The sequence below is a fragment of the Daucus carota genome, chromosome 3, assembly GCF_001625215.2.
Source record: "Daucus carota subsp. sativus chromosome 3, DH1 v3.0, whole genome shotgun sequence".
Classification (NCBI taxonomy): domain Eukaryota; kingdom Viridiplantae; phylum Streptophyta; class Magnoliopsida; order Apiales; family Apiaceae; genus Daucus; species Daucus carota.
In genome coordinates, this window is record NC_030383.2 from 9,965,737 (window position 1) to 10,109,915 (window position 144,179).

At 35.0% G+C, this 144,179-nt stretch overlaps 11 protein-coding genes and 3 long non-coding RNA genes across 18 annotated transcripts; 9 read left to right on the plus strand and 5 right to left on the minus strand.

The window, feature by feature from the left end:
• Positions 1–4,612: 4,612 nt before the first annotated feature.
• LOC108213594 (scarecrow-like protein 32) lies at positions 4,613–6,465 on the plus strand. The gene has a single exon (XM_017385403.2). It carries the CDS (start codon positions 4,778–4,780, stop codon positions 6,098–6,100), a length of 1,323 nt encoding a protein of 440 aa, XP_017240892.1. The 5' UTR covers positions 4,613–4,777; the 3' UTR covers positions 6,101–6,465.
• A 7,777-nt stretch (positions 6,466–14,242) lies between these two features.
• Positions 14,243–17,924, plus strand: LOC108192650 (BTB/POZ domain-containing protein At3g22104). Of its 2 annotated transcripts, none has more exons than XM_017373192.2 (3): positions 14,243–14,330; positions 15,842–16,948; positions 17,135–17,924. In XM_017373192.2, exons 1-3 carry the CDS (start codon positions 14,268–14,270, stop codon positions 17,588–17,590), a joined length of 1,626 nt encoding a protein of 541 aa, XP_017228681.2. In that variant the 5' UTR covers positions 14,243–14,267; the 3' UTR covers positions 17,591–17,924. The 2 variants fall into 2 exon arrangements, with proteins under 2 accessions (XP_017228681.2, XP_063947016.1); XM_064090946.1 differs by having other exon boundaries at positions 15,864–16,948.
• Positions 17,925–18,736: 812 nt separating this feature from the next.
• LOC108192517 (probable terpene synthase 12) lies at positions 18,737–22,189 on the minus strand. Its single transcript, XM_017373191.2, has 7 exons — positions 21,720–22,189; positions 20,726–20,993; positions 20,248–20,623; positions 19,948–20,169; positions 19,681–19,819; positions 19,343–19,591; positions 18,737–19,274 (listed from the first exon to the last, which is right to left on the minus strand). Exons 1-7 carry the CDS (start codon positions 22,056–22,058, stop codon positions 18,969–18,971), a joined length of 1,899 nt encoding a protein of 632 aa, XP_017228680.1. The 5' UTR covers positions 22,059–22,189; the 3' UTR covers positions 18,737–18,968.
• Positions 22,190–28,447: 6,258 nt separating this feature from the next.
• Positions 28,448–32,412, plus strand: LOC135151282 (uncharacterized). The gene has a single exon (XM_064089157.1). The coding sequence runs from the start codon at positions 28,601–28,603 to the stop codon at positions 31,691–31,693; it is 3,093 nt and encodes a 1,030-aa protein (XP_063945227.1). The 5' UTR covers positions 28,448–28,600; the 3' UTR covers positions 31,694–32,412.
• Positions 32,413–44,921: 12,509 nt separating this feature from the next.
• LOC108215374 (xyloglucan endotransglucosylase protein 6) lies at positions 44,922–46,471 on the plus strand. The gene is made up of 4 exons (XM_017387865.2): positions 44,922–45,213; positions 45,299–45,399; positions 45,533–45,726; positions 45,893–46,471. The coding sequence occupies exons 1-4, from the start codon at positions 45,030–45,032 to the stop codon at positions 46,314–46,316; spliced, it is 903 nt and encodes a 300-aa protein (XP_017243354.1). The 5' UTR covers positions 44,922–45,029; the 3' UTR covers positions 46,317–46,471.
• A 5,288-nt stretch (positions 46,472–51,759) lies between these two features.
• Positions 51,760–54,436, plus strand: LOC108211016 (DAG protein, chloroplastic). The gene is made up of 5 exons (XM_017382494.2): positions 51,760–52,245; positions 53,468–53,565; positions 53,662–53,727; positions 53,808–53,984; positions 54,137–54,436. Exons 1-4 carry the CDS (start codon positions 51,890–51,892, stop codon positions 53,972–53,974), a joined length of 687 nt encoding a protein of 228 aa, XP_017237983.1. The 5' UTR covers positions 51,760–51,889; the 3' UTR covers positions 53,975–53,984; positions 54,137–54,436.
• Positions 54,437–58,773: 4,337 nt separating this feature from the next.
• Positions 58,774–64,558, plus strand: LOC108211244 (uncharacterized). Its single transcript, XR_010290604.1, has 2 exons — positions 58,774–59,607; positions 64,182–64,558. It is a non-coding gene; the product is annotated as an uncharacterized LOC108211244 (long non-coding RNA).
• A 1,334-nt stretch (positions 64,559–65,892) lies between these two features.
• Positions 65,893–66,664, minus strand: LOC108213257 (calcium-binding protein PBP1). Its single transcript, XM_017385032.2, has one exon. The coding sequence runs from the start codon at positions 66,403–66,405 to the stop codon at positions 66,031–66,033; it is 375 nt and encodes a 124-aa protein (XP_017240521.1). The 5' UTR covers positions 66,406–66,664; the 3' UTR covers positions 65,893–66,030.
• A 3,841-nt stretch (positions 66,665–70,505) lies between these two features.
• Positions 70,506–72,030, plus strand: LOC108211874 (zinc finger protein CONSTANS-LIKE 12). The gene is made up of 2 exons (XM_017383582.2): positions 70,506–71,079; positions 71,572–72,030. The coding sequence occupies exons 1-2, from the start codon at positions 70,582–70,584 to the stop codon at positions 71,821–71,823; spliced, it is 750 nt and encodes a 249-aa protein (XP_017239071.1). The 5' UTR covers positions 70,506–70,581; the 3' UTR covers positions 71,824–72,030.
• Positions 72,031–88,895: 16,865 nt separating this feature from the next.
• LOC108211521 (frataxin, mitochondrial) lies at positions 88,896–94,963 on the minus strand. The gene is made up of 5 exons (XM_017383147.2): positions 94,639–94,963; positions 94,488–94,560; positions 91,381–91,428; positions 91,202–91,296; positions 88,896–89,568 (listed from the first exon to the last, which is right to left on the minus strand). Exons 1-5 carry the CDS (start codon positions 94,872–94,874, stop codon positions 89,439–89,441), a joined length of 582 nt encoding a protein of 193 aa, XP_017238636.1. The 5' UTR covers positions 94,875–94,963; the 3' UTR covers positions 88,896–89,438.
• Positions 94,964–107,023: 12,060 nt separating this feature from the next.
• LOC135151645 (uncharacterized) lies at positions 107,024–116,281 on the minus strand. Of its 3 annotated transcripts, none has more exons than XR_010290449.1 (5): positions 115,389–116,281; positions 113,603–113,772; positions 109,904–112,827; positions 108,118–108,292; positions 107,024–107,342 (listed from the first exon to the last, which is right to left on the minus strand). It is a non-coding gene; the product is annotated as an uncharacterized LOC135151645 (long non-coding RNA). The 3 variants fall into 3 exon arrangements; XR_010290448.1 differs by having other exon boundaries at positions 108,118–108,287; positions 113,603–113,777; XR_010290447.1 differs by having other exon boundaries at positions 113,603–113,777.
• A 2,973-nt stretch (positions 116,282–119,254) lies between these two features.
• On the plus strand, positions 119,255–123,263 carry LOC108211786 (G-type lectin S-receptor-like serine/threonine-protein kinase At2g19130). 2 transcript variants are annotated; one of them, XM_064088579.1, is made up of 2 exons: positions 119,255–119,394; positions 119,511–123,263. In XM_064088579.1, exon 2 carries the CDS (start codon positions 119,534–119,536, stop codon positions 121,916–121,918), a length of 2,385 nt encoding a protein of 794 aa, XP_063944649.1. In that variant the 5' UTR covers positions 119,255–119,394; positions 119,511–119,533; the 3' UTR covers positions 121,919–123,263. The 2 variants fall into 2 exon arrangements, with proteins under 2 accessions (XP_063944649.1, XP_017238960.1); XM_017383471.2 differs by having other exon boundaries at positions 119,287–123,263.
• On the minus strand, positions 123,090–124,502 carry LOC108212200 (uncharacterized). The gene is made up of 2 exons (XR_010289532.1): positions 124,030–124,502; positions 123,090–123,749 (listed from the first exon to the last, which is right to left on the minus strand). It is a non-coding gene; the product is annotated as an uncharacterized LOC108212200 (long non-coding RNA).
• A 16,124-nt stretch (positions 124,503–140,626) lies between these two features.
• Positions 140,627–142,129, plus strand: LOC108213218 (transcription factor MYB4). The gene is made up of 3 exons (XM_017384989.2): positions 140,627–140,899; positions 141,033–141,162; positions 141,267–142,129. Exons 1-3 carry the CDS (start codon positions 140,767–140,769, stop codon positions 141,901–141,903), a joined length of 900 nt encoding a protein of 299 aa, XP_017240478.1. The 5' UTR covers positions 140,627–140,766; the 3' UTR covers positions 141,904–142,129.
• Positions 142,130–144,179: the final 2,050 nt, after the last annotated feature.

Genomic DNA, 144,179 nt, shown 5'->3' on the forward strand with positions numbered 1-144,179 from the left:
GAAGATTTTGAAATTATTGAGGTTAATAGTTAGGTTTTCGCATTTACTAATCTCCACCTGTTTGAGATAGACGAGAAACACATTCAGAGTTTGCTTTCAAAAGAATAAATGAAAAATATACGAGTGCTGGAGACGAATGCCATACAGTAGAGGGAAATGCCGATCTACATGCACCACAATATGTATTAAATACAAGATCAGGAGCACCTGCACAAACAGGTACCACATCTGCCGATTTGTGAGAAAAATAAAATATCTATGTTTCGTCAATTTTTTAGACTCGGACGCAGAGGCAAGAAACGATGGCGATTCTCCTAGTTTGTTGTCAAAGTATAATACTCCAAGTCTCCAACACTCCAAGGTTTGAAGGGTTTTCTCGTAATAATACCTTAATTAGTTTCGTGCTTAATTTTTGTCAGGGTTTCGTACTTAGATTTGATAACCGAATAGACTGCACTATTGCAGTGCCCCATTTCACACGGAGCTAGAGACTTATCCAATTTAAATATGCCCATGGCCTCACTTGTATACACCCCTGCTAAAACACGTCAAAACCATGAATATATAATTTGTGATAAGAAATAAAAAATATATACTACTTCTCTACTAAGAAAACTTAGCAAATCGATACACAGTTCTCAAGAATATTTTTATAAACAATAATTAAGTTTATAATAAAAAACTAACATAAGAATATAAAATATCAGTTTATATATATCGATAATATTAATAACATTAAGCGGTCAAAGAAATAAATAAAAATTAAAAATTTTAACCAACAAATAAAAAATGATTACATATGCGTGTATATATTATGAGCTTGAAAATCATAAAAATTTATACATGCTATTCACCAGGCCTGTTAAACATCGGGCTAAGTCCGGAGCAAACACACGCAGGGGTATCTGCTCTAAGAGTAAGTGCAGGCTAAAGAGATGCTTTTGGGTATGGCTGCACATGGGCTGAGTTGGCCCGGTTTCGGCCATTCAAGCGACCCAATCTATTTAGTATCGGTTACAAAAATTTAACCCATTAACCATAAAAAAAATTAGAAACCCAACTCTACTTAATTGTATGATGGGTTGAGTTGGTTAGGGTAGGGTTGATCGGGTTGAAAAATTTGCAAGATAAGCATAATCCAACATATGTTTTGCACTAATACAAAATATCATGTGCTTTTAGAGTGCAGATATTCTCTCCATACTAAGGTGAAAAAATGAATCTCAATACAGTAATAACTATTAAAAATAATGTTTCCGTCATGATAGATAATCATAACAACTAGCAATGTGAGTCGTTTGATTTGAACTACAAGCTTTATTTCTAATTGTTTCTGCACATTGCACTACACTCACTGCACATTCTATCATCAAATAAGTAAATATAGTTCCTTGAGCAACCAAAAATATTCTATCATAGTGTTAAAGATGTGTTTTGACCAGGTTAGGTTGGTTTAAGGTTTTTAAAAATTATATTTCAACACAACTCATTATAAAAGGCTCAACTATAAATCAACCCAATCAATCCACAGTTTGAAATGGGTCGGGTTAGTCGGCCTAGTTCAAAGTTGGGTTGGGTTGATTTTAACGCGTTGGACAACCCATAAGCAGCCCTACCTTTGGATTGTATTGAATAAATCGAGTATTCTGTCTAAATGAGTAATAGTAAACCCTTTTATATTCACTTTTTCAGAGGCCGTCCAGTTTGGTATTCGCCATAATAGTCCGAAACTAGCCTTGAACTACTTGAACTTTGGGCGGCCCCGGAATATGGACTATATATGTTGATAGCCCGTTTTCGTGGCTCCGGAGTTGGGACTTCCGTGGTTAGATATCATTGCAAAAGCAAGTCTTACATTTTTAGGATTTTTGGTGAATCACATCTTATCATCTCTATCCTATCACGATCACGATCGGTTAAAATAATTTAAGATAACAATGCAATAATGTTTGATTAGTTTTATGATGTGTTTTGACCAGGTTAGCTGGACCTCTATAAACTCGCTTCTTTTCAACTGTTGAAAGTTCGTAAAAGATAAAACAGATCGGCTTAATTATCTTTTAACCCACAATGTTTGGGGGTATATACTGATGCAGATGTTTTAACCCGGGTGATTCAACTCTCCAAGTTTCACAAATATTCCTTTTAGCCCTTATACCGGTATGTATGAAGTCAAGCTCATAATACTTCGGAGGGTTTAGGTGGTTTCGGATTTATTTACGCGTTTTTCGCTGTGTTCTATTGTTCGAAACCCCTCATAAAGTACATGAATAAAAAGTGACTCTAATGAACAAGGGAAGTTACTAAGTTAGTTACTTTGCATGTGTGTGTGAGAGAGTTTTGATTAATATTAAAGCAAGAGATTGACCAACTCAACCAGCTGAGCAGTATCTTACTATACCTGCAGCTTGCAGTCTGGAATCCGTGAAACATTTTTGATAAGACAAGTTTAGGTCATAATATAAGATTAGTAGTTGATAGAAGTGTAAATAATGCAAAGTTGGAAATACCAGGTCTTTTGGATACTTTTAATACGGATGGAAGTAGGAATCTTTCATGTTACTTTTGCCCTAAGCTCACGGAGGTAGTGATAATAATGATGTGAAAGGTGCAATATACATGTGTTTTCTACTAAAACTTTACTTCACACGAGCTAAACAAAAGGTGCTTAAGATCAATTGAGATCTAATTTTAAACAAAAGAAAAGAATTGCAACATTTTTTTAATATTCAAGGGAAACAGGGAATAAGAATATGACTGAGGATCCTAATGAGGATGTGAGTCTGGCTAGAGTCGCTAGACTATCTCTGCATTCTGAAATTAACTTAACTCCCGCGGAGCATGATTGGATAACACAAGTGGTGGGTTTACACCGGGTTCGACTACAGCGAGAAGTATTAGAACAAATGTCGTTCTATATGTCATCTCTCTCCGGGTTGGTATATTAACCGGAAGCAAACGGCAATTAGCTAGGTAAGTTTATTAATAAATTAGAAGTTGATGGTCAGTTTAGTTCAGTAGAAATACATACCACTGAGTTCAGTGCTTCCACAGTCCCAGGGAGTTCTTGTCTTAGTTTTATGTATCACTTCACAATTCACAAAGTAGATTCGATAGCATGAGTAGACTCTTCTGAATATATATCAATGTTTTGCTTAAACTAAGAAAATGGTTGAAAAGACTAAACAATGAGACGACTCACAGCAAAGAAGCTCCTTTTACTGTCGAGAGCGTATGATCAAGTTCACATACAGGACTTTGTGGGATTTTAGGTTGTAAAAGTAACAATATTGGCAACCAGTGGACGGAACTATAATTTCCTCTTTTTTGCACTTCTTGTATATGTATCGGCTGGCTGGCATGATCAGAACTTAAATCGAGATTTGATATCATGTTATATAATCAGTTTATCCAAAACTCTAAAGTATCGGAAAAAGACCCTAATTAGCGTGATTTTATGCTATAAAAAACATTATTCAACATCTTTTATCACATAATTCCCACATACGTATCCTCAGCAATGTACGTTGTCTGTCATGTAAAAATTATCCGATAAACCTTTGCCAATAATAGAAACAAAATAACAAGGTTGGTGCAAATATTGTAGAGCAATTTATTAGCAGCACGCATATGGTGAAATAGAGTCACGAAGATAACTCAGTTTGTCCTTTAGATTAATGCTCACAGATGGCCCCATTTGTCTTTTGCTTTGGCCTTACATGCCACAACCCACCAAATATTTATTCTTTTTATACTAACATGTTTGTAGGATTGACATTCTCAAAAAAAAAAAAAAAAAAAAATGTTTGTAGGATTGACGGAAATGAAAGGCGTACATCAATCAGTAACGCATGTAAGAAAAAGTTAAATTATTTGTTAAATTCATTTTCTACATTTTATTTGTCTTGAGTGTCATTCTTTTTTCTCCAGTCGACAAAACCCTGGCCGGCTAAGACAGCTTCTTAACTCATTCTTTAATCTTACTTTCTCAACCTAATTAAGAACTCATCCTAAAGATATGCTGCCAAATTCATTTGGAAAAGCTCTTTTTGTTGTTATGTAATTAGTGAGGTTGTTAATTTGACTAATCTCCACCATTCATAATAAAGGTGATAACTAATTTATTCATGTCGACCTAGTGGTTTATTAACTATCGTTTTGCCGATTTAATAAAAGGTAGATCCCACACTAAAAAAAAGATTTGAATAAATATTTAAGTTGTATTTGTACGTGGGGGTGTTTATATATACCGAGCCTCACCAGAATCATTCTCTGTGGTCCAATCAGATATCTTGGAGTATAAAAAAGAAGAATTATTATTGGATGCAATGGAATAATTTGATGAAAAACAAAGAGAAAAAAACAAGAACGCTGAAATAAATTACGAAATCACAACAAAATGCGAAAAAGTAACACGGACAAATCATTCTGTAGGCATGCACGTCCCAAGTAGCTAGCTAGTCTTGTCACTGTAAGGCTTATATTTCATGGTTCGTTTTAATTAATTTGCTCATATATAATTAATTAATGTGAATTTGTAGATTTATTTATTTTGTGTTTTTAATTATTAAGAGAACATGCACTCATATTGTATATAAATATATGGTCCCAGCAGGTATAAACTGACCCTCACAGTCCATCTTCTCCGCCCTTTCTTTCAGCAACAGCTACTGTAATTTTGTATGTGTTGACTAGTTATATTTATGCTCTTGACGTTTCATGCAAGTTGTAAAAGCCTCTGAACCCTAATTTTCTACGACGAAACTCCGCGGCGGCGATGAAAGCTGAGATCAGAGGAAGCACATCCTCGCTTCCATTGCAGAGCTCAAGTCATTTCAATTCCTCCTCACAAAATTCTCTAGCAGGTGCTCTGCACGGATGTCTCGGAAACCTGGATGGAGCATGCATAGAGAAGTTGCTTCTTCATTGTGCAAGTGCCCTAGAGCAGAACGACGTCACTTTGGCCCAACAAGTCATGTGGGTTCTCAACAACGTCGCTTCGGCTTCAGGTGATCCGAATCAGAGGCTGACGTCATGGTTTTTAAGGGCGCTAGTCTCGAGAGCCTCTAGGGTTTGTCCTACGACGATGGATTTTAACGGCAGCAGCACGATCAAGCGTCGTTTGATGACGGTGACGGAGCTAGCTGGGTATGTGGATCTTATCCCTTGGCATAGGTTTGGATTTTGTGCGACGAATAGTGCCATTTTTAAGGCAATCCAAGGGTGCCCTAAAGTTCATATTATAGATTTTAGTATCACTCATTGTATGCAATGGCCTACGCTGATAGATGCGCTGGCTAAGAGGCCCGAAGGGCCTCCTAGCCTCCGGATCTCAGTGGTGGCCTCGTGGAGGCCACCCGTTCCCCCTTTCTTAAATGTCTCGAGTGAAGAAGTCGGGCAGCGTCTCGCGAATTTTGCTAAATTCGGAGACGTTCCTTTTGAGTTTAATGTGATAGAAGACTTAAGTAACTTCTCTAATGACAATACTTCTTCTAACTTCCACTATGATATGCTACTAAGCATGTTAAACCCCTCAGCTTTAGGCCTTAGGGATGACGAGACATTAGTGATTAATTGTCAGAACTGGCTCCGTTACTTGCCAGACGACCAAAAAGGAAATGCCTCCCGTGATGTTTTCCTTTGTATGATCAAGCGTCTTAATCCCCGGATTGTAACCGTCGTCGACGAGGACTCCGACTTGGGAGCCTTAAGTCTGACGTCTAGGATCACCACTTGTTTCAATTTCCTCTGGATACCTTTCGATGCTTTGGAAACCTTCTTGTCCAAAGACAGTACTCAAAGGGCGGAATTTGAAGCTGACATAGGCCACAAAATTGAAAACATAATCGGATTCGAAGGGGGTCAGCGAATAGAGAGACTAGAGTCCGGGATCCAGTTGTCACAACGGATGAGTAATTCGGGCTATCTCAGTATTCCATTCAGTGAAGAAACCGTTAAGGAAGTTAAAGAAGTGTTGGATGAACATGCAAGTGGTTGGGGCATGAAGAATGAAGAAGACATGTTGGTGCTAACATGGAAGGGTCACAATTCAGTTTACGCCACGGCTTGGGTCCCTTCCTGTGGATTCGACGAAGAATAATTGAATCAACCAACGACGTTAGCTAGCTCACTAATTAATATGTTGTGGTAGCTAACTAGATGAAGAAGAATTAATTAGAGCTGGTCTTTTTATTTGTAATTTCATTATCATCTGTGATCAGAAGGCTGCTGTTTTTAGACAGAGAGTAGAACTGTAGGAGTTGAAGATTATTAAAAGTAGCCATGATCACTTGAAAGGAATAGCTAGATCAGTGTGCTAGAGATACAAATGTGCACGGACTCTTTGTATGAAGACAAAGATGATCACTTAGTTTCCTAACCCTTTGCAGCGCCTTTGCTTTACAGATGTAATTCTGAATTAAGTATGTTGCTAATGCAGTTACTTCTTTTCCTCTTTTGGTTTTATTTATAGCCGGTGATCACCCTGAAATTAAATTTTGACATTTCGATTCGTTTCTTCCTTCTAAATTTTGACGTGATGTTGGACAAATAGCAAAACAATGAATGTACAATAAATTACCAATTTATCAAATTAATACTAATTCTCTTCGATCCGGGAGAATGGGCAAAATGAAAATTCTTTTTAAATGCCAGTATCTTAGAACTATAATATAAATGAATACAGATATATAACTATAATAAAAATGAATTAATTTTAACTTCAATAAACTGAAAAAGTGCCGTATAAATGCCAGAAAAAAAAACCTCCACTTTTTATTATGCACATTTCTATGTAGTCAAAAACCCTAATCTCATGAGAGTTGTCCGTTCCATTTTCTTCTAACCCTAATCGCCTCCATATCTTCTATCATCTCTATCTCCACCTAGCTCCATCTCTATCACTTTTCTTCCTATCTCAATTCTCTCTCTCTTGCGATTCCTAGCCTCCGCTTCTCCATCCACAAAACATAGTTTTTCTTGTTTTTAATTTTTTATCAATAAACATCATCTTTTGGTATGTTTCTTCATCAATAAAATCGAGTTTTGCAAAAAACTTGAATTCCATTTACGTTTTTCATTTCCTTCTATTTGAGTTATTGTTTTTGTGTGTTTGAGTGTGTCGCTTTGTGCTATGTATTGCGGTTGTGTTGAAAATGATTTTTATGATGTACTGAGAGATCTAAAAATCTCACATTAACAACATTTTTGGCAGGTCTATAGCTGATGTCTGGCAGGTAGATAGCTGGGGTGCGTTTGGAACGATAATGAATATCACATGTACTCACATTTCACAAAAATATTCGTTCATGACATGAACTGTACTTAGATGTCAAGCGTATTATATATGTAAACTTGCTAATTGTGATCAAGAGAGTATATTAATAATAGTAATAATTTTGTCAAAAAAATTAGTATATTAATAATTAACCTAGAATCCCACTAAATTAACTTAATTAAGATTTTTTATTCATAATTTAATATTTATCATATGTTTTCAATCTTTTTCCATTTCTTGTTGTTGCTGGATATATCTTGGTACACCTAATTTCACTGAAAATAGATATCTTTTTCATCGGAAATATATTTGCTTACAAAGGTTTCTCGCTGTTTATATATGATAATCAAAATCATCGCTTTCTTTGGCCTAGAACGAACTACCATCTTGTAATCTGGAAACAGTGACAGTACAACTAGAAGAACGATTGATCAAGGACCACATATACATTGTATATATAATATATATAGATATAATTAAATGTGTAGTATATATGTAAATTACTTGTGATCTACGAGCAGTCCCATTCAGGCTCTGGGCGCACAACGTGATGAATGATCCCAAGATGATACTAGTATATTTTACTCCCTCCGTCCCATTTCATGTGACCTCATTTCCTTTTTGAGACATCCCAAAAAGAATGAACCTAGAATACTTACTATTTTTGAACACTACTTTTCACTATTACACCCACTAACTCTATATTTTATACTCTTTTATTATTAAATAAACACTATTACACCCACTACCTTCCTAACTATCTCAAATCTATTATTAAATATTGATAGGTCCCACCACTTTACCCACCTTTCAACTACATTTACTACCTTTTTCTTAATCTCCGTGAAAGTCAAACTAATTCACATAAAATGGGACGGAGGTAGTATTAAATTCTTCAACGAGTTTATAATTTGTGCATAATGTCAAATATTGATATGTTTTGGATTATTTTTTGTTAAAGAATTAAATTTTTTTGAAGAAGTAAAGATCATGAATAATTAATAGAAATGAAAATTTTATATTTATAAAAGAAAAATAGGATATTTTAAATATTTACATTATATTATATAAGTTACTTCAACGTCTAGAACTTAAAATATAGTCCTGCAAAATTTACCAGCAAAAATTGCCGCAAAATTGATATCAAAATAAAATGAAATAGGACGAACAGCCCAATTTCGAGTATCCGCATAACAAAGCGCTGGTCACGTTTATTTTAATTTTAACTAAGTTATGTTAATTATAATTATAAAATGAGAATTTATTTTAATTAAGAGGACGTTTGACTGATTTTATTTTTCAGAAAGAAAGACTTATTTCTAAAAATAAGTTTATGATTTTTCTCCTGAAATAAATTTTTATTTTTTGTCAAATAACGAATATAAAATATGTATTTAATATTTGTATCCAAAAAACAATATGAAAAATATACCTTTTGAGAAATGGAAGACTTATTTTGATTATGACTTATTTGCCGCATAGTTCTATGTTAAATTAGTGTAGAGTGTCTGAATGCTGATTGTATAGAAAATAGAATAGTGAAAATAATTATACCGTCTCCTGTAGTTGATTTTATATAATAAAATTTTATTATTAGAATTGTATAGAATTGAATGGTATAAGAAGGCCTATAGAAATAAATAATTTGATAAATATTGAAGGGTTCGCCTGTTATCTCATCCATGATTCTTTTTAAAAGTTTGTTTTTATATAATTTACATATTAATATCTGGCATCTTATATATTCGTAATAAAAATTTTAACAACTGCCAATCTCCTTAAAAAGAACAACAATTTCTCAAACACAAAAATAGAATTTAAAAACATAACAATACCATCTACCACATGTGCAACATTTATCATAACCATATTATAAAATTGATGAACTGAGACTAGGCTGGGGCGCTGGGCTGTTATGGTGGGGGTAACTACATAAGCTGGCTAGTTGCTGCAATAAATATTGAAACAAAACAGAGCAACATTAAAAAAACATGTCCAGCTAAAAAGCTTGTGTTCTAAGCTTAAGTTTTCTCCAGAAAAACAGTACATGTTGTGATACTCCAAGATGTTTAATCTGGAATGTCAGTTAGATTAGTGGTCACTCAACAACTCTGGTTTTTCTTGGTCTGTCTAAACTTGGATACTTGTGTATCTCACCTCTCACATTTTCTTTGTTTTTATACCTTATTATAACACACCATTTTCTTGCTTAACCCATACTCTAAATTTTCAGCAAAACCAAGGTCACTCTCTTTCTGTTTGTCTTCTTGCTCATGTAGAATATGTTCTGCTGCAGTAGTTCTATGTTCCCATTTAGCATCTTATCATCTCTCTGATTTTTAGGATATTAATCTGTGCATCTTTTGAGGGAAGATCCTGAGAAGGGCTCTTTAGTCTGTTGTAATTATGTAAATCAGAGTTTGTGTATATCAGAGTTTGTGTATATGTTTCAGTGTGTGAGGTGTGGAACAGAATAAGGAACAAGAGGTTTTTTTTTTAATTTCTGTTATCATTGTTCAATCTTTTGTCTCCTTTATATAATAGGAGAATACAAACCAAATACATGAATGATAAAAGATACATGATCAGATACATCTCCTTAATTCTATGAACCATACTTAATGCACTCCTCAACTTCCATAATATTAGTTTATCCAACATATTCCTCCCTTAAACTAATTCCTTGCGATCCTTCATTCCCATCATCCTTTTGTAAGCATCCAGCAAGGCTTTGGACATTGGTTTAGTGAGCACATCTGCAACCTGATCTCGACTAGCAACATGACGTAAATGCACATTCTTCTCCTTTACATGCTCCCGAATAAAATGGAATCGAACATCAATGTGTTTACTCCTTTCATGATGCACTGGATTCCTGGCAAGCTCAATTGCAGACTTGTTGTCGATGCAAACTTCAGTTGATCTCTGTTGTGGAATTCTCAAATTACTAAGTAACCTTCTTAACCAAATAGCATGACAAACACAGTGAGAGGCTGCTACATATTCTGCCTCACAGGTTGATAATGCCACTATCGGCTGCTTCTTAGAATACCATGTAAAGGCAGTGTTTCCCATAAAAAACAAGTAACCAGATGTGCTTTTTCTTTCATCCACATCTCCACACCAATCACTATCAGAATATCCCTGCAATTTGTAGTCCTCAGTTCTGGAATAAAACAATCCCAGAGTTTTTGTTCCTTGGATATAACGTAGAATTCTTTTAATTGCCTTCCAGTGTGACTGTTTCGGATCTTCCATAAATCTGCTCATAATTCCAACACTATATGCAATGTCGGGTCTTGTGCATGTAAGATATCTCAAGCTTCCAACCAAACTTTGATATAAATTTGCCTCCACTGAATTTCCTCCCTCAAATTTAGAAAGTTTTGTACCCAATTCCATGGGTGTTGCTGCTGGATTACAGTGCTCCATTCTGAACTTCTTCAATATAGCATTAGCATATGCTTCTTGAGATATAAAAATTCCTGATTTTTCTTGCTTTACTTCGATTCCAAGAAAAAATTTCATCAAACCCAAATCTGTCATCTCGAATTCTTGGGTCATCTCCTTCTTAAACTCCTTAATCATCTCTTCATTGTTGCCCATAAAAATAAGATCATCAACATAAAGTGCAACGAATAGTAAATTACCTCGTCTTTCTTTGACATAAAGAGCAGCTTCATATGGACATTGAACAAATCCATTTTTCTTAAAGTAGGCATCAATGCGAGTGTTCCAAGCTCGTGGCGCCTGTTTTAAACCATATAGTGCTTTAAACAATCTCAACACCATTCCTTCTTTACCTGGTTTTGCATATCCAGGTGGCTGGTTCACGTACACCTCCTCTTCTAGCTTGCCGTTTAAAAAGGCTGATTTTACGTCCATCTGGTAAATAGGCCATTTGTGTTGAGCAGCTTGAGATATCAGCAGCCTTATTGTCTCCATCCTTGCTACAGGTGCAAAAACTTCATCATAATCTATTCCAGCCTTCTGTCGATAGCCCTTTGCTACCAACCTCGCTTTATATCTTTCTACTTCTCCTTGTGCATTTAGTTTCTTCTTATAAACCCATTTAACATCGATAGGTTTACATCCTTCTGGAGGTTCCACCAGTTCCCAGGTTTTGTTCTTCTCAATAGCTTTAATTTCATCATCCATTGCTGCTTTCCACATCTTATCTTTTACTGCTTCTCCAAAATCTATGTTTTCTGCATCAGCCACCAAACATACTAAGTGCACCTCACCATGTTCATATATATCTTGTAAACTTCGAGTTCTAGGATTTCTCGGCTCATCCTCATCTGATTCTTCATTTTCAGCATCAAAACTTGTTGCTGAAATCGTAGAAATCTGAATATCATCTTCTGTTGTTTCCTTATCATGTGCTTTACTCCAACTCCATACATCATCTTCTTGTATCTTCACATCTCGACTCACAACAACCTTCATAGCAACTGGATCAAGTAGTCTGTAGGCTTTTGTTTTCTCATCATAGCCAATAAAAATATATTTCTTGCTTTTATCATCCAACTTTGTTCTCCTCTGATCAGGAACATGTGAATATGCCACACTCCCAAAAACTTTCAAGTGTGAGACAGTAGGCTTCCTGCCACTCCATAATTCTTGAGGTGTTTTATTCCCCAAGTTTGAATGTGGGCAGCGATTCTGAATGTAAACAGAACACTGCACTGCTTCTGCCCAGAGTTCTTTTGGCAGTTCCTTGCTCTTTAAAATTGATCGAACCATGTCTAGAATTGTTCGATTTTTCCGTTCAGCCACGCCATTCTGCTGTGGTGAATAAGGGGCTGTTAAGAACCTTCTAATGCCATGTTCTTCACAGTATTCTGTAAAAGCATTTGAAGTATATTCTCCTCCTCTATCAGAACGCAATCCCATGATTTGCATTCCTGTCTTCTTTTCAACCAACACTTTGAATTTCTTGAAAACTTTTAATGCCTCAGATTTTTCAATTAAGAAATAAACCCAAGTTCTTCGAGAATAATCATCAATAAAAGTGATGAAGTACCTCTTGGAGCCATATGATCCAGGTGTGATAGGACCACATATATCCGTATGCACCAACTCGAGAGGCTTTGAAGCACGATAAGTCGCCTTTTTCTGGAATGAACTCCTTGTTTGTTTTGCCAGCACACAATCTTCACAAAAACCGCCTGTATGATCCATGCTTGGTAGTCCATGAACCATTCCTTTGTTGGTCAACTCCTTCAAACCACCATAGTGTAAGTGGCCAAGTCTCTTGTGCCATAAAGTTGCTGTATCTTCTGATTTTGCTTGTAAACATTTCTCCTGTATGTTCTTCAGATTCAGCTTGAACATTCGATTTGGAGACATTTCAGTTTTAGCAACTGTCCTGCCATTTTTGTCCTTCAAGCACATGACTTTATCTCCCATAAAAATTGAGTATCCTTTTTCAATTAGCTGTCCAAGACTCAGAATATTATTCTTCATGTCAGGGACATAATACACATCTTCAATTTTTCCTCGTTGGCCATCCTTTCTAGTAAAACATACTTCACCCTTTCCTTTTACTTCTATCTTCGAAGAATCTCCAAATGACACAACTCCAGAATTTACTTCCTTCAGATTAGTAAAGAGATGTTTGAGGCCAGTCATATGATTGCTGGCCCCACTATCAAGATACCACATAATATCATCTTCAAGAATCATACCTTTGCAGGCCATTAGTAGAACACCTTTGTCTTGTTGCTCCTCCGTTTCGACTAGATTTGCATTTTCCTCAACCTTCTTGTTAAACCAGCAGTCTTTGGCATAATGTCCAAACTTTCCACAATTGTAACATTCTACAGATCTGCTTCCTCTTCCAGAATATGATCTTCCACCTCTGCCACGGTCACGTCCTTGACCACGCCAGTTTTGTTGATTTGTCTGCACTTTCTCTTCAAATCTGTTGTTTACAGGACCTCTTCCTCTGCCTCGAGTAAAAAACTGTTTTGCACGTCCACGTCCTCTTCCTCTACTGTATTGCGTATATAGGACTTTATCTTTGTCTTCAACTGAGACATCAGTTTTCAATACTTGAGATTCTGTCTCCTCCTTCTTTAGTAATCTGTCTGAATATGCTTGCAGAGATCCCATCAGTTGATCAACAGTCATGGTCTCTATATCATTTGACTCTTCAATAGAGATTCCAACAAGTTGCAATTTTGTATTCAAAGATCTTAATATTTTTTCATTCACACGTGCATCTTCAATCTTTTCTCCATAATTCTTCATTTGATTTACAACAGAGGAAACCCTCGTGAAGTAATCCAGGACTGATTCCGTATCTTTCATACATAAAGACTCAAATTCACCACGTAGAGTTTGTAATCGTACCTTCTTTACTTTGTCAACACCTTTAAAATTGTTCTGCAAAATCTCCCAGGCCTCCTTTGCTTTTGTTGCAGATGCAATCTTCTCAAACATGCCTTCATCCAGGCCCATATGTATAATAGACAGAGCTTGCTGATCTTGTTTTCGAGATTTTGCCAGATTGTTTTTCTGCGCTTGATTCAACGCTCCTTCATTCTCTGGTTCCTCGTATCCTTTGTCAACAATTTCCCATGCCTCCTGTGATCCAAGCAAAGCTTTCATCCGAATACACCAGTGGCTATAATTTTCTTTGGTAAGTTTTGGAACAGCAAAAGAGTTATTCATGTTTGTAGAGCTCTGATACCAAGCTGTTGTAATTATGTAAATCAGAGTTTGTGTATATCAGAGTTTGTGTATATGTTTCAGTGTGTGAGGTGTGGAACAGAATAAGGAACAAGAGGTTTTTTTTTTAATTTCTGTTATCATTGTTCAATCTTTTGTCTCCTTTATATAATAGGAGAATACAAACCAAATACATGAATGATAAAAGATACATGATCAGATACATCTCCTTAATTCTATGAACCATACTTAATGCACTCCTCAACTTCCATAATATTAGTTTATCCAACATAGTTGAGGTGTTCTTTATTTGGGTATGGATGTCTTTTGTGACCTTGAAGTTGATGTTAATGGAGAAGAAGTTTTCATGGTTGATAAGGTAATTTTTTTCTTGTTTTATCCTCTGTTTCATTTCTCAGCTAATTATGACACTTTACATTAGTATGCATAGAATAAATACTGAGTTTGATCACCTTTTTGTCTCCTGTCTTTTTGCCTTGTTACTTCGCCTAATAAAATCTGGGCTTTATGTTACTGCAAGAATGCTACAAACAAGAAGTGTTCTTCTGCATTTTAAGAGTTTTATTGCCACTATACTATGGAAATTATTCCTTACCACCGAGTATCAACTACTCGGTTTATCTGTTTCTGTGAAAAATCGTGATATTTTCTGCATTTGTGTTTGCTTTGTTGTCAGTTCTATATCTGTAACAGCTACATTTTGAGACTCAGAACAAAGTGCCCAACCATGGCAAAAACCTCAGTGTTCCACACTGTTCTTAAAAATTAGCGATAAGCGGAGTTTTCTGGCTTGGCCACAGGCATGTAGAAAATTTATGTTTGTTTAATAAATTAAGTATTCTTCAACCGGAGGAGTTTCTTTATTCTAATATTTGGCTTTTCCGAAAAATGGTTCTTCAAAACAATGACAAATATTTGTTTTTTTTCCTAAAAATCTATCACATTTTTAGTAATAGTATACATTTTCATATAAATACTAAGACTACATCTTACTTATATTTCCTGCTTTCTTCTTCTATTTATGCATCTTAAATTCATCTCATTTTTTATATTTAGGTTGGTCTACATATTTTATCTCAATCAAATAATGTGAAGAAAAATAAGTATGGTGTCCAATTGTACGATAATTTAATCTGAGCATTGCAGACTAGAATTGAAATGTCCGATTAACATAGATTATCCCTTCCCAAGTCTTAAGTCCTGCATTTTTGTCACATTCTTGCACCATGTATTTGCATTTATTTCGCGGTACTGCACTGTGGGGATTATTTTCTGGAACTTTTTATTCCTAGCATTAACACTTGTTTCTTTCAATCAATATCAATTCACCTATGGTCGGCTACTCATGTTAGCCCTGCTCATTTATTGAGTGTGTATGCAGTTTGAATGTGCATGCCTTATTTGCTCCTTCTAAGACTTCCTGAGAGTTCTATCTACTATCTAGTAGTGTGTACCACTGTTGTCTTCCCTTCTTTCCTGGGATCATAACAGACATCTCTACCCCATTCACCTTTCCAAATTACTGTGTATTTAAGACCCCCCAACCTTTTTCCATGAAAAATTGACATAAAGTTCCTCTTTTCATCCAATTTATCTTTACCACTTGCATTGTCTTCAATATTTTTTAATACATTGCATATTATTAAGATATTTAGTTTCTTAAGTGTCTCGGGAGAGCGAGGATTTGAACGCATGATCTTCATCCTGGAGGGAGGGCAAAGGAGGCTTATCACTATACTATCAATGAATCCTTACTGTCTTTAAGCTTCTGTTTACACTTGCTAGACTTATCTATTTAGTTTCCTGTCATACATATGCTTGTACTTTATTTTGCTTGTAGTTTAATTTATTTCGGACATATATTTTCAGAACATCATATCATGTTATTCAGGAAGAATCAAAAGGCTACTTGGTAAATCAAAAGGTGGGACAGGAAACCTGAAGGTGATATTCCATGATTTCCCAGGAGGAGGAGAGGGCTTTGAGCTTACAACAAGGTTCTGTTATAGTAAAGGAAAGATCGAAATAAATCCTTTGAATGTTTCTCTTTTACATTGTATTGCAATTTTCATGGAAATGAGTGAATCTTTTTCTGGAGTTCAAAATTTGTTTGAGCAAACCGATAAATCATTTGAAGATATCAAGTACTGGACATGGTCTGAACTTTTGGCAGCCTTAAAGCAATGTAAAGAACTGTTACCTGCTGTGACTTCTTCGGGACTTCTACATAGATGTGTTGACTCTCTAGTTGGAAGGCTTGCATTAGCCGGTGAAGCAAGCCCCTGTCCATCTACATCTTCCCCTGATAGTTCTGGACTGCGATTATCCACCGACACTAGAAGCACTGAAAGCTTAAGAAACAACTTTCGTGCAACATGGTGGTTCGAAGATCTTGTATCATTGAACCCACCCTTGGTTAAAATGTTAACCAAGTCAATGGTTTGGCGAAAATTTGATCATGGAGTCATTGTGAGGTTTCTCTTATATTATCAAAAATCTAGATTTGTTACTGCCGGTGTAGATGATAAGTGCAAAATCATAGAGACAGTTGTTGAGATGCTCTATTCTTTGGATCACAGTGCTGTTTCATGCAAGAGTTTATTTGGGATTCTTCGAGTTGCTCTTAATCTAAACATTAAGAAATGCTGCAGGACTATCCTGGAAAATATGATTGGTTTGCAATTGGATCAAGCAACACTAGACAATCTGCTTGTTCCATCTCCAGTAGCGATGGATCATATATATGATGTTAATCTTGTATTGAGGTTTACAAGATCATTTCTAGGGACGGGATTTTGTCGTGTCCCCCTGATTCGAGTGCAGAAAGTAGCTAATCTAATGGATTCATATATAGCTGAGGTATCACCTGATCCTTCTCTTAAACCATCGAAATTTTGCAGCCTCGTCAGAGCTATACCTGATTTAGCAAGGGAATCTTTTGATGGTATCTACCATGCCATGGACATGTATCTAGAGGTAATAGTCAAAACAGCACCTTTCATTCTTTAAGTATTTTGTAGTCATACCTGCAATCTTATTTTCAAATTTTAAACTAAATTATAATATGCTGGAAATTATTAAACATAAGTTGTATTTGATTGTAATATTTTGTGAAGCCTATTTTTGTGTATGAAGAGAGTATCATAGATATATTTCGTTCAGTCTCATGCAGAATTATCTATAGAGGAGAAGAAGAGAATCTGTTGTATGCTGAATTATGAGAAGCTTTCAGCAGAATGTTGCAAGCACCTTGCTCACAACTCCAATTTCCCCTCGAGTGCTTCTGTTGAAGCCCTTGCCTCCCATCAGAAGAAGTTTAAAAGCTTGCTTGAAGACACAAATCAACCAAAGCCCTCCATTGATTCTCCGTACAGTTCTGTGGCAACTGAAAATAAGGGTAAGACAGAAGAGTCATGTGAACAAATTGTTCTTTATGCCGGGAGGCTTGATATTTCAGACGAAAATGAGAAGCTGAGAGCAAATCTACAAGGTATGCAATGCAGGGTTCTGGAATTGGAAAAAGTATGCAAGAAAATGCAAAACCAGATGGCTAAGATGTTAAAATCAAGGTTATCAGGCCAAAGTAACGCTAGATCCTTACCAAGGCTATGTTCATGATGATAAGAGACAACGTGCATAAGCATAATTACAGAACCTCGTCGTTCCCTTGCATATTGATGTACATAGAAGGAAACACAGGTTGTTTTTTATTTCAATTAGTGAACTTTCACTTTCTTGTTTTTCCTTTATCTTCAGGTTCAGTAAAGGAGAACAGAGAGCAATTAGTCCTGTAGAAATGTGGTTTAGACAATATTAATAATTTTAAAGAAAGAGACTGAAGTTACTAGTTACTACACAGAATCATCCTCTGTTCCTTGCAAGTTTCAGTAATGTATATTGTCTCATACCATAGTTTGCAAGTCGGAGTAATGTGCTATGTTTGCTCTCTTTATTCTCTCTGGCAGTTAAATTGTAAGTTTGCAACCTATCTGCGCTGTTTGTGTCTGTGTAGTCATCTATAACAGAAATAAGCTGTACAAGGTGCCCAGTACTTCCGAGGGTCTTGGTCAGAGCTATAGCGCGAGTTATTGCATTGAAGACTACTTCAAATGCTATCGACTTTGTTCACAGAACTAACAGGATGCTATTGTAAATTTTATTCATCATATCCTAATGTTAAAATATTGGCATCAGACTATGCTTTCTGTTCTTGCTTCTTTCACTTCTTTGAGATACTAACGTACACGTTACCTCGGATTGTTACGTTGTTTTTAATTAGTCTTAAAATAATTCATGTTGTTAATGGAGTAATATTTGCTTTGCTTAGTATTAAATGGTACAATGAAGTTCAGATTCCTTAATTGAACCAGAGCTGAGACATTGATAATGACTTAATGAGCTGATCAAGAATGTACTGCAAGCGAATTCCCTTGAACGCTACTCTTCTTGTCTTCCCAATTCAGTAAATAATTAACATTTGATCTGATTAAAATATGCATCTTTGTTTCTTTCTCTCTTTGAAGAGCTGTTCAAAGCACAGTTTCTTTCCAGATCTCCTTATAGTACTCAGAAAATAAGTTAAATTTAAAACAAGATAAAACATGTTATTTGAACACCAAAAACCACATTTTGTGCTAAATTATAGTAATAGGGCTAATAGCTCCATCGCACAGTCATTGGACTTGCTCTTAGTAAACCGTAAGTTAGCATAGCAATATAGCATGAAACCCGGGCAATATCAAAAAGCTCTGGTTATTTAGTAAAAACAAAAAGAAAACTGTTATTTTATTGGCATAACCTTTTGTCACATTACAAAATAATAATAAGTTTCTTGTCATGAAAAATTACATGTACAACACCTTCAGAGGTACAGAACAAACTGCTTACAGGTAAAATTAAAAGAGTTTCAGAAGAAAAAAAAACGCTGTAAAGAATGTATCCAATAAAGAATTTATGCGGGTGACAGTCTATATATTTGGTCAGGGAGCATAGGTAGTTAACCAAGAGTTACTGGAAAAGGTTCCATTAGTAAGGAAAAAATTTGCTTCTTCGCTTTCTTGTCAGGAATTCTATGGTCATCTCCACTGCCATAAGCACTATGGGAAAGCCTGGCCAGATTAATAGCCGCTTCAGTGAAAGATGTTGAAAATTGAGGTTCTAGAGAAACCCGAGCTTCGTTCATTTGTTTCCATGCATCGTCTATCAAATTCTTGATGTGCTCGCGGGCAACATCCTCAGAAACGCCATTATGGTACATATAAGAGGTGACTGAATTTGCAGTTTCACCGCTCTTTGACTCACGCTGTTCATTGTCAGAAAATTAGCTAGATGTCACAACAGAGAACATAATTTGATTCAAAGTCCACATACCGTAAAACTAGCCAGATCGTTACAAAGCCGGAAAACCATGCTTGACCATTTGAGCAGATGATGGTCTTTTGCTAGAATATCAAGTGCCTCCTTTGTTATATTTTGACTCCTTAAAGGGAAGGCGTGAGCTAAAATAACAACCCCCGAGCTTGAGCGCCACCCATTCTCAACATAATCGTCCAACTCTGGAATGCTTTTTTCATGGTTCCACTTGGTCTCCTGCAGGAGGGCTTGGCACAAGTCTCCCCACTGCATCCATATACAGATAAAATACATTTCAAAATAAATTTAATCCAAGGTAGCTATGATACTGTTAGTCTTGTAATTATGATAATTACCACTTTTTTAAAGAGTGGTAGAGGGTTCTCTCCGTGTTCTTTTAGAGCATCGTAGGCCATCTCATTGACGGTGTTGTACAGTGCTAGGAAAAATAGCCTCAATGAATCTGGCAGGTCGTCCACAGCATCCACATTCCATCTGGAAGAGTTAATATCAAATGCAATATTAGGCAACTCAATACAGTTTTCACATAGCAATAAAACAATTTGCTTTCCGATGACAGAGTCATGAGACTAACTGACTAACTGTGCAGAAAAACAACAAACCTTCTGACTGAATCAGTGAAAAGCTCTAGTTCATCCACTGATCCATGATCATCGTATAAGTCATCAATAACAGTTAAGAATGTAGCTAGCTTCGTTAGAGATATTCTGGAATCGCTTAAATGAGGTTCAAATGAGATACCAATAGTCCAAAAGAAGCATTGTAAAAGACTATCCTTGGTCGAGAAGCTTAATTTTCCTGATAAGCCTATATTCTGCCACCACCTGGTAGTAATATAATTACTCAGCATTACATTACCAAGAGCAATGCATTTAAATTGAAATTTATAAATCTACATATACCTCATCACTTGTACAAGATCTTGCTGAAGTGCAGATTGCACTATATTGAAATCTAACTTGGCAAGTTGAAGAAGCAACTCATTTGAATCTTCCATTCTACTGTATACATCTATGTAAGGTCTGGCTGCGAATCTCAATGTTCTACGGTACCAAGGGAGTGCCAGAGTGTGACCTATCAATTTGGCTAGCAGCTTAGACTCTGTCTTTTGCATCACATACTCCAGCCCTTTTCTTGCAAAGGATCTGGCCTCATCCAAAAAGGTTTCTCCTTGGAAGGCCAGAAACGAAGCTTCATACAAGCTTAACAATCCTTTCACATCCGCGAGCAAGCTTGGCATGAAGGCACCATTCTCATCTTTGAAACTCTGGAACACATCTAATCAATGTCATAACAGTCACCTTTAGTATAAACTGCAATTTCAATTTCCTAATACAAAATATAAACTTTCGAGTAAGGAGATTGATTGAATGTATGAACCTTGGGAGACCTTATAACCATGTTCCCTAAGGAGGCGGAATCTGAGAGCAGTCGAGTGAAGGCTGTTGTGATATTCAGGGGCTCCTTCAAGTGATACATATTTAGTGAGTGCAGTGGATATATCTTTCTCAAATCGGTAGCCAAGGCCTAATCGTTCGATGTTGTCAATAAGCTCAAAGAAATTTAACGGATTGCTGGCCATCTCATCTTCAATCGTCATTCTAATTTCAATCTCCAACTTTGTTGCCATTTGTTCGTAAACTTCATCCTTTTTTGAACAGGAAAAGCATCAGTAAATTTCATGCAAGAAAAATCATGTCGGCAGAGTATTTATGTTGGAAGTTTTTTGTTATAATTTAAGTCATTCTGATTCTCATTCCGACTCATGATTCAAACGCCCCTTAATTAACACTTACATAATATACATAATTTAAGTCATTTTTTGCATAATTTGAATATCTGTTCAGATATTTATTCGTCTGGATATCTGATGTTAAAGCCCCGAGAACTCCTCCTAACCGTTAATTTGGATTATTTCAATTTTTTCTCAAATGGCCGTAGTTGTCTGGGTAAGTATGAAAAAGATACTTGACACTTGACAGCAGACGGTAATACGAAAACACAAGATTCTGCCATAAAATCAAACACTCGGCACCGTGAAAGTAGGAACCGTACGTACTACTCAATATACTCATCTGGTTCTACTACCAGAATAGTCAAAAATTCATTTCAAGCCGCCATTACTAATATCCAAATTTCACGTACTAATCAATATACGAGCATCACTAAGCATACACAAAAAATGAACTCCAATTACAAACCTATTTGACGCATTTATATTATAGCTTATCACTGAAAAAGTGAGTTCCGATAAGAAAAACTAAGAAAAGTAACTCAATTCCGTAAATAAAGAACATTCAACATCTATTATACAGATTCAAAATTTTCTCTCAAATAAATTTTTATTTTCGTGTCAGAAGTCATGAAAACCCACCTGCTTATAATTCTTGAATTTCAACTGCGCCGCTAAATCATTGATACTCCACGCTGGCGCCGACACAGATTGAGCCGACGCAACTTCCGCAGAAGCCGCAGGTATTACAGTAGCCTGACTCTCCGAGGCAGCAGAAACAGGCTGTATGGACTCACGGTTACTTGTGTAACAGGACTGACACTTCTCGTGTCGCCGAGTAGCGATAAATTGCAACCCCGCCATCTGCACTCTCCCAGGCTTGTGGAGATAATTGCTGAATCTTGGTGCATCGAGAATATCAGTTTCGAATAAACTGCATTGTCTCCCAACTGAGGAAAGTGCATGCAGTACTGCAGCCATTTTTGTGTTTAATGTAGACGACTATGATAAGGTATTGGAGAATGTCTAATGTATGTATAGACGGATGGTGGATTTGTTGGCCACGCCTTGTTCAGTTGTGTACATTATCGGTGTCCCCTTAAAATTAAATTGATTAAATTTTACGTTGAAATGTACATATAACATATTCCAAGTTTCGCGATATTTGGTCTGGTTTGGTTTCATTAGGTTTACTTTGGTTGGGAGTTTCAATTTTATTAAAATCGGTATGTAATAATTGTAACTAATAAACGGTTGCGTATTTCTATCAATTTTATCTTAAGTTAATAGTAGTATCATTATCCATTCACGTAATTGTAATTAGCATACATTTTTTTTTTTTTGCCAAGTGATTAGCATACATTTTGCTATCGAGTATCGGCGAAATCGTAAACGCAAGTGGATCCAGTTGCACTTGGAGTTTGCGAAGACAAGGGAAATCTAAAAATGAGAGGTAGGTTTCTTGGTCCTAACCGTCGTGTATGCGTAGTCATCACAAATTTGGTTAGGTAGGCGAAAGGTAAAACTTATAAGTAGTGTCACGGGCAATTTTCTGCTTTTTAGAGTTAATTAAATTAATATATGTAATGTAATATATGGTACATTGGATTTTATAATATAGCCATCATAAGTCTAAAACTAATAATACTCAACATATATCCAGATCAAATTACGTCGGTGTGTGGTATATAGCATGCTCGTCCGCTTAAGTTTTTGCATTTGGTCGTCCATCGTGTAGTGTGTGTAATGAGAGATAAGTCACAAGTGGTGCAGATGACAACAAGCTAGACATGAAAATATCATAAAGATGACTCCATGAGATTGTCAACCATACACATCTATTCATTCTCTAGCAACTCCGTGGAGAGAGACCATCTCTGCAAACCACTTCCAAGGCCACAACATATTCTTCAAATTATTAACACCGGGTGATAATCACCGTTAAGTAGGGCTCTCATCCGAATTTTTTCACAAAATTACAATATATTATATATATTGTATTATTGTATATTAAGAAGTTTGGTGATAACAACATTCAGTAGAATTGCTAGAATGTGATAATTATTGACGATATTGACATAATACAGTTGCGAAGAATTTGACATTCAGCGCTGTGATCATGTGTCTTTTGACTGAATTCAAAATTGTGATTACTCGGATCGACTTAATAGACCAAATTTTCAGGAAATTAGGACCGGACCAAATTTTATCCTGGTTTATTCAGTCTCCTGAATTTATTGACCGAGTAGACTGAATTTTACAGTAATTAGGACCGACCCGAATTTACACTGTTTGGTTCGGTCGTTAGGTCCCGATTTGATTTTGCTCATCTCGGGAGAGAACAAAGAACTACGGATAAATTCAGCCTTACCACGGTTCCGAAATTTCTGCTCAGCCCCTTAATAACTGACCTTCTGGTCTTCCGAATCCGATCTCCACTATTCAAGATTTAGATATCACTGTTAGGAAGATGTTGTCCAAAATTCAGGATGATCCAACCTCTAGAAATTTGAGAATCACAAAAGTAAGACAACTAGTGTAACTAGAAATTTTGTTACATATTTTCACATAATATATCACTTTCATCTATTTTCTTTCTAACTTATTTTAACATTTATCCTTCTATATTCATATATAAGGCTTCCTTTATGTTATATATGATTTTCTTTGTATATATCTTCTTTGATTTTAGAGAGAAAAATTGACATTATATTAATACTTTGTAATTAATATTTTTGTCAATGTCTTGTCCAAGTTACACGTAATGATTAGGGGTGTAATTGAGCCAAGCCGAGGTAAACACCATAAGGTTTGACTCGAGCTCGATTAAAAATTTCGGGATTTGATGCTTAATTTTGGATTCCGAATATTAAATTAGCATAGACATATATATTGGTTTATTTGCAGAAATTAGACCATAGTGATTTCGAGAAACTTGTGACCATTGAATTCTAGCTAGTAAATTATGATTCGCTGCAATATTTCGCGACTCTTTTACCGATATTCTTGTATTATGGGAAGTAATTGTCCTGACTTACTCTCATTTTTGAAACTCAGTAAGTTCTTTAGTATAGTTTTAGTTGATTAATTTACTTTAATTAGGAAAAAATCAAAACCCAATTCTTGTATTTTATAATTGAATTGTTTGATATTAATTTGCAATCTATACAAATAAACAGTCCTTGAAGATCGATATCTGGTATCCACTACTATATTACTTGCTCGCGATTGTGTACACTTACACATTTAGATTTTACGCAACATTAGGCTCGTGGGCCTCACAACCGAGTAGTATGAAGCTTGAACTCGGCTCGATAAATTATTCGAATAGTTCGAGCTCGAGTTCGTCATAATTATTATCCAGCCGAATTCAAATATTTTATGAATCGAGTTCGAGTATCTCACGAATTGTTTGGCTCGTTTACGCCTTTTATAATGACATATCATTAGCATTAGCAAAGAAAAATCGCTACCTGACCTGACGTGATCCTATAATTTTTAAGAAAAGTGACTGAGTTCAGAATTTTTCTTGTTCAACGCTCGTTCTCATCCGTACATGTGTCTGTTACGGTATGAATTCTGCACTTCTTCCAACTACTCCCTCCGCCCCGTTCACGTGTATACATACCAAAAATAGTAAATAATTTTTATAATATAAAAATTTAACTACACTTATATATTTTTTTCCACTGCACCCACTTTATAATTAAATATTAATAGATTCCATCATTTTACCCCACTACACACATTTTACACATTAAATATTAATGGATCCCATAAACTACTTCACCTATTTTTCTTACTCCCTCTATCTCATTGGATTGTATACAGTTTCTTTTTTAATACGTATGGTATACATACCAAAAATAGTAAGTTTTTATAGTATAAAAACTTAACTACATCCATTACTTTTTCCACTACACCCACTTTATACCTTAAATATTAGTAGGTCTCATCACTTTATTCAAACTGCGCTCATTTTACACATTAAATAATAATCGGTCCCACCACTTCACTCACTTTTCTTACTTTTCATCGCTAAATTATACTTTTTCCTAACCTCCGTGCCACTCCCCATATGTATACTATTCATCGGGATGGAGGGAGTACTTTTTTTCATTAAATTACGTTTTTTCTCAACCTTCGTGTCATTATCCATGTGTATGCTACTCAATAGGACGGAGGGAGTAATTAATTTGCATGTTTAAGATATTAGAGCAAATTCTATTTATTTATTTTTTGCTAAAAGAACAAATTCTATTCGGTTCTCTAAAATACCTGATGAAAGATTATTTTGCTCTAATAATATTTTCTAATCATCTCTTATGATAAGGTACCACGCTACAGTGACCGCCAACAGTACCCGCCCCAGCTACAGGGTCTGAAGACCCCCAAAGTCAGACCTCATCATTACTAAGTACAAGGCAAACAGGGTAACAAGCATGCACCAATCCCAAAAGGACAGAAAAAGGACAATAGGTGCACCAAAGCAGCCACCCATGCTGGGGAGTGGCTATAGACCCATACCCGCCACTGTAGCAACAGTGGCGGCCAAGGGCCTATATAAGGAACTCCCCAGCCAAAAGGGAGGGTAAGTGCAAATTTCCCCCCAAAACTCTCTCTAAAAGCATCTCTCGCCATACATTTAGAGTGAAAACTCTCTGATTTCCCTTACTTGTCAAGCATATTCAAATCACTGATTATCACGCCGGAGGCGCCTCACGGGATGTCACCCCCCGTGTAGCGTTGTTTTGCAGGTTAGGTCTTGCCTAAAGCTTCCCGGAACAGTGCATTGGAACCCTAGACGAGATTTGGAGTTATCATTTGGCGCGCCAGGAAGGGGCCTTCTCCCTAAGAGAAACCTAATCGCATCCCTAGAAGTTGGGTGAATTTATGCAAACTCGATCCGGACTCATAGTAAGTCAGACCAGCAACATGGCAAACCCTCGCCCAAACATGCAAGACACCAACCCGCTAAACCCCGACCCTACTAACCCTAATGCTCAAGTAGTCGGCGACGACGTGCTCCTACAAGACCTATCACCGTCCGGAAATTCCGTCCCAAACGCGGGACAAAACACCAACGCAGTACCCCCCCCGCTCGTTCAAGGGGGGCCCATTGACCTGACAAAGTTCACACAGCAACAGATCGACATAATGCTAAAAGTGGCATCTGCCTTCCCACAACCTAGGGGAGAAGCACGCGGAAACCATGAACCCCGAGACGAGGAAGAGCGAAGTGAAGCTCATAGCCAACCTCACCCACAAAAGTCCACAGCATCGCACCTTGGACCGTCACAAAACACGAACCACAAAAACCACGGTGGCCAACAACACCGCCCCTCAACCTGGAAGGAAAATAGGAGAATCCGGGATCTGAAAAAAGAGCTCGAGGCCAAGCAAGCAGAGTACGAAAAGGCCCGCGCCCGTCTCGAAGGCCGTCGTACCGAGACCCCTGAGGTCCGCAACGACACAGGAAGCGTCAATCCCTCCAACGCGGACATGCTCAATACGCTCATGGCCCTGAAGAAGCGCCTCGAGGATGGCACCAGTGGTGAAGCCGGAGAATCCCCTTTTACAAAGAGGCTCGAAGACGAACCAAAGCAAAGGCACATCAAGCACCTCAACCTGAACCCCTTTGACGGGATGGGAGATCCCGAGGAACACCTCAGCTACTTCAACCAACTGGCCCTGCACTACGAGTACCGCGACCTCACCAAATGCCGTTTCTTCGCCGCCACCCTGAGGGGAAGCGCGCAGCGGTGGTTCAGTCGCGTCCCGGCCAGGAGCATAGACACTTGGGCCGACTTTAAAAGGGCATTCCTGAATAAATTCAGGCAAACCAACCTCAGGAGGTGCACACTTCCTACTTACAAACCATCGGGCAAAGAGAAGGGGAATCCCTGCAGAGCTACATCAACCGCTTCAAGGAAGCGGTCAATAAGATCATCTGTGTAAACGAGATAGAGGCTCTCGTCCATTTGAAGAGAGGACTTGACCCGTATGAATGCGAAAAATATGTTGTCAAACTAATGGAAGTCCAGCCTACAACATTAGCCAAGGCATATGACCTGGCGTCCCAAGCCGTCACGGAAGCGGAATCTCTGGCCGTGTTAAAACGGGCACGAGCACCTCCCGCTGGCAATCAGAAACACTACCCCCGTGAACGACACGCCCCGTACCAAAAACCCGTGGAACAAATGCAAGTTCAAACTACGCATGGACCTCCTGCCAACAAAAACAACAACATATCTGTAAAGGATCGTCTGGGACCCGCGATGGGTTCCCGCCCCGAGAAACGCCCTGAGCCTAATTGGACTAAGTTCAGCCTCACCCGGTCTGCCCTATTAAGAGACATTAAAAACAAGCCCTTTTACCAAGCACCGCCAGCCATGTGGACAAACCCGGAGGACCGGAACAAAGAACGCCACTGCGAATATCACGAGACACATGGGCACTCTACGGATAGCTGCCTCGCACTCAAACATTTCCTGGAACGACAAGCTAAAGCGGGAAACCTAAACCAATACCTCCCGCGTGATCTGCCACCACCACCACCACAGGACCATCGAGACGGTCGAAATGTGGTCAATCCCGTCTTCGGCGGCACCGTCACGCCCCCTGCCCCAGGCGGGCCTTCAGTGTATGCCATCGCACAGGGAGAGGTGCACAGCCCCATATACTTCACACATGCAGACTACGAGGGCATCAACCCGGATCACAACGAAGCCCTAGTCGTATCCCTGGTCATAGCAGAAAATGAGGTAAAAAGAATATTGGTGGATAACGGCTCCTCTGCGGACATCTGCTTCCAGCACACCTGGGATCGACTGCGCCTGAACAACGCGGTTCCCGAGCCCTGCCTGGAAGAGACACCTTTGTACGGTTTCGGACACAACGCCGTGCCTATAGCGGGAGTAGCCCATCTGCCAGTCACCTTCGGGTCACCCCCCCACCAAATCACCAAGACAATCAAATTTTACATCATCAACGCGGTCTCCTCATACAACATGATCCTAGGGAGACCAACCCTGAATGCGCTCAGAGCAATCCCATCGACCTCACACCTCAAAATGAAGTTTCCAACTCCCACAGGAATAGGCGAAATCAAAGGGGATTCTGAAACCTCAAAACGATGCTATGGAATAGCCTTAGCCCTAGCGGCCACCGAGCCCGGGAACATCAAGCGGGAAAACGCCGACAAACGAAAGCAGGAGAAGCGAAAGAAACACGCTGAAAACCTCCAAAGGAAGAACAAACGGCATCGAGAGGTGCAAGTCATAGAAACCCATGATCCCACGCGCGAAGAGCCCCCGCGCATGGACGCCGAACTCAAGAAATGCTTGTTACGGGATGAGTAGCCCGTGGCAAAACCCGCTGTGGCAACAGAACAAATTCAGCTCTCTCCCACCGACCCCACACGAAAAATCAGCATTGGGGCCGGTTTAGAGTCAGTGTTCAAGAAGGAACTCACAGATTTGCTGCGCGAATACGCAGACGTCTTTGCATGGAGCCCAAAAGACATGCCTGGCCTCGATGAATCCGTGGCCATGCACAAACTGAGTGTCGACCCCAAGAAGGCGCCAAAAAAGCAGAAGCGGCGCAACTTCGCACCTGACCGCCAAAAAGCAATCGACGCGGAAATAGATAAACTGTTGGACGCAGACTTGATCTGTGAAGTCTCATACCCGGATTGGGTGGCAAACGTTGTGCTCGTCAAAAAAGCTAACGGGAAATGGCGCATGTGCGTCGATTACACAGACCTTAACGCAGCGTGCCCTAAGGACCCATACCCGTTACCAAGCATAGACCAACTCATTGACGCAACGGCCGGGCACCTCATGCTCAGTTTCATGGACGCTTTCTCAGGGTACAACCAGATTAAGATGGCACCGGAAGACTGCGAGAAAACTGCTTTCATCACTCATAGAGGAGTATACTGCTACAAGGTCATGCCTTTCGGCCTCATCAACGCAGGCGCCACCTACCAACGCATGATGAATAAGATCTTCGCACCACAGTTGGGACGCAACATGGAAGTCTACGTCGATGACATGATCGTCAAATCTATGCTCCAAGAGACGCACTTGACCGACCTGCGAGAATGCTTCGCAAACCTCAGAAAGCACAACATGAAACTGAACCCCGACAAATGCACTTTCGCCTTGGGAGCGGGTAAATTCTTGGGTTTCCTGGTGAGCCAACGCGGGATCGAGGCCAACCCGGAGAAAATCCAAGCCGTCATTGACATGCAGCCCCCAAAAACCATCAAGGACGTTCAACGCCTCACTGGGCGCCTAGCAGCATTGCGACGCTTCATATCAAAGCTTGCGGAACGATGCCTCCCTTTCTTCGACACCCTCAAAGGAGCACTCAAAACCAAAAAACTCACATGGACAGAGGAGTGCCAAAAAGCCTTTGAAGACCTCAAGACGTACCTGGCGTCCGCGCCACTCTTGACGACCGCGTCCCCTAGCGAACCATTGTCACTATATCTGGCAGTTTCTGACAAAACGGTGGGCGCAGTGCTTATTAAGGAAGCAGAAGCGGTGCAAAGGCCCGTTTACTATGTCAGCCAAACATTAAAGGACGCAGAAACCCGCTACCCCAATACAGAGAAAACCGCCCTAGCCCTGGTCATGGCAAGCAGGAAGCTTCGTCACTATTTCCAAGGACGGGAGATACGAGTCATCACGAATCAACCCTTGCGCAAAATCCTCCACAAGCCTGAGCTGTCAGGACGACTTATTAATTGGGCGATCGAGCTCAGCCAATTCCACCTCACTTATATCCCGAGAACCGCGATCAAAGCACAGGCCCTGGAAGACTTCGTCGTGGAGTGTAACTTTGCTAAACCAGACGAGGAGGCACCGGACAACCAAAAACCCCTCCCGGTAGCGGAAGGGTGGAAGCTTTACGTGGACGGCTCCGCCACCAACACCAGATGCGGAGCCGGGGCAATACTCATTAGCCCGGATGGTTTTTGTATAAAACAAGCCCTTCAGCTCAACTTCAAAGCCACCAACAACCAGGCGGAGTATGAGGCCCTGCTTTCAGGTTTAGACCTCGCCCTAACTCTACAACTGCAAAATCTTACCATATACAGCGACTCCCAGCTGGTAGTTCGCCAAACAACGGGTGACTACGCGGTCAAGGATTCAACTCTAGCTCAATACCAACAACAAGTGCAGACCCGCTTGTCCACACTCAAAAGCTACCAGCTCCACCAAATAGACCGGGAAGACAACTCATTGGCTGACAGCCTATCCAAACTCCTAGAGGGAGAATACACGACCTCGGACGGTCCCGTCTACTTCCTATCTCTCCCGCATCCCTCAACAGAGGCCAAGGAACAGCTCAGCATCACGCTCAACGAGGACAACTGGATGACCCCCCTCGTCGCTTACCTCCGGAACGGAACTCTGCCAACCGAGCATAGCAAAGCCCGGCAGGTCAAGTCACACGCAGCCAAATTCTTCCTACAAGACGATGTTCTCTACCGTCGAAACTTCGACTCCCCCATTCTCAAATGCGTCGATGACGATGAAGCAACATACTGCATGCGGGAAGTTCACGAGGGCATATGCGGGGATCACATGGCGGGCAAGGCCCTTACACATAAAATCTTGCGCCAAGGATATTATTGGCCAACCATGGCAAAAGACTGCAAAGCCTTTGTCAGAGCATGCCACCAATGCCAGCTCTTCAGCAACGTCCCGCGCGCAGCCCCCGCAGTCCCAGTTTCAATACTCTCCCCTATCCCGTTCGCTGTGTGGGGAATCGACATTATGGGACCATTCCCCAAAGCCCGCGGGGAACTCCAATTTGTCATGGTGGCCATCGATTATATGACAAAATGGGCAGAAGCCAAAGCACTCCGGACCATCACCCAAGAAGACGCAATCCGGTTTGTCCGTAACCAGATAATCACCCGGTTCGGTATCCCCACAACTCTCATCTCTGACAACGGGACACAGTTCGTAGGAAAGAAATTTACCACCTTCCTCTCTGATCACGGGATCAAGCACAAAAAAGCATCAGTATGCCACCCGCAAAGCAACGGACAAGTCGAAGTCACAAATCGCATCATCCTTCGCGGACTAGAAAAAAGCCTCACAGAATCCAAGAAAAAATGGCCAGAACACCTACCCCAAGTCCTATGGTCCTACCGCACCACGCAGAAAACAAGCACAGGGGAAACACCATTTAAACTAGCATTCGGGGCAGAAGCACTGGCACCAGTGGAAATAGGATCACCGTCCTTCCGCATGCAAAATTTCAACATCAACGACAGCATTGAGGGAATGCGGACTAACTTAGAGTTACTGGACGAGGTCCGAGCAGACGCAGTCCAGAAAATGGAGCTTTACAAAGAAAAAACAAGGGACTTCTTCGGAAAGCGGGTCCGAATGCGGGCATTCCAGGTGGGAGACTTGGTCAACAGAGCAACCGAGGCATCAGACCCGCGCCACACGGGCAAGCTAATGCCCAAGTGGGAAGGTCCATATAAAATAGCACAAATCATCCGTCCCGGCTCTTACAAGCTATCCCACTTGGATGGCACGGAGGTCAACAATACTTGGCACGCAGAAAAACTCAAGAAATATTATCAGTAGCAGACATGTCCTAATGATTCATAGCATGTAAACGGGCATCCTTTTGGACTTATATATATTATCACGATGTTTTCCGTTAATTTGCATCCTGATGATTCATCCAACAAGAAGCACATAAAAAGCACAGTATATAAAGCACATCTCAACAAAAAGCACATAAAAGCACATTTGCGCACAAGACAAAAGGACAACTTATAATATATAATCCATAGCTTACAAAGATCAGCTGACGGCCGCCGCGGGAACAGCGCTACCCGGGTCAAGCCACACCAACGTGTACCAAGCATATTACAAACGCACACATACGGAAAATACAAACAACATTGGACCCCCGAAACATACAACGGGGGTACTTAGGAAATACAAACAACTAGCATGGCGGTAACGACATCTAAAATGCCTCATCCTCCTCGCTCGAGTCACTCGCGGAAAGCTCGTTGTGAATGAGCTGCAACTGCGCCCAAATCGCACCACGGCGTTTCACCTGGCGGGCACGAGCACGCTCCATCTTCTTGTGATAAGATTCATGCAGGTCTTTGTTCTTCTGCATCAACTCCTCAAGGGCACCTCGAGCACGAGTGCTGAGCGGCTCGTCAATCCACACTTCATAGTAACAATCACCCGCAACACAAGCCTCCATACGCCGCCCAGCATTCCGGCCACCCCAGATAGTCTTCATCACAACAGGACGATCACAGTAACAGCGAGAGCCTACAAGATTGGACATGATTAACACAATTTTTTGCAACACACAAGGATAAAACAGCAAAAGAGTGAAGGAGCATAATACCTTCATTTCGGGGGCAGGCTATTTATACTACTCCCACGCACGTGCCTGGCAGCCACCTGTCACAAAGCAAGCATATAACCTAGGGGGAAGGACGACCACCGCCATCCCTCCCCTAGACCAAATCCACACGCAACAACAAAAATATAGCAAGGCATGGCCGCGCATCCACAACCATGCCCTGACAACGGCAAGGCTCCAACCTGTAAATTCGAGCAAGCAACACAAAGCACAAGCACATACACGCAACTAAAAAGCAAAACAAAAGCATATTAAACGCAAGCCCAAATCCACACACAAGTCAACCGCCATGGTACGGCAAATTACAATCCCAAAAGAATAAGTTCAAATAGTCTAACCAGCCAAGTTCAAACGTAACTTAGAAAGCAACAGTTTAGAGACAAAGGAGTTAAATGGTGGGGGTCTCGGTCGAGTCATCAACAAGCTCTTCCTCTCCCTCCGGGGTGGCAACTTCGGTTCCGGGTTGCTTCTCTACATCAGCCATGACCGTGTCCGGGTTCTCCCTTTCCTCAGCTGCGGAGCGGGAAACCTCTGTCTCCTCCGCCGCGGGATTCTCATCCACGGTTTCCAAAGCTTTTGGACTCTTTGTCCCAGCACTACCTCCAGAGCTACCACCCGCGCTCTCAAGCTCTTTCACCCGGTCGGCAAGCTTCTTGTTCTTCTTCTTCCTTTTGTGTGCCTTAGACTTTGCCTTCTTCAAGGAGGATGCCAGATCTGCTACCCGCTTTTCCAAAGCGTCAACACCGGAAGAAGAACCACCCGCGCCCGCCACTAAGCTCAAATACTCTGCACTTTCTTTCACAGAAGAGACTCCCTCCTCAAAAGCTTTGGCCAAGGCAGCCCGATATTCAACACTAGCCTGATATTTCCGGATGGCCATCTCCTCAGTGGGTCGCGACGCAACCATAGCTTCAGCTTCTTCGGCACGCTTACGCAGCTCGGTGAAAGTCCGCTCCGCGGCCGCCTCCTTCCCCTCCCAAAACAGCCTTTGAGTCTCCAACTCCTTATCCACAAGGCCCCTTCGATCCGAAAGCACCTGCCAGTCAGCTTTAAGAGTCTCCATTTCTTGGGCAAGTGCTTTCTTCTGATCCTCGACTGCATGAAAGTTCTCCACCAAGGTCTTCTTTTGACCTTCCAGATCAGCAACCTGCTTCCGCAGTGCGATGTTGTCCTGGCGGAACATTTCTCCTCGGGTGCTTAACGCCAGGTCATACCCTCGAGCCTGCAACAACCATCAGAAAACATATCACAACCCACATACACAAAATTAAAACGCTAAGTGCAAAAGCAACTGCACAACACATACCTTCCTGTGATGGAGCTCGGAACGACGCACCAGCTTTTTCCATCCCAACCCATCCAACTTCTCAAAATCATCTTCAGTAAGGCCAACCTGTCCTGGTGGCCCGGCTCCAAACAAATTGCCTCGTCCCACACGACGGGCGTCCACAGGTCCCAACTCATCTTCGGTCCCGGACGCATCCCCAGCACTGACACCCGCCATCAAATCCACATTGCCGCGGCGCTTCACGTGACGACCAATCTGGGCACTCAAGGTCAACTTCCGACCACTGCCAGCACTGCGAGCCCGCTTTCTCCGCCTGGGAACCTCGGGAGTCCGTCCCTCTGTTGTCGGGTTCTCCAGCATCAATACAGTCGACGACCCGCCGACCTCAACACCTTCTTTCTCACCAACTGCACGGGACGATCCCGCCTCCGCAACTTTCCCGCCAGTCTGTACACTGACCTCAGTTTCACCCTCCCCGCCAAGACCATCATCAAACTCGCCCGCGGTGGTATGACCGCCACCTTCTCTTTCCTCGCTGTCCGCAATCTCATGGATTTCAGGACTCCTCTCAACGTCCTCCTCATCATCATCTGCATCCCCAAACACATCTTGGTTTTCCACCTCCTCACTTGGCACGTTTTCTTCCTGCTCAGTCGCGGGTTCCGGTTCATCCCTCAAAAGCAGCACGCGGCCTCGGGAAGCCGTCCCCGAAGTAGAGGCACCAATGGCCGTTCCCGCAGGTTGCACCACCGCCCCCCGTATCGCCCGGGCAGCCGCGCGTCCCGCTCGGCCTTGAGCCGGCGTACGCCGCCTTGCCTGCGACCGCCCTTCACCTTCACCCCGGGCAGCACCCCTATACCTGGGGGGATTTCGGTTCAGCAGGCCCGTGAGCAATTTTATCTCTTCTTCATCAGTCATGCCCTCCAAGGGCGGCAACTCCGTCAATCGCGGGTCCAGGACTGCAAATTCAAGCAACATATCACAACACTATAAAGCCAAAAACCCACCAAACACAAAGCAAACTCACCCAACACTTAGTAAAGTAAACACTTACGCAGGTATAGTTGCAGCCTCCCGTTCTCAAAGAATGCACTCTTGGTCCAGGTGCTCCCCAACGCCTTTGTAATACCGACCAGTATCTCCACGTCAACCGCGGACAATTGATCCCGCGGCGCGCGATAACTCTTCTCTACTTTCCGGGCCATATTAGGCATCCACGCCAGCTCGCCACCCGCCACCACCAGAAACTCATACTGCCAGTCCGTCATGCTATTCGGAAAATCAAAGGGCATATAGTCCACAAGCTCTCTGCCAATCACGCTGCTCTTATTGGCAAAAGGCAACTCCACAAACGGCTTGGCCGTGCTCGTCTTGATGTTAAACAGGTGAAAGAATGCCTTAAAGGTAGGCTGCTTCCCCAGAGCGGTGCAACTCGCTATAAACCAGTTAATAGCCCGGATCGCGTTGGGCGTGATCTGCGAGATAGAGCACTTCAAATGCACGCAGACAAGGTCCCACATGAAGCGATGCATCGGGAACCTCAAGCCCGCCTTCAGCTGTTCGAGGGTCACGCATATGGACCCGCCAGCACCACGATGATGCAACCTCTCCTCTTCCCGGGCAGGCCTCCAGCTATAGTCACTCCCAAACCTAAACAGCTTTGCCATGTATGGCCCATACTCCGCCACATTGAACGTACTCCTCCTCTGGAGATGATCACAGCCTGCCAGTTCTTGCTCCACCTTGGCATTGTTTATCTCCACTGGGCGTATCTTGAAGGTCCGGTAGAAACTACTCTGATCCTCAAAGAACCTGTAATGCAGGTCTTTCGGCGGGAGTGGAATGGTGAACCGCGGAAAATCCCGCCATCGACCAGACAAACTAATCAGCGGTTTTGCCTCTCGCGTCACGGGATCAAAACAATCTTCCCCAGGCATGGCAGCCATTTCTTCTTCAGTACCCGGATGAATAGCTTCCAGACGCACCTCTTCAACCACAGCAGTCATCAATTACCTGCAAGATGGCCACACAGAGAACAGCCCGTTACATACATCGTCTCCATCCCGTCAACATTAGAGGCATACAAATCAAAGACAAAAACATGTTTCACAACACAACCCCTTTTCGTTACCCGCGACCCCCATACAAACATATTATCAAACACCTACAGTACAAACACGTGCAACCGCCGCATATTACAAACCTTAAAGCTTCAACCTAACCCTAATGGTGCACAACCCGAGACGACAATCCCGAGGTCGCTACACCACCCTCAAACCGCAAACGCCACCGTAAAGACGGCAGCCATGGCGACAAAAGCTTCACTACTACCATCACAAATCAAAGACGAAAGCACAAACATACAGGCATTTCAAAATAACCAAAAGACAAGCCCTAAAACACCGATCTACCCACACTACGGCGCAACAACGCGATTACGACACTTATATACGCCGACGAGCAACCAAATACACAAAATACAGTAAGAGCGGCAGCAACCACGATGAACAAAGCAGTCTAAAAACATCAGCAAACTACGACTCAGCAACAACATCAAGAGAAAAGACAAGCATAAACTTAAAGGATCGCCGGCGACGCTTACTTGTTAACGGAAACGACAAAGAGAAAGGTTGCACTTTACTCCCCTGAACGATCTCTCGCAACTTACAGGTAAAAAAGCGGAGCACTTCGAAAAAACTAAAGCTTCAGACAAATATACTCAGAACTGGTTTTTAAGACATACATATATACTCCCACAATTACCAAGAGATGCATTAACTGCATGGCCACGTGTGCACACACGATTGGCTCAGAAACTGCACCATCACACCCACCTCTCCTCAAAAGCCGCATAAACCGTACTTCATCCCCAAAAAACCCCCAACTTTGAAAACCGGTGTCTCTTCGATTACCCATGTACACAAATACATATACGCCACTCTACTTATCAAATCTCACCCACAACATTCTCGCATTCAATTTTATTCCCCATTTATTACCCACTTTATTACCAGTCATAAATTGGTCGAAGACAAAAAACATAAATACAAGCAAACCAAAAGCCAGCGGGAAAGCAGAACACTTCACATATATATATTAAGATTCTTTTTTCATACAAGCCAAAGCGGACTCAGTCCGCGACAAGGAAGCCCTATTCTACAGCTGAGCCTCCAAGTCCGCAATGCGGGCTTGGACATCCTCTAGCCTCTCTTGCAACTCGTCCCTCTCTTCCCGGGCCGCAGCCAGCCTCTCCGCCACCGTAGCCTCCGGCGCGGGTTCCGGACGGTCAATGGGTACATACCACCGCCCATTGATCTGCACCGCCGATCGCCCGCGTCCCGGGACCAACATCCTCTCATACACCTCCTCAAGGAGGTCGTCGTAGGGCAGGCCGTCCTCCAGCATATCAGCCAACCTCCTAGCAAACGGATCGGTCGGCAAATCATTGAACAAGGTCAAAAGTTCGACCCTTCTCATCCAACGCATCTGCGTCCTGTAACTACCACTGGATACATCACTGCCATTACTCACAGACGCCGAAGAATTATCAGACATTTTTTACAGAACTTTCACAGGAAAAAGAACGATTTGACGATTAGAAGAGAAGAAAGAAGATGAACGCACAGATGAAGTGCACAAATGAACTTCTCTAGCCTTTATATAGCCACAGCCACAGCCCCGCAATAAAAGCAGATGGTGTTCCCAAAGCGTTCAAACTTCCCACAGGCGTTTCCTAGGTCAAATATAACTCAACCGCACCTGGAAAACCAGCGGTCAACAGTCTCCTCAGTGAATGTCTGTGCAGTGCATTTAATGCACGCGGACACCCACACCCCTAACGGTCACCCGAGTCAACTACCCACGACCATACCACTGCCACTCCTAGTGCCATCCCGCCAGCTAACTTCCCTCATTATTGGCCGCGTCCAATACTTGAGGGGCACATTTTCATTTTTTACTCAAATTTTTACAATTTCCCTCATTATTGGCCGCGTCCAATACTTGGGGGGCACATTTTCATTTTACTTCAAAATTTTTTCAACTTCCCTCATTATTGGCCGCGTCCAATACTTGGGGGGCACATTTTCATTTTACCTCAAAGTTTTTTTCAACTTCCCTCATTATTGGCCGCGTCCAATACTTGGGGGGCACATTTTCATTTTTTACTCAAATTTTTTCAATTTCCCTCATTATTGGCCGCGTCCAATACTTGGGGGGCACATTTTCGTTTTTTACTCAAAGTTCTTTTCAACTTCCCTCATTATTGGCCGCGTCCAATACTTGGGGGTAGGGGTGTGCACGGATCGGTTCGGTTCGGTTTCTACCTAAAACCGTTACCGAACCGTGTATTTCGGTTCGGTTCGGTTTTTAGGTAAAAACCGTAACCGAACCGTTTCAAACGGTTTTTTTCGGTTCGGTTAACCGTTGGTCGGTTTCGGTTTTTCCCGGTTTTTATATGATTATAAACTAGTATACAAATTTAATATTATTATTAATTCTAGAAAAATATTTATATACTTATAATATCAATTTCTCTTACTAAACTATATAATTAATATATTGTAGAACACATATATATATATATATAATATGTTATATATAATAATATATAATAAATGTTATATTTTTATTAATATATTATATAAACGGTTCGGTTTTTCGGTTCGGTTTTAAGGGTAAAACCGTAACCGTTACCAAACCGTTATGTCGGTTCGGTTCGGTTACGGTTTTTTTCGGTTTTTGTCGGTTACGGTTTTTTTCGGTTTGGTTTTTCGGTTTTTCGGCTCGGTTTCGGTTTTTCGGTTTCTTTTGCTCACCCCTACTTGGGGGGCACATTTTCATTTTTTACTCAAATTTTTACAATTTCCCTCATTATTGGCCGCGTCCAATACTTGGGGGGCACATTTTCATTTTACTTCAAAATTTTTTCAACTTCCCTCATTATTGGCCGCGTCCAATACTTGGGGGGCACATTTTCATTTTACCTCAAAGTTTTTTTCAACTTCCCTCATTATTGGCCGCGTCCAATACTTGGGGGGCACATTTTCATTTTTTACTCAAATTTTTTCAATTTCCCTCATTATTGGCCGCGTCCAATACTTGGGGGGCACATTTTCGTTTTTTACTCAAAGTTCTTTTCAACTTCCCTCATTATTGGCCGCGTCCAATACTTGGGGGGCACATTTTCATTTTACTTCAAATTTTTACAATGCACATTTTCATTTTTTACTCAAATTTTTTCAATTTCCCTCATTATTGGCCGCGTCCAATACTTGGGGGGCACATTTTCGTTTTTTACTCAAAGTTCTTTTCAACTTCCCTCATTATTGGCCGCGTCCAATACTTGGGGGGCACATTTTCATTTTACTTCAAATTTTTACAATTTCCCTCATTATTGGCCGCGTCCAATACTTGGGGGGCACATTTTCGTTTTTTACTCAAAGTTCTTTTCAACTTCCCTCATTATTGGCCGCGTCCAATACTTGGGGGGCACATTTTCATTTTACTTCAAATTTTTTCAACTTCCCTCATTATTGGCCGCGTCCAATACTTGGGGGGCACATTTTCATTTTTTACTCAAATTTTTTCAATTTCCCTCATTATTGGCCGCGCCCAATATTTGGGGGGCACAACCCTCATTTTTACTACGTGTTCTGTTCGCTTCAAAACTTTATCGCAGGAACTAAACTCAAAACACAGAGGCAACACAAGGCAATAAAGCGAATAAACGATTTCACATTAAGGCAGAAATAAAATTACAATCAGACACGGGCTACTCCCGCATCGAAACTACCTAAGGAAGCTGAGCCCTCAGCTCCGCAATCCGCTCATCTACAGCTTCCAGTCTGGTAAGCAGGCCTTCCCTCTCCACCTCCGCGTCCCGCAACCGCTCCCGCACCGTAACACCAGGAGGGATCGGCGGGTTGTCAATCGGCACCATCAAACGCCCATCCACCTCCTCCGCGTCCCGGGCACGACCCGGTAGCAGAAGCTCATGGTAAACAATCTCCAGAGCAGACTCATAGGACTGCTCCTCGTCCTCCAGAGCCTCCGCGATTCTCACCGTGATAAGCTCGGCCGGCAACCGGCGAATCCGGTTGATCAGATCCTGTCGCCGGCGCCACTCGCTCGACCGTCCATAGTACAGGTTAGAACTAGCTGCAGAGCTGTCGGAAGACATATCACCTGCACAAAACAAACCAAGACAAGACGACCGGTTAAAAGTTCCGATCAGACAACAAAACAAGAAAATCGATGATCACTACGCCGGAAAAGCCTAGACTCAAACACTCACCAATATTGCAGAGACAAGCTTTTACAAAGATAAGCGATGAACTGAGCACTTTTCACCAAGACGAAAACCCCATTTATATAGACAGCACCCCAGCCCTTTGAACTTCAGCCGTTACTTCCCTAGGCAGTTGAAGCGCCAAAAAATACACATCCATCACCCCCGTCAAAAGCCTCATACATATATCTGTGCCAGTAATTAATTGGCACAGATATCCGCACAAAATACCATCAGTCAAATTAACCTTGCATGCAGTTACAGCATCAACCACTCACAATAAGCCACGTGGAAAAACCGTACACTCCCCCTACGGAACGACAAGACCAGGCGGCAAAAAGCTTCACACCTTTTGAAAATTTTGAAATCCCTGTCCCAGCAAACACAAACCGGGTAAATCGAAGCCCCTAGCCTGCCACATCAATCCAACCACTCAAAAATACACACTTGCACAAATACAACCCGGGATGGCACCTTTGCGGGAGGGATTTTACTTACCCCTCCCACCCGCTAAAGCAGATGGAAGGCGTAGGGGGGCAATGATAAGGTACCACGCTACAGTGACCGCCAACAGTACCCGCCCCAGCTACAGGGTCTGAAGACCCCCAAAGTCAGACCTCATCATTACTAAGTACAAGGCAAACAGGGTAACAAGCATGCACCAATCCCAAAAGGACAGAAAAAGGACAATAGGTGCACCAAAGCAGCCACCCATGCTGGGGAGTGGCTATAGACCCATACCCGCCACTGTAGCAACAGTGGCGGCCAAGGGCCTATATAAGGAACTCCCCAGCCAAAAGGGAGGGTAAGTGCAAATTTCCCCCCAAAACTCTCTCTAAAAGCATCTCTCGCCATACATTTAGAGTGAAAACTCTCTGATTTCCCTTACTTGTCAAGCATATTCAAATCACTGATTATCACGCCGGAGGCGCCTCACGGGATGTCACCCCCCGTGTAGCGTTGTTTTGCAGGTTAGGTCTTGCCTAAAGCTTCCCGGAACAGTGCATTGGAACCCTAGACGAGATTTGGAGTTATCATCTTATATTTGAAATATAATATTTTATTAGTATATTTATTATAAAAGAGATAAAAAAAGAGGGGAAGATTAGAAATGAAGAAGAGTTGGAGACGGAAATAAAGGCGGAACAAATAAAAGTTTGCTTTGAACAAAAGATTCATTTTTCTCTTATTTGAAATTTTTTTCAGGACAGAACGACTGAGTGGGTGTTTTCAATTCAACCTCTATTTTTAAACACAAGAATGTATTCTAGACAAGGGAGATGTTCGAAGAAGCTTACTTGTAACTTGTAAGTGGTGCACCAGCAAGCTATGCCTGTCAGCTGGTGAATAGTACTAGCGTAGACCAATGTCTACACACGAAATCGATTTAATTTTTTGCCAACAGTAATAATTTTGGTCACAGTTTTTCACTCGCTGTCCGAACAAGCACCGCTAGTTAGGAGACCAATGAATGAGCTTAATTCAAATATGAGCATGTGCCGCTTGGGTTATGAGATTGTTTAATTCGAGTTCCACTTTTTAAATCTGAAAAAATAATTATATATCTTCTTTTTCTTTCATATTGAAATATTTTAAGTTTAAATTTACAGTCTAATAAATGATTCTTTGAATCGTTCATAAATTTTACTCACATAAATTTTTAGTAATTATATATGGTTTTTTAGCACATTTTTTAGGAAATTTTTAAAGTACAATTTTATAATAATTTTTTTAATTTTTTTTAAATTAAAAATTTGATGTTTAATTTTCTATTAAAAAATATTATTAAATTATATTTTACAAAAATCACAAAACACGTGTAAATAATAAATATATGCACTCCAATGAGACGGAGTGAGTACTTTAAATAGTTGGAGTAAAAAGTTACTCCCTCCACCCCTCAATTGTTTACACCGGAGACGGGTCTCTTCAATTGTTTACACCGGGGGCGGGGTGAGGGCTCGTCACGCATTTTAATACTCTCATAAAATATAGTTTAATAAAATATTTTGAACTTTCTTTTATTTTGAATAAAATTTATTATATAAACTTTTGTACAAAAAAAAAATTTTTTAAAAAAATTATGAAACTATGTTTTATATGCGCCTTAAAATACGTGTCAATCAATAAAAAAAGTGTAAAAAAATGAGAAGAACACGGGGAGTATGTAAAAACAATTTAAGGATAAAAATCCTCATATAAACGGTTCATGTGATGAATGATCATTTTTAAAATTTAACCGAAAACACTGGCTAAAAACAATTGACTTAAGAGTAAGTTTAAAAGTATCCTACTTCAAGTCCCAAATATAATATAAAATATCATGTCCTAATAATTTAGGACATACATTAGTAATTTGAACTCCAACAATGTTCCTTATTCTCACAATATGTCTAATATTTTATTATTAAAAACTCTCCTTCATTATTAAAGCATAATATAAAAATAGAGAGAGAAATAGAGTATTATGAGAATAGTAAAATACTTATAGAATAGGGTAAGGAGAGATGTGCCCAAAAATAGAGTTTGAAAAGGTTGTCTTAATGATATAAGGCATCAGAGCAAGCCCAAGAGTGCCTCAAATTGATGTCCCAAATCAAAATTTAAGGCATTTGAAGCAAATAAGTGCTCCAACAATGTACTAGTGGTGCCTTAAAACACTAGGACATCTCTCAAATGCCTTATTTTTTAGGCACAAGTAGGCATGCCCTAAATCATTTCGACCAATAAAAAAATTAGTTTTCTCTCATCTAAACACATCTCTCTCCTCTCTCCTTTTCATTTCCCTACAGCAATAATTTAAATATATTATTATTTTAATAATAAGGCACGATAATAAGGCATATTGTTGGAGTTGATATATTAAAATGATGTCCCAAATCACTTGAATACTATTTTTTTTTTATATTTATAAGACAATTGTTAGGATATTGTTGGACCTGCTCTCATTAGGACATCATTGGATCGAGTTTTTTCATCAATTGTTTTAAATTACTCCCTCCGTCCCTTTTTATCTGTCCATTTTGGAGAAAAAAACACATACCAAGGAATAATTGATTGTATAAACTTTTTCATTAAATACCTCTAATTAATATCTTGAAAATGGTGGAATACCCCTACTTTATGTCTTGAAAACATGAATTCAACCAAGTTTTAAATAAGTCAAGCCTTGAAAATTGAAATTATGGAGATATATTTGAAAAACTATCATTAAATTAGTTTTGAAAGTATAAATGGACAAATAAATAGGGACAAATTTTTACTTCCAAAGTGGACAGATAAATAGGGACGGAGGGAGTATGACTTAGCACATGGATATGGCATCTTTTGGACTTGCTCTAAATAACTTGCCCCAGCTTCATAAAAATCCAGCTGCCAGCTTCATAAAAATCCAGCTGCACGACGGGCACGCCAATCGAAGTTGAGAGATAGTACGCCATGTCTTTCATGAGTTCTGATCATTTCCAGTCTAAAATACAAAGATGCGGGGCCAGTCTTGTACTCATCCAGCCTGGCACTCTCCATCACCAAAGCCACTTTAAATGACACACTCACCAATCATACTCGCTATAGTTTGGATTCTTAGATTAATTTTTCACTTGAAATTATCTCAGCTTAATTTTTAGTTCACGGTAAAAGTTTACTATTGCACTGGTGAGCGTGTCAAACTTAAGTGGCGAGTAGATGAACTATTTAAACGCACAAGTCTCATCACAAAAATCCAGTATAATGAGGCCGTTTGGGTTAACTTAAAAGAAATGACTTCTTGCTTATAGTAAAGAAGTGGAGTAGAAATGAGAAGTAAAGAAGTTAATAAAGTGTTTGGAAAAGAAGTAGAAGTTGTGAGAGAGAAGCTAGTATTCTCAGCTTTTTAAAAGTGATTCTACTTCTTTACACAAACGGGTCAAGAGAAGCAGAAGTTGCTTCTCTTAACCACACAGTCCCAATATGTTTGTATATGGCAAGCAGTGATGGGCATCATATTATTGTAGCGTGTTGTTATTGGTACGTACCGCTACTCCGCTAGACATTTCTGCTCACGCTTTAAAACACAGTGACGAGTCGTACTCAGTGTTTGTCGACCTACTCAAGTACCAGCTCACTGCCAACCCACCCAACAGCTATCTATATCCAATTTCAAATTCCTGTACTGAAAAAAAATCGGAAATCGGTTATCCTCTATTCTCGATTTTATTTAATCAGTCATTTTTGGAATTTCAGTTAAAATTTTGAATTAGATTAAATAAAATATTTAGATATATACATTAGAAATTGAATTTCGATTTGATTAACTTTTAAATGATTACTAAAAGCAGTTTAGACGAAATTTATTTGGACAACTTCTAAGTTGATTACTCCATCCGTCTCATTCAATTATATATGTTGCTTTTTGACACGTATTTTAAAACTCTTTTAAAGTATAACTCCATAATATATTTTATACGCTCTTTTTGACACGTTTTTTAAAATTCTTTTAAAATATAGCTACATAATATATTTTAAATTATATTTTTCATGAATAAAAATTTAATGTTTAAACTTATACAATTCACTACTGGGACGGAGGGAGTGACTTATTACTCCAGTAACTTCTCATAACAAAAAAAAAACTATTAATTAGTTTTTAGTTTTAAGCGAATGATTCATTTAAAATTATAAGGTCTTGAGTCATTATATATGAGTTAAAACTTTCAACTTTTTTCCATTTTAAATAATTTTTATGTGAAACTTATTTATTTTTTTAAAATTAAGTTAACTCCTACTAAAATACAAGAGAGCTAATGTCCGAGGTGGCGAGTCCTAAATGACGTGTATGAATCTATCTATAAAAGCCACTCAGCAGCGAAGAGTCTACTTGCTCACTTCCATCTCTTTCTGTGTCTGTATCCACAGATAACACATACTACAAATTTTGGACATCTCCCTCAACAAAAACACAAACTCATCAACCATGGGTCCTGCTTCTTCTTTGTCAACTAGGCGTCTGGTGTTGTTTGGGATCATGATTGGCCTGATGATGCTAGTCACTTCAGTCAGCTCCAGGAACTTTGATCAGCTATTTCAGGCTCGTTGGGCTCTCGACCATTTCGCTTATCAAGGCGATACAGTCAAAATGAAGCTCGATAACTTTTCCGGTAATTAACACTTTTTTATGTAGTAAATTAAGCTGGTATAATTATGCACGAGGAGTATGATTTAAATTTAGTTACTTATTTACAGGGGCTGGATTTTCATCAAAAAGCAAGTACATGTTTGGAAAAGTTACCGTGCAGATAAAGCTTGTTGAGGGTGACTCTGCTGGAACTGTCACTGCTTTTTATGTATGTAGTAAATATTTTACCAGAGCTATATTTATCTTAGTATTATTTAACGAGCACGTGCTAACAATCATTTTTTAGTTAGGTAATTATTATCGTAAATCTTTGTACTAATGATGTGTGATTAACTGAACAGATGTCATCAGATGGTCCAAAGCATCATGAGTTCGATTTCGAGTTTCTTGGAAATACTACTGGAGAGCCGTACCTAGTCCAGACCAATGTTTATGTGAACGGTGTGGGCAACAGGGAACAAAGATTGAATCTTTGGTTCGACCCTTCTAAAGATTTTCACTCCTATTCTATCCTCTGGAACCAGCGCCAAGTTGTGTAAGCTCATCTCCCCTGCATCTCTTTGCATTGTATAGCAGAACCCGTCTAAAATGATATCCTCGGAACCGCAAAAATTATCATATCATATTAGAGGAATTTATATAAAATTATATTGATATCGATCGTTACACAAGAGTATTTATTATTATGTTGTGATTTTCAGCTTTCTGGTGGATGATACGCCTATTCGAGTTCACTCCAACTTAGAGCACAAGGGGCTCCCATTCCCCAAGGACCAAGCCATGGGCGTGTATAGCTCGATATGGAACGCTGATGACTGGGCCACTCAGGGTGGCAGGGTCAAAACCGACTGGAGCCACGCACCTTTCGTGGCTTCTTACAGAGGCTTCGAAATTGATGGGTGCGAGTGCCCTGCCTCAGTGGCTGCAACAGAAATTTCACGAAGGTGCAGCAGTAGTGCTGAGAAGCGGTTCTGGTGGGACGAGCCTAGATTGTCTGAGTTGAACTTGCATCAAAGCCATCAGCTCACGTGGGTGCGAGCGCACCACATGATCTACGACTACTGCTCGGACACCGCGAGGTTCCCGGTCGCTCCCGTGGAATGCCAGCACCACGGCCGCAAGTGATCGGTGTTGAAATGTGTGGTGCCTGATAGGAGTTCGATCAAGATGTAAAAAACATAAACTACTTGAAGTCTGCGGACAATCGAACTCCATGTTAATTAGTCGTTTGCACAATGTAAAATATGTGTAATGTTTATATTAATCTAAGATCTGCTGTAGTTCCTTTTCTTCGTCAATTAATTATTGCTAGATGGTTAGTAGCGTCTTTATCACTCATAAAATAAGTCACAACAAAAAAAATGTTAAAAGAGAAGAATTGAGGATCATTGATAGGCCCGTGGGTGGATTAGAGGTTTTTGTGCATATCTGTTGCGATATTTAGCTTACGTTTTGCTCTCGAGTTTTTAACGAAAGAAGCTTCTTATGCCACCCCACTGTAAGGGGATACTCTCTCTTTCCAGTCAATTCTATACGTATTTTTTACTGCTCGACATGTATTTTAATATTTTTATAAAAGAGTTTCTATTTTTCAATGTGTACAACTCGGGGGACGAAGGGAGTATATGATTGTGTGTTTCTAAAGTCTAAACGTCAGCGGATATGTAGACAAATTAAGGAGATGAGCTTGAACTGTTCCAATAATGAACCAAAGTTGGTGAGAAGTTTAATTGAGTTCACGGGTGAGGGCCACATTTTGAATTCTGTCTACAAGTGACCACAGATGGGCAGATGAAGGAGATAAACTTGCATTCTTTTTTAAATGCAAGCAGAATGATTTATCGTAGAGGGCCCCTAACCCTACGAGAATGCGAAAACGTGACCTTAACCTTGTCACCGTAGATAGATATTTGCCAAAAAGGCTCCTCCCGAATCTTGATATTATGAGTCTGGGACTAATATAAAGGGGTTTTTAGAGTGACAAGAATGTTATGCAATTACAAGGGATAAAGTTATAAGTTGTCTCATGTCGGTTTCGTGAGATGTCCAAAAACAAAAGCACTCAGTCCGAAGAAAAAAAATATCATACTACTTGGGACTTACTTAGCAGACCCAACAGATAAGGCAGAACTTGAATCACCATAGCTTCGCATTTGCTGTGTTCTCTAACGCTCCACCAGAATCATTCTTCAAATAAACCAGGGTCATAGCGAAAATGAGAATCCCCGCGTGCAAAAGGCTTATATCTTGAACTCATGATGCTACATATAATTAAATGACATGCAGAGCTTGATTGAAATAATTTGATTCAGAGTGGAACATAACCCGTGTCACTATAACATATTCTTTATATGAGTAAAGAAGTTTGTAAAGCCTTGTTCCTGCATATTTTTATTACCTAATCAACAAATCATTCACAAGTCAGGGAATGTTAACCATAATACTCCATCAACTGGGACCTATGTCACATTTTAATGATATCTTACCAAACTCTTTAGTGTTTGACACTCATATTGAATAGATTAACATAACAATTATGTTCTAGAATGCCAATTGTTAATCTTATCCTCTATCCCCTATATATATACAAACAACTGGAGCTGTTCATGGCTCATCCCAAGTATTTTCAGTCCCCAATGCTTGATCTAACCACATACTAGCTGCCCACTGGATGCACATGTTTCTTAATAATAACAAGATGTTAAGTATTCGAGTCTCTAATTAATATACGCGAGTATGTAGCGTACTAGGAGTCAGGAAGAGAATAGAAGATCCTTACTGCAAAGATAAGTTGGCTACAAACACTTTAAACATGTAAGAGTAGCCAGTGGTAAGAATAAGAAGGATTATTAGCGAGCATTATTTGGTAGGCGAAGTTGCTCGTGTGATGGACCCTAAATTAAACAATATTAGTATGTCTGCTTAAGTTTATTGCAGTTTCCTTTAGTCCAGCCAATGGATCTGCGAAATGCTTTTTAACAATTGAAAGCACAGATCAATGGAAGACAGCTGCATTTAAGTAAATGGTGGAGGATGGACATTGGATAGGTGGTCAGGGCAAGATTTAAATACTTTTAAAGAGATTAAGATAGATCAAACCATACGTTTGGCACAAAAGAGTGGCCAGTGAGTTTTATATATACAATCTAATTAGTCGTCCTTCGGAAATGTTACTATGATTTTAGGGATAAACTTAACAGTAATACTGGAGGCGTTTAGTTTGAATACCAGTAACCAAGCCATGTTCCTGGAAGAAAAACGCAGAAACAATTGTTTGGCCGCAATAGTTCAAGGAATAATTCACACCATTACCTATTTTCTAGAGCATAAATCAAACAGGAGTTGTTAAACCCAGAGCATAACTCAAACAGGAGTTGTTAAACCTATTTTGATGATGATCTTTGCGGACAACTATATACCCGCTCTTCGCAAATTCGGAAGATAAAAGATACTCTCACTCCACTTAGCTGAAACAAGAGAGGCCTTGCTCACAGAGAAAGGATTTTCAACTTTTGAATTTTTGTTTAGCACGATTACTTGGCATGATATCTTATTTCTATCAATTCAGTCAGCAGGCTTTTACAATTTGAAGATATGGATATTAGAGTTGCTATTACACAAATTAACATGGCTAATTTCTTATCTTTAAAAATGCTGAGAGCATGATTTGGAAAGAGATATGAATGAAACTAAGAAAATTGCAAATCAGGCCGAAAAGAGAAGAAAATATATGGTGAAGAAGATGTCATTTGATCAGGCGAACAATCTTTTAAAAGTGAATTATTTCATATGTTTGCTAAATCATGTTGGATACTTTATCCAGGTTTGAACAACTTCATATATATGTATGAATCTTTAAAAAAAAATTAAAACATAATTTTGTTTCTTAATATTGATGGAAATATCCTCCTTTTTTACTTATTCAAATATCTACTTCTATATATTAAAAGAGAACAAGGGGCAAAAAGAGCCAATAAAATGGCTGTGAAATGACTAACATATCCTTATTCAACAAAAAATAACAAAAATGCCACCATTTTATCATAAATGCAAAAATTGATTAATTTTATTGTAGTGAGCATTCAAACCTCTATCCTCGAGAATTTAATGCAAGATCATAACTTAATAAATCAGTAAATCTTTTAAGATGCTTTTGATTTTATTATAACTTTTAAATAATATTACGGTTATCCTACTTTCATATATTAAAAGAGGACTATGGGTAAACGTAACCTATAGAAAATTATTGTTATATCTTTATTTAACAAAAAAATAATAAATATGATAATATTTTATGATTATTGTTAAAAATAGATTTAATATTATTGTTATGGGATTGTTAAAACCAGACAGCACTCTCATAATATATATTGTATTTATATTAATTATTATTATTATTGAATAATATAATTTGATTTTATTATATATATATATATATATATATAATATGTTTTGTTACGTAAATGCACATTATTTATCATATCATAATTTTATTTGTTGTAAGAATTTTCAAATAATATAAATTAGTTTAATTTTTATTATGACATTACATATAAATAATAGATGTAAATTCAATTGTGAAGTTAAGTTTGTTATTTTTGTTATTAGACTTATGTTGTTTGAGTTTAAGTTTTATGCGAAATGAGTCAAGTTTGAATCACTTGTGAACACCTCAAACAATTTCAATATTTTATTTTATTTTTTTAGTTTTGGTTCGTCTAGAATTTTGATTTAACATTATTAATTTAAAAAAACTTATTAAATGAATTCCAATATAATATTACCCAATATCGCAAGGAAAAAGTGTACAAGAAAAATATAAAAAGATATAATAAAAATTATTTATTTTTATCTATAACCAACTCGAGTACGAGTTTAAAGGTTGAGTTTGAATTTACACAATAATAAAACTCTACTCAAATTCCTTAACGAACAGTTTTTGTTGTTTGAACTCGACAATGAACCGAGTCGAGTCCAGTTCCTGACAAACATTTGTGTTTGTTTACGGTCCTAATTTCATTCTTCTTCTTCTTTTTTTTTCAACTAAAAAGTCTAAAATCTTCAAACATAGGAAAATCGAAGATGTCATTTCGATATTGGTCAAAAGTTAGGGACAAGACATGTACGATTACCTTCATAACACAGAATATAAAAATTGTCCCTAAGAGCACAATTTTTTTTTTTCATAAATAGGATGTGGATATTAAAGAGAACGTGATCAGCGTAGAAGCATTGGTAAAAAGCCTATTGTCGATACTAGAAATATCCTTCTTCAAAGATCGCAAGAACGTCTTTAAAAGAGTGTATGAATATATCTTAACGTGCATGATGAAATATGTCACTTATATGATTTTAAAATGTCCACTCAACTTGAAAGAGAATTTGATTATTATTCGATTATAAAAACTTTATGTTCATTTTCAATCTAAAATTAATAAATAGTCCGACCACTTGAATAAAAAGAGCATAAGTGGATGTAACATATGATATTGGGGCCGTTTGGGTTAGCTTAAAAGAATTGACTTCTTGCTTATAGTAAAGAAGTGGAGTAGAAGTGAGAAGTAAAAAAGTTAATAAAGTGTTTGGAAAAGAAGCAGAAGCTGTGAGATAGAAGCTAGCATTCTCAGCTTTTTAAAAGTGCTTCTACTTCTTTACACAAACGGGTCAAGAGGAGCAGAAGCCAGAAGCAGCTTCTGCTTCCATGAACCAAACAGGCCCATTGAATATAAGTTTAATTTTCTCATGTCGAACACCATCAAGCTTTTTTTGTCTAACCGATATATAAATTTTGTCAATAATTTCACATCTGGCATCATTTACATTTTTCAAGTACAAAAATATATTAAAAAAAATAGATGAATTAATAAATATATATTTCAAAAATAAAAAAGTATCAAAATTTAAATTTGTTAAATAAATTAAATAACAAATTTAGAATGTGATTTTAAATCAGAGACCCGTGCCTTGCACGGGTTTCTACGCTAGTTATAGTAATATGCTAACCAAAAGAAAACACTTATACTTATTTTATGATAAATTTATAAGTCTTGTCGTTTTTGTATGTTGAATCTGGTTTATTTCTTTTTTTTTTTTCGTATTTAGGTGAATTTTGACTTTTTTCGAATATAAGTTATATTATGTATTTTTCTGAAAATTTTTTACATACCTTTTGGTTAAATATAAATTTTGTTTAATGAATTTTTTGGACATTAGAATCTACGAGATGGCATACCTTATAAAAATGAAAAAACTAATTGATATTTTTCTGAGAGCTAATTATTGCATTTGATACCATAATATGTCAAAATTAGGCATGCGGAAGGATATGCTATACATATGACTTTGAAAATAAGAAAAAAGGGTCTAAAAATAAAATTTCTCAATCAAATTTTGACAAATAAAGATAGGAAGATTTATATTAATCCCACTTATAAATTATTTCATGTTGAAATTTCTGTGAAAATAATTTGTATATATTTCATGTTGAAATTTCTGTGAAAATAATTTGAGATACACAAAACTCGTGAGTAAATAAATATTTGACATGAGACTTTCCTTTTTATAAGAAAGAAATTAAAATTTCGCAGATGAAGCCATCATAAAATGACTACAGCACCCTTGATAAACCAAAAACAACCCCCCTCTTTGAAACCTTATCCCTCTTCATCACACACTAAACATTTCACACACCAGTTGCAATGGCAACTCTAAACTTATCTCCTCTCTCTAAAACCCTAATAAACCCTACTCCTCTTAAACCCTCAACCCCCCTTTCATGTCTCAGTCTCTCATACCCACTTCAATCTTTAAGTTTCTCTCTGACCCAGAATCTCAAACCGACCCGAAACTCATCTCGGACCCTTATTCGGGCAGCTGTAGATGGGGATTACTCTGCGAAGAGGAGCAACAGTAGTGAACCCAGAGAGACGATAATGTTGCCGGGGTGTGATTATAATCATTGGTTGATCGTTATGGAGTTCCCCAAAGACCCAGCTCCTACCAGAGAACAAATGATTGATACTTATCTTGAGACTCTTGCTACTGTTCTTGGAAGGTCATTTTCTTATACCCCTTGTCATTTTTAAGATGTAGTATATGTGTGTATATATAAGCATTTTGACTTGTTCTATATGTATTTCATAATTTGTTGTTTGTATTTGGTTTAGCCTCTGTGTGTGTGTGGTTGTGTCAAAGACTAAATTTTTATTGGTTCAATAGCTCCAAATTATAGCTAATGTTCTCAAAAATGATGCTAATATATAAAAGCAAGTCCAATAGGTTACCTATCTCATTACCTATTAATAAAACTTATAAAGTAATGTGTCTTAGTGAGTCTTAGTGATTTAGGTAATCTATTTTTGGTGTGAACTCCAATAGCAATCCCTATTTTTTGTTCCCTATTATTATTTCAATAATAAATTTGAGGGAAAGATGGGGGAAAAGGAGGGAAAAGATAAAGAAAGAAGGAGAGAGATGAATTTTATATTCATAAATATGAAATAGGTAATGACTAGAGGTTACCTAAAAATAGGTAATGGTTAGGAAATTCGGGGATGTGCTAGTGATTTAGGTAATCACTAGGATAGTGTTGAAGTGCCTTTTTTTGATACATTACCTAAATGTGAGTTTAGGAGTTCATTTAGGTAACCTATTGGACTTGCTCTAAGGATACCCCTTCTCATTGTATGTGTGCATTTGGATGAATGTATATCAGGTTATCATTATATGTTCTAAAAAATTTGTGTTTTTGTTTAATATTCAGTATCATTACCCAAGTATTTAATAATTAGTAAATTGTTATAATCGTTTATGTAATATATGTGTGCAAGCCTGTGAGGTTATATCATCAAATAGTACATTACGCGTGTGTGAGGTTCGGTTTGTTATGATTACCTTTGTTTATATATTTTGTATGTTATCCAAAGCTATATTTTTATGGCGATGTGTTGTAATATTTCATGGTGCATTGATTTGGGTCATTTGATTTGGAAGCTTTGTGAATATTTTCTTGACTATGGTTTGTCAGGATATGCCTAGTTTATAGAAGTGGTGAAGTTGATATGTGGTCAAACTTTGAATCGTTTCAAATGTAAATCCATTCAGATATACAAGAGTACATATGTTTGATTTGATATGTGTTATATTAAGAGATTAATTTGTCTTTTGCATTTATCTTTTTGGCTAGTGCTTCTAAATTGAAAAACCGTATAAGCTCTTCCATGTAAGCAAGTTTAGTAACTGCTGTTTTTCTAAATTGTTTTATCTGTGCTTTTCAGCATGGAAGAAGCTAAAAAGAACATGTATGCTTTTAGTACAACTACCTATACCGGATTCCAGTGCACTGTATCGGAAGAAGTATCTGAGAAATTTAAGGGTATGCTGATTCACTGCTCATCTGTTTCAACAAATGATTAGTACAACGCACTAACAGTCTAACATGATTCTTGACTTGTATCTTTATGTTATGTAGGATTACCTGGAGTTCTATGGGTTCTTCCAGATTCATACATTGATGTTAAGAACAAGGATTATGGAGGTGAGACATTTTGATTTGAGTTCATGCTTTTATTATACTGGTTCAATGAATACCTAAATATGACTTACCATATGTCTTAGGTGATAAGTATGTCAATGGGGAGATAATTCCTTGCACGTACCCCACTTATCAACCAAAGCAGCAGAGGCGATCGAAATACGAGAGTAAGAGATATGTAAGACAGAGAGATGGTCCACCTCCTGAGCGGAGAAAACCTAAACAGGCAACCGAATCCCCCTCTGGATGAACCATTAAAGGTTGGATTCACTAATATAGGTCTTTCATAAATTCGTTTTTGGCAGTCTAGTAATGCAATATTAATGTTTTTTTTTAGTGTCACACAAGTAACTTAGTTTGCAGTTGACTGCAGTAGTTCACATCAACTAATTGCATGTATATATTTCTGTAGGTTTTAGTTTGTGTTTGAAGAAGAATGTGCCCATCAGAAAATCCAGGGTGCCAGTTCTAGAGATGGTAGATGGTGGGGAAACACAGAAATATGCAATAGGTAGTCTAAGTGCTCTGTTTACCGCATGGTTGGTCAAGTGAGCTCATTGTTCTTAATCTTTTTGAGACAGTATCTGAGTGGTTTCATTATGAGGTGTAACGTGATTGCTGAATATTAATGTAAATTGGAATTAACTTGGTTGTTCTATGATCAACTTAAATACATCATATATGCAACTATTTATAGATGGTTTTGGTCAAATGACGACTTTTTTAAAATATATTTTAAGACTGCAGGCATTGTGAGTTTAAAGTATTTCATGTTCACAGAAATGCTAAAAAAATTTCAGTGAACCACTTTTTTTTTGCTTGTTCTATCGTTGACTTCAACTTATTCTATTGTTATACATTCTTGGTTGTGGTTCCTGTCTCGAATAATATGAAGCAAAATAATAATAAAGTTGCATGAAAAGCCTTGCAAGTGGTCTTGGTTTGCAAGTTGGTGTGGACATCTTTGCAGTAGTTCTCTCTGAGTATACATATATATATCAGCATATCTCTTTGCTCATCTTTGCTGTAAATTCTGTAAGTATACATATACTAGTAGATCAATGAGTTCACTTTTTTTTTCAGAAATATAATATTGGTTATTTCTAGATCCCACAAGTCATGGTAACTGGAGTACAGAGGTCTAAATCTTCAATATATAGTATATACCACATTCACCCATCTGCTAGCTATATAAATATTTGATTGCTACATTTAATCTATGACAATCGGGGAGCCAAATGTTAAGCTACCAGTCCCTATCCTTCTTGGTTATAGGAAATTTATGTCCTAGATGCTGCATGAGTTAGAATATTAGATCCAGTATTATATGGTTTTTAAGCCCCATGCCTCAAAAATCCTGCCAGTCTATTGCTATCTACTGGATTATATCTGGGTGTGTTGAAATATGCGTAGTAAATATTAAAATGACTTTGACCACTGTTAAAAAATCAGGTTTTTGACTATAAGATGTCCAATTAATTTGGGTTGCATATTTTCTATAATGCTCCCTTTTAATACTTAGGATCGTCTTCAGTTTTTGAAGAACCAGTTTGGACCAAGGGAGCCATGGCCTGAGCCCTGAGCCCTGAAGAACTGTCTGACATTAGGATGAATCTTTGATGTTGTTTTTGTTTTGGGGGAATGGAATCATACAATATTTAGGATGGCAATTTGTGATAGAGCTCAACTCACGGATGTGAGTATTATTGCTCAATTCAATTCCAAGTTCCTAAATGTACTTGCTCACAAGTCGGTATAATAAAAAAATTGCAGTAGCTCAATATAAATTTCAATACTTCCTCCCTTCCATTCCACAGACCACATAGAGCATTGGATTGTGATTTGAGTAACTGTTTATAGTGAGTATGATACTGTTATTCTTCTTAATTATGGCATGTTAAAAAGATGAGAAAAGATCAGTAGTGATACTGCAATATGTCTATTATGGATCTGCACCCCCGGGATCGCTAAACCTATCACACTCCACATGTTTCACTACTGTTCTTTTGTTTGAAATAGGAAATAGATTTCACTGAGTTTTTCCCAGCTAAAGCACCGCTACACTTGTTTCTACTAGTCTCTTAACCTCCACCTTCCGCTTGATTTGAAAGCTCGACCTCTCCACGGAGAAAGGTGTGAAATCTCTGTGGTTCAAGTTTCCACAAACAGCTTTGGTTGAACGGTTTTTCTAGTGTGTGTCCGGCACATGCTAAACGCGGAAATTTTATACGTTTGCATCATTTTTATTGATACTCATATTCTAATAATAGTGGACCCCCTGCATATACAATCATCACACCAATCAAAATTTTCAAAACATATAAAATTCCGCGCTTAGCGTGTGCTCATAGGTGACAAACCCTTGTTTAAAATAAAATAGAGTATGAACTTCCTCTCCGCTAAAGAAATGTTACTTTTATGTACGCGGTACAGATGCTGACAGATGATATCTGTGTGAGATTCAGAAATTGCATCTACACACAATTTTTACTCACGTAAAATCAGAAACAAATATCTGAAAATCGATTTTTTGAGGACTAAATTATTTTGATGTGGAAGTTCCAGAAAAATAAATAAAAATGATGTGGATATGGTTAGAGGTTTGAAATACTTTTATCCATAAACCATCCAAGACAAATATAGAACAAACAATTTTATGAAACTCCAATGTCATTTGGAAGATAAATCATTTCTTATATACTCATGAGATATTTATTCTTATATCTCTTATTCTCATTGCCGATCACCATGCCCCTAATTATTCTCCCTTGCTTTGGATATTCAAACAAAACTTGAGTATCTCTGACCCCTCTACCGGCATGGACACTACTTGCAGAAAGAAATTTCCGCCACTACCTAGAAAAAATATACATGCACACCATTATTTAAAGCTCGAGTAACGAGAGGCTGAAATCGGCCTCCCGCAAGTGTGAAGATATATGATTAGATACGAGAGGCTGAAATCGGCCTCCTGTAGGTATCAAAGGGCAGGGACAGTTGGAAAAGGTGAAGCCCCAGAGTGCAGCTAGCGAGGTTTACGTGCAAAGTTTTCGCTGTGCTTTGAGACTCGTCCATGCATTCATCCCCAGGTCCTTGGATCAAATTCCTGTACGATTTTTTTATTTATTATTATTCTGTTGGCTCCCTTTGTCTTGGCTCTTGAGTGTATCCGATCTCTACTCTCTACAGTGCTTTAACTATGAAAACATTCCAACTCAAACAAACAATATTAGAGTGTCAATAAAGATAACTGTCTGGGTGTTGGTTCAGAACAATCGATTATTAATAACATATGTCTAGCATATGAAAAACGTTGGACGACGGAAACTCTAGAAAGAGTAATTTTTTCAGCGGATGACACGGTATTATATATTACCTCCATATATTCATCAAAAACTCAGCCGGCCTATTATTTATTCTCACTAATAATAGGTCAGGATCGGGACCCTTGTATTATATACTTCATATTATAACTATGTTAAAAACTATAATAATACAGAACCTCAGTCATGGAGGGGTAGTACTATATATACATAGAAACATGCATGCAACCCACATCTGTATCCTAATCATATTCTCTTTCACATTAATGTTCAAATGGTTAATTGGGCAATTTTAGCTTGTTTACTTCTAGCACAGATCTTATTTGTCTCAGGAAAGTCTGTATTCTCAGGCTCAAGCCCACCCGACCTCAGGGTTCAAACTGGCATTGGCTCACATGTAGCCAAATCACCAGTTTCAAGTACTAAGCCAACAGATTCCGATTCATTAACATCGACAACGTCATCGGAAACAGCAGAAACTACAGACTCCTCATCAAGTAAAGCTGATCCGAAAATCAGACAGGTGAAACATGATTCGTCATCTGTTATATTGGTGGCTGTTGTCGGAGTGATCATATTTGGGCTTGCTGTTGTCGGCATTTTGGTAGCTGTTTATTGCTATATTCGGGTCAGTAGGAACAAAAAGGCGGCTGATCATCTAGAGACTAGAGTACTGAATTCTAGGCGGAAGGGAGCTAATCCCCAGGAGTTTTCTTCCGAGAGCTTGTGAAAATTCTGATCTATACATAGCTGTTATTTTCTCTCCATGCATCTCTTTTTATGTCACCTGAGGTGTCGGGTTTAAACCGACTAATTTCCTCCAACGACTAAGATGTGATTATTGATAAATCAAAAACGATATGTTAAATACTTAAATATTATTTCCTTGCTCACCATACCTTTATTATAAGAAAAACTTTCATTTTTCACCATGCCTAATTGAAAACTGATCTACCTCAAGTGGTATGCAGTATGCTAACGTAGAAATTAGCTACTGATAAATCACTGTTACTTTTTTCTTTTTAAGTATGGATGAATCACCGTTACTTATTCAGATTTTACTATCCTTATTATTATGATATTTGTCAGTTAAAAAATTGTTATAATATTTAAAAATCATTAAATTAGTCTTGAAAGTGTAAATGAACATTAAAAGGAGATGGAGGGTGTACTCTTTTGTTTATTGCACGTAATTTGATATGTAAAGAAAACATATTTCTAAATATTATTTTTTAAAATTTTCAATTTCTTAATAAAAGTTTAGCATATATATTTTTATTTATAAAAACAAAATTTGAAATATAATATTTATAAATACGTTTTCTACCTCAAATACGTGTAAAAATCAAATCAATTATTATTATAAAATAAAATATATATTATTCATTTTGGATATTTCATTTTTTCGAGACTATCATGTACTATATATTACTCCCTCCGTTTCAAATTACATGTCCACTTTAGAAAAAAAATTTTGTTTCAAAATACTTGTCCACTTCAACTTTCAATGTAAAGCTATATTTCCAAAATCAACTCTCCTCCACATATTTCAAATTTATATTTCCAAGATGAACCATATACCACACATTAGGTTCAATTAATGACTTATTACACCTCATTTTTTTCAAAATCCACTTTTCTTAAACTATGTGATTTTTTGAAAGTGGACATGTAATTTGAAACGGAGGAAGTATAATAAATCTTTTCCACCGAGAATACTATCTTGTACGGCTGTACCAAAGAAAGGAAATGCAGACCCAAGACGTGAACAAGTTCACTGATCAAAACGACGCCATTTCAATCTCCTTCCCCTCGTCCTCCTCACCTCCTCTGCAGAACAAAAATGGACAAACAAATCCAAACATTTCTAAACAAAGTCTCATTCTTAGCCATCACAATAGCAACACTCACACTCTTTCTCCTCTTAATTCAAACCCCACGAACCTGCTTCGACCCAAACACAATCCTCAAACCCCACCAGAAATTCCCCAAATCATCCTGCGAAGCTTCTCACAGACCCATCACATCTCCCACGAAACAAAACCGCCGCATCTGGGCCACTAAGGCCTGGCGAAACGGCGTCGCTTCGTTGGCTTCCACTTTTCTTGATCTGCGAAATGTGCATTATTTCAATAATGATTCTCATGTTTTGTGTGTTTCTGCTGGAGCGGGGCATTCTGTGGTGGCGTTTAATGAGGTGGGTGTGAGTGAGGTTACGGCGGTGGAGATTGTGGAGTCACCGCCGTTGGTTAGTAAGGCTGATCCGCATAACTTGCCGTTTTTCGATGGGGTGTTTGATTTGGGGTTTAGTGGGGCTTTTGATCGGGCGTTGTTTCCCGGGAGGTATGCGGAGGAGATGGAACGGACGGTCAAGGTTGGAGGGGTTTGTGTTGTTGCGGTGGAGGAGTGTGGGAGTGAGGTGGTGAAGGAGGTTGGGAAGTTGTTTCGGAAGTCGGAGTTGGTTGGGGTTAAGAATGTTACTCTGCTGGGGTCTAAAATGACGCGGATTGTATTCAAGGTTACTGGTACTGGTTAGGGGTTCGTTTGTTTCGGAACTGTGGTGAGTGTTTATTGTTGTTATGTGGTGATATGATATTTTATGCATTTGTTTGTGAAATGCAAGTAATTTTGCGATAAGTAGTAAAATGGTTACTGGTCTATATGCCTTGATTGTATATACTATATAGTTTAGAATTGTTGCTATAGCTCTTTTTAATTAGTACAGGAATGTTTCTGTTTTAAGTCGAATATCTGCAAGAAAGAGGCCCTACTTACATTGTGAACAAATGCAGCAAGAGTTCTAGTTTTATTTTGCTTAGTTCGGATGTGTTCTGTTTGCTCTTTTTAGCTCGAGCATGATTTATTTAATTTGTAATTTTTCTATTCGCTTGATATCGTACTACCAATTAATGAACGTATACATGTAGCCAGTTTGATCAGAGTATTATCTTTAAATGGTAACCGGGGTTTAACGATTTTTTTTAGCTAATATTTATACTAGAGACCTACAACCTTCCACTTGGTTTAGGAACGTATGTAAATCAGACTGATCGAGCAATACTTTAACTTGAGTAAGCACCCTGGATCGGATGAGGTTTGAACCCTTGACCCTTTGGATCAAGGTCAAGGCAAGGCCCCGTTTCCACTGGGGCAGCTCTCACACTTAACCATATGCTTTTTTTTCAATGACATGTGGGTGGACTCCTACTAAACGCGTGTACTTAAGCTTCTTGATATAGAATAATAAACAAATCAATAAGTGGTAAAATAAAAATGGTTATGATGGTTATGTGCATTGGAGTGGAGTGGCCATAACCATTTGAGTTTATTTTGGCATGTCATAGGGGTCTCAAAAGGTGGAAAATGACATAGCCCATTGTGGATGCTCATAGGCCCTTGTTCTGAAAGAATGTTTGTTTGGAAAGAGTTCAGGAAACAGTTCAGTTTCATTGCCCATCTTTGAAGGAATAATTTACTGTAAGCAAGTAAAGCAGGCAATTCTGCGTCACTAACAGGAAATAGTGTGAAGCAATGAGAGCATTGTGGAAAGCTATACCTACGATAAAATAAGCTTTTCTGAGACTACCGAACTAGACTAGATAGCAATTAGCGGTCATATATTCTATTGATGTGAAGGATTGGATAATTCTTCGAACTTTACCGCGAGAAAAGAAACTGGGGGAATGGGGGGGATGTAGATAAGTATAATATAAGCATTTTTTAGTCTATACAAGAGAGCTATAAGGTGAAATCCGGATAGCATAAAAATGTCGAGGTTACCTGCACAATACATTTATACAAAAAGTGACATCTCAAGCGTTTTTTCCGGAAGTTACATGGACTTACAACTAGATAACTTCTTAGTTGAGTCTTATCTCGATGCTAGATTTTACGTATTTTAAAAAAGTATATTTTTTTGCCTAAATCCTGATGCTCTTTTTCGTCTTTTAACAAGAGACAAACTGTTGATATGACCATTACTGATTTATCCATTAGGCTTCAGCTGCAATTTTAAGAAGGGAAAATTTTACTATAACATATTAACATTAGCTAGTGGGGATAGATAAAATTTCAATCAGTTGATAAACAGACAAATTACTAGTATGGAGTATTCTAAATGCAACTCTGAGTTACAATTAGGACTGGCAATTCGGGCTTAAGTCGGGTTGACAGAATCATGATTGTTATATTTGTACAGAATCATATGGTTGGTACTGAACTGATGCCTACACAATTTCAAACAAGGTACAAAATAGTTGTATGACCACACGTTAAAGGATATAATATCAACCTGACCTTACATCATGCCTGTAAATTAACTCTACCCAAATTATTATTATTTATCAATGATTACTAGTAATGTTTAGGAATAAAAATTAGACCAGTTTGATCTGAAGCAGAAATATGAAACTGGGAACCATTCTTATAAAGTTTAATATAACTGTACCAAAAAATGAAAGCTTCACCACAATAAAAACATTTTAGGCCTGTTTTTGCGGGAGATTATAAGTTCGTCGGAAGAGAGACTAGGAGGAAAAACTAAAGTTATACGTATTTGATTAGTAACGTTGAGGAATGGTAAAATAACAAAAACAATACTAACACATGCTTTTTCATTCGCCCATTTGTTATCCAAAGGCGTGAAATTGATTTATCCCAAATAACAAGGACTCAAAATCTGTTGATTTATGGCTGCTTACTCATGGTAGGTGTTTGTTAATTTCAGCATGAGGTGCTTGTGATTCAGTCAAGTAATCAACATTGAAAACTGGTCCGTAACGCTTATATGACAATGGTAGAGTTAGATTTTGTAGGTTTATTTTTGTAAAACAGATATGAAATTAGCTATTGATCATTTCTTAGGAGATTTGTGCGATTTTGCTCCACCTGACCTGCTGGGATTGTGGTTGGGGAATTGTTTCGGGACTGTGGGAGGGAGGTGGAGGTTGGGAAGTTGTTTCGGACATTGGAGTTGGTTGGGGTAAAGAATGTCTGTTTGTTGGGGTCTAGAATGACGTGGATTGTATCGAAGGTTACCGGTACTAGTTGGGAATTCGTTTGCTTCGGAACTGTGATGAGTGTTTATATTTGTTTTATGGTGATATAATTTTTTACGTATTTTTTTGTGAAATGCAAGTAATTTTTCAACAAGTATTAAAATGGTTACTAGTTTTATTGCCTTGATTTGATGTAGTTTAAAATTGTTGTTTGTATCAATGGAAGAACGTTGCTCGGAAATTCTATAGCTCTATTTTAATTAGTACTGCTTCTATTCTAGTTGCATATATGCTAAAAAGAACCCTAGTTATGTTGTGAACAAATGCAGCTAGAGCCATCTTTTTGCTTTGTCCGGATGTGCTTCCTTTGCTCTTTTATAGCTAGAGCATGATTTAATTAATTAGTAATGTTTCTGTTCTGTTGATGTAGTAGTATTATGTATGCAACTCTGTATAGATATATACATACTATGACTGTGCCTCTGCTGTTATTATATTTCTATTTCTAAATCTGTTTGCTGTGATCTGTGGTTAACTAGCGTCTCTCTTGTCTTGTCAATATTTTGTCCTTGGCAACATAATAGGTCATGCTAGCTATAGATACTAAATTACAAAGCAAAAGACATAATAACATATGATTTAGATTTTGGATTTGAGTTTGGTTGATCCATTTTATTGAAGCAAGCAAAGTAAGCAAAAAGTCTAGAGGCTAGGATATGTAGTTTATGAAATCCTCAACATAATTCAGCAACGAATAAAACAAAAAGTGGTGCTGCTGATGTTTAGGATGAAAAGCACAAATGAGGTCTGATGGTTCCCCAAAAGGCCATTGCTCAGTATAGTTAGTATACATATTATTGGAAGTTAACAAGGGAAATTTAAGTTTGGAATTGTACAAGCAACACTGACAAGTAGTTGTCTTTCAAAGGCAGCAAGGCACTGCACTGATGAAAGCACTTGTTTTTGTGATGATTTGGATATTATCATATAATCTATATCCATACAATTTCTTTAATAGAATAAATAAATTAAAAATGAAGATGAAGATGATGAAAGCTTCTGACTCTTCTGATGGGTATTAGTTCCTGTAGTGTTGTTTACCCTTTTTTTGCAGACACTCTAGGTCTTTGATGCTTATTGATGTCATCCGGTGGTTCATTAGATATGTAAGTAATTAGTGACCACTTTCATCCTCAGGTACTTATTAAGTCACCTGCAAGTGAATATAAAAATATTAAAAGCAATAATCTGACTGCCCAGTAGACCAAGCTAATGCCTGAGGGGAGGGAGGAAACCACCCCCACTTGTATACCAATTCGACAAGAATATACTGTATATATTAAGTACATAATTTATGCATTTAATAAATTGCAAAATGTATATTATGAACCAAAACTGCGCAGGTTATACTTCATGATTTGTAACAAACTCACATTATACTTATATAAGGCTGCAGAATTCATTAGTCATGGATTTGATTAAGAAAGGAGGCTGTGTATTCCTGAAAGTAATGAAATAATTATTTAGATAAAAATATTGTGATGCAATAATTTGGTTCTCTCATGGAGCTACAAGTATTATTTACCGTATCTAAGAAATAGAGATCCAGAAGAAGTCCTGATGTCAAGTTATAAAGGCTCTCAGTTGAACAAATATTACAATAGTTGGGTTAAATCAATCTAGAAGAATGTTTGTGCATATTCTTTTTTACAAGTCATGCACCTATATATTACACCCCCACTCACTTGTATATTCTCCGGCTGAAACAGTAACAAGACATTGTAGTGTGCGAGACTGTGGAAACATACTATTATTCTAAATAATGTTGTATATGCCGGAATGAAGGTTTATTTGTTTACTAGTTCATATCTCTGGTATCTATTTACATCATGTACCATCATTTATTTAGTTTTATATTCTTTAAATGGAACAATTTAAGACAGTGCAGGCATTGCAAGTCTGTGGGAACATACTATCATCTATTTATTTATGAGTTTGAAGGCTCATTTTTTTTCAATTTATGTCACCGAGTTGCCTTAATATCACATATGATTACTGTCATGCGTCGAGCACAGTGTATTAAAGTATTTGAGTTACTTTGAGTTGTCGTTCTCTTATAGATATTTTTTTGGAGCAGATTGTTTCTCATCTCAATGCTAGAGGCAAAAGGTCACTGCTGACTGCACTTGAACGTCTGAGGCCTCTGACTACTTACTAGTAGGTTCTCTACTTTTGTGTATGGTGTTTTGAGACGCGTGCATGCCATTCCATAGTCTCCCGGTGATATAAATTATGGTTGAAGGTCAGTGCTGTGTAACTTTGAGGAAATAGAATGCTGATGCACGTCTGCTCCCTTGAGACTTGAGAGATCGACTGGAATATTGTATCTACATATTGTACATTGCTTTATCTACTCTTGTACATTATCGCAATTGATATATACACACTCATCATTGTATATGTAATGATAACTCCAAAATCATAGAAATAATAAACTCACAAAATTACTAGCAATCGAAGCATCCTTTACTATTTATTCAATCAAGATTGAGTATCCTAAAAGAATATACCATCAAAATTTGAAACAGCAAGCCTGCAAATTCAACCTTGTCGCAACGTAGACTTATATTTTGTCAATGTTGAATAAACATCTGATCTCATAAACTTTTCTTTAATCAAGAAGGGCTGATCCCATTCATCTGGGTAAAGACTCCAAGTTCTGTCTCCTAGCTCACCTCCAAAAATCCAAATTTTTGACTAATTGTCGTGGAGTTAAAATTTTGATTCAAATCATTAATTATATATTATATTATATAAATAGTATATTAAATGATTTAATCTTAAATTTAATATTTTTATTATCATTGACTATTTTTATTATATTTAAAAATTATTTAAATTAATAAATATAATATTTTCAAATATTCGTAAATAAAATAAAAATTGTTTAATTAATTAATGATATACACATTCATTTCATTAATTAACATATAAGATACCACTGATATATATTATTATTAATTAATTAAATAATCCCAAAATAAAATAAATTCAAAATATACAATAACAAATTACTCCCTCCGTTTCATGATACATGTCCACTTTTGAACAAAGTACGCATATTAAGAAAAACTAACTTTTATAGAAATCTTTCATTTATTATTGTATTTATTGCATTGACCAAGTATAGTGGGTGTTTGGCCCCCCTTATAAGCCAGACTTCTCGACTTATAAGTTAGAAGCACTTATTTCGTACCGTTTGTGTAAGAAGTCAAGAAGCACTTAAAAAAAGTTAGGAATGCTAACTTTTGTTTCAGGGCTTCCACTTATTTCCCAAACACTTTAATCACTTATAAGTCCTATCTTGCTTCTAACTTCTACTCCACTTATTTATTTTAAGCAATAAGCACTTATTTTAAGCTCACCCAAACGGCCCCATAATATGTGATCTAGGAAATATAATTTAGTAAGGTGTGGTATAAAACTTATCTTGGAAATATAAATATTGACTACACTCCATTGAAAGTTGAAATGTATAAGTAATTTGAAACAATTTTTTGTTCTCGGACATGTAATATGAAACAGAGGGAATATTATTTTAATATTAAGCCGATCCAAATTTAGATAACATCCCTCATCCAATTTTTTGGATCACAGCATGGGAGAATTTGGGATAATCAGCGGGTTTCCCTTAATTTACCTTTTGGTAATCTAATCTAATTTGCAGACTAAATTTACAGGTTTAACCGAATGTATTAGTCTTCCATTAATACAGGCTCTGCCCATTTCATGGACAATTAAGATTTTATTGTTCTTCATTTCCAGTGCCAAATGATCATAACAGAACAAACAGGCAAAGAGCATTTCCAATGCTATAATTTGCAAATGTAACAAACATAATGAACATTTCATACGTTATTTTCAGTCAGTAGATTCAAATCTCAAACCCTTATCAGTGACAAATATAATCCTAAATAAAAACACATCTATTTTTTAGTTTTATCAAAGCAAGAAGCACCAAGCTCTTGCTGCAGAGCATCTTCAAGCCAAACCTCAGACTCTTGCATCAACTCGGGACTTAATCTAAACATCAAAACACAAAACTCCATCTCATCAAGCACTCCGTCCCCATTCGCATCTCCTTCTCTCAACATGCTCATCAGCTCATCATCTCTCAAATCTTGCAGCCCAAGCAACGCAGAATTCTTCTTCAAGCTCTCAAATGTGATCACTTGTCTGTCCTTATCCATCAGTAATCTGAACCCATTACACAGCTCTTTTATCAAACCATCACCCCCCAACTTGCTAGCCATTGTCGGCAACATGTCTTGAAAATCATCCCCAGCTCTTGCACTAGCCATTTCTATAGAAAACTCCCTACAACTCGGAGAGAAGAGAATGAGAGAAATGTAGATCACAGAAGGGTTTATATATAATAGGAAAGTAGAGTGAGAGTTCTAGGAAAGAGGGTGGGGTAGGATATGGATGACGAGTTGACAACCCACGTACAGGCAAGATACAGAATTAATTGCTGCACAATGCAATTACACTTCTCCTTCTGAGAAGAAGCCTGTGCAGGGGTAAAACTGGTATTCTGACCTGATATTCCTACATAAAATAGGCTTGGGATATCTGACTTTTTCTTATTTTGTAGGTGGAAATATACTTTGAGACAATGAATGTCCCTTAACTTGTGAGCTACTCTGTAAAGAACTCCCCTGCTAGCCAACAATGTTTAATGGATTCACATGACAAAATTGGGAATGAGTGGCTTTCCTACGAAACAACTCGGGGTTTGGATGCTGTGTAAAAGGGAGAAAGGTTCAACAAACTCACTTTCCTATATGCCTCCAAAATTGCAAAGAAACTCCCCTACATCTTTAGGAAACTACCATATTCCGTCCTACATTGTCTTTTTCCCCTTCTTTCTCTTTTTCAAATAAATTTAACTACTTTCGAAATATATTTTTAACAGCATATTTGGATTTATGTAATCTGGATTTTAATGAATAATATTAATATATGAATTTAAATGGATTTTGATTTGACTTTGAACATAAATTATTTTATTCAAAAAAAAATTTTAAAAATATCAATTTTAAATATATGATCAAACCTTTTTAAGATACGTGTAAAAAGTTAAACGTGTAAAAAGTCAAACGTCCTGTGTAATGACTTGGCATTGTGTTAACGGTGTCTCCTTGCTATGAGAATATAGACTGCTAGGGACGTTGAACCTATCTGACTTCTTGTCATATTCTCTTTTGTGTTCTGTTTGTAATTTCTCTCCTCTGACGAGGCCAAAGTCTTCCCAAGTAAATTCTACTGCTCTTCCTCCGTAACGATTTGAACAAAGACCCTGGTTTTAGTTATTGCGCTTGGGACTTCTTTTTGAGAGTGCATCCACAAGCTTGAGAAATCGTTTACTTTGACATAGCCCCTTGTGCGTACATAGATGAGAAGAAGTCTTCCTTGCCGTCGGGAAAAAGTTTCAACACAGACTCCTCGGAATTTCGAAATTTCTTATGTTTTGTCATAGCGGACTTTATATATGTTGGACCTACTCACGCATAGCTAGGGTTCATGTCACAGCGGCACGGGCATGCCCTAAGCATGTCTTTTGTTCATTTGGCATGCTTTTTTACTAATTTTTTTATATAAATAATAAAATTTATATAAATATTATATCTTATAAATATTGAAAATTTTAAATATAGTCCAACTTCGTTAAATATTAGTTAAACTACTAATATAAGTTAGTATTGTACTAAGTTCTATTCTTAATATTTACTAACTTTTGTTATATTTGTAAGTGCACTTTAGTACAATCCTGTAATGATGCAGCAGTTTTTGCTATATTTAATGAAAAATGACATGCCATTTGGGCATGTCTTTTTGTAAAATACATGCGCATGCCACATGTACCCTACACATAGCGGCATAGGCATAGACACAAATTTTAAAAAGAAATAGAGAAATCTTAGTCTAATTTTATGTTAAAATTGTGTAATACTAGTAACCCATGATATCATTTATGACCAAGACCAATTTTATATTAAAATTTTCTTATTTTTTATCAAGGTAATAATTATTTTACCAAATCATCATTTTCATTTGAGGTCAAATTTGCTTAATTCAACTAAAATTATTAAAATAGGTCAAAATAAACGGGATGGAAAGAGTGTCTATTATAAAATAAAAAAATCCTGCTAATTTAGTATGTATGTAAACTATCCGATTAGAATTTGTCATATTTCAATTATGTTATTTAAGGAAAAAAAAATTGAAAAAAAAATTTGAGATATTTAACACTACTTTATCGCTAAATCTGTGTAGTGAGTTGAGTGAGATTCGGTGAATATGATTCATGAAGTTATTTTAATGTCTTTATTATATAATATTTAATAACTATAATAACTAAGTCAATAATTAATTATGTATTTATTATAATATTTAAAATAATCCTTATATGATATTTAATATATTATTAGATAATATAATTTAATAATGACAGTAATTATATTTTATTAAATAAATAATATTTGAATTCTTTATAAATTGTGTATATACAATTATTATTAAACGTGTTCACCATATCACATCTAAATATCTAATCAATAAAATGGATATGTTTATAAATTTAATAATCCAACCTATTAACGAGTCCGTTCATAAATTATGCTCAAAAACACATTACCGTGCTTATACGCGGACTATTGAACTATACTGTGATCACGCAGACAATGGGCTTTTTGAAACTGATGTGATGGGCTCTGTTGTTTCTCAATCGGTCCGGATTTACCGATTTGGAGAGCAACTTATTGTGCGTATTGCACAATGTACTCTTGTCTCTTTAAAATTGCCGGAGTTCTTATTATAACAGGAAACTCCGTTTCTTCAATTACATGTCTATTTTCTAAAGAATCGAATTTTGAGGGGAAAAAAAATTGTATCAAGTCATTAATTAAACATAATATATGACACATGATTGATCTTGAAAATATTAACCAAAAATATGTGAAAAAGAATTGATTTTGGATATACAAATTTATATTGAAAATTAGAAGTGATATTTTAGAATAATTTTTTTTTAAAATGGACATATATTATAAAACGAAGAGAGTACATTTCATATACTATTCTCTTTCTAGCATTTTCCGGTACTTGGACTTTTCTTATTTCTTTGGGTTATGATTTTCAAAATTAAGAGTTTTGATTTAATTTAGAGTATATTACACTTTGTAACTCCAAACTTTGGCTCATTAGCAAATCAGACCCTACACGTTGAAACGTGACAGTTTATAACTCTAAGTTTCATTTAGCTTTCAGTTTGTAACCTTGACCCACACATTCGTTAAAAACACCCGTTAACTTTAACTGTTTGACAGATAACAGTGTGTATATTAGTTTCTAACATCTATTTTACGCCATGTGACCCCTCAAAATTTATGTATTATATTTTGAAGTTAATTATGAACACACACAACGATGTAAAACAATTTAAAATAATTTTTAAAATATGTATTTAGATTTAGAATCTCAAAATTTATTTATTTTTACATAAACGATGTAACTTATTTTAAAAATTTAAATTAAATACATATTATAAAAATTATTTTTTAATTTTAAAAGAATAATTTTTTTAAAAATTACTCTTTAATTTATTTAAACCCAATTTACGCTGAATTTCGACCGACTGCGTTTATTATATGGATTTTTTTTATCAATAAAAATGAATACATTAGTTTTAGCCAAGTTCTTTACATGATAGTCGTCGGGTTGGATAATAATTCCTTTAAATTCGAAAACTCAGGAAACATATTGTGAAGATTATCGTAAATATACTCTGATCGGACTAATTGTTGGAGTCCTGGACTTTGATATATAGATGCGCACATCTTTAACTTTATCTTAAAATCATATTAAAATTGAATGAGATATTTAAACACAGTATATTATGTATGGAAAAACAAATAAATAATCATAAATCTTGTTTATTCGATATTATCGTTTTCTAATTATTGAAAAGAAAAGGCAGAGCAAAGTGATGAGGAAGTGTCGACGTAACCACCTTATCGGTTAAGGATGGCACAACAACCAAGGCTGAAAAATAAGATTAGATTAGTACTACTAGAAAACAGATCATCTGGTCGTGCCATACATAACCTCGTCACCTGATATCACGTGACTAAAGCTGCCAACGTGGACTAAATCATCCAGCTCCGAATCAGAATCTCGAGGAGCACCCTGCCATGTCACCACCTAAATATCTCCTCCTCTAGTTCATACACCGGCCGCTCCTACATCCACAAAACCCCTCAATCTCTCACTTCTCCACACGTGTCATCTCATTTCACCATTAATCTCCTCTGGCCAATTAGTATTCCAACACTCCCATGAATTTACCCTTTCACCCTCACCATCCATCTTCATCTATATATGCGAACCGGTTGTTCTATGTACATCTTTTTACATATCTCTTCGAGTAACAAAACCAAAAATATAAAAATATAATAATAATTCAAATAATTTCAAGTATGAGTAAGTGTGAGCTTTGTAAGAGTAGCGCTAGGGTTTACTGCGAGTCCGACGAGGCGCGGTTGTGTTGGTCATGTGATGCAAAAGTGCACTCGGCTAACTTTCTGGTGGCGAGGCACGTGCGGAACCTTCTGTGCCACTCGTGCCAGGCTCCGACGGCGTGGAATGGCTCCGGGGAGAAGCTTGGGCGGACGATTTCGCTTTGCGAGCGTTGTGTTGTTGCAGGCTGTGTGAAGTTTGCGGAGAAAGTGGAGAGGGAGGGGGAGAGGGATGGGAGCTCAGAGTCCGGAACGGATTTTGATAGTAGTGAAGAAGATGATGATGAAAATATTCTTGACAAGAAGGTGTTAGATAGTTGTAATCAGGTGGTGCCTTTGGCGTCATCCACGTCGCTTTTGCCGCCGGTTAGTTCTTCGAGTAGCGAAGATCGATCTCGAATCGATATGAATGTTTCTCTCAAGAGATCGCCGGATTTTGCAGTGGATCTTAATTCCAAGGTATGATTTTTTTTTTCCTTTAACCATTGTAGTTCAGCTGACTCGAAATCGAACTGAGATTCGAGGATATTAAAAAACGAAGAGAGTATATTTATTTTTATTTTATTTTTAGCTGAAAGAGTTTTGTTAAGGTTTTGTTATACAAGAATCAAGTGATATCACTAAACTTTCGTTCGGGTGTGGATCCGGAAAAATTATTGTTAAAATTTTGTTCTTAAATAAGATTATTCTTCTTGAGATAAAAAAATAGTGGTGTTTTTTTTATTGTTTTAAAGAGGTTATTCTTATTCTATATTATTATATTACCCTCGTCAACAAAATCGGTTTCATAAAATTATTTGGGAAGGTTCTGGGAGTAGTTTTCTTCAACTACAGTATCATCCTATGACTAAGATCATTTAACCTAACCTTAAACACCGAAATGTGATGTTTCAACAACAAACATATTTAAATCAAGACTATTCGGTGCTGATTGTGTTGTTCGTATTATAGGATGATGTCGACAGCAGTTGCATTGCCGGCGAAGAGAACTCACATTCGTCATCTCTAAGGCCTTTTAAATTTCGAAAACTCGAAGTGAACGAGACAGGCAGACCACAAGGGACCTCAACTGGTTTACGAATCTCAGAGAGGGCACGCAGGATCCGTCGCCTTGGAGACGTGACTGAATCAATCAGAGGAGTTGGAGCTTACGAGTGTGTGGAGTTCGATTTAAATGAGTGTCCTTTTGATCAGCACGAGTAGGTGTACTAGTTTTTAGATGGACTATTGACAACATGCGTTAGTTAAGTAACCTTTGTTGTGTTACTAGAGTACTTACTAGTTACTACATCACTAATCCCATCATGTCCTTGTTGTAATAGTACTACTACTATTCTGTTTCCAAACTTTTTTACCTGTGTTTGCTTTTTGCACTGAAATGAGAAAAGTTCCGTTTCTGCATTTGATGTATCATGTGGTCAGTGTTCATTGAATTATTCCTTGGATGTTTATTCTTTCAAATAGAACCAATATATTTGTGTTTATTTGCATTCGATAGATATCCGGAAAAAATCATGGCTGATCGGTAATCTCAGACAATATTATTTTAAATGAGTTCGAATTTTTTTGGTCTGGAACTAAATTTTAACTCATGAATAAGTCATATATTAAGAAAATGAGAAACATGTATCAATTTTACGGACGATTTATATAGACATAATTTTTTGAAAGAGGTCAGGATCACGGTTAAATATAATTTCACAAAAGACCATAATTTAGTTATGAGCTGAGCCATCATCGTCATTATGAATTCAAGTTTAACACATGGAACATGCGTGCTCATATTTTTTTAGGTTTCTATAGTTCGTGTTTATTTGCAATTAAAAATTTCATCTCTATATACTAGATAGTTAAGCTTGAATTTCCGCAGGACCCCTGCATCATAAACGAAGGGGTTCCTCTTGACGTTTAAAAGAGCTAAATGAGCTTGATTTCGGTGAATTTGGTACACATAATTCAACACTTATTTCCCTCAAATTTACTGTGAACACAACATATTAAATTTGAGGCCGTTCTCTTTGTCGAAGTCGTCCAATTTGAGTGGTGCAAACTCGATTCATGAATGCAAGCTTGCGACAAAATGCATACATGTAAATATAATTTGCTTAACCGAAAATAAAGTTATGAGCTGATTGATGATTTGACAGGAGTTCATATGTTGTTAATCTTGTGTGCATCGACGTCGATGCATACAAAGTTAATGATGTATATGCATCGATTATTAATCAGTGGGAAGGTGATCAAGTCGTGTAGGGGTCACGTAAGGTGATCGTGTTACAACGCAGAGCCTCAAAAACAAAGCGTCAAAACTTATTCTTGTGGTCCCCACGTTTCTCGGAGGCGGTTGGAGATTTGACGTAAAGTTTTACCATGCGCTTTGGACACATGTACCCTTGGTCTAAAGACGTAAAACAATTTCATTTTAAAGTCTTTTGTTGATTATGTTGTCATCAAAATAATTACTTGATCTCAGAAACTTGGATCTGGTGTGATTATTTTTGAATTTAAAGACTAAAAGGTTTCTTAAATTTTAATAAATATTTGTTTGTAAAAAACAGTGTTGAATTATATAGATATTTTTTATATAACATTCATGAAAATTGTACATATGTACTATAATATTGAAAATTAAAAATTAATTTTTAAATATATTTTTATTGAGTAGTTGGTTGATATTTTGTCAAATTTACTATTCCCTTTATTATAAATCATTTTTTAAGGGATAGACATTATTTTAATAAATATATTTGAATATTATAATTGAAAAATATAATTTATACCTATTTATATTTATATATGTTTGACAGTTCAAATTATTCTAAAAATATTTTTAATATATTTATCGAAACAGTTTAGATTAATATATTATCTACACTAATCTATTATGAAAAATCAAAAAAAATCCCCATAAAAGAGTAAGCAATGGTTATCATAAAACAGTTCCATCAACATGCAAACATTCACGTTTATTTTGGTTCACATTTCATAGAGACGCAGGGTCTCGTTACATTCACGCACAAAATGTTGAGTTCAGCAACTAATCTGAAATGATTACACGAGTATAAGGCCCTCCCCATAAATTTTTTGTCTCTGCGATCTGAGTGCTGGGTGGATCAATATAATTTCGAAATATTAAACTGTGAGGTTTGAAAATTTTATGTAATTTTGAAAAATATAATTTTATCAGCATTAAATCTGCTACATGTCTTATTTAAACCGTCCAACAAGCCACCAACTGATATACAATTTTTTTTATTTACATTTTAAATGTCTTGATAAACATCGTAGATGGCTTTTTCTGAGACCACAATATGAGTCCGCGTGGCAATGATCAAATAAATTCAAATGGTGTGGATGAGAAACAAGAGTTTCTTCTGCGTCACCCCGCGAGTACGTCAACCTTCACCATATATGATTAATCACCGACGTTATTATTATATTATTTTCTTTTGAATAAATAATTTTTAATATGAAAACATACATAAATATTTATAAATTTTTATGCGATATATTGCAATATAAACTTAATAATTTCCATTTTGTAACTTCAACCTGTTTTCCTGTTGAATATTAGCATTGACGATATATATTTATATTTTATTTTTTTAAAAAAAACAACATTGTTATTAGAATAAAGTTTGAGTACTGCTTAAGAAAGAAAAGAGGGGCCAGGGGTGCGGGTTCCACATTGTTTTAACTTGGTGGTGGAGAATGGATAGATAAATTTTAGAAGAATGGGAGCGGTGATTGAATTTGTGGTGATGGTTGCTACTCCTGAAAGATATTTGTATACAACGGATGGCTAAGACTTGGTCCACCTACTGTGTAATTCTTTAGTATGCTACACTGTAGCATCTTTATTGCAGAAATTTGAGAGTAGCCGTGTAATATTTTGCTGTGACCCTGACCGTTCCATGATCACAAGAATTTTGAATACGATTGAGACTCAAGAATTCAATGCAACTTGTCCTCATTTTCTCGCGTTTCGTTTTCGACTACGTGCTCCCTCAATGTGCATGGATCCTAATACGGATTCCGGATACTATAAATTTAGTATTTTTAAATATTAGAGCATCTCCCATAATCTCTTAATTGACTTCTATATATAATATAAAATATTAAGTTTCTAGTAAATTAATATAAGATTAACCGTGTCTACTCTAACAATGATCTTTATATTTGCTTTTAATTTATATTTTATTCATATTTTGAAATCAAACATTTATCATGTAATGGGAGTCTAGTGTGAGAACTGAAAGAAATGATTATTTTATTAAGTTAAGAGCTAACTAGTAGCTCTTAAATTAGAGGAGAGAGAAAAAGCTCTTAAAGTTTTTAAGAGCCACAAAAAGTCTCTTGGAGCTCTTTTTTTTTTCTCATCCTCCTTAAATTTTGATTTAAGAGCTAGTTTAGGAGCCTTTTGGAGTTGCTCTTAGCATTAATACGAAAAACTTCTCCTTCCGTACTCAGATTAAAAAAATTAATCTAAAGCTTTTCCATGAACAATAAGACTGTTGGCAGATTAGACCTATGAATGAAAATCCGTGCTTAAGGAGTCATTTGTTAACAACTTAACCAATCAGTTTGAACTGGATGAGTAAAATTGTATGATTAAGACCATTTGTTTACTACATCCTGTGTCTGGACGAAACCAAAAGCTTGCCGGACCACTGGGACATAAAAGTGTAGCTTAACCATTAAGATACAGATATCACCTTAAATCCCTCCTCTGTTTAGCGTACACAAATTATTTTTCTTAGACATTATTAGAGTATTTTGAATTGTTAACATGTATTTTTTATATTAATAAATAAATAATTATTTAAATTAATGTGTATACTTGGGAAAATAATAACATAAAAAATTCATCAAATAATTTCTATTTATATTCAAATATTCTTTTAATAAAATTAAGTGTATATTTTATTATAATAAAATAATTAATGAGTATGTATATAGTTAATCAAATTAAAAAACATATACATGATTGTTTTTTTTGAAGATTTTAAAAATTAATTTTTTTGAATATTTTTATTATTAAATCTTGATAAAATTTTATTTTACTTTTGAAGTAGATATTCATTTTATTATTCATTCATATACCAAACTATGTAGAAAATTGTTAACAAATGAGCCACCGGTTACATGTATGATTTCCATTTCTGACATATATTCGTTAATAATATTATTCATATCATTGTTCACAATTATAGATTGGTAGAATTTTTGACAAAAAGTCTAATCATTATGTTGTATGGTAAAAAAAAATTGTGTTCGTTGAACCTACAACATGCTCTAACTAGACGAAATATATATATAAACACACACACACACACATATATATATATATATATCATACATAATAATTAATAAATTAAATTTATTTGACAAAAAATATTAAACTCATAAATTTTGTCATCCAGATAAAATAGATAACAAACAACAATTTTTATTCACCATCCAGATTATTTCATTCATTCAGATTTTTGTTGTTCAGAAAAAATGGTTCAGATTTAACAAATGACCCCTTAGTCTCGGATAAAAATACATATTTTCATGATTTTTTAAAAATTAATATTAATAAAATATTTTATATACATTATTTAGTTAAAATAAATATTTTTTTAAAAGACATATATTTATATATCTTTTCTAAAACAAATATTTATTTCTGAACAATCATGAAAATATGATAAATCAAACGCGGACCTTAATTTTGTCTTTATATTACTCGTTGGAGTACGAGTACTAGTACATAATTGCAGCAGTGCATGATGCAGCTTGCTGGTTTAAAAGAGTTGTACCAAGAATGTGTTGTGTCATAGGTGGTGTTTGGCCACGACTTTTAAGCCAACTTCCGGGCTTATAAGTTAGAAGCACTTATTTCATATTGTTTGTGTAATAAGTCAAGAAGCACTTATAAAAAGCTGAGAATGCTAGCTTTTGTTTCAGGACTTCTGCTTATTTCCCACACACTTTAATCACTTATAAGTCTTAACTTGCTTCTAACTTATATTTCACTTCTTTACTTTAAGCAAGAAGCACTTATTTTAAGCTCCGCCAAATGGCCCCATAGTCTCATAAACATGAGGTGCAACTTGTAGGCTTCATGGTCTCGAATACTCTCTGTGCGGTGCGCGCTCGACCGCTGATGTTTTTACGAACACTAGTGTGTATCTCTTCGTCACCACAAATATGGCCGGTATTGGTATAAAGACACGGCCCAGTTATGGCTTCCCATTTGCTTTACTGTGTGCTGAAACTGCCAGTTTCTCTGCCACCATTGGCAGGTATCCTAGTTCACCCTCTCTGAAAAGTTTAAAACAATGGATTATTATTTTATGTGTTAACTTCGACAATAATTTCTAAATTTGATTTCTTATTATTTTATAATAATATATTTAGCTAGTAAAGAAAAAATAATGGGAGAGTATAAAATAATGGAAATCAAGAATGTTCAAAAAATGAAAATACATTTTTTATTTCATAAACTAAAATAAAGAATTATTAGTCGTTATTTAAATATTCTCGGTTATCCTCGTGTCCGATCGTTAGATGATTAATTTTTTAATTAAAAGAATCGTCTTTAATATTTTATACCGATACAATTTAGTTTATATCTACTAGAAATTTTTTTTAACTCCTCACACAAATAATATAGCATATATTTAGTTCTATCTTTTTGTGCTCCACATATATTAGAATGAAAAGTAGCGGGTGATTTAAAGAGCATATATACCTCGTGAGATTTTAGTCTCGAGGGCACCACAGGATTGACAACAGAATCAGTTTCAAGTGTGATCTCTTTCTTGTTTGAAAGTTTAGTGGCAGTGCTCTTACTAGAGGGCTTTACAGGATGGACACAGAATATACATGAATAGAATAGCACAATGTTCATCTCGTAATATGATTCAACTAAATCCTGTGACGAATATATGAGGATATAGCATTTTAATTTTTGACCAAGTAAATAATTCCCATCTAATCTGTTAAAACAAATAACATGTTGGCCACACGGGCTTTTGGATTTTGATCTTTATAAATGGTCCTCTATCATATCAGCTTCTAGACTCCTGGGAGCATATGGCATTTCTTGCGACCACTTGTCTTCTTAGTATTCTTCGTACGAAAGATGCATCCAGAAATAAATCATACTCATACCCGTCTGAGCGGCATTCATCGTATTACAGAATTACGAGCATCTTTGGCTAAACTTAAGCAAGAGGCTTAAAATGATTTTTACTTTTTATCTAAAAAATCTATTTGTAACAAGTCAAAACATGACTTAAAATTAATTAAATAAATTATAATTTACAACTTATTTTACTTTTCTAACTTTGAAAATTTATGTTTACATCATTTACTAAACACTCTATCAAATTTGTTTTTAGTATTATTTTTTAAATAAAACATAAATTACTTGTATAAATATATAATTAACCGAATAGATGCTAACTTAAATTTAAACTTTTACTTTATCATGTTAAAATTTTAGACCCGAGTTCAATAGAGTCCTTTTGGAGTCCAAAATAAGATAAATTATGATTTAATCATTTTAATTTTAATTTTTTACCTGCAAATTACGTTAAACAACATAATCATTTTGATCAAAAGCTGAACATTTATAACTTATAAGCATAACAATGACCTTAATTATTATTAAATTTAAAGATGTTATTGATTAATTGATAATTATGTTTTATACTACTTATAAACGATAAAAAATCATATATAAATTCGAATAATCAAAAATATTATTTATAATTAAACCGAAAATATCATAAGTGATTCACTTGCCTAACTTTTTTTTTTTTTTTTTTTAAACCATCACTTGCCTAACTTACTTTGTATTTTAGATTTACAAATAATTTAAATATGGTCTGAAGATAGGTCTTTTTCTTAATATCCTTTAGGCTTGGTTTATCTTTTTTTTTTTTTTTTTTTTTTTTTGAAAATGAGAATAAATCTCAACGAGAATCGGCAATTCACCGTGATAATTCTTTCATTCAAGAAAGCTTATTATCTAACCGTCGGACATGCAAGATGACCGGGGAAATTTAGACAATAAAACTTTAATGTCCGAAAAGAAAACCGGCCTTCTTCCAAGAATCCTGAAAATAAAACAAGAGAAACAAAAAAATATAAGTCGATATATTTAACAGATTACATCAAAATATTCCCACAATCATGATAACTCATGATTGAGACAATTAAGCTCTTAATTAAGGCATAATAATAAAATATTAATATCCTTAATTAAGACACAATTAACGCCCTCAAACAAGGCCCAATTAACGCCCTCAATAAATAGGCCCAATTTACACCCTCAATAATTGAGGCACAATTTACGCCCTCAATAAAGAGGCATAATTAACGAGGCACAATTACCGCCTTCAATTAAGGCACAATTAGCGCACTTTCCTTTCTGAAACCGTCGTCACCGCCACCATCCGCCACCACCGCTATGCTATCGATCAAGTTGATCAAGTTGTCTCGTCGTATGCGAAGCGAACAACGAAGCGTATCACATGTAACATGAAAAATCGCCAAAAACACCAAAAACCAAACAAAACACATGGATTAAACAAACAAACAAACAAGATTAAAATCAACACCTCTCGCAATTCCACTCAAAATCATGAGAAAAAGAAAGAATATTGTAAATAATTGTAATAGAAGGGCATACCATATCATATTGTTCACGTAAGAAATATCAAAAATCAAGAAGAGACATACCCATGAACAGATGAGATCAGTGAATTCCGCTGACACAAGAGTTCAGTTCACAGGTTTTATAAGAACGAATGTACAAAGAGAGCCTGGAGATTTGATTTGACTTGTTTAGCGATTTTGAGAGAGCTGGAGACGTGAGAGTCCATTTTGTGCCTGAGTTTCTTCACGGCTTGTGCGTTGTGGAGAGTCTTGGATTGGTCGTGGCATGATTAGAGATCGGTGTGAAAACGCACATAATTAACCACATAACATAAGATAAACAATAATTCAACAATTTAACTTTGTTCACAACTGCAAAATTCTAGCAAGCACATGAAAAGCAACACATCATGTCCGAGGCAGAGTTTATGTTGAGCGGATTCAACAATGAAGTGATCAAGTTGAGATAAGGATCAGATAGCGCACCTGTAGGCTTGGTTTATCTTTGATCCATCGCACATTCACTACTTGGTTTCTTTTTACCATATGCTTGTGTAGTTGATAACTAACATGAAGTTAGACGACTTCTAGAAATGATGTTTATGGTCATCCTTTGTTGCTTTAATTATCCATAAAAATCTTTCGTCAAACTTTGAAACGAATGAAAACCTTCAAATTATATTTAAGTCCACTTATTTGCCTTGTAGAATCATACTATCATAATTTGGACTCTTAACACCATTTCTAGTAGAGTTAAACGAGTGGTGATGTAGAAGTATGTTCTTAAGAATAATTTTGGGTATATCTCGTACGCTTAATTCTTATTCACGAACATCTTGCTGTCGTCATTAGTTTCGGCAGCTATCTTAACGACGATGCGTAAGGGTAATTGTAATATTCGTAGTTTTTGTTTAATTATATATATATATATAGGGTCTTGCTCAAATGAGAACCACTCTTAGTGTGAGATATGAGATCTAATCTCAGCCACACATTTTATACCTTATATCAATCTCTCACCAAACATTAATTTTTAATATTTAAATATTTTATCACCATCTTCATTCTAATTCCACCACCTGCCACCTCCAACCACCACCGACTACCAGTTCTGGCCACCACCACCTCCGGCGACCACCGGAAAATCACCGCCGGCAAACATAAAATCACCACAGTCAAACTAAAAATCACCACCGGAAAACTAAAAATCATCACTGGAAAAATGAAAATCACTGTCAGAAAACGAAAATCACCACATCACCACCATCTAAAGACCACCACCACCATCTACAGACTCCCCAAACATGAAAAATCACCAACTACAAAGCAAAATCAACACCAAAAAACAAAAATCACCATCGCAAAAAAAATAATCACCACATCATTTTCGATCATGTCTTTCTCAGCCACCTAACAATCATTGTATTAAACCAATACCACCACCGCCACAGTGATACTACTACCAAACCACCACCAACACCATCTCCAGATCTGTCGTTGACGAACTGCGATCGATTCAAATGAAGAGTATCGAAAACGGAGATGGAGGAACAGAGGTGGAGAAACGGAGGAACAAGGACGGGGCTGTTGGAGGGAGGCAAGCATCCACGTTGTCGCCGGCCATAAAATAACAGGCGGCTACAGCCGCGCCTGCATCGAGGGAGGCATCAGCCGCGTTTCCGACGAAAGGATGAAGCCACAGGTTGAGGAGAGAGAGGCGGCGACGACGCCGTAACAACCATGAGAATGGGGGAGAAAGAGGGGTAAAGATCAGGCAATGGTGGTTGGTGAGGGAGGGATGGGTGAGAGATTAAGAAATGAAATGGGGTAGGGATGAAGACACGGGAGAGAAGATGGGGATTATGGAGAAATAAGTGGCTTGGATTAAAGGTTATTATATAAAATGTAGGGCTGAGATTAGATCTCATATCTCATATTATTTGGGGTTCTCATTTGAGCACCACCCTATATATATATATATATATATATATATATATATATATATATATATATATATATATATATATATATTTTGTATAAAATTTTGGAAAAACATTGTATTATGCAAGATTTTATTAGTATTTTATTATTCAATAATTTTTATAGTGCAAGATTTTATTAGTATTTTATTATGCAAGTATTTTTATTGTGTAAGATTTTATTGATATTTTAATATGCAAGATTTTATTAGTATTTTATTGTTTAAGATTTAAAAGTATTTTATTGTGTAAGATCTATTAGTATATTTTTTTACAAGATGTTATTAATGTTTTTCTATAGTATCCAATTAATTCTATCCTATTTATACTATGGAGTTTTGTAAATCTCTTAAAATACAAAGATATATTTTTTAACTCCCATGTTATTCTCTTGTGTTATTCTTTTCTTTATATTTCTTATACGAAGTTATGCAATCAGGGTGTTATATTGGTTTTACTTCTGCAATAAATTTTTTTTTATCAAAATCTATATTTTCTTATATTTAATATATTTTATTATTCTATGACCTTAAAAATTATATGTGTGGATATTTTTATGCATCGGTAATATGCTTTGTATGTATTAAAAATGTGTTACCAGTAATATTTATATTTGCCAAAGATTTTTAATATCTATTTACTATAATATTCATTATTTTATATTGTGATTTTGAAATAATTAGATTATTTAACTACTTTTATTCATTTAATTGATTTTGTGTAAATTACAAAAATACAGTACCACCGGGTATTAGTGGCCTAGTGAACTGTGAAACTTATTTATATTGAGTTTATGAAATTATGATTTATGATCTTTGATTCTGAAATTTTGAATAATAAGTCTTAAAAAAAATTCTTCGTCTGTTAGTCGAATTTATTTTTTTACTGGGCTGTATAACTAACGATTTACAAAATTTCAGGTTAATATTGTTGGCACAACTTTGGATTTAGATTTGATTGGAGTGGACAAGAGCCTTATAATTATGATTATATTTTGTTTTCAGACATTTTTTAGAGTTGTGTCTATATGGAAGATTTTTAATTTAATTTCGTGTTATAATTCAGTTTTGGGATTTTTGAGAGATTGATTTATGATATTATGTGACTTACTTTATATTATTTATGGAATTAAATTTTAATTTCTATTATTTGATAAAATGGCAATAGTCCGAAAAATCGAGCTGTTAAACTATCTTACTACCATCGACAGCATTACCTGTACAGAAGCTTCGTAGCCTGTACAGAAGCTTCGTAAACGGTATTACATAAATCTAGGCCCTATGTCCTATGGGATCACCAACTTTGAAAATCAGATTACCGAAGTTAAATTCATTATGCATCCGGGTAATAAAAAAACAAAAAAAAAAGAGTTGTTTAGCAACCAAAAAGAGCAAGAGAAAGATTAATGAGTAAATGACTTCTAAGTTAAGATATTGGATAGGGAAGACATAGTGATTTTGGATGGGGGAGAGAATTGTTGAAGTAATATTTGAAAGAAACAAGATGAATTGGATATAACTAGGAAAATAGTATGCGAAGACATGGTTGAAAGAGACTGAGCGAAGGAGGGGCATGTATTTTAGAGAGAGAGAAAGATGTTAATGGAATGAAATTTTTTTTGGAGAGTTATGTGATTGTGGATATATATATATATATATATATATATATATATATATATATATATATATATATATATATATATATAGGAAACCGGTCCACAGCCACCGATTGATAGGGTCCGGTTTCAAGCCACCAGATCACGTCCCTTCATTTTGTGATCCTACGGCTAAAAAAAAGGCTCCCCGCAATGAAACATTGCAACCCCGCAATGAAACATTGCGGGTATGAAAGACCCCGCAATGAATCATTGCGGGTATACAAGTCCCCGCAATGTTTCATTGCTGGGAATCTCTTTTTATTCCCTGGACCCTTTTACCCCTTCCTTCACATATCATATGCCTTGTAGAGTTTATTATATTAAATTGTTATCATTTAACATTTTTAAATTAAACTAAAAATATTGTTAAGGTTTTTAAAAAAAAGAATATATTGTTAAGGTTAGAAGTAAGAGAAAATTTTGATTTTTCTTAGTACAATATATGAATAATTTTCTATCTAACTTCTATATATTTTATCTTATTAACTATTTTATGTCATTTTGTTATACTAATAATTTTACTTATTTGAATACTACTCCTTGTTTCCTAAATATATTGAACACATGTTTGAACTATGTAGCTCACATGCTCTTACATGCTCTTTTAAGGTTAATTAACTTTTTGTAGCTAAAGTTGAATTATTTTATTACAAATTATTCACTTTTTCCAATTCTCTTTGGTACTGGTAGTGTTTTCAAATGTACTCGAACATATTCAAATCAATGATAAATATCGAAATTATGAATAAACATCACTTAAATTGGTTGAACATTAGTAAGAATACATATAATTAGTATTTTTTGCTAGAATTTAATAATTTTTGACAAATTATTAACTTTTTCCAATTCTCGTATGTACAAGTAGTTTTTTCAAATATACTCGAACAAATACAAATCAAAGAAAAATATCTAAATTATTATTAAATGTCACTTAAATTATTTAAATATTAATAAGAACACATATATTAATATTTTCTAGCTAAAGTTGAATAAATTCTTACAATTTATTGAACTTTTTCAAATATTTTGAATAAAATAAATAATATTATCTTCCCCGCAATGAAGCATAGCGGGGATAGTTTACCTGAATTTCATAGCCGTAATGAAATATTGTGGGGATTATGTACCCCGCAATGAATCATTGTGGGGTGTTATATCTTCATTTGAAAGGTGGCTGAGTGAGGTGGATAGGGTATTTGTTTTAAAAGGCACCCGCCATGAGTCATTGCGGGTAGTTTACTTTTTAAAAGACACCCTCCATGAGTCATTGCGGGTAATTTACTTTTTAAAAGATACCCGCAATGAATCATTGCGGGGAGTATATTATACTCCAAAGCACATAGTTCACGATTTGAATACTGCACCTTCTGGTTCTACGACATTGTGAATGATAAATAATAAATAAATTTTATTGTATATTGAAATTGGTAATTTAACTTAATTTTATTTCTTATTAATTTGACATTATGAATAAGAATGTTATTTTGCTATATATTTATTTAAAAATTGTGTTTCATTGCAGGGACTTAAGTACCCGCAATGAAACATTGCGGGGTCTTGAGTACCCGCAATGTTTCATTGCGGGGAGTCTTTGTCATCCAACGGCTCAGATCTGGTGGTTCCCTATCCAACGGTGGCTGTATAACAGCCCCCATATATATATATATTTATATATATATATATATATATATATATATATATATATATATATATATATATATATATATATATATATATATATATATATATATATATATGTAAGTCGTCCTTCCGCGTTTGTGGTTCTTGGCAAGTGACAACCACGTTTGCCTTACTCAGGTGCAGATGGGGAGGGGAGAGAGAAGGAGATGGTATACGGAGAAGTAAGACGCGTGTCACATATATTCAGGGTTGGTTTTTGTATCCAATTTTATTAATTCGGATCAGTAGTAGATTCTAGAACAAATAAAGTTACAATTCAGTTTGTGGCCCCAAGATACATCCACCCTTTTATGTGGCGGAGAGAGAGAATGAAATTTGACGCACTTGCATACGATGCGTCTGCTTTTCAATCCGTGTTATGGTCCTTGTAAGGCGAAGTGTTACTCAGGTCAGGCAAATCTATAAATTAGTTGGTGACGTTTGGTCCCACACAAATTCATTCCATCCGTTTTCTTATTTCCATCGTTATATGTTGCTATTAAAAGTAATTAATTTTTAATCATCTTTGATACATAAATAAAATGAAACTTGTATAGAGTGCTACTCCAAATTTTCAATATTTTCAGCAGAAATTAATATGAGCAGACATTTTTAAAATTCTACCAATAAATGCAAATGCATTTGATCTAAAAATTGCGGTACCGTTTCACTAATGTATATATTCACATCAAAATTATTTACAATTGAAAAATAAAAAATTGTGACACACATTCCCCCCACATTTATTAGATTTTTTAAAACAAATTCACAAAATCTTAATTTTTTTTTAAAAAAATCAGGATAAAGGATATGAGAAGTGTATATTTTATCGATAAAGAAGGTTAATAAAATGAAATCGAATATCAGGTAATCTTAAACATGTAGAGATAATATTAGAATTAATAATATGCTCATTACCCTCATAAATAAAAGTGATTATACCGTTTACAGAGTCAGATTATGCTGAAGTCCAAATTTCCTCAACCACTTCATAGTAGATAGAGGGATCTTCAGTCATGGCATAGGATAACTTACAACTTTTGATGAAGTTTCTCATCTTGTCGAATTCAGTGGAGAACTTGCAATTTCCATAAAGACCGTAAAATTGTTCTTCTCGTAGATGAAATCAGATCCATACATGATTTCGATGATAAGTATCATTAAAATTTAAGAAAAACTAAAAGAGGGTTTTGAGTTGTTTGGTAGATAAGAGAGATTCTTGTCTTCGAAAGTTTTGAGAATAAGATAAAAATGAATTGGAAAAATTGAATTGACATTTATATTTTTTTCAAAATAATTTATCAGTAATTAAAAAAGTTACTTGATTGGTGAAAAATACAACCGTCTGGTATAACGAGTTAAGGCAGATTACTTCAATTTATTGTGAAAAAAATAATACTTACAGAGGTATAAGTATACATCGATAGATAAAGCAGAAGTAGTCAATGGCTGTGATAAAAATGATGGTTATCAATGGATAAGAAATAAAAATGTTAAGTAATGGATCATCCGTTGACAAAGCGTCACAGACTACCCATATCCGTTGATATACAATATTAAAAATAAACTATCAACGGATAAGCATATCCATCGATGTCCCGAGATGAGACTATCAACGGACATGGATATTAGTTAATGTATAAAGACTATCAACGGATAAGGCTATCCCAGAGACCATCAACGAATAATGATATTCGTTGATACCCAATAATGTGTTTAGACCATCAATAGATAGGGATATCCGTTGACATAGTAATTTTGACTTGGCCAAAATTTTACTTTTTCTCAGAATGAAAATTCACAAGAAAATTATAACACATTTTTGGCTGCAATCTAACTATGCAAATATCTAAAATGAATTTAAGAATAATTAAGCATACCTAGCACACTTACCAATCCCATGAATGTGGATTCATCAAATGGCTTGGTAAAGATATCTGCAAGCTGCATTTCACTTGGAACAAAGAGAAGTTCCACTGTACCATTCATTACATGCTCCCTTATGAAATGATACTTGATGTCTATGTACTTGGTTCTTGAGTGTTGCACTGGATTCTCAGTAATGGCAATTGCACTAGTGTTGTCACATAAAATTGGAATCTTCTCAATCTTTAATCCATAGTCAAAAAGTTGATTCATCATCCAAAGTATTTGTGCACAACAACTTTTTACTGCAATAGTGCAATGTACTCAGCATTTGTAGTAGATGCTGCAATTGAATTCTGCCTTTTAATGAACCAAGAAACAAGCTTATTTCCTAGAAATTGACAGGTGCGCGTTTTACTTTTTATGTCAATCTTGCAACCTGCATAGTCTGCATCTGAATAACCTATTAAGTCAAAGCCAGATTCTCCAGGATACCAAATGCCAAGGTTTGGTGTTCCTTTAAGATATTTGAAAATTCTTTTGATTGCAATCAAATGAGACTATCTAGGGTCAGCTTGAAATCTAGCACATAAACATGTAGTAAACATAATATCAGGTCTACTAGCTGTTAAATATAAAATAGAACCAACCATGCCTCTATAGCTTGAAATGTCCACAAAATTTTCCTTCGTATTCAGTTCAAGCTTAGTAGCAGTTGACATGAGTGTTTTTGCAGAGAAACAATACATTAAGTCAAAATTCTTTAAAAGATCATAAATGCATTTGGTTTGACATATAAAGATTCCATTTTTCACTTGTTTAACTTGTAAACAAGGAAATAGGTAAGTTTACCTATCATACTCATTTCATATTTTCTTTGCATAATTCTGGCAAACTCTTTTCAAAGTTTGTCATTTGTAGACCCAGATATTATATCATCGACATAAATTTGAACAAGCAAGATGAATCATTGACATATCTATGAAATAAGGTTTTATCAACAGTACCTCTTGTGAAGAGATTCTCAAGAAGAAACTGTGATAGGGTGTCATACCAGGCTCTAGGTGCTTACTTCAATCTATAGAGTGCTTTCAACAAGAAATAGACAAACTCTGGATTGTTTAGATCTTCAAACTAGGTGGCTAATGAACATATACCTCCTCTTACAGTTCCCCACTTAGAAAAACAGTCTTGACATCCATTTGAAAGACTTTGAAATTAGCATGGGCTGCATAGGCTAGGAAAATCCTAATGGCTTCCAATCTTGCAATTGCTGCAAAGGTTTCATCAAAATCAATTCCCTCAAGAAAAATCAATTCCCTCTTCTTGAGAGTAGCCCTTGGCAACAATCTGGCTTTGTTCCTTGTGAGTATGCCATTTTCATCCATCTTATTCATGAATACCCATTCGGTACCTATAACTGTCTTATTTTAGGTTTGGGTACCAACTTCCGTACTTTATTTTACTTAAACTGGTTTAGCTCTTCCTGCATGGTTAAAACCAAATTTGGATCCAAAAAAGCATCTTCTACTTTCTTAAGTTATTCTTTAGATAGAAAACTGATGTACAAGCATTTTTCTTCAGTTGCTCTCCTGGTTTGGACTTTTGCCGATGCATCGTCAATAATCAATTCAAAGGGATGATCACTTGTCCATTTTCTCTGAGGTGGTGGAGATGACCTTGATGAGGTTGCTTCATTTTCATGAGATAGTGCATTCTAATATGAAGTTGAATTTTAAGAATCCCCCCCCCCTGAGTGCATTGATCTTGATTGTCCTTCAGATGTGCGAGTTCCTTGTGATCTATCAACGGATGATTCAATTTGACTATCAACGGATTATCCAAATTGACGATCAACAGATGAGCTAGAATGCTTATCAACAGATTGTTCATGTTAATCATTATCCGTTGATGAAGATAAATTTCTCAGAATTTCTTCACCTTCATCCTCATTCAACTTCATCCTCACTGTCATAACTCATACCTTTAACCTCATTCTCAAATTTGAGAATTTCATTAAAACTTTTATATACTAATAATTAGATTTTTCTTACCATCAACATGAATGGATTCCATAACAACGTTGATTCTCATATTATAGATTTTGTAGGCTCCTTCTGTTGCATATCAAACAAAAATTGTCTCATCAGCCTTTGCTTCAAACTTTCCAAGATTTTCACTTTAATTTTTTAATACAAAACATTTGCATCCAAAGACATGTAGGAAATTTAATGTTGGCTTTATTCCTTTGAACAGCTAATGCCTGTCTGAGCTTGATTAACCAATGAGATGTTCTGAGTATAACATACAGTGTCGACTGTTCAGCCCATAAATAGATAAGAAGCCTTGATTCACTGAACTTCAATACTCCAACTTAAATACGAACTCCATAAAACCTAACTCTAAAAATTTATTGTCTTAAATCATTATGGCAGGACATGTAAAAAAAACTTTCAAATAGACACTAACTACGTCCACGTGGATGAAATAAAAAAAAGAATGAAATGAAATTTGTACTCTAAATTGGGAGTGATCAAAGAAAATTTCTATAATTTTCATTACTTCAATCATTTCATTTGAACTATAATCCTAACTCACATGTTTCGAAAGGAATGCTCATTCTACTTCAATATCATCTTTCCCTACCATCTTCATTATCAAAAATCTAGACTCACCCATATTTGTTCACTGTATTCTCATACTCTCTTCTTTCTCCATACAACTTCTTTATAATTCTTCATTCCATTCCTCCCTCATTCCATTCCATCCAAGTGAACGCAACCTAAAACTTGCAATATAAGGCGTACTCTATCAAAGAGAGATAAGACAGAAGTGAAGGTTAGGATCAGCTGGATTTACTACAAAATTCACAAGCTTTGATAATTTTGATGACATATAAGGAAGGTAGAGTTCCTGTGCTTGAAAACGAAACATGTTATTGCAACAAGAAGTCATCCAAGGTTGTCATATGATCAGCAACAAGTTTACGATAGAGTAATGGCATGGCCACATAGCTGTGCCAACTCACTTTCCAAAATATTGAAGAGATACTCTTTAGTACGTCTGTAAACCCAAGCTTGAGCACTTTGATCCCAGTCAAATCTAGACGGACCACTGCAAATCACGGGACATACTGTCAGACCAAATCATTTTTTTTAACACTGCAGAGCAACAATATATTTAAGTGGTCCTCTCTTGACTTGACATACTATCTACAATCAAATTCTGAATTGTTTCAAGTACTACAATAACCTTTAAGACATTGATAACATGAAATTCCTATTTCTACAAACACAAAAATAATACATGTATAAGGAATTAATCATAAAGAGTTACTTTCAAATATACATGTAAAAAAATGTCCGTATTAAGTGTCATGATACCTAGTCGCCTTAATTCCTAATTTCACATAAAAAGCCACTGGCGTAACTGAGTAAGCAAAGGACCCAAACTTTGGCTGACTACAAAGAAGAATATAATTAATAAACAAGAGCATTAGGGCATGATTTGAAGAAAAAAGTCAAAAAACTAACTTATAATTAAATCCAGTCTGGAATTGGGTTCCATAGTACCAAAACAACGAGCAAACCCAGAACTCAGACATAGTGACATACTTTCACAGTACATATACGTGCTAAAACATCTACTGATTATATTACTATCAAATTATGAAATTACATAATGTGCCTAGCCAGGGGCAGAGGCAGATTGAGGCTGGTGGGGTCACTGGACCCCACTAGACTTTTCAATTTTTTGATATATTTATACATAATATATGTGCATGTAGGTATTAAACCTGCCTGATTGATTTTGTTAAATGGGTGTCTGTTTTGATTAGTAAGGATTAATTGGTTCATATATTTGCTCGAATACTACTCTTGGTTATAAATTATTATCAATAATGCTTCCTATGTCCGAGTATGCATGCTTTTTTAAAAAATCAAATTTGTCCTATCATTTCTTATTTTTATACAAGTTTAAGGGCAATATTTTAGAACCTTAATATTCTTAATTTCTTTCAAAATAGACCTGTTATATGAGACGGAAGAAATAATATTTTACTAAATTTTTTTGCCCCCACTACCATTTAAGGCTGGCTCCGCCACTGTGCCTAGCAATCCTCAGAATCCTTGTTTATAAATATGCTTAGTGTGAAACTACTGCCTTATGCCTCGAAAGAAATGGTACTGATGAATAATTGACTTCAGTGCTTGACGCTGCCTCAGACCTGACAATAATTATTAGCCTAAACTTGCTACTAGGCTTGATGCCAGCATTGAACTCAGGCAAATTAAATGTTATACTAAGGGCCTTTTAACGACGTGTATACCAAGATTTGTAATCTAAGTTTGAGTTCTTCCCTACTGATATCCATGCTAAGAGAGAATATATCCTCTAATATAACATAGTTAAGATTCCATGATAACTTAAAGCACTGAAACACGTGTTTACTCAGCGAATGCTCTTTTCTTGACAGTTCAAGAGACCAACCAAAGTATTAACTCAACTTCACTTTCAGGTATCATAATGCATAATAATTATCATATGCATTATCAGATTTTACTTTTACCTTTCAAGTCAGAGGTGGGTCTGTGGGTGCCCCACCCACGAAAAAGCAAATAAAAAATTTTAAGTAGCATCATATTGCAGCGTAAAAATTTCAAAATGACTTCTATAAAGAAAGTAACACATGCATAACAATTTGTCTGAAAATATTCGGCAATTAATTTCGCAGAGGTGTTCTTACCTCACAGGTGATGACATCCAAATTTGTCTATTTGGTGTTTGCTTGTTCAACACATAAGTTCCCAAATTCCCAAATTTCACAGTTAAAACTTGGTTCTACAAAGGACAACAAGTATTGAGTAAGAGCAAGAAAAACGATTCCACTTCAACAGATAGCCTGATGACTAAGACAAATCTCACCCCATAGTCAATGTCAAAACCATCTATATCCACAGAATCCCCATAGTCCTGAAAACAGAAGTAGTAGGTTTTAAAGCCACCAGGGTTCTAAAACTTAAATTTCACAGGCAAGAGACTAAATTTGAGAATGATTAGGATGACAAGAAGCTATAAGATATTCATCATTCAGGCATAAAAACATTTTCTTAAGGAGGACAACACAACCCTAAATATTCTCTAGACTGAGGAGGGAGGAGGGAGCTAAGTTGAGAATTCAACATGAAAATCAGGGATTAAAGAAAAAGGCTTGTGGTACACAAGTTGAGATCTTTACTCCTGTTATTCTTCTACTCTTTTAAATTTAAAAAATAGGCAAGAATGGAAATAAAAAAAAACGCTCTTGGTGGATCATACACGCTCACAGTAACATGAAATTATCTAAAGATGTCATGGTTATCATTTGAAATTATCATTCAACTTAAAAGATATATTATGATACTTTCTATAAGAAAATTTCTACAAAACCACTTACATTATAACATTAAATTACAAGATAAGCCTATCTCTGCAAGATTGATAGAAAACTCAATTAAAATTTTCAAATAATTAGCCTTTGAATAAAGAACATCCCAATTGTTTATATAGAACTCCAAACATGGAGAGGAACTAGAATAGAAGATAAAAGGAAACACATCCTTTTATTATTAACACCTATTACTTATCTACTACCATATATCCGGCTATCATAAATTTAATTTATAGAATATTCCTAACCAATAGCATAGTTAACAATTACAAAACATACATATATCCAAACAACAATAAAATATAATTAGCAACTAAATTTTAGGTATGCATTAATCATCAACATAACTAAAATTAGTTTTTAATTATTTAATATTATTATTAAGATATAAGTATATTTAGTAATTAATAATCATACTATCTAGTTAGAAATATTCTACAAAATAAACATATGGTAGTAGATAAGTAATAGATATTATTAGTTACTGACAGAATGATTTTTTTCCTATTATCTTTAGTTTTGTTTATTTCTAAGTTTCTCTGCTCACCTTGTTTCTTGAGTTCTAAATAAACAATTGTATTCTTCATTATGTAATTAGAGATGAATTATATGATTTAAAACTGCAAATTTACTCTGTTTTCCTACTGATTCTCTGCAAATATGGGCTTATCTCTCTGTTTTTATCCTTGTCACGCATCACAAAGTCTTAATGTCCTGATTTCTCTCTCACTGAACTCGGTTTTATATGGATATCTCCTCACTGAACTCTCGCCGTTTTATATTAATTCTTCAACATTAAACTCACTCATTGTTGTTTAAATTTTTCTCGCCAACTCTCAGTGTTAGGCATCCTCTCACCGACTCTGATATTTTGACAAGAATTGAAATAGTAACGAGGAAATATCTCTCTTTGTAGTCAATGAGGCTGTAAGGGATCCCAAATCAATCTATCACTTGATATCCGCCATAGTGTCTCTAATTATGACAGTGTCCACGTACAGTCATGTACCTATACATTCATAACTAAGAAGTGACAGGTGACTAACTAAATACAATACATCGTAGTAAAATATCTCACACCATCTCAATAGTTGGAAATGTTCGGTGTTTGCTAGAAGTAGATTTTGAACAGATGCACGTTGTTCATTCATGATAATACTGCAAGAAAAGGCAACAGTTATAGACACGTTCATTTTCAATCTACGTCTCATGCTACTACCAAAAGAAAAAGTTCAACTACTATAATAAGGATTAGAAGGGACACTACAAGAACAGGTGTCTGCAACTTGCTGGAAGATAAAAGTGACATACCACAAGCTTCTACTTGGTTGGATTTGAGATAAATGTAAGTCTAACATGAGTCCCAGTAATTTCTAGCTTATCTCATGAGAGTTAGGAGTGTACTAGATAACCTATGCTTACTGTCATGTCATGATGCTATCTTCATGGAGTCAAATTCGTTTCAGTTGGGGCACATTTGGTTGAGAAGCACATGATCTCATTTGCAAATACAAGTCAAGGTAGAGATTTGTAGTTGACTTACATTGAACTTAATTCAGTAAACTAATTATGTGTTTGGTTGGGGAGGATGGAATGAAGTGAAATAAATTTTTTGAAAATAAAGTGAAATAATTGAGTAAGGTGGGAAGATATGAAAGGAAAATGAGTGTGAGCAAAACTTCTATGATGTAATTAAAAAAGAAAATTTGTTTCTTATTGGCTTAAATTGTTATGAATAGAATGGGGAAGGAATTAAACTTTTGAACTTTTACCTATAATATTGTTCAAGTCTCATTTCATTCCTTCCATATTTATTCATACCAACCAAACACAATATTCCTTCTTATCAAAACTCAATACTACCCCAATTATTACAAAACTCTATTTATCAGTAGGTATGCCAATTGTGTAAGAGAATGTGATACAAAGTAATAGCCAGTTTTATGTGCTGCTCTAATACCATTTATATTAATTAGTTTTCTCGAATTCAAAACAATCTTCACGATTAATATATATTATATAGATATGGGTCGTGGTCTGGTCCCCAACATGTGAATGGTAGGGAGCTGTCAAGCAACAAGTTTTTTTCCCGTCGAATATCTCATAAACGGCTAGGATTATAACATTTTTCCGTCATGTCCAGCGTTTCTTTATAGCTGAATGCCTAGCATCAAGCGGTTTTTCTCAGCTGAAGGTGTTAATGTTTTTAGTATGTTTGGCAGTTAAAAAGAGTTGGACAACTATAATGGATACAACGGCTCTCCAACACTTTTTAACCGCTGAACATACTAAAACCATTTACCCGTCCAGCGGAAAAAACAGTTTGATGTCAAACGTTCTCCGATTAAAAGGTACATGATAAAAACTGATATAATTCTAGCCCATTGGATATCTCATCAACTGGCCAGGTTTTTGTATATAGATTCTAACAACCACCTTTGAGTCAGGTGGTCCCATTAATAACGATAGCCACTACCGATCAAAATCTTTCATTCAAGTAAAAAGTAGTTGTTAAGGGCTCTCAGGAGAGCAGGACCCTAAAAATAATTAATAAACCCGGGTAAATCGTATTAAAACATAAAAACACAGCAGTAATATATACCTCTATCTTCTCAAGGAGATGATGAATAGCGGAATCAGCCAAGTTATGAAACTCATCCTCCTGCAACAGAGAACTGTGTGCACATTAATTTAGCAAATTCATTGAACATACAATTAAATCAAATTAAATTTATACAGAGAAAGACTCATGCCTGTAATCTACAGCAACTGGGGAAGCACCGGGATCAATACCGGAAGGGCCAGAAGAAGAGAAGGTTCTAGAAAGAGGAGGTATTGAGTAATTAGAAGGTTCTAAGAAACGAAGAGGAGACAGCAATGATCGTGGAATTGATGATGAGGAAGAATAAACAGGGGATATATGTTTCAGAGTTCTCGTTAATAATAATCTTCGAAGTGCAATTAACTTTGTTGAAGAAGCAACAGCCATTTTTGTGTGTTGTATTTTGCACCGAAGATAGATTACAATTGGGTTTAGAACAAAAAGTTGAGCCAAAGAACTTGGGTTTTGTTTGGGCCCGGTGTGTGGTTGGTCTAAAATGTTGCGCCTCCGGCCTGCCTGTGTTTCTGCTGTAATTTGTATTTCATATTTAATAAACTAGTTGAGAAGCCGCGCGTTGCGGCGGCCTATAAAAATCTAATATTAATATTTGTAAAATAAAATAATTTTGCAGTTGTCTATAAAAAGTATATTAATGTTTCAAAATTAATATTTGTAGGATAAAATAAATTTATATTATAAAAATCTTGATGTAATACCAATACTAATATTGCAAAATTGGACTATAATTCAAAGTGAAAAAATGAAAAAAAAATTATACACGTAATTAAAAATTTAAAACATGACGAATCTTAATTTTTTTTGTTTTTTTTGAAAAGTAATCATGTTCTTACATTGTCACTTTCCTCTAATTTTTTTGGATTGATTGTGCACAAAAACATCTAAGTTAAATCTATGAGATAGCGGTCTATAACTACAATTGCTTGTAACAACTTTTATTTTTTAATAATGTATAAACAACCTTTACCTAAAAGTTGCTTGAACGGAGCAAACAGATAATGTATGAATAATTTTTTCATGTATACAAAGTGAATCTTATAAAAATTAACAAAAACAAACATGTCCGATGAACAAAACAAATAATATAAAAGAATAAACAACAAACATACATCACTAATAGTTAATTTATTGATATCAACCATCAATATTATGTCAAGGCTGTATTCTTTTCCCGTATTTGGATTTGTCGACTTCAATATAGCGGTCTATAACTACCTTTGCTTGCAACAACCTTTATATTTTAAATACTGTATAAATAGCCTTCACTTATTATTGCAGAAGAACGGCACCTCCGAGTTAGAAATCGAGAAAGAGAACTGTCACCAGAGAGAGGCAGGGTTGTAGTATTGAGAGAGAGGCCCTACGACCTATAGGGGTATTTATAGGTGCATAAATATTTGTGTGCTACTCTATCTCATAATTAAATAATCTGAAACAAAATCAGATTAAAAATTTCAAGCTACTATATTCCATAAATAATTTGAAACAAAATCAGATTCTGAAACATGCTTCTAATGAACCCGAAACTAAAAAAGGTAGTTCTAATTTTTGATATTTTTCATTTAAAAATTCCAGAAAATTAGAAAAATCAAACGGAGCGATGTTAAAGGCGCCACCTACACACCTCTCGTTTAAAAATCGAGCAAGAGAACTATCACCAGAGAGAGTGGTAGGTTTGTGGTATTGACAGAGAGAAGGTTGTGTTTAAATGATCCAAAACCCTACAATCTAGAGGGGTATTTATAGGTGCAGAGATACTTGTGTGCTACTCTTTCCCATAATTAAATAACCCGAAACAAAATCAGATTAAAAATTTGAAGCTACTATATTCCATAAATAATTTGTCTTTCCCATAATTAAATAATCTGAAACAAAATCAGATTAAAACTTTCAAACTACTATATTCCATAAATAATCTGAAACAAAATTAGATTCTGAAACTTGCTTCTAATATACCTGAAACTAAAAAAGGTAGTTCTAATTTTTGATATTTTTCATCCAAAAATTCCAGAAAATTAGAAAATCGAACGGAGTGATGTGAGAGCCGCCACCTACACGCCCCTCGCTTCTCCTTAGATTCTGAAACTTGCTTCTAATATACCTGAAACTAAAAAAGGTAGTTCTAATTTTTGATATTTTTCATCCAAAAATTCCAGAAAATTAGAAAATCGAACGGAGTGATGTGAGAGCCGCCACCTACACGCCCCTCGCTTCTCCTTTATATAAGTATATTGATTTCTTTATTCAACAAAAGTATTTTTACCTAGTATTCTTGAATCAATTATGGCAGGAGATTAATCATTTCTATATCATGTGTTTGTTTAAGTGGGTGAATGTATATGATTGGTTAAATATATTTTTAAGTAATTAGTTATAACTAATTTCGGCAAAAGTTTAACTAAAACTAATATATTATAGTCATGAATTTCATGTTACTTTATTTTGAAATTTGTTTTATATTAATAATTTATATAAATCGTTTAAATATAGGTGAACATAAAATAAATCAAAATTTTATTTCTGAAAACATATATTTCATATTCAATTCCTCCTCGATTAAAATCTTGTATCTTGGAGTGTGGAATACGGGTTTCAAATCTTAATATCATATATGAATATAAAATGCACATAACCGATGTTTGACTCTAGAAAATTATGAACCAAACTACCATTTACGGGTCTAATATTCTCTTATTTATCAATTAGTTTTTAATTATTTTTAAAATATCTTATAACATCCAAGTAGGATTAACTATCACACTAATCATGGACCTCATTCAATAATACATCTCTACGAGTCTCACTCGACTCCCTAAAATAAATTAGTAATATCAAGTAGGTCATCAACTTTAAATTGCAAAAAAAAAAAAAAAAAAAAGTAGGTCATCAACTTTAAATTCATTTAAATATTTAACTAAAAACGTGACAGATGGACCATTACGTTCACATAGTTATATGACATGATGCTAACAAACCCATAGTTAAGATAAAAAAACCCATACATATATAAATAATAATTAAGGTTTCCGAACACATATTCAAACTATAATCACGTTAATTAAAAAAAAGATTTGTCAAAACATTTTTATTTTCATTGCCAAAATGCTTTTTTCTATTTATTTGTTCAACATCTAAATGAGCATCATGTCACGTCATGTCAATTTCATGGTTCATATATTACATTTTTCTATCTAAAATTAAAAGAAATTTAACGAGGATGACCCGTTTGATATTACTCATGATTCCTTAAATGATAATTACTTAAGTGAGCCGACTAAGCCCGTGAAGATCGTTAACTACTTATATTATTAAACGAATCCAACAATGAATTTGATAATTAACCCTATCTAATTAATTAACCATATCGAATTAATGAATTCTGTTAACTATGACTTTTTTTCCACCGTGTATTTAGTATTGATATACACAGTACAGTATGCGAAATATTAGTGTTATTTATGATCTAATATTTAGTTAGATGATATTTTTCATCTTTGAGCAACAATAAAATAATGTAGAAGGCACATACAGATTTTTCGGTTCACCCCGTAGGTAGCTTTATCGTGAATGGTGTTGATCATGGTCGAAGATATCTGATCGGATATTACCATGTTTTGAGAAAAGATAATCTATACTACTCACTAGTAAGTTATTTATAACAGTGTGAAGTGACGATGGCAGATGGCTGCACAAAGAAGCAACATCAAATTAGCTGGATGAAGAAGAATACTTCCAGTCCCAGACATGAGGTACCCCTGATAAAAAGGGGTTAATTATCAAACTCATCACCGATGTCGACAAATGGTATTAACTTCATCACTGATCTCCACGGGGTCTCAAGTGACTCATTAAACTCGTTTAATAGTATCAAAACTCATCACTCCCGTTAAAAAAGTAACGAAACAGAAAGACAGATTGGTTGTAGGGTTTGACATGTGGCAGGCCACATAATTTGAAGTTTATATGAAAATAAAGTATGCAATCTTTTTATTAAATTAATTTTAGGATATAATTATCTAAATAAATTCATCGAAATAAATTTTAAGATATAGTTAACTAAACATTCCAGATTAACTTTTATGTTTTTTTATTAGATTATAATTATTTTTGAATAATATTGAAATGTTTTCTCTTTTAATAAATTTTATTTATGTGAATATCATTGTTGGCAAAAAAAATATTTTTAAATTTTTACAATCCCGATCACTTCGAACTAGTAAAATATTACAGTAGTCCATTTTAGATAAAAATTAGACTATGTTTAGTTGGAAAAAAAAAGTCAATTTTTTTTAATATCACCAACTTTTTTTAAATTTTAAGAAAAATCTAGAGAGAGAACATAAAGAAATTCTTTTTGACTTTAAACGCTTCTATTTATTTTGGAGTTTCTTGTACCAAACAAAAACATGAAAATAAATATATGTAAATTTAACATATCAAGTGTCTTACATTGTTCAAATCTTCAAATCTGTCATTCCGTCTATACTTCCGTTACTTTTTCTTAACGGCAGTGATGAGTTTGATACCATTAAGCGAGTTTAATGAGGCACTTGAGACCCCGTGGAGATCAGTGATGAAGTTGATACCATTTGTCGACTTCAGTGATGAGTTTGATAATTAACCCTGATAAAAAGTAAGCAGTTTGATAAATACTGGAAATGCCATAACATACAGACCCCCTCCATAAAGAAATGTTATTTGTAGGGGTGTTCGCGGTGCGAGCGGTGCGGTGCGGTTTTTTCCTAAAACCGCGAACCAACCCGCGCATGCGGTTTGAGAAATTTTGTAAACCGCGACCGCACCGCGTAATATAAAAACCGCGTAAACCACACCACAAAAATGCGGTGCGGTGTGGTGTGGTCCGTGCGGTTTATACAATTAAAAAATTATATTTTTTAACGATAATATAAATATAATTTCAAATTATATGTATTTAAAAATAATTTTTATAATATATATATATATAGAGTTAAAATACTCGCATAAAGAAATATAAGCTAATATATAAGTATGACAATGATGAAGATGAAAAGATTTTAACACTAACAAATTAATTTATAGAAAATAGATATAATTATAATATTTGGTTTGTCGTCTTAGAACTAACCTTAATTTATATTGTAAAATAATTAAAATTAAGTTGAGTAACTTGAACATATACACACACATGGGAGATAACATCATATTAAATAATCTAAATATTTGTAATTATATGTAATATATTTTTATATATTAGAAAGTAGCGGTGCGGTGCGGTTTGAACCGCGCTTCTATAATGTCAAACCGCAACCCGCACCGCACCGCACCGCGCGGTTTGTTAAAATTTCAACCCGCAACCACACCACGAAAATAAAAAACCGCATTTTGCGGTGTGGTGCGGGCGGTTTATGCGGTGTGGACGGTTTGATGAACACCCCTAGTTTTTTTTTTTTACTAAAACACCCCTAGTTATTTGTCCTTGATTCGTATTTTCTATTTAGGCTGAACAAGAATCCTGGACTCGGGTTTAAAATGAATATAACTATCTGTACAAAATTACAAATAGCTACATGCATTCGACTCATATCCGAACAATTTATAAAAGTAGTATACATTCAGACAGTATTTGATCGATAATTGATAAATTTAAAGTCGTATCTTTTCACACTTCTATGCAATGTTCGCACCTCTGCAAAATTCTGATAAGGTCGTTAGACTGATAAGTTCTCCGTCAAACACCGTGATGTTTTGGGAGTACTAGTCACTTAGCATGTTATCAGAGCCACACACACGAGAGACTCAAATTCGACCCCCCGCAACCCAAATAATCTATCTACTTGTATATATAATAGCCCAACAGGTTCGTGTCAAACCTTCCTCCTGAACAAATAAATTACCTAATTCCAAGACCTCTTGAATACAAATACGACACTCACACCACCTAAAACACTATCAATTAGTTTTTTATTCAAAAGCTTTAACTACATACATTAAAAGTGTTGTATTCATATTCTTTTCACCATCTTATTATTTGAGATAAGTTATTATTTCAGCTAAATCTCATATATTGTTTACATGATATATTAATATTTATAAATTAATTATTTACGTAAATAAATTTAAAATTGAAAAAGAATCTAAATAATCGGGCTCGAACCATGATTCAGATTTCTAAAAATATATATAATTCATATTCGAGTAAAAATGAACAAATTCAAATCTAACTTAATAGCTTAAACGAGTACCAATACATAGAAATTCTAAGCCATGAATGTGATAAATAACAAAAACTGAGGTTTCGGTGAGAATCTTTAAAAGGAAAAATTGATGGACTTTCAACATGGACTATGTCATATTAATTTATTTTAATTATAAAAGGTGATTTATAAAGAGATTATAATATTTTGGAGAACATGAAATAAGGTAACTGAAATAATATTCTTATTTAGATGATTTTTTATTTTAAACTTATGAATTCAGAATTTAATGTGTAACTAAATCTTTTTAAAAAAACAATATAAATATAAGAATAGTGAGAAAGACATCAAATTTGATGTTAGAAAATGTATCTAAATGATGTAATGTTGATGATATATGAATTTGAAATATTATAACTTGTGATATGGAGGTGAACTTAGGAAAATTCTATATTTTTAATCAAAAGTCAACCAAATAATAATTTTAAACGCATTTATGTGACCTACTAAAAAAAATTAAGTTATAAATTTTACTTGGTTAAAATAAAATAACACATAGAAATAAATTATATATATTAAAGTCTTAAAACTATAATTTTAATATGTCATACATCAATATATAACATACCAGTTGAATAAAATGATTCAAATTACAATTAAATTAATTAATTATTTACAAATTAAACTAATAAAATATAATTAATTCTGAACCGGATAATCCGACGCGATACGGTGAAAACTAATATCGAAGACTTGTTTTGATCTTTAATAATTGAACATGATATGCTACATTGCTCACCCCTAAGACATACGAGTATCAGAATATTTAAAAATGTGAGTTTGCACAAAGCTAAAAAAGTAGCTACACGACTAATTAAACTAAATATTTCATGTTATGAACTTCATGGGGCCTAACTCATATCTATTCTCTTTTTGCTATTTAAAATTACAGATAATAATTTCCAATATATATGAACACGGTAGTTACTAATTTACATTGAGTCACAAAGTTCGCTGCAATGTAATTCTAAGAGACATGGATTAATTTGCCTTTTTGTTTGGTATATTAATTTATATACAATATGCTTTTTGTTTGGTATGTACAGTATAATCACTTAAAAACTTTTTAAATTAATAATTATTAATATATCGATTAATTAATAACTCTCTAAATTAATATGTTTCCTGGTCCTGACATTATTAATTTATAGAGGTTTTACTGTACTTGAGATATACGGTTATTTTTTCTTGGTTTATATTATACTGTTGAAAGTGTTATGTGTTTTGAAAATCGGGTTGTTGTATTAATTTTATTTCTGTAACAAAAAGTTTTTATCAAAATATATATTTTCTTATATTTAATTTAGTTTATTTTTCTATTACCTTAAGAATTATATATGTGGATTTTTTTATGCATCAGTAATATGTTTGTATGTATTAAAAATGTTTTATCAATAATATTTGCATTTGGCAAAGGTTTTTAATATTTATTTACCATAATATTAATTATTATATACTTTGATTTGGAAATAATTAGATTATTTAACTAATTCATTCATTTAATCGATTTTTGTGTAAATTAAAATATTTTTATTTCTCAGATTTTTTTATATATCTCTTAATTTATTTACGAGTAATATTTTACTCTTGTTTCATTTGGATATCAAGTTTGGTCAATTATATTTATCATATAGTAGTCCTAGAAACCATAGAATTGTAATTTTTTTTATTACTAGTGACTGATAATTCTTTATTATTATGATTAAAAATCTGTGGAGGATAAATCTTATTTATGAAATTAAATTTTAACTTTTATTATTTGATAGAATGATAATAGTCTGAAAAGTCGGGCTGTAACATGTAGTATTCGAGAATTCTCAAAACGTAAAGTATGCGACCGAGAGTACATGGTTTGCCGCATCGAAACAACTTTTTTGTCGTACGAAAGTACCACCATGAGATTCTTGACACCATCTGTAGTAGACTTAAACGAGTGGTGGTGTAGAAGTATATTTTTGGGAGTAGTTTTGAATATGTCTCGTGAGCTTAATTCTTGTTCAAGAATAGTCTTGCTGTCGCCATCAGTTTCAGGAGCTATCTTGACAACCATGGTATTATCACCGTAAGGTAACTTACTACCTTTGACAGCGTGTGACCCATACATAAGTTTTGTAAACAGTATTACTGAAATCTTGGCCCCAATCCCTTACGGGATCATCAATTTTGAAAATCAGATTACCGAAGTTAATTTCGTTATCCATCAGGATAATATTCGTTATCAAGATTACTGAATTGATGCATACAAATATTAGTTACTTACAAACTCAAGAATTACAGAAATTGTTGATTTTTGCAATATAAATTAGTGATTTACTAATTTAGGTTGGAAAATATCACTAATTTAGAAAACATAAATCATTAATTTGTATAGCGAAAATCACTGATTTGAATCAAGAAATCACCAAAAATTAAAACTGATGTACACAACATTATATTCCCATCTCCTCCCTCACCGTCGATCTACTCAAATTTAAACAACAATATTTTAGTGTTGAATCAATTCATTTGTCCTTTAGACTTTTTAAAATATTGCACAATCCATAATACTTTTACATTCAGTTTACATTTCACTAGGTATTGAAGTCGCGTTTCGTGGTCGTTTTACAACAATATTTTTTATTTTTAAAAAATTATATAATATAAAAATATTATAAGATCAATTTTCAATTCTTTTTAATTAACATTTCATATATTTATCTTTTTTTTTTTGCGTAAAACTTAACTATTTTTACAAAATCATGGCCACATTCATAACCACTTTAAAATTTAATACTTGTTACAATTCGAAATACACTCAAACATAATTTTCCCCCCATCTTCTTGCATGTTGAGCTACTGCCCAAAATCCCTTAAATAACTAACAAAAATGACATTAATTTTTTCCAATATCTCCTGGTTTGAACTTTTGCAGATGCATCGCTAGGGATGATCTCCTGTCCATTTTCTCTGAGGTGATATAGATGATCTTGATGAGGTTTCTTCATTTTCATGAGATGGCACATTTTAATATGAAGTTGAATTTCCTGAGTGCATTGAGCTTAATTGTCCTTCAGGTGTTGGAGTTATTTTTGATATGTCAACGGATGATACAATTTGACTATCAACGAATGATGCAAATTGACGATCAATGGATGATGAGCTAGGATGCTCATCAACGGATAGTTTATGTTAATCATTATCCCTTAATGAAGATAAATTTCTCAAATTTTTTTTAAATTCATCCTCACTGTCATAACTCATACCTTCTATCTCATTCTCAAATTTGAGAATTTCACAAAAACTTTTATCTACTAATTCTTGGATTTTCTTATCATCAAAGACAACCTGAATGGATTTCATGATAATTTTGATTCTCAAATTATAAATTTGTAGGCTCTTCCTGCTCAGTGGCGGACCTACAGTATAGGTTATGGGGGCATGGGCCCCCAGTCAATTCTCAGCCCATCATGTCTAGTGTCCAGTACACACAGCCCATATCTAAGTGTCCGGTACAGACAAATATCACTGCTAGTATTAATAGTGTGGACGTATCATGTACATTATTATTAGTAAAGCCCAGCCCATCAAATCACATCAACTATAAACTGGATCAGTTATAAATTGGATTAGTTTATAATAAGATAAAGTGATGTACTCTCTGATAAATCAGTTTTCATCATAATACATTGTTTTTTTAAAAAAATTGGTTGATTATTGTGCCCCCAATGAAATTTATTCCTGGGTCCGCCCCTGTTCCTGCTATATATCCAACAAAAATTGCCTGGTGTTTTTTAGAACAAAAATTGAGCTAAAGAAAGTGGGTTTTGTTTGGGCCCGGTGTGTCGTTGGTCCAAAATATTGCGCCTGCGGCCTGCCTGTGTTTCTGCTGTAATTTGTATTTCATATTTAATAAATTTCTTTATTCAACAAAAGTATTATCCTTTATTATAATCCCTGAGTCTACCACATATCAGTTAACCAATCAGAAAACTTGAATTATTTTAGGACCAATCAGGAGAGACTCCTAAATTTTAGACCAATCAAATTAAAACAAAATTTTAATCAGTTAACTCAAGGTAAACTACATATCAGTTAACCAATCAAAAATTTTGAATTATTTTTAAACCAACCAAATTAAAACAAAATTTTACCTCAACCTCTTTATCACGTAAAACCTCCACATATCAGTATCTGATCATCCACAATTGCAATTAACTTTAACTTGGACACTCTGTCAAAAAAACAAAACGTTAACTTGGACACAAAATATATGTCAGTATATTTGTAATACAAATAACATATTTCATTTATTTGTGTCATAAAATTTTCATTAACAAAGGAGTAATATATCTGAGGAGAAAGTACTATGCTTCCATCACTAAAGTAATTAATTCTTATAAAAGATCTATTAAAATTTTTCTTTGATATGCTTATTATATATTTATTTTTTGATTTATTTAATAAATTATCTTACGAATATTTAATACGCTTATTTATAAGCGATTAGAATCAACTTTTTTATATGTGTAAAAATAAAAGAATTTAGTGATGATTTAAGAATATGGAATGTATTCAATTAAGAAAAGTATTTTATTTACAAAACCTGCTTTTAATTGATATAAAAAATCGATGTATAAATTTTATTTTATATTCAAATATTATATATAAATATTTTTAATTATTATATGCCTCCACTATTTATAAAAGAATAATATCGAATGGTTCATATTTGTCCAATAGTTTATTTATTTTTGGAAGACGATTTCACTGATATAAGATAAACTCTCCATGATAAAATAAACAACGGGAAATTATGGAACCACCTATATCTTGAACTGACTTATATTATGATTGGCTATTCATAAGTTGTCGTTTAGTTGGCGTTGCTTCTCCGGCTTATACTCATGCTCGGTTATCTACAAGGAGTGGTTTGGTTTAAGGTTAATATATATGGATTTTCTTCGTGCTAAACTTAAATCATACTAGGATTTAGATTTGACACTAGCTAAATTTTGGATCAAATAAAAAAAAATTATCAAACTACGTGGGTGTATTCGATTGGGATTTTAATAGATTGTTTGTAGTCTATGGATTTTAATGGATTGTATGTGATTTTGATTTTGTGCGAATTCTTGATAAAATGTTATAGAGTTGATAGAATTTAGGTATAATGCTTCAAAATCCCATTGATTTTGGTGGGATTTCAAAAAACTTAAAATACACTGAAGAATGCCACAAAATCCATCATTTTATGAAATGAAAAAAAATCCATCAGCATTTAAATACCATCAGATTTTAATGAATTTTAAACAATCCTAATTGAATACCATCGGATTGTAAAGCATAATTTAAAATCCCAATTGAATACCACCAAATTTTGTAGCTAATTTAAAATCCCAATTGAACACCTCATGATTTTAATAGATTTCAAATAATCCCAATAGAATACTTTCGGATTTCATGAATGCAAAAAAATGCTTTAAAATCTCAATCCAATACGCCCCTGTAAGAGATACCCTCAAGCAGAATATATCTGTTGGTTCTTCTTCATGCCATAACTATGAGAATCAAGTATTGAGATTCACCGGTTAAAGTTCGGGAGTCGGGACCGAGAAGAAAATTATTTTATAATGAAAATTTTATCATAGAAGAAAAATATAAATTTATATTTGTTTAAATGGGTTTTAGAATCGGGGTGGATTCAGCCCGGACTTCGAATTCTGAAATCAGAAACATGGGTTGTACTCCCCAATACTAAAATGACATAATAGGTCGATTTTGGTAAAAAATAAAAAATTATTATATAAATATTAGCTTCGAGAAAATTTATCGAAGATTTGTTTGAATTTTTAATAAAATTAGAGTGTAATCGGCAAATGGGTGAATTGTTTTAAGAATTACTCAGAAATAAATTGATAATTTATATCAATAAATCGGAGATTTCCGCAACATCAAGTTGAGCTATATGTTAACAAAAATTTTTTATTGAAAAATAACAGTAGCACAGTTTGAAAAAGGAATTATTTTAGCAGCAATAAGACGTCATACCTAAATTTTAAACCATTGATATTCATTCTCCAACTTTACTTTTATGAAATTTTAACCAATGTGTTAACCACATACAAATTATAGCTAATGTGACATCCCTCAAATCCGGGGGTCTGAATCTGGTGCCACGTGTAAATAAAAATAATTTAAAACCTGTATTTTTGAGTCACTGAAAGAAAAACAATTTAAAACCTGTATCTTTGAAAGAAAGTAAATACAAATATTTCAAAACCTGGATATTTTTAAAAAAAATGATTTAAATTAAAATCAAATTCACCCCCTGAAAACAGGATCGCATACAGGTTACAGCATTGAAATCAGAAACTAAAACTATCAAATTTCATTACAAATTAAACTGCATTATCAGCTAAACATCGATAAGAAGAGTAGCTGATAACCAAATAAACAAATCTCATTTCCAACTGAATTGAATTGCAGAACTCCAACTGCATCTAGTCTTAATCACATCGTCCCGGATACCCTACCTAACAATTTTCCTGAACTCAACCACTTGCAATCATTGCCTATCATTACTCTTTACGCGCAGTCTTTAGTGAATCATCTTTATCCCTAGCTGAAAAAGGTTAGAAGGAATAGCAAGAATGAGCAATAATGCTCAGCAAGAATATGATAGGTGGAAGCAACAAGATATATATATTTAAGTGAATCAGAATGTTGAAGTGAAAGTAAACTCTGGATTAAACATGATGTTGTAAACCAACAGTTCAGTATAAAAGAGTAAAATGGTAAACAATGATAAAACAGTTCTGCATCAATATATGAATTTAAAGCTGTAGAAATAAAAATAACTTCCATTATCTTTTGAACATAAGATAATCTCCTTTGAAACTAATCAATATTTAATTGGGTTTAAATAAGACACCTGGCTATAACAGATGATCAGTCATGCTATAGTCCATAAACCAAGCTTATTCAGCAAGGTTGACAAATATTACGAATTCCGGTAATCCGGGCTAAAGGAGCCACCTTTCACGCTGGGCCGATGTCTGAGCCTCTTACGCAAAACTACCCAATATATTAAATTTAAAAGCTACAGCTTTAACATGATTTGGTAAATTCAAGAATTCAAGTGGCTTTTCTTGTTAAACAAATTTATTTTGTAGCAAATCAAAATAGTTACTACTTTTAGTAGTTTGAAAATCTTTTATCAAAATCAAAGTTTAAATAGTGAGTCAAAGGTATTATCAATTCAACTGCAGGTATTCAATTACTAAACATGATTCACAAGAATGATGTCACGATAAAAATGAATCATGTCATGAAAGAGAGGTCAGGGTCACGAAGAAGATAAAAATCGCTTACTCTTAACTAAGGGTAGAAATACTTGCCTTAACTCCGACGTCTAGTCACGATTCTAATAGCACTATACCGCACAATCATATCTTTCTAAGCAGCTTCTGACAATACTCTTTCTACGTCTGTCATCTCAGATTATTCTTGCTTCAACTTGCAACACCATCGGATTAATTCTGAACATTCTCGATATACACGTCTTGATCTATTCTACACGATAGTAGGATAATATCTCAGTCATCGGATTAAAAGAACTAGCTAATTCCAAATAGTATAGGAACCGCGAACATCTACCCTTCGCATATCCGTATATAGTAAACATGAATATATACAAATATCCACATAACAATATATACACATACACATTGGATCAGTCGGCACATAACAACGTAGTCAATCATATTTCAGTCCACATAAAATATATTGCGATTAACTATCAAATATCAAATATTTATTATAAATAAACACCCTTAATTTCTAACAAAAATTCGACAGCATCTCCTCTATTTATTGGACTATCCACCTGTTTGCAATACCAACAATCAGCCAATACTATTGCTGACACATGAATTACTATTATAAAAAGATGTCTTGACTTTCAATAAACACATAAGAAAATCCGCCTTGACTTGCAGTAAACATGTAAGAAAAATCTTTTAGCAGGATTGCTAATTTGTTATACCAAAACACATTTAATTAGATATACAAAGTTAACCAAGTCAATCAATTTAATAATCAATTATATGCAATTAAGCAAGTATAACCTCATACTATCCACTAACAAAGAAAGAAAACTACAACAAATGGTTCAAACAACCCTCACTCTATGATTTTTAATAAATTGAAAATTTATTGTTTTAATACAAAAATTTTATGAGACACTCCTTAACATTATTCCAACCTACAGTAAAAGTTTCAGAAAGAAACTCCAAGTATAAGGCGGTAAAACAGGCCTGCCAATCAAGCACCAGAAATTTGTCTTATAAAACCAGTCCGACGCTAAGATTTTTAATAAACAGAAAAATTGGTCTGTTTGTATAAAATTTTAATGACACATTCCAGGCACCAACATCTAACTCCAGTAAAAATTTCAGAAGTAAATACCAAGTCAAAGGTAGTAAAACAGGGCTAGGAACAGGACACACCTGCCCAGAATTTTCTGCGCACTTCACACTAAAACACACATATCTCCCAGCTCGTTGATCGAATTGATTCAATTCTTTCGCGCACATAAACTAGACTCTAAGTAGCATATAATTACAAAGAAATTAAGCATAGCACTCGAATTTAACAGTCCCAGAACAGAGCTACAAAACAGGACTGTTGCTGCGAAGCATAACATTCAATTGACTAAATAATTTGCAAGTTATACTTCAAATACTCAAGTTAGCTCAATCCAATTATTCTAGACCTGAACTTACACTTACAATATAAACCAATATCACTAGTTTACCGAATTTAGATAAAACCAAGCTTTAGCATTATCAATTTTTAATATTGGAATTCAAATTACCCAAAACTCATATCCTCAAATCAAATATCAACACCCATCAATTTGTAGACTCAAAACACATAGCAACCAACTCTTATACTTTATTTATATATCAAATTAATATTCATATCAAACAAATCTCCCAACTAGCAATCTGATCATATACACACAAGCCACATAAATCAGATTATACACACATATCAAGTACATATACACGGATAAACACCGTTCCCCCGAATATAATTTCGATTATCCGACATGTAAATACACGCATATATACACATACATGTACCACGTAACTGATTTAATGAATATAAACAAACTTATACCAAATTGAATTCAAGTAGGTGGAGACCATTCCTTAATTGCCGGAAACATAGCGGCGTTGGGGCGTCAGGACTCATCGGCCAGAAAAGGAATCCGATAGAGCTGCACCTGATTTGGACAGAAGAGGGAAGTGATGCGGGAGGTTGAAGAATGGTGCGGGAGTCTGGAGAAGTCGAGGGGGGAGAGGCGGTGTGATTATAATGGGTTTTAAAAGAGAAAGACAGAGGAATGGTGTACGTGGCTTAAGAGAATGAAAGAGTACATACGTGTTATACCCCAAAAGAAGCCATGTACCAAGTCACCAATTAACCTATACCCGCTTTTAACTAATTTACGGAGATAACTTATTAGTAAAACTTCTCCCAAAAATTACCGAAATATTTTTATAAATCCTAGAATATTAGAAAACCAGTAAATAAAATTTTTGGGACTTATAGAGCATTTTATAAATTTATACAAAATTTAGAATTTAGCTGCTTCCAGAAACTAATTAAAATTCATGTCCTTGTAGAAATAAGATTTTTTTTAATATTTTAAAAACTCCTAAAAATATTTATGATCACTATCGAGCAATTAAAACAATTTATCAAATTATCTTTATATTTTTACAAATATAAATATTCATTTAGGCGGGTAATAAATTTAATATAATAATATCAAACGCAGAAATAAATGCACACACAAATATAATCGTACACAAATAAATCAATTAAATCTCGTAACAGATAATTGCACGATCGGCAGATATTTTTCCCATAACCCCAATGACTAGGAAAATAATTTAAACAATATTTTTGAAAATTATCAAACTAGAATAAAATATTGAATTTCATTCCTCATTTTCCTCGAATAATCCTGAATAAGAATAATAAAATAATTTGTGAAAATTCGGGTCGTCACAATCTACCCCCCTTAAAAGGATTCCGTCCTCGGAATCAGCGAAAAGCAAACAAGAGCATACGATCTCTATAATCTGTAATACCCCTTTCTGATATAACAATTTTCTTAATCGCTGTCGTATACCCGCATTGTCATCCGCTTTTATCCATGGTACTTCCTGGTATAAAGTCTCAATTCATATTGGCAACATGGTAGGCATACCTCCAAACTATTAGAGATAACGAGAATCTTGAAGATTTAAAAGTATGACCAAATTTCATATATCGAAGCAAATGTCACGTGATTGTGGTCATATGATTATGAGAGTGTTAAATAAATCTCACTTGAAATAGAGATAACTGAGAGACCAATATGATCTAATGAACTCAGTGTTGCGTGTCTAGATTAAGACACTACTAAAGGTAGTTAACCTTCTTGTAATGTACAACACACACAAGTGATGGCGTCCCATCCAACTCCTATCACACAGACTGGTAGTCCTTGTGTCCCCTATAGGTAGGGTTGTTCATCTCAGTTAGAGTAGAATGATATGATAGATTTTCAAAATCAATTAAGAATGATTGACTTTTGATGAATGAATCTTTGATGCGCACCTTGAGTTAAAAATTGAATAAGTTCCAAAGGTGCTAGTTTCAATGAAAAGATTAGTTAGAAATGATAAAATAGACACAAGTATCATTTTATAACTCAAGAGATAGAAATATAGTCTTTATCAAACATCTCTAGGAAAAGATGTCAAGACAATTCATTGATGAAGAAGGTAATCAATATAATCAACAAAGAGGAAGGTATTGCCAAGATTCTCACAGATGTCTTCTTGATCGATTCCTTTGATGACTCGTTTTGATACTAGTGATTCTTCTTGACGTTCTAGTGATCACTTGCATATATTATCGTTGACTAGTAATAGCCTTTGAAGATCCCATCATTGATATCGTTGCCGGTCAGAAGTCTTATCCAACTTTATGCAATAATATCACCATATAGCGTTGACGTCTTAACTCGCTTATAAGTACTGGATCGAGGAATCTAACACGAATTCTACGTAGCTCTAATTCTCAGTACTTAACTATTTACAAAGCTTTAAACTCAGACTTGGTAACACCTATATTCTTTCACCAATTCTAGATATCTCTGACAAGAATCAAAAGGTGACTCTCCAAATAATACTCAACACTTGGCATATACTATAAATGATATATTAGACTGTGTGGAAATCTCTACGGGTCCGACCTCAACTGGTTCTAGCTTGAAGGTTCTGCTGATAGGTCTTACTTCGACCATCTTAGATTGATTTAACTCTAAATTGGTCAATATACCAGGGACTGGAAGAACTAGAATTAGGAAGTGTGATGTCTATAACTATAAACAGTTAAACTTAATCATCTAGCTCCATTTTATTCTGCTTAGAAAGACTATCCCCAAATAGTCTTACGGTACCTCTATGTGAGGTTACACCACGTAATCCTTTTTATCAAACCTATTATTACAATCTACATTCTGATTTCAATAACTTATAACCTGTAGCTCTGATACCAACTGTGACATCCCTCAAATCCGGGGGTCTGAATCTGGTGCCACGTGTAAATAAAAATAATTTAAAACCTGTATTTTTGAGTCACTGAAAGAAAAACAATTTAAAACCTGTATCTTTGAAAGAAAGTAAATACAAATATTTCAAAACCTGGATATTTTTAAAAAAAATGATTTAAATTAAAATCAAATTCACCCCCTGAAAACAGGATCGCATACAGGTTACAGCATTGAAATCAGAAACTAAAACTATCAAATTTCATTACAAATTAAACTGCATTATCAGCTAAACATCGATAAGAAGAGTAGCTGATAACCAAATAAACAAATCTCATTTCCAACTGAATTGAATTGCAGAACTCCAACTGCATCTAGTCTTAATCACATCGTCCCGGATACCCTACCTAACAATTTTCCTGAACTCAACCACTTGCAATCATTGCCTATCATTACTCTTTACGCGCAGTCTTTAGTGAATCATCTTTATCCCTAGCTGAAAAAGGTTAGAAGGAATAGCAAGAATGAGCAATAATGCTCAGCAAGAATATGATAGGTGGAAGCAACAAGATATATATATTTAAGTGAATCAGAATGTTGAAGTGAAAGTAAACTCTGGATTAAACATGATGTTGTAAACCAACAGTTCAGTATAAAAGAGTAAAATGGTAAACAATGATAAAACAGTTCTGCATCAATATATGAATTTAAAGCTGTAGAAATAAAAATAACTTCCATTATCTTTTGAACATAAGATAATCTCCTTTGAAACTAATCAATATTTAATTGGGTTTAAATAAGACACCTGGCTATAACAGATGATCAGTCATGCTATAGTCCATAAACCAAGCTTATTCAGCAAGGTTGACAAATATTACGAATTCCGGTAATCCGGGCTAAAGGAGCCACCTTTCACGCTGGGCCGATGTCTGAGCCTCTTACGCAAAACTACCCAATATATTAAATTTAAAAGCTACAGCTTTAACATGATTTGGTAAATTCAAGAATTCAAGTGGCTTTTCTTGTTAAACAAATTTATTTTGTAGCAAATCAAAATAGTTACTACTTTTAGTAGTTTGAAAATCTTTTATCAAAATCAAAGTTTAAATAGTGAGTCAAAGGTATTATCAATTCAACTGCAGGTATTCAATTACTAAACATGATTCACAAGAATGATGTCACGATAAAAATGAATCATGTCATGAAAGAGAGGTCAGGGTCACGAAGAAGATAAAAATCGCTTACTCTTAACTAAGGGTAGAAATACTTGCCTTAACTCCGACGTCTAGTCACGATTCTAATAGCACTATACCGCACAATCATATCTTTCTAAGCAGCTTCTGACAATACTCTTTCTACGTCTGTCATCTCAGATTATTCTTGCTTCAACTTGCAACACCATCGGATTAATTCTGAACATTCTCGATATACACGTCTTGATCTATTCTACACGATAGTAGGATAATATCTCAGTCATCGGATTAAAAGAACTAGCTAATTCCAAATAGTATAGGAACCGCGAACATCTACCCTTCGCATATCCGTATATAGTAAACATGAATATATACAAATATCCACATAACAATATATACACATACACATTGGATCAGTCGGCACATAACAACGTAGTCAATCATATTTCAGTCCACATAAAATATATTGCGATTAACTATCAAATATCAAATATTTATTATAAATAAACACCCTTAATTTCTAACAAAAATTCGACAGCATCTCCTCTATTTATTGGACTATCCACCTGTTTGCAATACCAACAATCAGCCAATACTATTGCTGACACATGAATTACTATTATAAAAAGATGTCTTGACTTTCAATAAACACATAAGAAAATCCGCCTTGACTTGCAGTAAACATGTAAGAAAAATCTTTTAGCAGGATTGCTAATTTGTTATACCAAAACACATTTAATTAGATATACAAAGTTAACCAAGTCAATCAATTTAATAATCAATTATATGCAATTAAGCAAGTATAACCTCATACTATCCACTAACAAAGAAAGAAAACTACAACAAATGGTTCAAACAACCCTCACTCTATGATTTTTAATAAATTGAAAATTTATTGTTTTAATACAAAAATTTTATGAGACACTCCTTAACATTATTCCAACCTACAGTAAAAGTTTCAGAAAGAAACTCCAAGTATAAGGCGGTAAAACAGGCCTGCCAATCAAGCACCAGAAATTTGTCTTATAAAACCAGTCCGACGCTAAGATTTTTAATAAACAGAAAAATTGGTCTGTTTGTATAAAATTTTAATGACACATTCCAGGCACCAACATCTAACTCCAGTAAAAATTTCAGAAGTAAATACCAAGTCAAAGGTAGTAAAACAGGGCTAGGAACAGGACACACCTGCCCAGAATTTTCTGCGCACTTCACACTAAAACACACATATCTCCCAGCTCGTTGATCGAATTGATTCAATTCTTTCGCGCACATAAACTAGACTCTAAGTAGCATATAATTACAAAGAAATTAAGCATAGCACTCGAATTTAACAGTCCCAGAACAGAGCTACAAAACAGGACTGTTGCTGCGAAGCATAACATTCAATTGACTAAATAATTTGCAAGTTATACTTCAAATACTCAAGTTAGCTCAATCCAATTATTCTAGACCTGAACTTACACTTACAATATAAACCAATATCACTAGTTTACCGAATTTAGATAAAACCAAGCTTTAGCATTATCAATTTTTAATATTGGAATTCAAATTACCCAAAACTCATATCCTCAAATCAAATATCAACACCCATCAATTTGTAGACTCAAAACACATAGCAACCAACTCTTATACTTTATTTATATATCAAATTAATATTCATATCAAACAAATCTCCCAACTAGCAATCTGATCATATACACACAAGCCACATAAATCAGATTATACACACATATCAAGTACATATACACGGATAAACACCGTTCCCCCGAATATAATTTCGATTATCCGACATGTAAATACACGCATATATACACATACATGTACCACGTAACTGATTTAATGAATATAAACAAACTTATACCAAATTGAATTCAAGTAGGTGGAGACCATTCCTTAATTGCCGGAAACATAGCGGCGTTGGGGCGTCAGGACTCATCGGCCAGAAAAGGAATCCGATAGAGCTGCACCTGATTTGGACAGAAGAGGGAAGTGATGCGGGAGGTTGAAGAATGGTGCGGGAGTCTGGAGAAGTCGAGGGGGGAGAGGCGGTGTGATTATAATGGGTTTTAAAAGAGAAAGACAGAGGAATGGTGTACGTGGCTTAAGAGAATGAAAGAGTACATACGTGTTATACCCCAAAAGAAGCCATGTACCAAGTCACCAATTAACCTATACCCGCTTTTAACTAATTTACGGAGATAACTTATTAGTAAAACTTCTCCCAAAAATTACCGAAATATTTTTATAAATCCTAGAATATTAGAAAACCAGTAAATAAAATTTTTGGGACTTATAGAGCATTTTATAAATTTATACAAAATTTAGAATTTAGCTGCTTCCAGAAACTAATTAAAATTCATGTCCTTGTAGAAATAAGATTTTTTTTAATATTTTAAAAACTCCTAAAAATATTTATGATCACTATCGAGCAATTAAAACAATTTATCAAATTATCTTTATATTTTTACAAATATAAATATTCATTTAGGCGGGTAATAAATTTAATATAATAATATCAAACGCAGAAATAAATGCACACACAAATATAATCGTACACAAATAAATCAATTAAATCTCGTAACAGATAATTGCACGATCGGCAGATATTTTTCCCATAACCCCAATGACTAGGAAAATAATTTAAACAATATTTTTGAAAATTATCAAACTAGAATAAAATATTGAATTTCATTCCTCATTTTCCTCGAATAATCCTGAATAAGAATAATAAAATAATTTGTGAAAATTCGGGTCGTCACAGCTAACCAATACAATTTTTTTAAAATAAAATATAATTAATATTTCATATATTAAATTAATAATTCACATAATATGAATTTGATTATTCTTTTAAATTCTTATATTTATAAATAATGAAAAAAAGAATTGATTTTCTAAAATATATTGTAATATATATATTAGTCAGTTTTATATTATTTAGGATTTTCACAAATTCTTGCGGGATCTTTATCTCCGTTCGAACGGGGATCGAAAAGTAAATTAATACATGATAGGTGTTGGTACAAATTCAGAAATCATAATGAAACTGAATTGAATCCAAATTATTCAGATTTTTGGTTCTGAAATTGGGAGCATGCATTATGTGATGTTTGAACTTTGAACTCTGAATTGATTTTTATGCAATATTTATTTGAAATGAAAATATGAGTTTCTATTTATTTCAGTTAATATAATAATGAGATATTTATAGTTTATCAAATCTGGAGTATTAAGAAATAAAATTAGTTTTAAAAAAATTTATATCTATGTTTATGTAAAAAAAATTGTGTAAATGATGACAACATAGTATATAATTGAAATTTTATATATTAACAAAATTATTTTTATTTTAAAAATAAATATTCGGTGTGTAGCACGGGTAAAACGCTAGTTTATCTGGTATTCCTGAATATGGTAGGAGCTTAATCATTTCCGTATCATGTTTTTGGTTAAGGGGGTGAATGTAAATGATTGGTTAAATATATTTTTAAGTAATTAATTATAACTACTTTTGGCAAAAGTTTAATTAAAATTAATATATATTTTAGTCATGAATTTCAAGTTACCTTATTTTGAAATTTTTTTTTGTAATAATAATTTATATAAATTTTTTTTGAAAATAGGTGAAAATAAAATAAAATATATTCCTTGAAACATATATTTCAACTCCAATTTCATCTCGATTAAAAACTTGTATCTTGAAGTGTGGAATACAGGTTTCAAATCTAAATATCACATATGAATTTAAAATGAACATAACCAATGTTTGACACTAGAAAATTACGAACGCAAACGACTGTTTACGAGTCTAATCTTCTCTAATTTATCAATTAGTTTTTTTTTATTATTTTTAAAATGTCTTATGAAATTTAAGTAGGATCAATTATCAAACTAATCATCGAAATCATTCAAAAATATCAAGTAGGTAATTGATTTCCACGAGTTTCACTCGACTCACTAAAATAAATTAGTGATATAAGTAGATCATCAACTTTAAATTCATTTAAATATTTAACAGAAAATGTGACAGATGGCTGTTACGTTCGTATGGTTATATGACATGGTGCTGCATTAGATATCAGACCAATAATTAAGATAAATATCCCATACAGAAATAATAATTAAGGTTTTTGAACACATATTCAAAATACAATCACATTAATTAAAAAAAGAGTTGTCAAAATATTTTATTTTCATTGCTAAAGTGTTTTTTGCTATTTATTTGTTCAATATCTAAATGAGCACCATGTTGCGTCATGTCTTGACATGATCGATGTGTTATGTTTTTTTTATCTAAAATTTTAATAAATTTAATGAGGATGACCTGTTTGATATCACTAATTCGCTTCAATGATAATTTACTTGAGTGAGCGAAGTGAGGCCCATGAAAATCAATAACTACTTGATATTATTAAACGATTTCAATCATGAATTTGATAATTAACTTTATCCGATTAATGAATTCTTTTATTTATTTTTTCCACTCCCGTGTTTTTAGGGTCTGTTTGGTAATGCTGTTAAAAATTATTATACGGTCATAAAAAGTGCTGGTAAAAAAAGTGTTGTTATAGAAATCTGATAACTGTTTGGTAATTTTATTTTAAGTTATAATATAAAAAAATAATTTTTGTTGTGAGGTTTGATATTTGTAACAGCTTCCTGCAAAAGCTGAAAGCAGCTTTTTCCAAAAGCATGGACACCTGCTTTTTCTAAAAGCAGCTTTGCAGCCAAAAGCTTCTGCAATAACAACCCCAAACAGTACCCCCAAACAGTACCTTAGTATTGATATACACGGTACAATATGCGAAATATTAGTGTGAGTTATGATCTAATAATATTTAGTCAGATGATATTTTTGATCTTTGAGCAACAATAAAATAAACATACAGATTTTTCGGTTCACCTCGTAGGTAGCTTTTTCGTGAATGGTGTTGATCATGGTCGAAGATATCTGATCGGATATTACCATGTTTTGAGCAAAGATAATCTATACAACTCACTAGTAAGTTATTTATAACAGTGAAGTGACGATGGCAGATGGCTGCACAAACAAGCAACATCAAATTAGCTGGATGAAGAAGAATGCTTCCAGACATGAGGTACCCCTGATAAAAAGTAAGCAGTTTGATAAGTAATGGAAATGCGAATGCCATAACAAACAGATCCCCCAATAAAGAAATGTTATTTGTCTTTGATTTGTATTTTCTGTTTAGGCTGAACAAGAATCCTAGACTCGGGTTTAAAATGAATATAACTATCTGTACAAAATTACAAATAGCTACATGCATTCGACTCATATCCGAACAATTTATAAAAGTAGTATACATTCAGACAGTATTTGATCGATAATTGATAAATTTAAAGTCGTATCTTTTCACACTTCTATGCAATGTTGGCACCTCTGCAAAATTCATGATAAGACCGTTAGAATATAATATGATCCTGATAACTTCTTCATCAAACACTGTGATGTTTTGGGAAGTACTAGTCACTTAACATGTTATCAGAGCAAGACACACGGGAGACTCGAATTCGACCCCCTGCAACCCAAATATTTTTTATATTGAAATATGGACAAGAAGGCTTTAATAGGGATAGATAAAAAATATCGGAAATATTAATATTTGTTGATCAATTATTGAAAAGCAGCAGCAAAATATTGTTGTTTAGTCATTTTCAAAGTTAAAACTTGCCATGAAGCTTAATTTAATGTAATAGTCTTTTAATTTAAGAGTGATGTACTGATGTGTATCTACATCTGCAACATTACACAACTGCAAGTCGAGCTGTTATGCTGTACATTTATTATTGCCAGCAGGTTACCCTTGACATGGTTAACTGATTTTTCTCAGTTGTCACCGACGCAGGTCAATCATTTATGTTGCTCTACTTGAACTAAATTTCCTAACAGAAACATTTAGAAATTCAATGCACACATCTTAGCAAGCTATGAGTGCTAAAAATAGTTCTTGTTTTGTGCCAGTATTGCTTCTGTTATGTTTCTTGATGAGCTTTCACCTCACCTTTGGAGCGGACAGCATAGTAACTAATCAGGCTATCTCTGGCAACCAGACCATTGTGTCTTCAGGGGGAAATTTTGAACTTGGTTTCTTCCAGGCAGGTAACTCATCCAAGTACTATGTTGGTATATGGTTCAAGAAGGTTTCTGATAAAACTGTTGTATGGGTCGCTAACCGAGAGAGGCCCGTCATGGATAAGTACTCTTCAGAGCTGAAAGTTGTGGATGGTAACTTGGTGCTTTTGGATGAGAAGGAAACTGAAGTTTGGTCCACAGATACAAATTTTAAGGCCTACGATGTAGAAGCAGTACTTCTTGATGAAGGAAACTTAGTGTTGAGAAATGGATCGAAGAGAACACTATGGCAGAGTTGGGACTGGCCATCTGATACATGGTTGCCTGGTAGTAAGATTGGATACAATAAACGTACAAACAGGAAGCAGATTCTTACTTCATGGAAGAATCCAGAAGATCCAACTCCTGGAATGTACACTTTGGAACTGGATCCAATTGGAAATCAGTATATAATCAGGTGGAACAGGTCCCAGCAGATATGGGCTAGTGGAGCTTGGAAAGGGCAGATATTTAGTAATGTTCCTGAAATGGGGAAAAAGTTTCTGTTTAATTTTAACTACACAACTACTGAGACTGAGGTCTATTTCACATACTCTCTAATAAATACTTCACCATATATTGCTAGATTTATTATGGATTATACTGGGCAGATAAAGCAACTCACATGGTTGGATAATGTACAGAAGTGGTTTTTGATTTGGTCTGAACCAAAAACACAGTGCGAAGTTAATGCTTATTGTGGAGCATATGGTGTTTGCAATGCCATGGTGTTTCCTGTGTGTGACTGCTTGCCTGGCTTCAAGGGCAGATTTGAGAAAAGCTGGAGTTTGAGAGAATATTCTGGTGGTTGTGAGAGAATTACTAAATTAGAGCATGGTGAGGCAAACACTGGCAATTTGAAAGCGGATATTTTTGGTGAATATCCTTATATGAAATTGCCTGATAATCCACAACTTGTCTCAGCTGTGAATGCTACAGACTGTAAATCCATTTGCTTGAGCAGAATTTCTTGCACTGCATATGCTTACTACGCTGATGCCTGTTCCACTTGGAGAGGGGACCTCTTTAATATGCAACAGTTGGCTGGAGATGACATTAATGGAAAAGTCATCTACATTCGGCTCCATGCATCCAAGCTCTCTAAAAATAACAAGGGGATTATCCCTGGCGCTATTGGAGGGTCGATTGCAGTTGTAATTGTCATGGTAAGCCTTATTTTGATTGCAATTAAGAAGCGGAAATTAAGGAGAGCCACTGAAGCTGCTAAACCTGTAGAAGGCACAGTGGTGGCATTTGGTTTTAAGGACTTGCAAACTGCAACAAAGAATTTCTCTGAAATGCTGGGCAGGGGAAGTTTCGGATCAGTTTTCAAGGGAACATTACCTGATTCAACAGTCATAGCAGTGAAGAAGCTAGAGGGCATCAGGCAAGGAGAGAAGCAATTCCGCAATGAAATCAGCACGATTGGTTTCATTCAACATGTAAATCTTGTGCATCTTCTAGGTTTCTGTTCTGAAGGTAACAAGAAATTGCTGGTGTACGAGTATGCATCCAATGGATCATTGGATTCCCATATTTTTAACAAGGAGAAAAGCAAAAGTACATTATCCTGGAGAGCAAGGTATGAGATTGCATTAGGGACAGCGAGAGGATTGGTTTATTTGCATGAGAACTGCAGGGATTGCATCATACATTGTGATGTAAAGCCTGAAAACATTCTTCTAGATACTCATATGTGTCCTAAAGTTGCTGATTTTGGTCTAGCAAAGCTGGTTGGGCGTGATTTTAGTAGGGTTTTGACAACCATGAGGGGGACTAGAGGGTACCTTGCACCTGAATGGTTGTCAGGCGCATCAGTTACAGCAAAAGCAGATGTGTATAGCTATGGAATGATGTTGTTTGAGTTTGTGTCAGGAAGGCGAAATGTGCAGCACACAAATGGTAAAATTAACTTCTTTCCAACAAGCGCTGCAAAAGTGATAATAAATGGAGGCGACATTCTTGGCATATTGGATCCCAATTTAAACCAGGTTGCTGATGTAGAAGAAGTAACAAGAATATGTAGAGTTGCGTGTTGGTGCATCCAAGACGATGAAACTATTAGGCCCTCAATGGGCCAGGTAGTTCAAATTCTTGAAGGAGTTTTAGTTGTAGACTTGCCTCCAGATCCACGAGTACTTCAAGTCTTTCTTGACAATGAAGAGGATGTTGTTTTCTTCAGTGACGAGTCATCGTCCACTGTCCAAAAGCAATACTTTAAAAGAAAGATCCAAGTTCCCCTGAAGACTCCAGGATGAGGATGCATTTGAACAGTGTACTAATTGTGTTCCCATAGGTAAAATGCATGTGTTTGAGTATAAGTATCCAACACTAGCTAACTAGGTGTATGCTTATAGTGATTTGGGTAGAAGTTCTAAGAATTTGGTTAAACTAAATGACATTATAAGTATATGTGAAGCAGATCTGCATGTGTACATCCATGAGTAGTGAGTAGTGAGATTCTTGAATTCCAGACGAACCAAAAGCAGAAAGTTCCTAGGTCTGAAGGTGGCGTTGAAAACATCATTTAGCCTGCTGCCCCAAGGGTACATTGTACTATCTCTATGGTGTGTTTTTGTAGTATATAACATGTGTATAAAAAAGTACAAGGGATGACTTATTACATCATTTCATTTTCTTAAACCTTACTCATGTTAATACTTTTCTCTGATAAGATACTTTTCTGCCTTCACTGCAATAAGCTTGTTTATATGCAAGGTCCTGAACTGATAAGTGCTCTCCGGCTATCCCCCACTTGTATATTTGATTACAACAAGCAGACCTTTGCGTGCATATTGACTGTGGCGTCGGGTAGCATTTGATTAAGTTGTTGAAGACTTAAATACTGCATAGATTCCAGATGCGCTGATTGCGGTGAATAAAAGAGTTGGATACATGTCATATTAGTACATGATTATGACAGTCTTTTATTGATGGTTAACACCAGAAGGGCCATCTTCATAACTTTAGCTTATTGGAATTGAATTATACCAGAGTTCTAGCATTGTACAACTAGCAGAGTCGCATTCTGGTGCAAGTAAAAATGATCAGTTTTATTGAAGATAGTTCGATTCTTCTAGGGGTTTGAAAGTGAATTTGCCTCCAGATCATTAAGGCTGTTAACTCTCAAGTTTGATGGACAGTTTAGATGATACTGTTTTTACTGATGAGTCACCCTGAAGTTATTCTGTGTCCAAAATCGGTAGATTAGCTGATGTCTACAAGATCTCAAGACTTTGAAGAAGCTGTATCCTCGCGTCTGAGTGGCTCCGTACTTTTCTGTAACTTAACAGAATTACAAGATGTATGATGTGTTATAAGTTACTGACCCCCAAATTTTGATAAGTCTACAAGATCTCAGGACTTTGAAGAAGCTCTATCCTTGTTAATTTCGAATGTAAAAATTAGAGCATAACAGCAAGCAGAGAATGAAATGAGCAGATTAGTCCTAAGAAATTAGCGTTCGGGTACCTCAAATGATATATAAAACTGACCATCAGAAAACAGTAATCACAATTTCTATTAGGTGCACAGAAAACACAAATGCTTGTTCTGAGCAAAGCTGATGGACGTGTATATGTATTCATTCAAACACGTAAAGAATTTTTTTTGAGTAATTAATTAACTAATAACCTTCCCTCTGCAACTGTGATGGTTCCTCTCAAGCAGCCCTTCCATTATAACTCTCTTTTTGCATTCCTTCTCCGTCTCCTCGGGCAAATTCTCAACACTTTTCAATCTCCGGTCGCCCCAAGTCCGCCGAGGCATGCAGTAAACAAATATTAACGTAAACAGTATAGCACATATTCTGCCACAAAAGATGGTCGCCCATAGACTCATGAGAAATACAAATAATCCCGAATTTAAACTCCTGGCGTTGGCATCTGCATGAATCTGCGATTTAGCCAGAGTCTTGGATTGAGACAAAGGCGATGATGTTCGACGTTCTGTTTCAGGAATTGCACTTGAGCTTAGCGACACACAATTGTCTTCTATGCTTCCTAGGCTCTTACTTAAATTGATCGAATCATGATGACTCTTTGATCTCAGCATCAGCCTAGCCGCATTTCCCTTAACACTTGGTTGTTTCTGTTACAGTAGAAAACTAAAAATTTAGGAAGTGTCTTAGTTTTAATGGATTATTTTTAGTCCATGAATTTTAATGAATTGTATCTGATTTTGATTTTGAGCAGATTCTTGATAAAATTAGCAGAGTTGATATGAATGTTTTAGAATTTAAATACAATGCTTCAAAATCGTTGTGTTGGATTTCAAAAAACTTAAAACACACTTAACAATCTCACGAAATCCTTAGTAAAATACGACACAAACAATAAACAGAATACTTGTCAAGAAATAAAAATGTGACCTGCTGGTGAAGTGACGCTTCGACTAAAACAGATTTCAAGTCACCGCACAAGTTGCGCGAAGAAGCATTTAGAGATCGAGAGCGGCGCTGCGTGACTCTGAGAGCCTCTTGGTCCGATTTCAACTTCGAAGTCTCGGTATTTTTATGATTCGAGAGCAGCACCGAATCAGAATCCCTGGGGGGAGGGTCGTGAGTGAGTGGTCGAAAACAGAGGAGAAGTTTGTTCTTCTTCTTCATCGTGGTTGGAAACACAGATGAAACAGAGAAGAGTGAATAGAGAGCATGGTGATCAAGTGAAGTAATGCGGTGCTTTGTTTTGTTTATGTTTCTCGGTGAAGAATAAGAGGGGGCCGGCAATGCCGGTTTTCGTCGGCTTTTGTTTGGCAACTTGAGGAACAGACTCCACATTTGTAACCGCCGTTATTTGAAAATTAATGGTCTATGTATCTTCCCTTTGTTTTGTCTGTGCGCAAAGCTTTGTAGTCCGAATCGATGTGAATATTTTTAATTATTGTAAAAGTGATATTCTCAAGAATAAGTATAAGTATCTCTTTTTCTCAAAGTAAAAGTATAAGTATTTTTATGTACAAAAAATAACGTTGTTTTTGGTTTGAGAGAATAAATAGGGAAGAAATGGAATAAAATTTTAATTCCTTTATATATAAGTATTTAAAAATTTTGGGCCTGTTTGTTTTATGGAATCAGAAGCTGCTTTCGACTTCTGCTTTTCTTGACCCGTTTGTGTAAGGAAGCAGATGCACTTTTAAGAAGCTGAGAATGCTACCTTCTCTCTCACAGCTTCTGCTTCTTTTCCAAACACTTTATCAATTTATTTACTTCTCACTTCTGCTTCACTTCTTTATAATAAGCAAGAAGTCATTTCTTTTAAGCTAACCCAAACAACCCATTTATTACTCAATCCATTTCATTTCTTACATCATACTCTCTCCGTCCCATTTTAACTGCTTTTGACTTTTTTACAGGTTTTAAAAAATCATACATAAATATAATTATTTTTTTAAAATTGATATCAAATAAAAGTTTATAATCTGAACTTTTATTTGATATAAGAATTTAATCTTTTTTATTAAGTGAAGGTTTTTTCTTTACATCTCAACATACGTGTCATAAAGTTAAACATCAATTAAAATGGGACAGAGGGAGTATAATAAAGATCAAACTTCCAATTTGGAATGAGTGATCATTGCTTCTTATATTCATTTTTTTTCCTCAAATTTTATTATAATATTTTTGTGCTATCTCAATTTTGTTTAGAATTTTCTTCCTCCTCAACCAAACGCAACATAAGTGACTCATCTCTGTGTTGCAATTTTACGATTTCTCAAACATTAAAATGGTCTCATTGGTTTTGCTTATATTTTCATAAATAAATTATATATATATATTTAAAAAATATATATTTATTTTTCGTAAAAAATAAGTAGTTATTTCTGTAAAAAATATTACACATTTCAGAAATACTTAACTGCAAAAAATAATATGTTAACATAAATTTCTTAGAAGTTGATAGTCAATTGAGTCATGGCTCAATATATCAAGTTGGTAACCGACTCAAAACGGTCTTAAATTGAGTGAGTTAGTTACATGTATCTCTAAATATAGATTTAAGAAGTAAAATATTATTTACAGAGGTTTACACATATTCATGTTACCCACCTAAGTACAAAGGTATGATAATATATATGAAATTTATGAAATTTACTTCTAATTATGATATTTATTGTAATAGTTATAAACTACTCCCTCCGTCCCTCTAGGTAGTTTACGTTCACTGTTTGCACGCATTTTGAGACTCTTATAAAGTACAATTCCATAACTTTTTTTAAAATTTTTTTTTTGAATAAAAATTTAAATATCAAACTTTTATACAGAGTAAAAAAACTTAAAAATTATTTTATAAAATTATACCTTAGATGAGTGTGGAAAAACGTACCAAAAAAGTAACGTGTCTCATTTGCACACCAATGCACAAAACTAAACAACCCATTGTCAAATTGCTTAAAATATCCAATACAATCGGAAATAATAGTACAAAAAAAAAAAAAAAAGAGTTTTCCCGAGCACCAATGCAGTCATTCGCAAGACCTTGTGTATCCCCCTCGAAAATACAGTTCTTGGAATTCATATCCTTCACCTATGAAAGTTCCACTTTCAACCTGATAGCCTCGGTTGGTCGGACGAAACAGATCAACAAAATGACAACTTCCAGCTCTGAGAATTTTTTTTATATCCATCTCGAACCACACTGCATACTCCAAAACAATCTAAATAAGTGAATAAAGCCACATCAATATTCATTTTAGTTAGTCCATCAATAATTCAATATTCCTTGTACCAAAGTTCATATTCACTCTGCCCTAACTTCATCTTGAGACTTTTTCCAATCTGCCAATGAATTTAACGCAAACACATTCACTCGATCTCACCCCCATATATTTTCCTTACTCCATATACTTGAACAAAGTGATTTTTATAATTGCATTTTGCTCCTTTGTACATGAACTAAGCACTATTTTATCATCATAGGCTGAATCATATGAATAAAAGTTACAAGATTTTGAATACCATAAGCTAGCCACATACTCTAGGCAAACATATCCTTCATGGGTAAAACACCAAGGACAATTAAGTTCTTTAAATACCACATTTTCTTCCAAGTTCTTGTTTAGATACATCACAATCCCCTTACATATTTCTATAAGAGCTTATTGCAATTCGCACCCCTAGACTTCGGCTCAAAAACACTTTAGTATGCAAACTTTAAATAATTGCACTTCGCTACCCACTGGTATTTTGTGCGCGGCAATTCCCACCCCTTCCGTCTAATTTTAACGGTTCTGTCAAATATCAAGGACAATTTAGACATTTAATAAAAATTTAAGAATTAACCCAGTGTTAGTGGGTTAATTAGACATTTAAAGCCCAATTGTCAGCTATTTCTTGAATTCGAGTAAAGAGCAAGGAGAGAATGAGGTAGAATACATTCCGGGTGTACCTTCGACTCGTGAACTAGATCTTCCCTCTTCATTCCATAGAAGTGATCATGTTTGTTCATTGAATCTGCTTGTTGAGCTGAGTAGTTTCCAGTCGAGTTGCGTCACTGATTTTGTACTGAGTCGCGATGAGTCACTGGGCCACTGGGTCAGGGTTTGTTGTTTAATCTATTTGTGTGATTCTGTCGTGCTGTTACCGAGTTTTATCGAGTCACCATTGCAGAGTCTGTTAAGTTCATAGGCTATTGAGTCGCTAGCTTTCGTAATCCGTTGTTCTCTTTAGAGTTCTGTTGTTGAGTCTATAAATCGAGTTTGGGTTCGTTTTTCTGTTGGGTTCTTTGTTGTTTTCGCGCCGAGTCACGCCTGGGTTGTTCTGAGTGGCTGAATCGGTTTGCCTTGTCTTGTTGAATTCGTGATACTAGTTACGTCGAGTTTTATTGTGCTACTCTTGTAGACACCTCCCTGGCAATCTTGCCTAAATCAATTACTAACTGAATAAATAAATCTATTACTAACTGAATTGAAATAAATCAATTCTAACCAGAACTACTCTTGTAGACACCTCCCTGGCAATCTTGCCTAAATCAATCTTACGCGCAGCTTATATAGGCGACCATCTTAATCCCTAGCTGAAAGGGTTAGAAATAATAGCAAGAGTGAGCGAAAATGCTCATCAAGATAATATGAAAGGCAAGAGCCACAAGATATCAATTCCTTTAAATTTAATCAGAGCATTTGAAATAAAGCAAACTTTTGGAACTCAAAAGTTTATCAAGCATATAAATCAGTATGCTTGAAAATTCACAAGATATATTTGACAGTAATCAAAAGCTATTATAAGCTTAAACAATAATGGACCAGTTTTTGGATTGGAATCCTCAACTGACGGCGCACTAACACAGCTGATTAGGACATCCTGTGATAGCACCGAATCATGCTTCGTAGAAGCAGATCCAAACAATAGGTACCGAATAGAAGGCAACACATTGGCCTTTGACAAATCTGGCATTATATATATAGTTCATATAATACCTAGCCCTTTGTTGGACCACCGCCACGGCCTCTTATGCATTCATCCAATCAAAACAAAATATCTTTGCTAGCCTGTCTGGCTGGACAATTAATTAGTCCCTTGCGCCATAAGATCATCTCTCTCAAAACTTTTCTGGAAACTCTTTCGTTTTCAATTTCAAAATACTGTCAAAACCAATTTTATCACAATCTGAGTACAGTTTTCAAATCCACCGCAATGCGGGTCCAAAGAAATCAACAAGTTATTTTCGCTATTTAAAATTCAGGTTGAAGTCTGGGACAGAAGACCAGGCTTATATTGTAGTATCGGAATAGGACTACTACAATGTCAATAATAGTTTCAAACTCTAAAAGAACTCAGACAATAATCTCTTATAAAACTGATACTGTGCATTCCGTGAAATTGTAACGCGGACAACAGCAGCCTTGTCACTTGGTGAAAGAAATGAGCCGTCGGGTATAAAAATTTTAACAGGAGCCAGGCAACCTTGATTAAGAGGGATATCAACATCCACCAAACAACGCAGGCAGTATATGACAGCAGCAGATGTGACTGCTTTAGGTGCTATCCAGTTCCCATAAACCTCAGGGCTTGTTCCTGAAAAATCAAAATATGCTTCTCCTTTATGTGGATCAATAGACAGTTTTAAGTGTATAACAGAACCATCATCCATGTAATCTTCTTCTTCGATAGTTAAACAATCTCCCTTTGTAATTGTTGACCCCTGAATAACTTTAGCAGCCACTGATTTGAGCATTTCTCTCACCGCGTGTTCTGCATTAGCCTGCACGTAAGTCATGTAAGCCTGGACAACATCCAAACCATATTGCTCAATAAGCTCTTTAATAAGGAAAATTCCTCTCTGGTTTGCAGCAACTTGTGCATGAAGATCTGACAAATTATCTTGAAGCCTGCGGGTTCCAGGGATATCACGATCTGTATCATCAGAACATACTGCAGAAAGGAGATGGGTGATTCCTTCTTCTTGAAAAGTACCCTTCTCCACAAGTTTGAATGCCGTAATATCACAGACAGTTTCCTAGTTACTCAGGAAGTGGTGCATAGTCTGCAATCGAAACGAGTCAAAGGCTTCATTTTGAAATTGGATTTCGAGAAAGCATATGATTCGGTTAACTGGAATTTTCTCTTCAATGTCCTTAATGCATTCGGATTTGGAAATAAGTGGATTCAATGGATCAAAATAATTTTGGAAAGTACTCGGATGTCAATTTTAGTTAATGGTAGCCCAACACGCGAATTCGGAATGTCTAGAGGGTTACGACAGGGTGACCCTATGTCACCTATGCTCTTTAATTTGGTAGCAGAACTTCTTCATCTACTATTAGACAAAGCAATGGAGCTTGGTTTTTTTAAGGGGCTGATTTTGGGAAGTAGTCCTCCTATCTCGCATGTCCAGTATGCAGATGATACAATTCTTTTTTTCGAGAACTCAGTTTTGGATTGCCAAGGTGTGAAGTTAATATTACTCCTGTTTCAAATATTATCAGGCCTAGAAATTAATTTTAGAAAAAGCGTACTCTATGCACATGAACCAGGCTCAGACTTGGTAAACCAATGTGCGCAGATTTTAGGTTGTCAAAGTGGTTCATGGCCATTCCCATATGTTGGCTTCCAAGTGGGAGTTTCTCCGAAAAGACGGACCTTTTGGAAACCTATCCTAACTAAGGTCAAGACCAGGTTAAGCTCTTGGAAGAGTCATATTCTTAATAAGGCAGGCCGAGCTACGTTGATTAAATCAACACTGAACAATTTGCCAATATATTGGTTTAGTTTCTTCAAAACCTCCAAAGAAATCAATGGTGCAATAGACAAAATAAGGAGAGGTTTTTTCTGGAAAGATTTAGATGAGCGAGATAATCACTGCAGGAGGATGCATTTGATTGGATGGTCCACTATCTGTCAACCTAAGAAGGAAGGGGGTTTAGTAATAGGATATTTAGATACTAAAAATGAGGCATTATTGGCAAAATGGTGGTGGAGATTCTACAAAGAGAAAAATGGTTTATGGAGGAAAATTCTGGTAGGAAAATATGGGGCTGACTGTCTCAACACTTTGCGCGAGGCTTGGAAAAATAAATTAAAAATTAATGCCTCTCCAATTATTAAGAGTGTGATCATGATTTCTGACGCATGTTTTAGTAGCTGCTGTTCCTGGCAAAATATCAAGTAGGAATTAGGTAATGGTGTAACAATAGAATTTCGGCTTGATAACTGGCATCGACAGGGTGTTCTTAAAGAGCGGTTGAATTTGTTATTTACGCGAGTTAGAGATCCATCACTATCTGTCTCCCAAATAGTCAACTGTTCTTCCTGGGAAGAAATAATAGATGTTAGTTCTTTGTCTTCTCGTGAAGAAATCAGTCAGCTAGAATATCTCAAGCAAATTGTCAACGAGGTGGTCCTGCAAGACAAGGAAGACAGAATAATATGGGTTGCAAACAATAATTCTCTAAAGTTTATCAAAGGTTAACGGAATTTTCACATAACAATAAATCATGGTCTCAAATCTCTTGTAAAACTGATATTGTGCTATTGCTTTGCGTTGGTTTAAGTTTTGTTAGGATGAATCTATAGTTTGTTTCTTAACCGAAGCTGAGTCGGCCTGCTAGTTGTTGCCATGGGTTCTGTTTGTTGATTTCATCTTCAATTTCTAAGATAGTTGTTGATCAGTCTAATTTATGTGGATTTTCCAATTTTACCCTGGCCCAAACTAACTTAACTAACGTTAAACATAATTAATTAACGGATGTTGACGGCAAGGGTGGAAATTGCCGCGCACAAAATACCTGTGGGCTGTGGGTGGCGAAGTGCAATTATCTAAAATTTGCATACTAAAGTGTTTTTGGGCCGAAATCTAGGGGTGCGAATTGCAATAAGCTCTTTCTATAACAACTTTTAACTGTGAATTCCCCATTCTCATGCAACAATCAAAACCATGAATCTTGTCTATTTCTCATCGGGTGAAGGATTTTTCTTATCAGCTCCCGGGCTCGTTCATTAAAAATATCCTGTAGCACACCTTCATCCACTTATTTTGATCTATCTCAATTAGTTAGATGTTCCCGTTCTTCTTAATATACTGGTATTTAAGAATCCATTGTCAGAACATGATAACCATCTGGATTATATATTATAGTTTCTAATTGGAATTTGACATTAGCACCGTTACCGACGCCAATGTATCAAGCTATCACTCGGGCGGCTTACGTGGCGCTTCTTGCGTTCTTAAATCAAAATCTCTGCTTTCTGCGCTGTTCGCTATTTCTTTTATATTCAGGTTTAATTCATGATCAACCCTTTGTGCCCCTCCCCTTGCCCAGCAGTTTTGTTCTGTATGGGACCAAGACAGGCACTTCAGTTACGAACCGGGTAACTGAAGTCTCTGTGCCTCCTCGGAGATTTTCTTATAAACGGTCTTCCCTGTACAATCTTTTCACACCTGTTGTTTATTTCGGGACTAGGTACGGAGTACTCTCATCTTTCTGATATAGATGGTGGCGCGGAGGACTGGGTGCTTAGGATGCGAGTTTGCAGTTTTTGATTCATCGTTCCATTTTGCAGAGGTGATTCTCAAGCTCTCTCCTTTCCAATTGCTTATATGTATCTATATCTATATGTTGTATATATTGATTTATCTGGGTTAAATTTGTGATTTTGATCAGTTTTTTGAGTTGGTTGTTTATTAATTTGTTGATTCTTTGATGGGTGTTTTTGATTTTTGAGTTTCTTGGTGTCTCTAGATTGTGAGTCTTTTTTGTGTTCTTATGGGTCTTTTTTGTGTCCTTCAAACTACTGGGTGCTGCTGTGTGATGTGGTTGCTTAAGGTTAGTTTTTATAATGTTTAGCGTTTTTGCAGCTTCTCATTTTCTTGGTTCCAAGGTTTGTGATTTTATTTTTAGCAAATGTGATTATAAAATGTGATTTTGTGTTGTTTTGATTTGAGAGCTGAGGAGTTTCGCGTGATTCCTCTACATTACTACTCTGCTATGATTCTCAGGAGGGTGGTGTGGCGCTTTCCCATCTTCTGGTCAGTAGTCTTTGTGGCTTATTTGATTTGCTTAGGAGTTGTTCTTGGGGCATGATTTCACTTCTGATCGATTTATCAGATGGCAACTTTCTGTTAAGCACGACATCTAGACGTTGTTCTGTATATAACAAAAAGTGTTAATGTGTTGATCCTTTTGTTATTTGTTGCAGTGGCTTAACCAATTCAAACTACACAGCTGGCAAACGTGTATGAAAAATATAAGGATCAAGGTTATTTACTTGCCTCTGTTTCTATCTGGTTTGTAATTGACATTGACAAGTTTTAAGCCATCACAATTGAACTCAACTCTGAACATGTTCCAATAATCCAAGTCTAGATATTCTTGCATTTCCTTGCAACCAGTTTGGATCACAGGAGCTGGGAACTAATGAAGAAATCGTAGAGTTTGCTTGCATTACATTCAAAGCTGAATATCACGTATTCGACAAGGTATGAATTTAAGTAGCTATTTTTTTAATTAGAGCATCTGCAATATTTTTTCATACATTAGCAATCTTCCTAAACATACATAATATTTGCTTTGTTACAGTATTTAACTCCATCATTTTTTATTGATGTGTTGGTGATTCAGGTTAAAGTTAATGGTTCTGATGCTAATCCCCTGTACAATTATTTGTGTTTGACTTCGATCTTTGTCATGAAGTTTGCATATATTATTTTAAAATGAGGGAATTTATAATGTTGATTGGTCTTGAGTTTTTTAGGGGGTCAGTGTTATCATTTTTTGAAGTGGGGAATAAGAAGGCATTGAAATGACTACTTTAGGTGGAGTTTTTTGTCTCTTTTTTGTTGTCTCTTCTTTAGATTTACCTCTCCGCATCAAAGCTCTGATCATATACATATATATACACACTCAGGCCGCTTGGGGCCACTTGGGGCAACTTCTCCCCCTGATAACTCGGTTGATGCAATTGAGGACAGAACTGTTACACCTGAAGTGACCACTACATTACCGTCTAGAATAATTATATCCTTGAAGGATAACTGTGATGGGATGAGAGCAATTTCACCCTCAGTTCTTCAACAACACAGCTCAAATCCAGATGATATCAGAAGCAATGATGATAACCCTCAAACACCACCAAGATCTTCTCCGCAGATATAAACAGAGATATTTAGCAAAAAAAAAAAAGGATATAAACAGAGATGAGTCAGCAGGTATTATGCATTTACATTGTGTTTTATAATATGTTGTAGTGTATGTTATGCGAGGTTAATAAGCTTACATCGTGACTTTTTGTTGAACATTCAGATGTGAAGTTGTACGAGAATACAGATCATCAGTAGTTAGTAAACCAGGTCTCTGCAAGAAAGCAATCGCAAAATGAGCTTGAAAGTTCAGAAGCACAGAGATTGTTGAGAACATGTCCTGATGCAAGGAGAAAATCATTGTCGGCAGCCATCGCTGGGTCACTTAGTGAGGATTCACAGATGAATAAACGGAGAAAAGTAATGGAAGTGAGTCCAAATAAAGATGACAGTCCTTCAGCTGCCAACAGAAAGGCTAGCCTTCGGTCATTAGCACGACCTTTGGCTGCAGGATTGTTTCGCTGATTTGGCACATTCGTGGATATATACTTTTTTGTCTCATTTGGATGTGTAGATGATATTAAATGTCCATGAGAATCATTATAGAACCAGCAGAATAGCTTTTCGTTAAACTCAAATACATGTCGGCTTATCTTGCATCTCCATTGCTGCAGACTTAAGTTTCTTAAATTTGGGTTGGTAGTGGTACTTTGGGTTGTAAAGTTTGGTATAGAATTTTGCTGGGTGTGTTATTCGAGCAGGGAATTTTAAGCTTTAGACCAGAAACTAGATTTCCTTTCATTTGCAGGATTTTTTGAATGTAATCGGTGAAGGAATTTCAAGAAAGCCTATTTCATTTACCGGCCAGATTTGTCTCTCTTTTTTTTCGCCAAGTGATTCTGGATGTAGTACTCATTCGCTTACTGTTTGGCTGCATAATTCCTGGAATCCTTTAGCTTCAGGGCATATTAAAGTTTTATAAACTAACAGCTTATTTGCCTTGATAATGTGCTCTCAACGTTTCTAGATATTTTACGGTGTAATGTTTTTACTGACCGCGCGAAGCGCGGGTTTCTTACCTAGTTAATCATATAGGGACGTTACATCTATGTTCTTTCTACTTTCTGATTCTAAAAATAAACAAAATTGTATACTTGCAGTATATTTTCCGATTACTGGATATTTATTCACACTGATTGTACTTACCCTTCCAAATTTTTTTTATTTCATGGACTTTGAAGTTGATTCTCGCAACGCACATTACAAAGCCTATAAGTTACAAACCTGCTATACTCACAAGTTGTAAATTTTTGCAAATTGTGAAGTCATATAAGTCATGCGGAGTCTTGCAAAAGCTGTAAATTCATACAATTCCTGTAAATTGCGAGCCTCTACAAGCCCTACAATATATTACGGACATGCTACAAATTCATACAAGCCTTACGAACACTAAGACCCTACAACTTAGAACATTATAAAATTTGTCTTGCAAGTTTTATAAGATGTGAAACCCTACAAACTCTATATAAAATCTTACGAGTTAAAAAATTGTACAAATTCCATATAGTCTTACACACCTCAAAATCTTACATTACATGTATCATAAACTGCAAAATCTTATAAATTTCATGAGCTCTATAAACTATAAAGCCTTCAAGAGTTTTATAAGTTGCAAAACCATAAAAGTTGCGCATGGCTACACAAATTCTGCAACTGATGCAAAGCTTAACAAGTCGTGTCAATATATGTTCAAGCTAAGTGGGTGTTTAGGAGTATTGCTTATGGGCTTAAAACTCTGAAAGCCCACTTCTGTTTTTTACCGGTCCCTTTGACAAATGTTAGGAAGTACTTAATTAAAGGGAAAATAGATTTTTTTGTCACCGAACTTATTATGTTTTTAGAAACTTGCCACTCAACTAAATTTTTTTTCCTTTTAGTCACTGATGTTAGGTTTGGATTTATTTTTAGTCACTAACTTAGGTTCGAATATGATTATTAGCATTATGATAATTTTTTGTAGCATCATTAATACATAGTGATAGTATATAATTTTTTGATAATATGATGTATGTTTATATCTTTGTATATAGCAATAATAACATAAAATGAGGTAATATAATATTAAAATCAGGAAAAATCGTAATTAGAATTCTAGAAATTCATTAAATCATCAGTATGAAATCAATGACTTCAAATAATTTATGTTCTCCACGATAAAATAAAGTCTAATTGAGTGATACGATGCATCATCTTTCACTATTAAAGTTTCAATCACCTAGTTCAGCCTAAAATCTCTCTTAAATTTATCCTCATAATTTTTAATAACTTTATCTTATTATAATTTTCAAGAGAAAGATAAATAAATATAGAGGAAAACTTAATCTTCAATGATTTATGAGATTTTCTTTTTGCGTATAAAAATTCAAACACTAAATTTTTATTCGGAATAAAAATAAAATAATTTATGAGAGTACACTTTTAGAAATCGTAAAATGCGTGTTTAACTCTTATCACCGAAGATAAACGATCTTGGATACATAAAAGTACTATATGTAAAGATAAACATATATCAAATCATCAAAATATTACAGGTTATCACTATATTTTAATAATACTACAAATAATTAATATAATGATAATAATCAAATCCGAGCCTAAGTTTAGTGGAAAAAAAAAATTCTGAACCTAACATCAGTGACTAAAAAGAAAAAAAAAATTAGTTGAGTTGCAAGTTTCTAAAAACATAATAAGTTCGGTGACAAAAAAATCTATTTTCTCTTAATTAAACGAAAAGAAGCCCAAAAAAAAGCTGAAAAACCTAACTTTTTTCGAGACTCAAATTCTGCTTCTTTGTAACAAAAAAGACTTCTAAGTATTAAAAAAAAAGCCTTCAAGAGTTTTAAAAGTTGCAAAACCATAAAAGTCAGCGCATGGCGACACAACTGATGCAAAGCTTAACAAGTCTTGTCAATATATGTTCAAGCTAAGTGGTATTTGGGAGTATCGTTTATGGGCTTAAAAGCCTGAAAGCCCACTTCTACTTTTTACCAGTCCGTTTGACAAATGTTAGGAAACGAAAAGAAGTCCAGAAAAAAGTTAGGAAATTTTAGTTTTTTTTCCCGAGACTCAACTCTAGCTTCTTTGTAATACAGAAAACGACTTCTAAGTATTAAAAAAAAGTGAAACTATAAAAGTACATTCAACATATATTACGACATCATCAAATATCACTATTTTGATGCCACTGATATATAAAAAAAGACGAACTATTAATAAATTTTGATTATTATTTTAAAATTATAAGTGAACTGTTTATTGAACTACGGATGCAGTCTTAGCTTTTTCGTAATGATAAGTACGGAATCTCATATAATTCTCAGTACGACAACCGATTGTTAATGTATTCAATTTACGGGCTTAAAAGTGCAATAAGCCCACTTGTACTGTTTGATGCATGTTTGGCAAATTAGCTGAAGTACTATTCTCGTGAAAAAAGCTCACTAAAAAAGCTACGGAACGTAGCTTTTTATGAGCCTCGGCTTCTTGCTTCTTTTCAATCTGCAGTAAATGAACCTGCACACTATGAGTCTGTGACCATATATCAGAGAAAATATCACACAAAAACTAATTAATTGATGACTCGAGTAGATTTACTATAATATTATTTAGTTATTAATTTTTTCTTTTAATGCAGAGTTTAAAATTTTGTAATTGTAAAATATTTCATGTATTAATAATAAAAGGTCTTATATTATTATAATATATTTTTAAAAGAAACAAATTATTATATTATAAAATTACGAAATTATACCAACTTAGAAGTTAAGTTATCCAAACATTTAAAAAACTTATAAGTCACGGTATCCAAACACTTATAATAGCTTATAATTCCAAACCAACTTCTCACTTCTAATCAACTTCTTTACTTTAAGCAATAAGTCACTTCTTTTAAACTCAGCCAAACTCATAAGTTACGGAAAAAGTATACTTACTCCTTCCCTTTGATTTATATACCCTTTTTTTCCCATTCAATTCTATACATTTCAAAACTTTCTTAAAATAGTAAAATTTTATAATATAAAAATCCCACCCACCCACTATCTTTATCTACTTTTCCAAATCTATCACTTAAATATTAATAGATCCCACCGCTTTACCTACTTTTTCTTTTACTTTACATTACTTTTACACTACTTTATATTACTTATACATATTTTTTAGTATCCGTGTCCAATACAAACATATATATCTCAGAGAAACGGAAAGAGTAATAATTTGTCATACTGCAATTTTGTTGTTGTAAAAAATTTAAATAAATTTAATACGATCTCTAACAAACCAGTTTAATGACTATGGTACAAATGAGAAATGACTACGATTTTGATTTCGTAGATGCTTCGACCATTCATAAGTTGACCTGTGTGAAATTGTTTTGCAAAACCGTGGAAAGTAAAAGGGTTCACACGTGCTTTTGTGTGGAAGAATTGAAAGATAAGTTTCTCGCAGGGCTTCAATGTTTCTGATCGGGGATGACGTTGACACCTGTTTGTGGCTGGGGCTTAGCTATAATTCAGATTTTTTTTGACTATAGAGAGTTAAAGATTTATTATTATTGTTATCATTATTATTATTATTATTATTGACAAAAGATTTATTATTATTATTATTTTTTGTTTAATTAAATAAATATTTATAGTTGTACATTCTTTATAAAATTTGTTGTACGTTGCTAAACCAATTTTATTATATTATAAAATTATCTAAATACTCTCTCCATCCCAATTCTTTCGTCTTGTTTGATTTTTTGAGGTCAAATTGACTAAATTTTAACTGAAATTTATATATATTAAATAATTACAAAAAATATATTACTAAAATCTACATTTATTCTACTTTAAGATGTATTTTTCGATTTTTAAGAGATAATATAAAAATAATTACTCTCTCCGTTTTGAAATATGGGTCGTTTGATTTTTTTGCACATATTTCTAAGTACTTTGACCGCATGCTAAAAATCATTATTTTTTTAAAAAAAAATTTGAATAAAAATATAAATCATATATTTTTATTTATAAAAAGAAAAATACGTAAAAAAAAAAGTTAAACGACTCATATTTAAAGAAAAAAAAGAGTACTCATTACCAATCAAAGACAAAAAAATTGGGATGAGGAAGTACATGCTAACTATAATTTTTCTCAATTATCTCACTTTAAGTTGAGATTACAAATCATTATCATATGTTATTACTTTAAAGTACTAAAAATTTGAACGCAACAAAACCTTTTATATGCGGGTGACATGTTTGAACACAAAGCATGTGTTACACATGCGGTGTGAATATAATTATTAGTTCTTGTGTCCCCTATGTTGAAAATTATTCTCATAATTAAATATATTTGTATAAAAAAGCAATTGTTTGGGCAAATGACACGTACAATGACGTTAAAGTTCTGGATTAGCTGACGTTGGAAATAATTTTCAATCAGATATTTAATGTGTTTAGTGTTACTTCTCAGCTGCAAGAAGTACACTGTTGTTAGTTTTTGTCTAGTGGGGTATATAAACTTTCGTCAAGTCCAGGAAACGCGTATAGGTGTGATCACAAGGAGTTTGACCTTCGACATTTCTACCTTAAGACCCGAAGCATCTCAGATTTGTACGCACGTGTTAATAACACTAACTTAAGTATTTGTACTTAAAAGGAATCCTGCACATAATCTTTTTTTTGTTATAGCATTTCCAGGATTTAAGTAAAGTCATGGACGCATATCCTTTTACATAAGTGTCTTACAAATTTTAAAAATATGCAGGTGTTCTTCAAAAATATGTTTGGTGTCCTCCCAAGAATATAATTTTAGATCCGGCCCAGGATACTTCTTCATTTTTTAACTTTAAAAATTTATACTCTCTCCATTTTTTATTATACTTGTAATTTGTTTGAATGTCTATTTAAAAGAATTATTTTAAAAAACATATTTTTCTAGAGTTAAAATACTAATAATATATTTTTGTTTAAAGAAGGAAAATTTTGAACATATTACTTTTAATTTTTTATATATATTTGAAAAAAAAATTAGATCTTTTTTATATATATATTTAAGATTAGTGGAAAAAAAAACAAAACTATATATGTAATGGACGGAGAAAATATTTTGTTGCTGGACCAGACCAACACACCCTAAATTTAATTTAAAATTCACCTTAATCGGCTTTTGAAGAGCATCTCAAATAACATCCAAAAATGATTCTTTGAATATATAATTTCTAGTAGATTAGGTGAATATATTGAAGGACTCCTGTTATGAAAAATAAAATAAATCGTAACTTCTTGTAAATAAATAATATTGAAATGCCGCATCAAACAAACTACTGTATAATAACTAATACATTGCATTTTTGCTAATCCAAGAGCTCTCAACCAGACCTTAATCCTAAATAATCCTGAATAGACAATCTTTTGATGTTGCTTGCACTACACGTGTTACAGATAAATGAAGGCTGGTAAAAACAGAGGACTTTCTTCTAAAAATGAAGAGACAAAGGTAGCTCGTAATTGTGGAGCACATTGAGCCTTTAAAATTACATTCTCACGGAGCAACTGAAAATCCCAAAAAGTATACAGTGCTAACTCGTACTTCTGCGTTTTCCATGCTACTTGAAAAGTAGTTTTCTGTTCCAATATAATAAGTTCACTTTATCAGCTGAGAAATAGCTTGAAAGGTTTTTCTTGCGGCAGAAAAATTATTCACTTTTATCTGTCTTGTTTGGTCTGGCTTCTTGAACAGAGGTTTTAGCAAATATTATTGATGTGTGCCGTGCTAGAGATTTGATACCATTTTATTTAATCAGTTAGTCATAATAAATTTTCTAAGATAAAAAAGACAAGTAATTAAATATCTATTTAGAAAACACTTTCATACAAAATTGTTTAATACAATAATCAAAATTACATCATTAATCATTTAATCAAAATAACTAATTCAATCAGCACCGCTGTACACCGATGCTAGGTCTTTTCCGAGATGTTACTCTTTAACACAAAAGGTGCCGAGGCTTGCTTAGTAAATCCTCGTTCAAGCAAGTTTTATCCTGCTGAACCAAAGTTATGTGCATGATTAAAAAAACATAGTATATGAAAACATAAAACTTTTTGAATAGATCTTAGACAGATAGACAGATAGTGATTGAAGGAACATGTGTAATTAATCTACTTGCTAGTAGCTACTGTTAAACAAAGACTTGAGGTCCAGGGTCACAACACACTGTAGACATGACACTGTTTTCCCCTGAAACAAGTTGACCCACTTCTGTCCAAAATTACATGTTAAAATAGTACGATGCCAGCATGTTCAAGGCACCTTCCAGGTGTTACAGTATTATATTTGGAAAAACACGTTTAATTTCCAATGTTGGACCCTATATATAAGTGAGCTTAGGTGGGTGCTGCTTTCAGATTCATTCAATCATCCACACTCTGATCTGCAAACTAGAGAGAGAGTGAGTGAATGAGAGTGAAGAGATTCTTTGTGATCATCCATAGATTCTAGAATCAAGAAAGATTAAACAAAAGAAAAGAGCAGTTGGTAAAAAAATGGTGAGAGCACCAAGCATTGATAAGAATGGGATCAAGAAAGGTGAGTGGAGTAAAGAAGAAGATGATAAGCTGAAGGCTTATATTAACAGATATGGAATTTGGAACTGGCGTCAGCTTCCCAAGTATGCAGGTATGTATCGAAATTTCGAATTATTTAAGCCTTGTAGAGAACTAACAGTACTTTATATGATTTTAGTCTTTCGATCTGATCCTGTGTAACCAGCAAGGAATTGATCATGTTCGTAAATTTTGTGAAATTTCAGGGTTATCTCGTTGCGGGAAGAGTTGCAGGTTGCGGTGGAAGAATTATCTACAGCCTGATGTTAAACGGGGTAACTTCACTAAAGAAGAAGAGGACATTATCATCAACTTACATAATCAGCTCGGAAAAAAGTAAGATTACTGAATTTGAATAACATCATCATTTATCGTAATGTGATAATTATATCATATAACGAACACTACTCTAACTTAACATTCTTTCTGATTTATTACAGATGGTCAATTTTTGCAAAACATCTACCGGGAAGAACAGACAATGAAATTAAAAACTACTGGCACACTCATCTGAAGAAACGGACACAAGGCCAAAATAATTTAACTCCGCCATCCAATCAAGTGAAGGCCGAATCTAGTTGTCAGACACCGCAAATATTAAAAGAAGAGATCAAACGAGAGCCATCTCAAACTGATAATAACCATCACCAAATTTCTACTCTCGGCCTCTGTCAAGGCTTAACCTCTCCAAGTGTCTCAGGTTGCAGTACTGGACTCTCCCGAAGCTATTATGATGCACCTTCACATCAAGAATCATCGGGTAATATCTGGAACCAAGACCTTATGGTTGAAGATTATGAGCTGGCACAAGGATCGTCCTGCAGTGACTTCTCTTTTAGCTATTCGGATGATTCGAATATGAGCAATCTAATGACGGCTGGGGATCATACTACTATCACTCCTACATATGAATGTTTTGATGATTTTTGGAGTCAGCTACTGGAGACGGATTACATGGTCAGTTCATACAAACATCAACAGCCGTTTGTGGACCCGGTTAATATTCCAAGTTCTCCAATTGCTGATGAAGTATTTTTGTGGTCTTATGACTTGAGTAGTGATGAGAGTAATAGGTAAAACATGTAAAGAAAGGCTAGCTATCTGCAATATCAGTTACCCATAATTACCTGATAATTAAGTACGTAGTAGTCATATATAATAATTACCTGGTAATTGAGTGTGGTGAGTGAATCTGTAATTATTTGTAATGTTCATGTCTGAAACATACAAGACTGAAGAACAAACCAATGTTGGGCAAGTGTACTATTTTGGAGTTTCCAATAAAAATATTACTACTTGCATATATAGAGAGACAGTCTAGAATTATAATCACAATTCATGTGCTCACATTTCACCGTGAAAACTCAATCATCTATATCCACAAGTCAAATTACTTATCTTAATTCTTCATGTATATTAGAATATATAGAGCCGTTTTAATACAAAAATAATTTTGTTTGAAATTTCGACTTCCATAGGTAAAAAATAATTCATGCAAGAGTTTACGCATTCATGCACGATCATTAAAAATTAAATTTTTTATATAGTACCACTCATTTTGTTCAGAATCAAATTTTTATATTTTATTAAATTCTATTAAATAATCAAAGATTATTAAAATTTGTAATAGTTTTCAACAAAAACATTTTAATTACAAAATTTTGGGGTAATTGCGTCTTTTCGTCCGTCTAATGACTCTCTGACCTATTTATTGGAGCACAGTCTCAGATATTACGCAATCTTGTATATCCTAATTTTTTCATTATTAAAGCCCATACTAAATAATGAATTTAATAGAAGACTGCATAATATTTTGGGACTATCTACCCTATTAGATTGTTAGAAAGTCGTTAATGTAATGATAATTACGTAAATATCTTTAAAAAAATTTAATTGAATTACTTGGGCTAGGAATCACCTATTCTATAACCACTTTCAAATTTAATTATTACTTTTTCAAAATTTAATACTAAAAATGGTGTCATAATCGAAATACAAGTATATAAAATACATTTTGCTCTTTTTTCATATGATGATGTGCAGCAATATCATGGAGCCCGTATGTTTTGTCACTGACTTGGGACAAAAAGGTTTAATAACAGTTGATTGAGACACAGAGTACTGTTTATTACGTTCGAAATACTACTAGTATCAGGTATTTGAATGCGAAGCTGGTATAAAATACGATATTATTACAGCACTATCGCTTTTAAAATTACTATTTATTGTCGGATGACTGGGGGAATGACACCAATGTTCTTAAATAGCTGACGTTTGTAGCATGTCTTTCTTTTCCCTATATACGTTGCTAAACACTTTTTGATTCACAATATTTAATCACTCCATAATACTATTATTCCAGTAACACTGCCCAACTGGAAGGATTAATTTAATGTATCGTTTATATTGATCAGGTTTTTAAACAAGTCAATACGGAAATGAAAAACTGGAAGTAATGTATTCAGGTACGGGAAACGCGTCTATAACAATAACCGCGCGTATGTATCAAACAAATTGACCTTTGACTTTTCTACGTCAAAATTAAACCTCGTGTTCATTCACTTATTTTTTCACCCTATTATTGTATTGTTATGAACACAATTTGTTGCAAATGTTAGGGGTAAAAAAATATAAGAACACGATGATGATCTCTTCTAAAAAAAACTACTCCCTCCGTCCCTTTTTACTTGTCCCTTTTGAAAAAATAACGCATCTTAAGAAAATGTTAGGTGGATATCTTGTTTTCATACATATTCCTAATAAATGCAATGAATTAGATAGAGTTGTGTATATATATATGATAGTCAAACATTGGAAGTTGTTACATTTTGAAAAAACATACAAAAAGTTGCTTTGAAAAGAGAAGTGGACAAGTAATTTGGGACAAAAATTTTTTTCAAAAGAGACATGTAAAAGGGGACGGAGGGAGTACTGAATATGACAGGTGTTTATGCACTAGAAAAAAAATGTTTTTAGGTCAGAATTGTTTCTCGCGGATTATCGAAGCCTTCCTGCAGGCAAGTTGTCAAAAAGTGCATGCCCCTATACTCCCTCCGGTCCAATTCAGATGAGTCTTTTTCTCATTTCACACATATTATTAAATATTAAATGATTATTCATTTTTCAATCTCTTCCGTGTTAACTTTCTATAGTATTGGAAAGGTGATACATTGAAAATGATAAATAAAAAAGGGACAAGAACGGATCTGAAGATTATTATAATAAATTTACATTATAAAGAAAGAGAGAGACTCAATTATTTTGAAATAATTTTTTTTGTAAAGGGTCATTTAATTTGGGATGGAGTGAGTAATACTTTATTTTGTATCTTAAAATGATTTAATTGATTCGAT

What these genes read in the sequence shown, in the direction of transcription:
- LOC108213594 (XM_017385403.2), top strand. Translation starts at nt 4,778, where the DNA reads ATGAAAGCTGAGATCAGAGGAAGCACATCCTCGCTTCCATTGCAGAGC.
- LOC108192650 (XM_017373192.2), top strand. Translation starts at nt 14,268, where the DNA reads ATGGATGTCTTTTGTGACCTTGAAGTTGATGTTAATGGAGAAGAAGTT. An exon ending in AAGTTTTCATGGTTGATAAG is followed by an intron (nt 14,331 to 15,841) that starts GTAATTTTTTTC and finishes ATATATTTTCAG; the next exon opens with AACATCATATCATGTTATTC. An exon ending in CCATGGACATGTATCTAGAG is followed by an intron (nt 16,949 to 17,134) that starts GTAATAGTCAAA and finishes TATTTCGTTCAG; the next exon opens with TCTCATGCAGAATTATCTAT.
- LOC108192517 (XM_017373191.2), bottom strand. Translation starts at nt 22,058, where the DNA reads ATGGCTGCAGTACTGCATGCACTTTCCTCAGTTGGGAGACAATGCAGT. An exon ending in TTCACTGATTCAGTCAGAAG is followed by an intron (nt 19,820 to 19,947) that starts GTTTGTTGTTTT and finishes TAACTCTTCCAG; the next exon opens with ATGGAATGTGGATGCTGTGG. An exon ending in TACCACTCTTTAAAAAAGTG is followed by an intron (nt 19,592 to 19,680) that starts GTAATTATCATA and finishes ATATGGATGCAG; the next exon opens with TGGGGAGACTTGTGCCAAGC.
- LOC135151282 (XM_064089157.1), top strand. Translation starts at nt 28,601, where the DNA reads ATGCCTGGCCTCGATGAATCCGTGGCCATGCACAAACTGAGTGTCGAC.
- LOC108215374 (XM_017387865.2), top strand. Translation starts at nt 45,030, where the DNA reads ATGGGTCCTGCTTCTTCTTTGTCAACTAGGCGTCTGGTGTTGTTTGGG. An exon ending in GAACTGTCACTGCTTTTTAT is followed by an intron (nt 45,400 to 45,532) that starts GTATGTAGTAAA and finishes TTAACTGAACAG; the next exon opens with ATGTCATCAGATGGTCCAAA. An exon ending in TGGAACCAGCGCCAAGTTGT is followed by an intron (nt 45,727 to 45,892) that starts GTAAGCTCATCT and finishes TGTGATTTTCAG; the next exon opens with CTTTCTGGTGGATGATACGC.
- LOC108211016 (XM_017382494.2), top strand. Translation starts at nt 51,890, where the DNA reads ATGGCAACTCTAAACTTATCTCCTCTCTCTAAAACCCTAATAAACCCT. An exon ending in AGTATCTGAGAAATTTAAGG is followed by an intron (nt 53,566 to 53,661) that starts GTATGCTGATTC and finishes TATGTTATGTAG; the next exon opens with GATTACCTGGAGTTCTATGG. An exon ending in TAAGAACAAGGATTATGGAG is followed by an intron (nt 53,728 to 53,807) that starts GTGAGACATTTT and finishes CATATGTCTTAG; the next exon opens with GTGATAAGTATGTCAATGGG.
- LOC108213257 (XM_017385032.2), bottom strand. Translation starts at nt 66,405, where the DNA reads ATGGCTAGTGCAAGAGCTGGGGATGATTTTCAAGACATGTTGCCGACA.
- LOC108211874 (XM_017383582.2), top strand. Translation starts at nt 70,582, where the DNA reads ATGAGTAAGTGTGAGCTTTGTAAGAGTAGCGCTAGGGTTTACTGCGAG. An exon ending in CAGTGGATCTTAATTCCAAG is followed by an intron (nt 71,080 to 71,571) that starts GTATGATTTTTT and finishes TTCGTATTATAG; the next exon opens with GATGATGTCGACAGCAGTTG.
- LOC108211521 (XM_017383147.2), bottom strand. Translation starts at nt 94,874, where the DNA reads ATGGCTGTTGCTTCTTCAACAAAGTTAATTGCACTTCGAAGATTATTA. An exon ending in CCAGTTGCTGTAGATTACAG is followed by an intron (nt 94,561 to 94,638) that starts GCATGAGTCTTT and finishes ATGTGCACACAG; the next exon opens with TTCTCTGTTGCAGGAGGATG. An exon ending in ATCTCCTTGAGAAGATAGAG is followed by an intron (nt 91,429 to 94,487) that starts GTATATATTACT and finishes TTCTGTTTTCAG; the next exon opens with GACTATGGGGATTCTGTGGA.
- LOC108211786 (XM_017383471.2), top strand. Translation starts at nt 119,477, where the DNA reads ATGAGTGCTAAAAATAGTTCTTGTTTTGTGCCAGTATTGCTTCTGTTA.
- LOC108213218 (XM_017384989.2), top strand. Translation starts at nt 140,767, where the DNA reads ATGGTGAGAGCACCAAGCATTGATAAGAATGGGATCAAGAAAGGTGAG. An exon ending in TCAGCTTCCCAAGTATGCAG is followed by an intron (nt 140,900 to 141,032) that starts GTATGTATCGAA and finishes GTGAAATTTCAG; the next exon opens with GGTTATCTCGTTGCGGGAAG. An exon ending in CATAATCAGCTCGGAAAAAA is followed by an intron (nt 141,163 to 141,266) that starts GTAAGATTACTG and finishes GATTTATTACAG; the next exon opens with ATGGTCAATTTTTGCAAAAC.